Below are 135,239 nucleotides of genomic sequence, written 5' to 3' on the forward strand. Positions count from 1 at the left end.
TTAAACTACATATATTCATTTGACAAGCTGGATAGTTCTTGTCTGATACTTGCTTAACTATCCAGGAAAGTTGATGGCTTGGACTTTGTCCTTTGCTGCCTGCTTGTCTCTGAAGTTTGCTCTTGAGAAGATAGGTTAATAATATTTCAATCGTATTTTCCTACCTAATGATTGGATTTTTACTTCCTTATTATGTAATGAACACGATCTCTTATTAAAACCACTGCAAGAAATTGCAATCCTGGTACATCTGTCATATGAAGTGGGAAACGAGCACATTCAGTTTTAATACCAGCCACTTTGTAGTATTTGAGAATTTCAAAGTTGACTTATATGGCTGTCCAAATAACCAAAGGTGGTTGTTTTGTTTGACCCTTTACTGAGCATATGGATATGGAAAAATAGCCAATGCTTGTCTATGTGACTCAGGAGAAACTCGGTAAAATGGCATTACATCTATAACTAAGAATTGGAGCTCATTACTCTATGGAGGCCACTTCTTGACTTCAGTTAATTTATATTAATTCTTTGGTTTCTCATCCTCTACAGGTCTCTGAGTGGGGAAAAATGAGTATGGTTGATGCTGAGAGAAGACTCCTGGCTAATGCCTTACTCGACATATCCAACGAATGGTTTGTCCTGCTATCTGAATCGTGCATTCCCCTCTACAATTTTAGCATGGTCTACAACTACATAACGGGCTCCAAATATAGCTTCATCGGTGCGTTTGATGATCCTGGCCCGTATGGGAGAGGACGCTACAACGACAACATGTTACCAGAAGTAAACATCACAGATTGGCGAAAGGGATCTCAGTGGTTTGAAATCAATAAAAAGCTCGCTCTCTACATCGTTGAAGACACAAAATTCTACCCAAAATTTTCAGAGTTCTGCAAACCAGCTTGTTATGTGGATGAACACTATTTTCCTACCATGCTGACCATTCAAGCTGCAACTCTGTTGGCAAACAGAAGCATAACTTGGGTGGACTGGTCGAGGGGCGGAGCTCATCCGGCAACTTTTGGTGGATCAGACATTACAGAAGAATTCTTTAAGAAAATCTTCGACGGTCGTAGCTGCTTGTACAACAATAAGCCTTCCTCCATTTGTTACCTTTTTGCAAGGAAGTTCTCTCCAAGTGCCTTGGAAGCTTTGTTCTTGTTAGCCCCAAAATTCTTAGGTTTTTAGCCAACATTCTTACTATGATATATGGTGATAAAGGAAACGGTTATATGTATAGGAGCGAGAGCTTGAAATTTGGAATCAGAATGTTGAATGGAGAAACACTTAGGAATAGCTGCTTACTGTTGTAGTTGATTCTTTACTAGTGAAAATTACATGTAGATTTAGCAGTTTTGATCTGATCAGTAGTCCAATAATTCTGCATTTTTTCATTTGTGATCCCCGTTCCACCATTTTAATCAGTTCACGCAGAGTATCAATAATAAATTGACAACATAAACTAAGAAATATCAGTTGCATAAAGCGTTGTATATAATCAACATTTCTCTCTCTCTTTTTTTTTTTTTTTGAAATGCTCTCAGAATAGAATTGTGATTACTAGAATTGAACTTGTTGCAAAATTATTTTTTTTCAATAATAACGATAAATAAAATACAATAATTCATCTTCATATATTGAGCAATATCTTAATTTAACTAATATATTCAATATGACTGATAATAATAAATAAACTATAATAACTCATACAAAGTAAGAAAATACCAAAGCATTCAATGGGATTCGAAATTGTTCAAAATTTCTTATACCAATTTGAAAAGCCACCAAAAAAAAAAAAAAACTGCTTATGTTATTTTAATTTGAAATTCCATCTCGAATAAACAATAATAATATAGGAAAAGATATCTAAATGTTGATATATTTATTTTACAGGCATCCGGTTAACTCTATCAAAAGAGAAGAGTTAACTTTTGAAGTTACTATTGATTCAACTCTTTAAATATTCAGTGAGAGAGTGTGGACAAAATACATATGTTTTTTTATGGGCTCATATAATTACGTGTCGTGGGTGAAGAAGGTTCTCGAAAATCGGAATTTATTGTGAGGTGGTGGGGTCTTGGGCGTTAATATATTGACTCTTGTTTTCTAACCTATTTTGAGGTGTCAAGCTGTGAATGGTGAAGTTTATGAAATAGAGGCGAGCACGTGGTCCCAACTAACCGCACCAAACGAGACTTGCCCACTTCTCCCTTCCACATTACAATCATACCTTACCACACATTCTCTCCCTTCCCCTGCACCCCTCCATCAAATTGTAATTATTTCTTTTTTTTTTTTAAATATTAATCGTTGTTCGTATATGATTTGATTATTTGTAACTAGATAAAAAAAATTATGATGAAAGAAGAATTATGTTTTTTGAAAAAAATAATCATAGTCTGAGAGGTTGAGGAAGAAAAATATAGATTGAAGCAGAGAGATAAATTGTAGTGATGAGTTTATTAAAAATATTAAAATTTATGTAAAAAAAATGAAGACATAAGATGAGAGATAAATGTAGAACGGTGGGTTGCGAAAAAAAATATAATTATAAAATTATTAATTTAATTATTTTTTTATTTGAAGTGATGAAATGGATTAAATGATAAATTTAGTTATTCAAAAATTAGTATAATAATTTTTTTAATAGTATAAATTTGTAGAATTAATATAAAATATATGTATATAAGTAAAATTTAACAAGAAATATGAGTGTATATTTGTTTATATTATTTTTTTTTAATATGTTCTTTAATTCAAATTTATGAAACATAATAAATGATACGACAGTAGAGATATTAAACGTTACTCGAATAAGTTCCAAAGTTTGCGCAGTTTAAATTATTCGAATTTCAAAATGAATTCAATTTAACTTTTGAACAGCGGGGATGTAATGATTACTTACCACACAAACACGGTGTCGTATTGAACAGCTGTCTACCCACACTTGCCAGTCTGTTTATTCGGGCAGCTGCCCGTACAACCTAGCCGCTGCCCTAAACCCTCACCCACCATCCTCTCTCTCACTATATAAAAGAGTCGCATATGTTCGCTTCCTCAGCTCTGCCATTCACTTTCACGAGAAATTCTTTCTTCGCTTCATTCTCTCACACGCAGAAATACACACTTGAAAATAAGCAGAAGGTGCAATGGCGGTGTCTCAGGCTAGAGCTTTGCTGGTTGCAATGGCGATTGTGACAATTTTCGCTCTCATTGGGAGCTCAGTGGCGCAGGAGGCTCCGGCGCCTGCTCCGACATCCTCCGCTGGAATTGCGTCACCGTCGTTTTCCGCTGGTTGCGCCGTCGCGGTAGTTTCGTTCATCTTTGGTTCTGCACTCAGGATTTGAATTTCTGGAGAGTTTCTATATGCGCACAGTGGAGTTTATGTATAGGCCGAGGGTATTCTAGGGATTTGTGGAGTTGATTTGTGTTATTGTGCAGATCTGTTCGGTGTTTGCTTTGTATGGAGTATTATTCTTAGGAGATCGTGTTTGGATTTTTATTTCGTTTTGTAATTATTTTACATTTTATATGCATTTGATATTTTGGTTTCGTGGTATCATGTTTTGTTTCCAAATTGTTTTTCTCTCTTTTCTTTCTTCATTGTGTTTGAGTTAATTCTTTGGTTTTCTATCAGATCTAACTTGTCCAGATGAATTAACTTCCTAATCATATTGTTGCTTCTAGAAAAGAATTCTGTTTAGGCTTTGCGTTGAAGGATGTTGAAATGAACGGAAATCTCAATGAACCTAATATTCAATAAATCAAATCCATATGCTTTGGTTAATATCCCAAAATTGTCAATAAAAGAGTGATAATTTAGGCCAAAGTTATTTAAACTGTTGTGAGTAACTTATATGGATTTATGTCTTGAACATTCATATTGTTAAATATAGAAAACTGTAATACCGGAAATTATTCTGTGTAAGCATGTAAATCCAAATTAAGTATTAAATTTAGAAAATTGTAATGGAAGGATTTTTTTGGTGATATCTGGAGTTAGTTCAACTACCAAGGTCTATGGACAAGAAATGCTTCATATTTTATATGTTTTCATTTGCTTCCAACTCTGAGTGAGAAGCGTCTGGAAAAATTGTTTGAGGTGGTTGGGAATCTCATGTAGTTGTTTTAACTTTTCGTCGTAGGACTACTCATTTTCTTTAGACTGCTATCTGTTTGCCTCACTAAAAGTTTAATCCCAGTAAAAGATCAGGGAGTAGTCATATTTTCTCTGATGTTGTTAGGCTGTTTCATTTGTTTTGGTTGTCAATTCCCTATAATATTATGCTAAGGCTGTGTGATTAATTCGACATTTCTGTGACTAAGCTTTAAAATTTTTTGTTTCACCAAATGGAAATAATAATAGGATATCAACGGTATTAAAGAGCAAGTACAGTGTACGCTCATCACATCGAAATTTTTATTTAAGAAATCGTTAATACATGGGCTGAAATGCAGGGGACCCTACTGATTGGGCCTTGAAGTACTTTTCAACTTTAAGTGGGCTTGTCAGAGTAATTATCGTCTCAGGTTTGTTCGCTTTTGCTTTTCATCCTCTGACGTCTCAACGACTACTTCTCTTTCTTGTTTCTTTGTAACGACAATAACTTTTCTTTCTTTTGCTTTCATGAAATATCATCTTTACCTTTAGTAAAGTAGGAGATATAAAGTTGGTTTGGGAAAACAAAACCCAGGCTTTAAATTAGATTTATTTCTAACTAATATGTTTTACATTATTTAATGAGGTAAAAAGTAAAGGTTTAATGTAATTATTGAAGATGGATGACTAATATATGCTAAAAAACAAAGACAGACCGATTATATTAAACCGTATGAATTTCAGCCCCAGATGGTTAAAATCCGCAAAAAGGAGAAGCAGACGAGAAATATTCTCACGACCTCAATTTTCAACTGACATAAATTTCTTCACTATTTCTATATATGGACACTGGTTATCTCCTAACATTTCGCTACTCTGATTCTGAGTCCATGTTTCCCATAGCCTTCAACCCTCTAGGTCTCTGAAAACATAAAGAGTGTCCCGGATTAATAGAAATTGAAAAAAAGAGTAAAAACTTTGTTAAAGAGTGAGACGAGAGAATAATGTGAAATTTAAATCCGAAAGAAATACCTTCTTGGAAACTTTCTTCTCCCTGACCTCGTACCGTTCCAGGGTCAAATCGCATAACCAGGCACCAGGACTCACCAACTGTAAAATGCACAAGAGAAGAAAAGTCAGGGAGAAGAGATATAAACATTTGTAATATGAAATGTTGCGCCAGGGAGTTGAATGTCTAAGTTTGGAGAAGATGTCCAAAAAATGCCTGCTTCGATCCCCAACAACAACAATCTAGATTCTAGACCAATGTGCTGGCCTTAGTTGCCAATGGTGTCAGACAGATATGGGTTCTTTCCACTAAAGAAAAGAACAAACAGGACAAAGGAGTCCCCCACCAAAACCAAAACCCAATACGTGGATTGCCATATTCCCTCCACAGTAATTTAATAGAAAAATTGCAAAAATATTATTGTCCAACCATTAGATGGCGACTATTGTAAAGACAAGACAAACATATGAAAGATGTAAAAGGCCAAACAGATCCTCTTTGTGCGCCAACAAACATTTACTCCTTTGAGCCATTCTTTAATAAAAGGACAAGGCAAGTTGCATATGACTACAGTACAGGCTTTATAAAAAGACCTCCCTTTTTTTCTTTTTTCATGTGGGTGTGTATTTCTTTCTTTTGTTTAGAAAGTTGATCCAAACAGTAAATTGTTCGTGAGAAAAGAATTCCCAAATGGATCGGGTGCATTCCAAGACCATTAAAATTAAGAAACAATGCATAATTGTTATCAGGTGCAATGAATTTAGCAGATTCATATGTCCGATATGAATTTTAGAGTACAATAGTAGCCACTCATTTACGACAAATGGATAGGCAAAAGTGCACGTGTATGCCTAACCTCCAACTAGCGTTATATGAATTCTAGCAAGAAAGACCACGTCTACTAACATCACAGCCCCCACATGGCCCTCATACTACCCACCAAAATAATAGTTTTCCAGTATTAGCACACCATAAATCTAAAGTATAACAAGTAGCTTTTTCTAATGGTTGCAACTTTTGTTTTATTAAAATATTTATTTAATGCACTCTATTATTGAAATTTCTTGAGCAATTCTACACGGGTAGGAGGGTTTAATGAAGTTCATAAAAGTTGTCCCTATATGCTTTTTGTACAGAAAGATATTCTTTGCCCCAACTTCTATCACTGCATAAAAAGGTCTTTATGGCAAAGATGGGTTAATATTCCAGCTCCAGGGTCTCTTATACCAAGAAAATGTTATATGGCTGTACCCCAAATTATAGTAGCCAGATTTATTTTCATTCCGCCATATAATCTTCTTCATCTTAGATGATTAAAATACAGAATTGAGTCAATCAATTAGCAAGAGTTAATACATATGAATTTGAGTATTTGACACCAAACAGCAATGTCATGAACAGAAGCAAGCATCATTACTTTCTATACTAAAATTCAAGATGCTAGTCATTCAATGTAAGATCCCAGTCAGTTGATTTCAAGCTCAAGATTTAACCAAAAACAAGGAAAGGATTATCACAGAAGTGGAAGGAGAACTGAAGAACTTACGTTGAGCGTGCGCTGGATAAACTTGGCTCGCTTCTTTGGTCTCTGAGGGAGCTTGGACCCTTTAATTGCCAAGAAATCCTCTTCTTTCTCCTTATTTGTCAAGGCGATCACGAACTTTGGAGGCCACATGGCGGCGATTGTATCACCGCCGGAGGACCCACCTTTTTTCCCATCATGGGCTGTCTCCGATGACCCAGAACCACCACCTCCTCCGCCGCCGCCGTGGTGGTGGTAGTGGTTGTCATTATGATTGCTACCATTATTGTTGTTGTTCTTGTTACTAGTGTGGTGGCTACTATTATTGTTGCCAGCTGCACCACTTCTCTTATCACCTCTATCTGGGGATGCCAATCCCCTTACGCCGTTGCTATGTCCCCGCATACCAAGTGAACTCTCTGAATTCCTGAGATTGAAAAGAAACGGAAAAGGAACACAAAGCACACGCACAAGTAATCAGAACATATACATCACATCAAATGTATATAAATCTAAAAATTTTCATAAATAGTCAAATAAACAAATACTATGACTTTCTATCAAGAAAATTGACAACCCAAAAAAAGTTACACCAGTAACAAAATTTAATTGAATAAAACGACGGTAAAAAAGTTAATATATATTGATATATTGATGGACATGAAATGATATTACTGAAATAGCCTTGTGGGGTAGTGGTTTTGGATCGCAGGATGGGCGCCCAGAGCCCAATGTTTGTTCCTTAGGAAATGGGGGATAGTTGTTAAAAAGAGGATGCGTTTCTGAACTGGAGTCAGCTTTTTTATTTTAAAATGGTCAAGCTATTTGAGGACTGTGTGTGAGAGAGATATGCAAATAAGCATAGAGAAACAGTAGATATGGAGCAAAAAAGGTGTAAAGTTGTCTATGGCAGAATTTGGGCCATCGGATTGAAATTCGTACTGCCTCTTCAAATAGTTTACGTGTCCTAATCTTCTAGTATATGTGGTGTTGTGGATCTAGCAATCTGGCATTGGCAATAATAAGAATTCATGGAAAAGAAGAGACGTAGAGGACAAATGGTGGCCCACCTCCCAGACTCTCCAATCAGCATCGCCCATCAAATGGAAAGGCTGTTCCAATTAAGGCTTTCAGCTACACATGGCGATGAGATGGGAGCACCAACAATGAATACAAGACCAATTTATTTTATATATCCGGAAATAAGAAAAAATAATTATTATTCCAAAATTTGATAAAAACCAAGAACCCAAGTGCATAATATCTAAAAACATCAAACCCTTACTAATATGATAAACCTCAAAATAAAAAAAAATTATGTAAATTAATTTATATTTACATAGCTTTAATTAGTTCATTTGTTTTCTCTGAATGGACATATATTTTGATATTATAAACATGTTTAATCAATAGAAAATGATATAACAAATTATCTTTGTTAATTCAAATTGAAAATTTATAAGTCATATCTAAATTTTAAATGAATCCATCCAGAGAGGATATAGCACATGAAAAAAAAAGATTCAACTTCAACAAAAAATCACCTTCTTAGAAAGAAAAAAGAAAATAGAGAGAGAGAGAGAGAGAATAAGAAAGTGGCATAGAGGATAAGATGAAGAACCTAACCATTAAAAAGGACCAGATGAAGAACCCAAAATCAAACAAGTCAAATTACACCACCAACTGCCATTAGCATATTTAATTACGTATCATTTAAAAATAACATTATTTATCATCATTCAACGAACCACAAAAAAGATAATAATAACAATCTGAACATACAGATAATCATTTAAATCATTAAACTTGAAGAATCTCTCTTAAATCTCACTAATATCGCTATTTCTGATTTTTAAGTGCAGACAACCCATTCCAACATCCTCATATTCTCTACGAAAATATTTCAACAATTATTACCGCCTTATCCGCGCATGTTAATCACGTGAGACCACAAAATGTCATTAAAAGAGAGTAAAAAGAAAAGAGTGTTACCTCAAGATACGATGAGAGGGAGAAGCCGGACGCTGACGGAGATTCAAATATCCGTTATTAACGCCGTTACCCTTACCAGCATTATTGCTGGTCAGCTGATTTGAATTCGGATCCTTACTACTATTATTATTGAGATCCGACCTGACCACCCGCCTATCGATCCGGGCCGTTGCCCGCTGAGCCGGCCCGGACCCGTTATTGATGTTATTACTATGGTCCTTCACCTGGACCTTCATGCAGCGTAGCCTTTTCCGGTTCCCCCACTGTAACACGAAGTCAGACGAAGACGTAGCGGCTGACCTGGATTCGGATCTCAACAACAGCCCATCTCTATTGCTGGAGTGAGTGTTGTTCCTCTCCATCTCCCTCTCTGCACACCTGTGAACCGTCAAATTTTCTGTTAACTAATCTTGTTGAATTTTGAGCCATTTACAGTACATAAAGGGAAGAGGGGGGAAAAAATTCGCAAAGAACTTCAAATCTACAGATCTTTTTTAAGTCAATTGCAGGTCAAGGATAAAGAAAGAAGACGAATGGAGAAATGGGAGAATTCAATCATAGGTTCTACATTCCCAATGTCCAGGAAGAAAAGAGATGGAAATAGTCTTAAACTGAAATGCTGCTCAAACCTTTGCCCAATTACAGCTTGGCCGAAAAGAAGAAAGAAAGCGAAAGCAAGAATCACTGAATTTACATTTCTTGAACTAGGAAATGGAAGGATAGGATGTATGGTTTCTCCATTATTAAATGTGGAGAATTTGGTTTTTAAATGTAAGCAAATAAAGCATAGTACTCCTTTAGAACTCTTTTTTGGTTCCGAGTTAAATAGCTCTTTCATCGAGGAAAATCCATAGTGGTTGATATCTGAAATGCGAAGGGGCAAATCAGGATAGGTGGAAGAAGTGGTTGGAAATTTATGTGTGAGTTTTAGGCCTAGAGGAGCGCTGTGCTGATGATTCCGAAGAACTCAGCACTTGGAACAAGGGGCCTTCAACAAGTGAATTCCAAATCTCGGCGATTATATCTCTCAAAGAAACAGCAACAGCAGAGAGGAAGCGGAAAATTTTGAATTGTCAACAGAAAAAAGACGGGAGAATTTGCAGCAGAACTTTGAAAGGGACTCTCTAATCAAAGTTTGCATCAGGAAATTCTGGCGAGAGGTTGGTGAAAGATGAAGCTGAGGTTTCAAATTTGAAATTGAGGAAACCAGAATCAGAAAGGGAAAGAAATATGTCCATTACATCACCTGCAAAACCTCTAATTCTCTTCCACCGCGATCAACAACTCTTCCACAGAGAAAACTTTACCTCACTTTTCCCTTCCAAAATCTAATAAATCAGTGAAACAAAATCCGCTCAATCTGCAAAAACAAAAATCAAAACAGTTTGTTCTTTACAATCCAATTATATGGTAACTTTTTAATCTAATCGAAATAAATTACCTTATCTACTCTGATTACTATCCTTCAAAAGGAACTTCAGGACAGATGAATTGATACCATGTACGCTAGAACAACACGTTAAATTCACAGCAACTTTCAGCTGATCTTCGAACCCTCACATATAGCTATTTAGCAGAGAAAAAGGAACAAATCGAAGTTTCAAATTGAGGTCTCTATATACGTTCCCGATCCTTTTCACCAGGAAGCCGATCTCAAATCTCCAAGAATTGCACCTGCCAAACAAAATTAACCAGATTTCAGAAAAATATCAAATAAAAACTAAGAAAAATGGAGACGGAATGACAACTACAGACCTATTATATATCCTTCCAAAATCCAACAAGCTGCACCAAACCTTTCACAAATCAAGCCTCAATATCTTCTCAACAACTCGAAAATGTACCTGTAGTTCAGAAATGGGAAACTTAGCGCATATTACATGTTAAATTCATAGACTTAAACTCGTAAAACTGAAGAGTTTCTCATTATTAAAAGGAAAAAAAAGGTTTAGATCGTTTTATTATAATAATTTCACTACATTTCCACTGACCAAATTCCACTGGCAAAATTTCTCTATTTGCCATCAAATCCCAAAATTATGAGAGAGAAATTAGAGAGTTAGAGAGAGAAAGCGAGTGAGTGAGAGAGAGAGAGAGAGAGAGAGAGAGAGCTCTTTTTTCTACTTCTTCTTCTTCTTCTTCTTGTGAAGAAAGAAAAGAAAAAACGAAATACTCTCCTTTCCTTTCAAACCACCATTTTTATACTCTCCCCTTCTCCATTTCCAATCTGCAACCCGTAAAATACCATCGACGGTTTAGATCGATTTTCGTCAACTGTTAGGAACGGCGTCATAGTGCCCCACATAAACACTAGATGATGGTTCACGGCGTTAAATTATTTGACGGAATCTTTTACGCCGTTTAGTCCGATAATTATATCTTTTTTTTATTTGCAATAATTTAATCATGGGGACTTCTCGCTAACCTGTGCTCTGCCACACTATACTTATCTCTGATTAATCAATCTACTATGGCTATGTTAACTTAATTCCTTTTTTTTAATTTACTAACTGTTGTGGCATGTCTGTTTCTACGTGTATATAATAAATAATATTTTATATTTTAAAATATACTATAAATAAAAAATATATAAATTGATCCATCATATTTCTAAAAAAGAAAGCAACAAAGGAAAAGAAAAAAATCAGCTCAGGGTATTATTGACATAATAATAAAATTAGTGTTGCGGTGTCATAACATTCATTTATGAAAAAAAAATATTTTTTCTTTTTAAATAGTATAGATAGACATAGATAACCAACTGACTTTACGATTTGGAGCACCATAAAACAGTCCTTTTTAGCAGGGTCATTCTTTTAATGACACTAATTATCGTTGTACACCTTTTCTACTAGCATATATAAAAAGAATAATTATACTTCCTCTGAAGTTTGGTGTAGTTACATGTAGAACTCTTGTAGTTTGTCAAATTATATCTAGTATTCTTAATGTTTGTTTCCATCTAACAAATAAGTCCCTCTGTTAGTCAAAATTAACTGAATTTGATGATATTAAAAAAAATAAGAAAAATACAATTATCCTAGATTGACTTATTGTAGGTCAAATATATTTTTATATAATCAAATTACCCTCATACGTCTTCACACGTTAATACATGTGAAAAGGTATATTTTCTTCGTTATGAAGGTATTTTACGTATTTTATTTTTAAAAAAATTACTTAACCTGCAAGAAGTCAGTAATAAGTCAATCAATAGTAAATATTAATTTTTATTTAATTTTTTTATTCAAACCAACAAATTCAGTGAATTTTGACCAACGAGATGACTTATTTAAGTTGTTAGATGAAAATAAACCTTAGAGGTGCTAGATATAATTTTTCAAACCACAGGGTATCTATGTGTAATTACACCAAACATCAGTAAAGGAAAGTGTAATTATCCCTATAAAAAAATCTTGGCGGCGAGATGATAAAAGAAAAAAAAAGAGATTTATAAAAAGAACGAATTATAATTATAAATTCTAATAAATGTGGAGAAATGAAGTGAGAGATAAATATGGAGTAGTAGGTAGTTACGAAGGAAAAAAATAATTGTGATTATTTTTTTAAAGGAAATAAATGAAATAAACAATAAATTTAAGTATCCAAAAATTGGTACAATAGAATATATATATATATATATATTTATAATAGTTTAGATAGATAAATAGGTTGGAGTTTGTTTGAATTTTTTAATTCAAATTTTAGTGTATAAAAAAATTCAAATTTTAGTGTATTATTATATATTATGTAGATTTTTTTAATTAAATTAATTGCATAATTTTTATACACACAATATATACATATATATATATATATCGTCGTACCAATTTTAAATACCCAAATTTACCCTTTATTTCATTTGTTCTCTTTAAATTTTTTTGATCAAATTAGTAAGTTTAAATTTTTTTTTAATAATCTCACAATTATATTTTTTTTCGATTAACTACCCACTACTCCACATTTCTCTATCACCTTACTTCTCTATATTTTACAATTTATAATTATAATTTATTTTTTTTATAATTTTTTTTTTCTTATCATCTCACACCAAAATTCTTTTATATGCTTGCGGGAACCACGTCCAATGATAATTAGTTATTATAAAAGAAAACATTTTGTCATACCAATTTTTGAATATCCAAATTTATCCTTAAACTCATTTCTTTTCTTTAAAATAAATTTGGTCAACATAGTAATTTTAAATTTTTTTAATAATTTCACAATTTTACAAGAAAAAGAAAAGAAAAAATTTCTCACCCACTACCCCATGTTTTTTTCTTGGCAAACTTCTCCATATTTATTTTTCTTACAAGCTTCTATATTTTTAATAAACTTACAGTTACAATATTTTTTTTTTCTCATAAACTTCTTTTTTCCTTATAACAATTTTTGTTTTTCTCTCCATCTCATATCATAATTCTTTTTTATTTTTTAATGCTTTGATTCGTGTTAAAAAAATGAAAAATTACATTAACATTACTTGAGATTGGGCCAAAATGCATTAATATTTTCTATTTTTGTAAAATAACACATACACTCCCTAACTTTATAGTTGTAATACAACTGAATCCCTTATTCAAATGCAAAATTTGCATAAACACCCTCTATAAAAATATTATAATAATAACCCCTCAGGGGGTGTAACTGTTATTTTGTAAAAAATATGGATATTTATGTAATTTGGTCTATTTTTAGAAGATGTCAGTGTGATTTACCCTAAAAAATTACAATAGTTTAAATCAAGAATATTTGTTTGGCTATAGATAGTACAACAAAACATTTTGTCAGAAATAGATATTTCATAATCACGAACTTGAGAGTCTTTTTTTCTAATTATTACTAGCCGTTGTGGCACGTCATCTACGAGCATATAAATAACCTTTCACATTTTAAAATCTATTATAAATAAGAGTAAAATAAATATAATCAGTACATTACATTAATGAAAAGCAAAAAAGAAAAAAAAAATAATTTATCAAATGTAAATTTATGAATAGTTGGAAAAGTTAATTATTTTCTCATTAAGGTCATTTTTGACTTTACAAAAAAGTGATGCGGCGGTATCATTCATCGTCGCTTGTTAGTGTAGAGAGATTCGGGACAATTTTGCTTTGAACTAGGACCGTCACTTGTATTGAGAAGAATAATGCCAACTCAATTAATAAATTGATATTTAGACACGGGGAATGTGTCAAAGAAATTTTTCTAGGAATGAGATTGTAGGAAAAATGTGGACCTCTTGTCTGCAAATTCGCTATCCAGCAACAATACTTCCAAACTGTAGAGCATTGAGGTTTGTGTGCAGGCAAATTGCAATCCATTCAAAGTGCATTTCCAACTAAAGGGGCAGGAGCATTGACACTGCTCCTCCATTTATGGACTTCATTTTACATATGCCCATAAACATTTCACTCAATAATCAACAGAATTTCCTCTCAGAATCCGCGCAACAAAAAGTTTTATTCTGTTCCAAGGGATCGATGCCCACAATACATACAATACCGACACGCTGTTGGAACATTATTTTTGTAGTTTTATTCTATATATTGAGATGCCAAACATATAGAAGAGAATTCAACTCCCGGCTGTGGAGAGAGCTCCGAGAAATGGAAGGGAAGTAGCGCAGGCTTGGGCTGAAGCCTCGCCCATCTGCTCTTTCTTCACACCAGCATTACAGATGTTGGCAATAGACCGCATGTGTCTCATTCCATATTGGGATAGTGATCCGCAATGAGTCTCAAATGTTCTAACCTGTGCAACCGATTACGCTAATCTTGTCACGAGAGAGAAAAAGAGTAGATATGTAGGACTGAATTTTGATGTGTTACCATTGATTTAAGGCAATCCCAGTCGTCAACAAGAGCCTGCCCAGCAGGTCGAACTGAATTCAACACTTGAGGACCCTTGTCAGTTCCGAAAATAAGTTTCCCAATGAGTTGAATACTGCTATCAACATGTGTTCGTTGTGCCATAGCTACAGCAAGCTGCTTTTGGGCTTCAAATTTCTTGGCAGACCCTTGAGGAGCGCCACGGAACTGCCAATGGTGGATCAAGAAAGATTTGATCAGAAAGCTTAGTGAATTAGGCATTTAAGGTGTTTAACTGGCAGGTTCATCTATTACATAATCCCCAAAACAGAAAAGCGCAATACAGAGTGTATATCAAGGTCTCATCTGCTAGCGACTTAATTTGACATTCTTGAAATAATTCCTCCGACTATAATCATAGAAAAAACAAAGAGACATTAATTGTGATTGTTTTAGGAGCGATTGGAATACCTTATGCCAGAAATGTAAAACATCAGCATCGCGCTGGTTAATGACCCCTGAAGATGGTCTCGGAGAATTGTCATACACAATAGTATGATTATCCTTATTAGGATGAGTACCCATATACACGGAAAGAGTCTCCGCGCTTAGCTTCAAATCACCATATTGCATAACATGGGAGCTCAAATCAGGATCTTGACTTGCTGTTCGATTCTTGACCTGAAAATGCCAACAGCTATATATGTATTCACGCAGTAAATATCAGCAAAAGATTGGAAATGAAGCGAGAACTGATGGCAAAGTGTGTGATTGATGCTCTCAAAGCTTAACATTCGCAGACTGGCTCTAACAAACTGCTCAATATAAAGACACAGTTCCAGAATATCTTACCAATTGGTACTGCTGCTTCAAAGTTTCGGTCTGAAGATTGTGACTGTCACTGTTCATAACAACGCAATGTCAATACTGATTAGATAAACATAAAAACACAAGTATTTGTGTCAAAACTAGGTACACAACCACCCTGTAAATCACATTATCAACATTTTTAACATTGTTTTTTGGTTTTCCAACCGTTGCGCCCACTCTAGGCACTAGCTCTGATTACTAGCAACCAAAAATTCAACAAGCCGGTCACGGATACAGGACCGGTGCATATGCAAGGAACTTCCATTGTATATGCACGCACATTGACTGACTTACGAAGAAGCTAGAAAATTATGGATACAATATACCTATCCTCCATCCAGGAAACACTATATGTGTCACCCAAGCAGGTATCATATGCAGGGGGAGGACTAGGGTCGTATCCCGGGCAGTAGATTGCATAGCTACTCTCCTCCGAATTTGATGCAGTTGTTGCATATATATTCAAGCCTTCAGGAAGAAGACCTTCAAACATACTTCCAGACTCACAAGCTTCAACGTAAAACACCTAAAATATCCGCGGAAAATTAGGTTCCTGCTTCAAAAAGAAATCGTTGCATAGAAAACGAATGCCAAAATTGATTTACCAAGCTCTTATATGTTCCAGAAGCATGTTTCTTTTTCAAGACATTGATCAGTTCATCGGCATATATTTCACGACTAGTGGGCATCCCTGAGCATATGTAATAACATCATTGAATAAGTAAGTCAGTGGAGATACTCTATCAAGAACATTTTGTTACAAGGAAAGAAGTTACTGACCAAGTAATCCAGCTGCTCCATGATCTGCATAATATATGAAGATATGATCATTCGGACCACTATCGACAACCTTTCCGCTACCTCCTTTCAGTGCAGTTTTGTTCCCAAGGAGTACAGCAAAAAAGTTGTGTGCAGTAACATCCTCACCAACATAATCCTGTCTCAAGACTCACCATGGTAAGAAAAGGAACATATTTTCTACAACAAACAATACGCAGCTAAAGACTTGAGCATTATGACACAAACCTTTGGAACTCCCTTGTATACATCCTCACCATGAGGGCTGTTAATGATGACACCAGGTCTAGGGTTCTCCACATTGTTGGCAATGTCATCATACATAAAAACAATAATATTTTCATCCTTCAGACCACCTCTTTTCAAGATTTGATATGCATGGCATACATCAGCCTAGTACAAAACAAATGTCCTTGTATCAGTCTCAATTATGGGAGTCAAATTATAAAGATCTCATTAAATCATATCGAAAACTAAATTTTAGGCCCGTTTGGTTTTATCTTCAATTTTCATCATTTTCAATGGGATGGAAATGTTCTTTTAGTTTTTGCGCGTAAAATGAAAATATGTTTGGATAACTTTGGAGGAGACGACCACCTGGTGCCTGTAATTCTCGTAACCATTGGACCCTGCCACCAGGACAGCCCATTTGGTACCCGCAGAATCATCATATGCTCCAACGGGCGATGACCCGAATAATCGGCGACCTTCAGAAGGGAGTTTGAGGAAATCATGCCGGCCATCGGCGACTGACAGGATGGACAGTGCAAGGAGGAAAAGTGCAGCGGTGCAGCGTACCATCATCTACGTTCGTGGCGGGAAGCAAACACTTTTATAGTACTACAATATTATTCCGCGGGAAAATGGTTGAGTTTGGTTGGGGTGTGACCTGTGAGTTGATGAGTATCATAGTATATATATATATATAACGAGGAGACATACTGGTGGTGAGATTGTGCTAAGTACCCCATATGTCAATTTAGCTTAAAGCTTGCAAGCTTGTCTTGGTCGTTTTTTAGGTAAGTTTTACGTAACTTTAGATCAAATTAAGACAAATTTCTAACCCAAAACAAATTAGTTCGAATCAAATTAATCACAAAGTAAATATGATATGTTAAATGTTATTATATGGTTTGTTAAATGTTATTATCTATATACTAATCTAAAAGAAAATACACTTTTGAATTCATGAATGCCAGTTTATGATATAATTATATTTATTTTTGTTGTGTCGATAATACCTTAAAATTGATTTTATTTTTTTGCTTTATACATATATATATATATATTTAACTGTGATGTGTTGATTTATATATTTTTTAAAGTATAAAATATTATTTATTGTACGCACACATACAACTTCCCAAGATGGATAGTTATGATTGAAGATAGGTCGTTTGTATCGATCCTCCCACAATTTGATCTGTCAAGTAACTACCTTTCTTATGCGTCTCACAACTTCATTATTTGTATATTTTTCTTATTTTTAATTTCATACTATTTGATATTTGGTTATTGCTTTGCTTCTATTTTTAATAATATGACCTTTTAAAATAATAATTACTTTGTAATTTGTCATTAACTACAATAAAATTCATAAAGAAACAATCCCTCTTATACAAAACTACTTAATTTGATATCTTATTTTACAAATTTTAAAATATACACACTCATAGATTTAATTTTTAAGAACGAATACTATATTTTTAAAAAATATATATTTCTAAAAACTAATAATAAATTTTTAACAAAACATATACATTTTCACGATATTTCTAAGAACTAATTAATAATTATACTTTTATAACTCTTAAATTAATTATAAGGATTAATTACACCGTCTTCTTTTAAAGTTTAATCTGTGTAATGACACGTACACATCATGTAGTTTGAAAAATTTCGTCTAGTACTCCACACGTTTTGTTTCTATGTAACAAATAGACTTTTTATTATTCAAAATTTATCGAATTTGCTGATATTAACAAAAAAAAAAAAAAATAAATGAAAATCCAGAGTAATTATCCCTTAATTATACACACAAACTAGTGCTCTTTCCAAGAGAGACTTTGATTGAATTTCAATGCATCACACGCTTTGAAACAATCTTAACCACCACAATCATATTTGAATATATGGATATCTTTGATAACAACACGTTCAAAACTTTGCACCTAAAGGTTATAAAAGAATAATGGCAAATTGTCCCTAAGTCGTGTTTATACAAACCAAAATGACAATTTCTACTATGATAATCACTTTTGCAACAGCAACATCTGTTCTAATAATTAATACACCGTTGAAAAGTCGGGCCTTGGGAGAATCTTGACTTTTTAACATATATGCTTCGGGACAATTTTCTCACTTAATTGTTTACTACTTATGTTAAATTTTATAGTGGTACTTAGTTTTTTTAGGCACATTATATGTAAGTATAGACAGGGGTTCTATATTTATATTGGAGTATTAATAATTCCAAATGACGTGGAAGTTATAAACTTTTCCATTGAATTTCACTTGGATAACTTTTTCCTTTTTTGATTGCATTCTTTTTCATGATGACAATACATGAAATTGTGATATAATGGCAAAAGTGCCAAAAGGAATATGAATATTTGCAAGGTATTTTAATATATTGGAGGATGGATAGGGAGTAATTAAACAATTGTAAGCAGTAGTTATAGTAATGCGTATTTGAGTCCAATAACAATATAATGATTGAAGGATTTGTATAAAGATTTTTAAAATTGATCTTGCTCGAATTCAACGATTTGGATGAGCGATCTCCTCACAGTTTGCTAACTCCACCAAGATCAAGTGTTGGGTTCCTGATAATAAGATAAGTACGGTGAGCTCGTCGGGCATGTCCCCGACAACGACCCCTCCGACGCTCAAGTTAGGTTGATCGAGGTTAAAGTATGCGATTAAGGGTGCAGATCGAAAAGGCTCAGTATTAATTACCTCGAAATGTAGCGTCTTGGTGTATTTATAGGGCTTAGCTGGATACTGTTGAATGGGCCACGTGGCCTTATCCAGCTAGCTTACATCCATGATCGGACGGTTGTCGTTGCCTGGGTCTTCAAGTGGATAGGCGGGTCTGAGTCAAGCCTGCTCCGACCTGTCTGGTAGAAGGGACGCGGATCCAAGGGCGAAAAGATCGGAATACCCTTCATTAAGGGTATTATAGGTATTTCTCCTGTATTTCCATGTATACTTATCAAAGATTAAGGGAGGATTATCTTGCAAAATAGGTATTGGCGCTCTAATGCTTAAGTCAGTAAATTGATTTACCGAATAAATAATTAGAAAACTTAAAATAACACAAGAACAATGGTCCGTAATTGAAGTGGAATGATAGGAGTTTCAGATAAAATGATAATGATGGTGTGGAGTACGAAAATAAGCAAAGAACTTGCTGAAAGCCGAGAAAAAAGAGTATGTGGGAGTGAGTGATATGAGTTTACCATTATAGTTGTAGGATGACCTCTATTTATATGCTGATTGGGAGCAAAATTTGTAAGTAGTTGCAGCATAAGATATACCATTTGAAAGCTGATTGAGTTAGTTAACTAACAAAAAAAAAAAAAAAGGAATTAAAATTTTGATATATCTGAATGAAAATATGACCGTTTGAATGAGCCATGTCTAGTCAGTTTGAGTTCTGTGGATTTTGTTTAACTTCTTGTTGTCAGATTGCCGCCACGAATCTAGAGGGAGTTTGTTGGAGATTTTTCAGTATGATGTGGAAGAATATCTGCGATATGGAATCCCTGATGTTTGCTGTATCATCTCGTTGTATTGGACTTATTTTGACCCTGTTAGATTAGTATAAATGTAGAAAATACGAGCTTGATACCTTACTAATGAGTCAGTAAAATCAAGCATGTTGGGGTGCTCAATGGAGGCGCACATCTTTTATTACCTGAATTAATATCCTTTATAATTTCCAAAAACCATAAAAAGTGGCAATTTCTACAAACAAGTTGGTTGGTATTTTCATTTAATTAAAATAAATTTGATCACTCAGTATCTTAGTCTCACGAATAAAATATCAATACCCCAAGTTTTAGCCCAAAGTGGTATAAGAGCCCATATTCAAGTGATCGAGGTCCATCCTGAGCCCAAAGTAAGGCCCACAAACAGATTATTCACCAATCTCTTTCTTTAAGCTTTTGCCGCAGTTTGTTTGTTTAAGCTCTTCACTGTCGCACTCTGCATAATCGAAGGTTAGCAGTACTTTATTTTTTCCGCTTTTCTCAATTTCTATACGTAATTATTGTCTGTAATTAACGCATAACCAGTTAGGGAAACCAGCGAGTTATATGGTGCCGATGTCAGTTTTTTTACGTGTTAGGAGCGAAGGATCATGCATATAAATTTGTGCTTTTTATTGTGTTCAGGTCGATTTGATTTTTGTTCTCCGGTGGCGTCTCCGTGGGCGCTATATTTTCTAATTTTTGTTTGAGTTTTTGGTTTTCGGTAGGGTTCTGATGCCTTATTGAAACATGTAAATGAACATTCTTGAGGATACTTGTTGAAATTGTTGAGATATGTTTTTTTAATGATGTTATTTGTAGACACAGTATTCTATATCGGTTTATGATGATGGTCCAGTTTATGTAAATAGTTACTGAACACAGGTTTATGTGTAAATGTTCTTATCCTGAAGCACGGATCAAATACTGCAACCTTGCATTTTATGCGCGCAGATGTATTCAAAAGGGTAGAAAAACAAATTGTTGTGTTTTTGCTTTTATCTCCATGGATTTTATGGAAATCGTTTTTTCTTCTTTTACGTATACTGCAGAAGTATAAACAGTCTTGTAGTTTTCACTAGGAGAGGGGTGGAAGCGGAACCACTAAACTTACCTGTATTTTGACCTGAATTATGCTATTGAGCTTAATAGAGCTACATTAGCCACAAAAAAAATTAATTCCTCAGAGTAATTTTTCGTTTTTGTGTTTCTGTGTTTGGAATATCTGAGCCGGAAGTTTATTGCAGGTTGTGGATAACATGGAAGGAGGAGAGAGCTTGCTAGACACGCTTTTTGATGAGGAAATTGTTGATGATGGGCAAGATGTTGAAATGCTTGATATTGAAGAGGGTGAGCTAACTGAACAGATCTCAAACACTGAAGTAGGAGAAAGTTGTGATGTAGGTAATGATCAAGAAAATCAAGAATCTAACAGGAGGATTTCGAGACAAAAGAAGAGGAAAAAGAAAAACAAGCGAAAGAGAGGCAGCAGTGCTGGCCCAAATATAACTAATATAAACAGGTTTGAATTCTCTGCAATCAATTCTTTTGCATTACATTGTTGCGATTTTCTAGACACTGTTTCTTTACATGCTACTTCTTTACTCCCTGTTTATGTGGCATTATGGTCTTTAGAACGATGCTCATAATTTTAGATGTTTATATTTGAATACCTACACAGACACATGCTATTTTGTATTTTAAACTGCTATGGCTTAATCCATCACTCGATATCTTATGCGTCATAATATTTTTAATTTAATTAGTGGGTTTGCTGCACTTTTATTTTTTACAATGCTTCTTTATTAAGAACGTGAAGCTTATTATTGCCGTACTTTAGCATTTCTTTTCACATTTTTGGTGATGGTTTTACTTTTATGCCACTTTCCTTAGATTCGTCTTGGATGCATGCAAGCGTTTGAGAGAGAAAAAATCATATCTTATGTGGACTGCTGTTGGTTGTCTGGGTGTCTCAGCTTTGAGTGATCTTGTGAAAGAGGTAATGTTTCTTTCAAAGTTTCTTTATACAGGTTTGTGCAAAAGGTGGTTATTGAACCATTTCTTTTTTTGCAATGATGAAGTGTGATTGTCATTTTGAAATCACAAACTATACTTTGCTTGATTTTGACCTCTACTACAAGCTGTAGGTTCGGGAATTTTGTGTATGAGTATGAAACATGTAGTCTTACGGTCTTTTGGTCCTTTCGAGTAGTTTCATAGAAGTTTATTGATAAAATGTAGTCCTGGATAATGAGTAACTAACTTGACGCCTTTGTTGCACATGAATCCAGTATGACCCAAGGTTTTAACTATAATGACAGGAAGAGATAGGTAGGATCATAACCCACACAGCGCTTTTTAATTTGTTGATTTCTCATTATGTAATGCAATTTTCTTCATGGTTAACATTCAATATTATTTGAATCCAGTGAGGTACATCAAAACTTCCAGTGCCCAGATGATGGTCATAAGTCATTACTTCAGATATCATCACCATTTGGATGGACGTTGGTATGTGTTTGCATGCGGCTGTTGGGAAAAAAGTGCTCACTTAATTTTTTGTCACATCATTCTCTTAGTTGGATCACGTTCTGAATATCCTTTCACTTAGCTATGTTATACCCTCAGGATTATTTGCATAAATTGTTGGAATTTTCTAACTGGATTAAAGGTGAGACTCTGGTCAACCGCCTTACCCTACATGCTTGAAGACCTACTTCCTCCTTTGCTCCGATGTTTAATATTTGTCTCTCATCAACCGCTGATCCTTCAGGCTGAAGAAGTTATTGCTATCATGCAGACATAACTTTGATCTGAGATAGCTTTGCCAAACTATTCCATGATTTCCCCTAATGGAGGTTAACTTTTTGAAATGGTATTGCCTTGTGTGTTAGACTTCTGATCTGTGAAGTCGTGATGCAAGGTCAAGTAAGACCTATATAACTATTATCAAAAGAAGCAGGGCCAGGAGTGAACGTTGCTTGTGTTGGGTTTAAGAGGGAAAATAGCCCCGCAGGTGTTCATGCTACATTTGGATTGGCAATTATCGGGACCCATCTTGGAACAACTTGAATTTGTAAATGAGATTTAAGCTTCTTGTTTGATGAAGATTGTGATTAGTAACTAGTTTATATTCCACAGATAGCAGAAAGTTGAATTATAAAATAGAGAGTCAGTGGCTGGAAAATGCTCGAATACATATTGATGAACAAACTGAACATGTCACCTACCTTCCCATTCTAATTATTATATTCCAATAATTTTTTGTCAGTTTATAAGGTTACTTGAGAGTGAAATATCTGGCTTTCCGTTGTGATAAATCTATGTTGTAAGGATGAAACTAAGGTGTGTAAATCTCATATTTGGAAGTCTGAAAGCACTGATATCCTCCATTTGATGAAAGTTGTCATCACAATTATTTGGATGATATTGTTGTTGGTTTTCATTTTCCTTATGTTTTCCTCAGCCAGTTCCACTCGAAAGATTGTTAACTAAAAGCGAACCTGTAGGTTGATGCAATTCAGGCCTGTGGAGGTCAGAAGACAGCTGATGGCAGCCGTTTCCGGAGTGGTGGTGGCATATTATGGAATATCATCAAAGTACGTGATCCTAATGCTTACAAAGAGATAATGAGAAAAGGAAAAGAGTTTGAGGTATGTCTAGTTTCAAAACAGGTGTTTCCTCAGGTTTATTTTACATTATTCTGAGTCAAGTATGAATACCTTGGCGCTACAGGTGCTTTTTGATGAAGAGTGTCTTAGTTTCTGTAAATAGTGGAACTTGATTAGGTCTAACTCCTGATGGTCTCACATGCTTAACAGCCTTGGGATTTGTTGGTAGTGCACTCGTCATCATGCTTCATTACATGGTTGTCTTTTGTTATTTTGTCGTGGCTAGTTGTTCATGTGAACTAGAATTGCACTGTTGACATTATAGTTCAATGCACTTTGCAGAAGCAATTCAAGCAGCAACTTCACGGTAAGCAAGAACCTAAGCAACAGGCAGAAGCTTCCTCACCAAGCATCACTCTTGATGCCAATCAGGCTAAGTCTAATATATCAGATTGTTTGGAGCTTACATGTCATGATCGGAGTCAGCACGAACTTATGGCTGCTCCACAGAAACGTGCGTCTGTTCATGAGAGAATACGAATGCCGGTTACATATGATGATTTGCCTGGGGGAGAGGATCCCAAAGATGAATTAGGTTCACTCAAATGAATTGGTGGCCTGGTATTTTGGGAACGTAAAAGAGCTGTTTTTGCCTTTGACCTGAACATTCGCGAGTGTGGGTGTATTTTTCCTTCTTCTTCTTTGTTTTTCCTTTTTTTTTTGATTGGGGGGAGGAGGAGGTCGCAATACATCCTTCAACATTATCACGAGGATCTTGCGTTTGTTTTGATGCAAAGTTTGAGTCAATTGGTTCAAATGGCTGGGCTGTAGTCGAGTAATGCCTTTTTTCTTAGCAAGTGCTGTAGAGTAATGATCAGAATGATGTCCAAGTTTTGTTACTTGAAATTGGTGCTTCAGATTTGAAATGCACTACAAAAGCAGGTTTTATGTGTTTGCATTTTGTCAAATGATCCTCTTTGCTCTGCGTTTTCTTTCAGATAAAATATGGTGTTTGATGATATTAAATATGCTTAGATCTTTTCAATTAGATGATAATTCTTAATAAGATTTCATACTTTAAACCCCCAAAAAGAAGCAACAGAGAGGAGGAAACAGAGGACAGAAGGTTGAAATGAGAATGGGCAATCTTAATCTTATTCCTTATATAATTTTTACTCTTCCATTCCACCAATCCCAGCTGCAGCCATTTTACAGGTATATAGTCTCACACCAAGCGCCAAACAACTAATTCTGTCACAGCCAAGTGACTTCAAGATTTTTGTACCAAACCCCTGGGTTATACTCAAAATCAAGAAGTTAAATTCTCTCAATTCTATAAGGTTTGAATATCATGTCGGTTTCATTTGCAGGAAGAGACAAATAACTGTGCAATCATCTCTCTTTGAGTTGGGAAACTTGTGTTTCCATGAAGCAACTGCAGCATCCACCACTGCCTTTGCTGCTGCCTCTTCACTTCTTACTACGGAAACTATGGACACAACTTCATCGTTGCTTAGCACATCCCACACCTAAAATCAAACACATAAACCAGTCAGCAATCTCACTTTTTCGAAAAATGTCTTCTATCAAGAATTGGAGCTTGAGTTGGGATTCTTTACCCCATCACTAGCCAGTACAAGAAACTGATCATTAGGAGATACACAGTGATAAGAGACATCAGGGATAGCAATTATGCCATGATTCTTGAGCACGAAATCTCCAAAAGCCCGAGACATGGCCAGCCCGGGAGAATCATCATATGGCAGCCACACTCTTTGAATGTGGGGTTCTTCTTTCAGTGCAAATACCCTCCCTTTGAACTTTCTTATTCTCTCTGCTTCAGCTGCACATAGCATCGACTTTATTAATTGCAGGATTTTGGAGCGTGGAGTTTGACTTAATTTAAATTTACAATGTTTTACATGTATCCTAATATAAATAGTTGAAATATTTGGTCGCTAAGGTATCATTAAACACAGAACATTTCCATCAAGGTAAAGATTCTTACAGGTTACTCCAGGCTTGGAATCAGTGGTTAATTGCACAGCCCTGATCCCATTCTCAGTTCTTGTTCCTAGAACAGCCCTAGAATCTCCAAGATTCGCGATAACAAGATCTTCACCCTACGCATTAAATTTGTTAGATTCAGTATAAACTGATGATCCAAACATCTATGACTAAACAAAAGTTCATGTAGATGGTTTAGTTTCCAAGGTCCTACCTGCTTGACAACAACGGCAGCAGTTGTTCCACTGCAAGAGCAGTCCAAACTGTCAAGAAGCTTGATTTCCTTGTCCATCACTTTGAATGCACTAACACAAGCCTCTTTCCATTTAAGGAAATTCTTGCTTGGTCCTGATTGATCACTTTCCAGTCTCTCACTCTGTTTAGTGCTCACTCCTGAAGGGCTAATCTTTGCTATCCCATTTCTCTGGCTGAGAAGCAAAGAAGGTAACCGGTTTCGAACTATTTTGCTCACTATGTGCCCATTTTTGCCATGCCCATCAAACACTGCACCAAAAGCTCCATCTTCAATCCCATATCCCTGCCAGAATAAACAAACATGTTGTTAACTATACTGCAAAAGTCAAAACCTTCAACACTCATATTATGAATATTTCATATACCTCGAACAAAATAGCAGAGTCTTGATTTAAACCTTTGCTTCCTGTGTGAGAATATGTAGAGCCAATTCTTTGTGATTCATTTGCATTGAGACTTATAGTCCCTCTATAGTACACAGCATTTTCGTGGCCATAAGTATCATCATGTATAACTGAAGATGAAATGGATGCACAGATTCCCATGTTTGTTTCTCCTTCAACTGTTTGAATGTTTCTTGCTGTGCATATACTTTTAGAATCCAAGAGACGGTGGGAAAGAGCCCATATATAAGGAGTTGGGGACCATGGAATATGCAGGTTGGCTGAATATTTTTTATAATTCTTGGAAGAATACTTGTGGCTGTAATAGAGTTGAAAAGCATATAGGGTTAATTGCATTTAAACTCCTTCAAAAATGTGAAATTATACTTTTTATCAAAGAAATTTTGCAATTACACTCACACCCCCTTGAAATTTCTCCGTTTACATCTGATCTTGGATAAACAAATGTTGACTAGAAAAAAGAAAATATATAAATTTGCAATTTTGTTCCTCCTTTAACATTGCCATATATATTTTTGTACTTATAAAAGAATAAATATAATATATACATAGAACGAGGTCAACTTCATTATGTTTTTTTCCTTATAAGTAAAAATCATTACGTGGGAATTTAAAAGAAGGGTAAAATTAAAACTTTTACGTTATATTTTCCCTAATGAATAACAATTTTCATCTAAACTTCAACGATAAAGAATCTGGTGTAGACAATGAACTTTTGAAAAGGTACGTAATTATAATTTTAGAACTTTTTTGAGAAAAAATATACTTTCACATATCAAAGAGGGGGTCTAAACCCCAACCTAAATAATCAAGTTGAATACTTGAGGTGCTTTTGAATAGTTTGATTATTATAGTTGGCTACCCCAAGATTCATTTCAAAGGGCATCCTATGTGTAGTTATGTAGGATTAAAGAATTTGCACACAAGTAGTTTACCACTAGAATAAGCAAAGACACATATGGGAGTGCAGTGCTGACTTTGATTAGTTTAGCCAAAAAATTCTAAAAAAATGAGAATAGTTTTGAATCTTTGAGGGCTGAAAGTTTCCATAACAAAACGAATAATCTGAATTATGTAAGTTTAAAGTATGAAAAATATAGGACGCAACTGCAGAATCCATATCGTTGGCGTCCTTCTCATTTTTGTTAAGTATGTAATAATGTCTAAATTCCTTGATACTAGTTTATTATATGAAACATGCTGACCACTACTTGGTTTTCTACCTACACACCCTAACATAGTAAATAGATGACCAATAATTCATCCACTTTACACAAAATGTAGACTCAAAAGACTGCAACGCCAACTAAGAGCAGAAGAAAAGTATTAAAATTACAAGAATGAAAATTATATTAATCTGAATTGTAATAGAAACAGAACTGAACAAACTTTAATATGTAATGGTGATTCAAGAAACCAAACTTGTTATTTTAGGTAGTCCAATTGAAAATTATTAATCATTTGACATTTCAATAACTTAATTCATTCTTTATTTTTATTTTTTCCAATTGATGATAATACAATCTATTTGAGTTGACTTTAGAAGATAATCAACACTTCAATTTTTATATTTAAAGACAATAATAGAGGTATTAAATAATCACATAAATAATTATACAACCTTCCACATGATTGGAAGGACCCCAAGATTTGGAAGAAATTCAGATATTCTAAGCTCTATTTAAATTTGTAATTAGTTGTCAACTGTCCCACACCCACACCCACATCCACCTATATATATATACATATTTATCAAGATAGCTTTTCAAATATTTGGAACGTTGTGAGCTGATATATATATTAGTCTCGAGAAATAATAAATATTATTTTTTGAATTTATGTTCTAGTGTTTTGGGGTTTCGTCACGACCTATTGATAATTAAATAAATTACTAAGGTCGATAAGTTGTTGGGTCAGTGTACTTCATCTTAAAACAAATTATTACTAACGAGTAACGTTTAAAATTTTTTAATTCTTTCGCTGTGTCCTCAACATAATTAATTTTGTCTCACTATGAGATAAAGATATTTGTAGTGAAAAACAAAAAATGTATATAAATAACTCTGTACTAAAACCAATAAAATATAATTCCTTATCTGACTGGTGAGATTGAGATTTAAGTTCAAATTCTACAAATGTATGAATTCAATCGACTTTTAATAGCAGTATACTGAGTATTTTTTTTTTAAGTTCCGAATTTGTTAATTGATGTATTACGTGTTGATATTATAATAATAACATATTGGTTAATTTAAAATTATTGTTTTATTTCAAATTAAAAACAAAATGACTAAGTACTATAGAAGGTCATTAGAAAAATGGCAACCTTAACATCTAATTAACCGACCTATTAGTCGGTTTATCTTAAAAGGAAAAAAAAAAAAACAAAAAAACCGACTTTTAGATTCTCACGAAAGGGCAATAACATTGACATTTGTATTTCAGGGAATACTTTGGTCTATAGATTCTTACATCAGCACACTTATTTTAATTAAGTCTTTGTGATTATATTATATGATTTTATTTCATTTGGCAATTCATATATACTTTTTATTATAAATTAGGCAAATTACCAGTTCCTCCCTCGTTGTTATAATTATTACAAGAAACATCCCTGTAAAAGAGGGCGGGGAGAGAAGTGTCATTTGCTTTCTTGTCCTGATCAGATATTGTGTTGTTTCATAACATGATAAGTTGATCACTGTAGGAAATTGATAAGTAGATAAATGTGGAGCACCTGCACCTGCTGATAAGTAATTTGGAAATATAGTACAACAGTTGAGGATTGTAGACTTTAGCATTCTAGTAAAGCAAGTAATGATCTAATCACAAAACTAAGGTCCAGAGCTGCTGGCACAAACCAATCATTTGACTATACTGAATTGATCTGAAACAAGTTTTATATAGATAGTGCTTATCACAATCTCATACACTACAATTTTCAAACTTTATCGGCCGTATCATATTGAATATTTATTGTCATAATTCAATCTCATTTTGTGGATCAAATCATCCATTTATCGCACGTAAACGATGAACTCAATCATGGAGGTGTTCTTTAACCATGGAGACTTCGTCGCAGTTTAGCAACATAATCTAAGAACAAGAAAAATGGCTGTGCTAAATTCATGCAGCTTATCAACTAAAAGTTAAGATTTCTTCATCAAGAATCCCAAGTACAAAGTGTATCAATCTGAAACTCACTAAATGGACAAGCAAGAAAAAGTCACTAAACTGAAATCAACATGGAAACTTTTCTTTTCATTCAGAACTGCATCATAATGGTCGACGGTATGCATACATGAGGAGCAAGGTTGACATGGTTACAATGATAAATTCGCAGATACATATCTGGATTTTAGTGCAGAAACCTACAGGGTTCATCGACGACAAAGAGAACTATTTCACAGCATAAAGTCTTGATTTCTATATTAATGAGAATTCACCTCATTGGCTGGAGACAACACTATCATCTCCTTGTGCTGTCTCTGCTACAGGAGATTTCTTTGTCAAAGACTTGGGTAGATCCATCTCATCCTGCATGCAACGTTGCTGAGGATGGGATAGCAGCACACACATGTGACGGAAAAGCGCACGTGTCAACCCTTGACCACTCTCAAATATGAAGCCTTCGAACTCACTGACACGTTCAAGGGCCTCAACTAGGGTGTCATATACCATTTGCGGACAATTATCTGGTCCAGGTTTGTCATGGAGGTACATAACATCCAAGGTGAAGAGTTTCAGAGTTGAAGGCAATTGATATTGTGGTGGCATAGATGACCTACAATAGAGCAAGATCTGGGACAACAGAATACAGGTAAAAATTTTGCATGGTTGGGGAGCCACATAAATCAGGAGAAGACAAAGAATTTAACAAACCAGAAGGTTCACCACTGTGTTACAGATATGCTTGAAAGGAAAGAAATCGAACTAGAGAAGTGAAAATCAATAACAAATCTGAGAGCCCAAATGACACCCTTGGCAGCTGTCAGAAAAGTATAGATAGGAGACTCTACTTGATAGTAAGAGAAAAAGACTTGTTATTCAACCAGTTCGCATACGAACTTCACTAGAAATTGATCCCTCATGAAAATGGATTGAACAACTATCCTGCACTCTAAATGCTGAAGTTGAACAGAATGACTAACTTTCCACTCTTGCAGTCAAACAGGGAATTAGCACTAGTTTGCTCAACGAGACACATTAAATTCATGGTTACTTACCACTCGGAATATCCGGTTTTGTGCACGAGATTTCTTAGCTTCATGAGTTGCTACTCTAAATAGCTGAGTGAGATCTGCATGACTGGAAGATGAATCCACTGAGAGTCCTCGTAAAGCAGCAATTGCAGAGTCAACTTCACTGCTGAACTCTTTTCGGAGCTTCACAAAGAAACAGAGCAGGAAATCAAACCCATGTGGTTACTGGTTACAAAACAGTAGTTTATTTACCCCACTTGAAATATCCAACTAGGAAGATAAGCATCTTAAAATTCCATAACACTTGGTCTTTTTGGATTGAAATATCCTCCTGAGTATTGTCAATGGCTGCAGCCTGATATTAGCATGCTGATAAATGAGGTATTTGTAGTAATAATTGGGTCAAACACTCTTTAGTCGCAGCAGAAAACTAAGTCTAGCCTTGTTAGTTGATATGTGACTAGCGGAACCTCAAAGGTCAATTTTTCAGACTAGAAGCAGAGGTACAAAACAAAATTCACTTCATAGTTCATAATTTCTTACAAAGAAGTAGAAAGAGAAAACTGAAGCCCAAAACGGGCAATGTGCACAGCATCCGACCTTAGAACATTTCGTACACAAGTCACCACCAGGCAGTCCATTTTAATCTTCAAACCAGTTAAACAGGCAAGCAGGAGGTATAATGGTAGTATGCCAAACACAATTAGTGCAAGTTTCAGGCATAGTTAACAACTGCATAGAATTTTCAATCCACTCTGATATATGCGACTTCTTTGCAAACTTACATGCTGGGAAATGAACAGTTTCCAATGTGTCTGCATATACCAAATAATGTCTCCATCCATAAATCCTTTGCCACACAATAGAATGAGTATTGACAAGTGCCTCTATTCAAAATCTTATAGACCCATCGGTGCTTGGGAATAGGGAAATCCGTGCTAAACAATTTGGTACATAAATCGTTGCATATGCAAGTAATCATGTCATCAAGTGAACTGCTAACAACACTAAGAGTAATTGGTTGTACACAACTCAAGAACTTACCAAGATATCCTTGCCTACGGAATAGGGAAACAAAATATGAGCAATGCGGTAGCGATAGAGAATGACACTACTAGAACAAGCAAGACATTAATACCCAATAAGTAGATTTCGAGAGGGCGGTGAAGGCGAATCGGTGATCGGGGTTGATGGTGAGCTTAGCGTGGACGAATAGCAGTATAGCCTGCTTTATCGACTCTAATCTGGTGTAGGGCCGCCCGTTCGGCCCGTTCACTTTCATCTCGACCATAGTTTCCGGGCCCACGTCGATGCAAAATAGTATGTCCTCGCTGGAAAATCGGGTCGCTGGAAGTGAGAATCCGCCGCCGCCCTGTCCCGGAAGAGCTGAAGGGCCTCCCGGCGGTAGGTTGAAGCTCTGGACCTCCGTCACTTCCATCTCTGAGTTCTCTTCTGTTTTTCTCTGTGCCGAGAGATTTTTGGTTGTTGTTATGCGGGTTTGAAGTGTAATTTCGTCATTTCAAAAGTTTGTCAAGGGGAACTCGCATAGAATTTCCTTTCCGGCCAAAAGATTCCTTGCGTAACACCGATGCAAAATCTCATTTAAGCCCTCACATCATAAACCGTAGAAAGAAAAACCCCTCAAAATTTCTCAGCCAGCCACCTCTCAGAAATCACGCACGCCGAGCTGAAAAATGGCATGCTTGCACGATCACAACTGCGAAGAGCACGATTGCTCCTCGGACTGGTCTCTCTACAAGCACATAGATCTCTCCAAGGTTTTCTCCTTTATCTTCCTGGAGTTTTACATTAGGTTTTGCATAATTTCATTGTTGTAGATTCTGATTCTTAATTATGTAAAAACTTTACCATTCTGATATGTTCACATAGAAGTGTCATTTCGTTGTTTTTGAAGTGCCAATTTTTGCCGTGTAAGTTCTCGGTGTTGATTTTGTACAGAATTATTTGTTTCGGCGCAGGAACTTCGTCGTCTCAATCATTTGTAGTGTATTATCATGATTTGAAACTTTAGTTATTCTACTAATTGATTCATAAACGAAGGAAATGTTTAGACAGGAAGTTGTCCTGAAAGCTGAGGAATTATGACTTGTTTATACTCGATCATTTTTCTGGTTTTGAAGTAGGGTGTGGATGGAGATATAGACTTATTAAACATCTGTCATGGATAATGTGGAACTTATAGGATGCTAATGTTTGTTATATTTGTTTATTTAGCTTCATATTTAGGTGAGTGTATGTGATATGGCTATATGCCAGTCCCTACATTGAGGACAAGGAGGGATTAAATCTGTGTTATGAAGCCTTGTGTTTGCACTAGTCATGGTCTTTTTTGAACTTCTGTTATAAATGTTCATGCTCCTTGTATGCAATTAAGTATTCGATTTCTGTTTAAATCTTGAATTTAGTTTGTGGTATATATTATGAATATTTGTACATCTTGTATGTGATAAATTAAGGTGTATACAACTGTTTGTTAATGTGTTGCTCCAATATAATCGGGAAAAAACCTTTGTGGTTTCTCTATGAATTTTATGTTGGGTGATTAGTCTAGAATCTGTATGTGGGAACCTGCTAGATTGCTGTTCTACCTTCTGTCTTGCATCAAAGAATTAAATTATGCCTTTTAAGCATGCGAATGACCAAAAAGTTTGCATCTACCAAAGGTATCTGCACTGAATGAAGCTGTTTCTGGAAGTGTGAAGTCAGTATTCAGAGCTTGGGAGCAGCGTCTTAACTCCTCAGAGGTATTCCAATATTTGCTGGGATTTTTTTCCATCGTGTCTAATATTGATCCTCATGAAATGCAGCAGTTGCATTTGAATTTATGCATTCATAGTTGAATATAGCACATGTATTATTTAAATCAATCCAACAGTGGTGTTCTATCTACAGATATGTGTATACAGAGTCATTGTCACAAAGATGGAAGGATTATGCACGCAGAATTACTTTTTATGCTTTCTAAACCTTATATTGGTTGTCTTTAATAGCTAATCTCGTCGAACATTTAAAATTTTTATCTCAACTCTGGACAGGGTTACTTGGAAAGCAATGAAGGCGATCCTGAATTGATTGTCTTTATTCCGTAAGTAAATTACATTTCACAGTCCTATTTAGACCATCGCGTATTTCCTTTTTTCCATTGAGAAAGATTGGGCCTTTAGGGCTGCACATGTATGTGCATAATAAAAGCCTTTGCAGATAACAAAGTTGCTTTTGAGCTTGTATAACCAAAAAGCTGAACAAACTTTATATACTATGTGATACTCTGAAGTTGGGATTGATGGCTATATTGTTTTACGTTTTGGGCAGTCTATAAATCCTCGTTTTGTAGACTTGATGAAAATTTCTACTACTAAGAAGACACGCTTGCAAATTGTGGGGATTATGGAATTGGGGATCTTGTTATTATGTTATCGAATAAATTCTAATGTTAATCTGGTTGTTTCTGGCTTGTCTATTCATTTTTGCTGAAATTTGCTCAGTTTCAACTAATTGATGAGTGTCTGTATAGATTTACATCAGATGTTAAGCTCAAGAGCATTTCAATTGTTGGCGGTGTGGATGGAACAAGTCCTGCAAAGATGAGAGCGTGAGTTCTAGTGAACTTACACTTCATTCATTTTAGTTTACTGCAACAGTTTTCAGTATCATGTGTTGCAGTAGGAGATGGCCTTCACGTGTATTATATTTATCATGTGTCTTGTTATTTATGCTTAACCGTGATGTCTTCGGTTCCCCTATTTGTTAAAGCTCCTTATCACAGCTTCCTTTTTGGTGCCTAAACTATTATATTTCGGGTAAATATAGGTTTATCAATCGTGATGGTATTGATTTTTCGGATGCCCAGAACATGCAACCTGTTCAGGTATGCTGGAAGCTTATAACTTTTTCAACTGTTCTGTTTATAATTGTTTGCTTAGGTAACTTATTTTATCATCTTAGGAGTGGGACTTGGTGGAAAATTTACAAGGAGTTTTGGAATACCAGACAAGGTGAGGTTTCCTGTCCTAAGTTTTAGTTGGCGTCCTATAAAGCTTCTATAGATTTACTTGCCATTTCTAATATAAAGATCAGATTCTGGTGAGGATTCCACATTCTGCAGATAAGGTTTCAAACTCTGACAGCTTGGATGTTTTTATCAGTTTTGAGTTGCTGACCCTATAATGTTTATACTCAACAGATATTCAAGATTTCAAAGTGTGGGGAACATCACTTTGCATTTTCCAGATAATTTCGGTGGTGACACAACTCAAATACATTACATTGGGTTGAAAGGAGAAGCAACACAGGTACTTTTGGGTGCAAACTTTGAATTTCCCTTCCCCTTACTCTGATTCAATTTCAATTTCATGCAGCTGAAGAGGGATGTTGTTGCGACAATAGTCTATGAACTCATGCCAAATCCTTCAGATCACAAGTGAGTTATCAATCTTTACCAAGATAAGTTAACTACAGGTCATCTCACTGTGACATTGGACGTATGGAATGCATTGCATTTTATATTAGCTTTTCCATGTGTGGAACTTGCTCGAAACATAGACCTGGTAGTATGAGATCTTAAATTATTGGAAACTTGGTCATCGTTTTGCCTTGGAACTTTTGTTGTAAATTTTTGGGTGTCTTCTTGCATCTCTCTGGTTCTTCAGTAGTTGAGAATGCCAACTAGTAGCAAAAGCTTAATGACAGCCTGCATGATTGTGTTATATTTTGACCTTGGTTCTAATGAGTTAGCTGATCGATCTCAAAATGCTGAATCCATGTACAGAACACGTGCCGAGACTGGTGGCGGCCTCTCTCAGGTGGAATGAGGTTCTAAATCTATCTACAGCCAGAGCTCCTTTAATCAATGGCTTCTGATCTAAATCTCATCATGAGATACATATAGCTCAACAGAAATGTAAAATGGACATTCTGTTTTCACCAAAGATTCAGAAACTTTCATCCTCTCTACCATTTTAAGTGTTGTACCTTGTTTACACCATCAACTTCTTAAATGGTTGAGAGGATCTTAAGAACTTTCAGCCAATTTCAGTCCTCAAGTCAAGATCCCAACTTTGGTATGTAAAGTGGCTTAAATTGTGAACTCTGCTTGCTGTCTTTTGATGTGCCTTTTGTCTTTCACAGTATTTCTATTCAATCAAATATTCTTCTTATTACAACAAACGGTGAATGAACTGGTTATGAATTATTGGTAATAACTCCTTAAAAATGCAAACGAAACCACCCGTAGGTTGTTACATTTCTTGTTTCCTTACAATGGCGATTCCTAAATTCATCACAAACAGAAAGAACACAAATGATCATTGCTAATAAGCACCAAAGCTAACAAAATATAAATAGGAAGCCATTAAGCTTAGCCACTTCTCGGCCGGATGCGATTTCATGGTATGACTGCTAACGAAAGGCAAACCGAACATGGCCTAAATTTCAATTATTATTTATTATATTAATATAAAAATGAAATATATTTGTGACATCGTTATATTAACTATATTTTATGTTGGTTTTTTTTTTTTTTAAGAATATGATGTGTTAATTTTATATTTTATTTTTATTTTTAATATATTTTAAAATAAATAGTATATCTATATACTAATATTAATATATATATATATATATATATATACTTTTCACTTACAATGAGTAAATTTGTAACACCACAAATAGTACTTTGTCACATTATTATATCAATATTCTTAAGTTTATTTTTTTTAAAAAAAAATAATGATATATGATTAGTAATATATATTTAAATATAAAAAAAATTATTATATTTAGGCACCAACAAGCTTTATTATATATATATATATATATATATATATATATATAAGCTGGAAAAGAGACGACGATATAGCGGCGCGCGCTTTTGTTCGCAGCTAGGTTTTCTGTAACACTTCTCACTCTTATATTCGCTCAACCGTTTCATATTGATAAGAAGAAAAACCCAACGCTACAAAATTTTATCATCCTAATTGGGAAAGTAGATTTCTGGGGAAGGATTCTTCAGCTGCAACGGAGAAGCCGAATCACGTTAGGTTCTTTTCCACTTCGTTTTTGTTTTTGTTTTCGTTGTTTACATGTACCTTAAGCAAAGAAATCGGGAATCTAATCCGAAAGTTGAAATTAGCTTATCAGTTTTTTTTTTTCCATTTTGTTTATCTGTTTATTCTAGTTTTTCCCAATTTTCCACCTAAGGGCTTCCCGGCTTCAGGAGTTGAACCAAAACGTTCTTTCAGTAGTTTTTCGTGTATTTGCAGCTGGTTTATATGCAACTTCGGGGGCAAACGTTGAGGCGTTGTATTCAGCAAATGATTTGTTAGTTAGTCTGCTTTCTCAAGTTGTTTTAAGTTCTGAATTCCCAAATATTTGTTATGCTGAAACTAGAAGTTCAAAGGAATATGACGTTTGAGCTAGCCTTATTAGGTTCCATTTCAGACCCTTTATTAGGTCTAATCTAATTTTATTGCTGAACATCCTTATAGAATCAACTGTTGATTCATGCCACGCTGTGTCACCTAATAACTCGTAGTTTAGTATAGTTCCAGTTTTTTGTTGATTGAGGCCTTCTAATGTCTGTTGTGATTGAAGGAAATTATATCTGGCTAAGCTAATATAAACTTGTAGCATTTGTGAGAAATATATTCTGAAATTAATATTTTGTTTGAGGAAGATGAGATTTAGTTTGTTATGCCGAAACAATTTATCCAGATGATTTGAGATCAGTAAGATTAATAATTATGCATGTGAGTTCTGGATTAAGTTTGTTTGCAAGTTCAATTGCTTATTTTTTGTTCATCGGGTGAGCATTTCATTTGAATATAGGGTTTTTGGTTGAACTGTGCTGAGAGCACGCCAGCATGCAGGCTTGTGGGGGATCAGCAATGATGAATTCTATTCAACAGCCTTTTGGGCCCAAGGGATCATTATTCCCCTCGAAATGGCTTGGTATCACTGGATGCCCGAATCATGTAAAACTGAGTTCAATCAAACCGTGTAGGTCATCTCAACTAGAAGGGAGCTTAATCACTGGGAAGCCTCCTTCTTCTGTGTCTGTTCCTATCCCTGAAATTGGAGGTAGTAATATTTTTGGATTGCAGCTCATTTCTGTTTCTCTTCAGTCAAATTGTGTATCTGTAGATTGATTGAATTTGCCAATAATTTTCCATTTGTGGAATTCTTTGAAGTTTGAGTTTGAGAATTATGAAATGAAATAATTAGGTACTGGAAGCAGCTTTGTGGACTACGGCTTGAGTGAAGCTGATCCTGAAGTCCGCACCATTATTGATAAAGAGAAGAATCGTCAATTTAGAAGCTTGGAACTGATTGCTTCAGAGAATTTTACATCTCGAGCTGTGATGGAAGCAGTTGGTTCTTGTCTCACTAATAAATATTCTGAAGGATTGCCTGGCAAAAGGTAAGTTGTATGCATAGGCCTGAATGCAAAAATAAGCCCTTTAAATTCTTTCATTATTGACTTATAACATGTTTTTTGCTCTAGATATTATGGTGGCAATGAATACATTGATGAACTTGAGATTCTTTGTCAAGAAAGAGCTCTTGCAGCATTTAATTTGGATGGAGAGAAATGGGGCGTAAATGTTCAACCATTATCTGGTTCTCCAGCTAATTTTGAAGTTTACACAGCAATTCTTAATCCACATGACCGCATAATGGTAAATAATGTTGTCTTCCTGCTATTCCCATCAATATTTGGAGCATGGAGTTACATATACTTTAATAGGTTTTGGATTAACCTCAGGGTTTGGATTTACCTCATGGTGGACACTTGTCGCATGGGTTCATGACTCCCAAGAGACGGGTGTCAGGCACATCTATTTATTTTGAATCTATGCCCTACCGGCTGGATGAGTCTACAGGTCTTGTAACAATTTTATGGACATTGTGTTGGGTTGCTTTGTTCTCGTGGATTAACTATAACCTCTTTCTGGTTTAAAACTTGTTTATATAGGCCTAGTTGACTATGACATGCTTGAAAAGACAGCGATCCTCTTTCGTCCAAAACTTATTATAGCTGGTGCTAGCGCCTATCCCAGAGATTTTGACTATCCTCGCATGAGAAAGGTACAATTTCATGTTTATTGTCGATACAAATCACTTGATAGCAGTACATTCGTTTTGTCTACTTGGTTTTTAGTGCCTGACTATTACTTGTTGATATACATTGAAGATTGCAGACGCTGTTGGCGCTTTTCTTATGATGGACATGGCTCATATTAGTGGACTCGTTTCCGCTTCTGTTGTTGCTAATCCTTTTGAGTACTGTGACATTGTAACGACTACGACACATAAGGTGAACTTGATTCTTGGATGAATTTTTAATTCGGTAAACTTGCCCAAGCCTATACCCGCTTTGGGGAGTTCAATGTGCGTCCTGAGTTGCTTTTACACCTGTTTGATTTCTACAATTGTATACCGAGTATTCTGGGAGCATAACTTGGATATGTTTCTTCAGTCTCTTAGGGGTCCAAGAGGTGGCATGATATTTTTCAAGAAGGATCCTGTTCTGGGAATTGATTTAGAATCTGCAATTAACAATGCTGTTTTTCCAGGTCTACAGGTTTGTCAATTCTCTGCTTGCTTGTTATTACAGTGCCTGACTACAATACAGTTATCACCTGATATGCTAAATATAACTTGTTTTTTGGTTATTGACGCCTTTGTTTGTTGACAGGGAGGTCCACATAATCACACAATTGGGGGCCTTGCTGTTTGTCTGAAGCATGCAAAATCACCAGAGTTCAAGGCTTATCAAAAAAAGGTATCATCCGTTACTTTTTGCTGATCAATTGTCCCTGCATGTTCTCGCTTATTCTGAACCATTGTTTCTTCATGTAGGTGGTCTCTAATTGTAGAGCTCTTGCAAGTCGATTGGTGGATTTGGGATACAAACTGGTTTCTGGAGGGAGTGATAACCATTTGGTTCTTGTGGATCTTCGCCCCTTAGTAAGCATTAGTTTTCATTGTCTTTTTGAATCTTGTGCTCATTGCTGCAATAATCATTATAACTACCTAGGTAAATCCCCAAAACACTTAAAAGTTTATAGTTGGGAATGTTGGGAGATTCAAAAATATATTGCAACTGGTGTCTCCCTGTGAGATCAAATACTCAAGAATATTTAGTCGAGTAGTTGACTAAGTTTCTTGAATTTTGGCTTAATACTTTAGAAGATCGTTGCCATTTAATTATTTTCTATAAACATTCTGCTGTCTGAATAGGGCATTGATGGTGCTAGAGTGGAGAAAATTCTTGATATGGCATCAATAACCCTCAATAAGAACTCTGTACCTGGTGAGTGTATAAAATTTGACTTCTTGATGTTATGTACTATACAAAACTTGTCGTAGTTAAGGCTTTCTTGTTACTTTTGTCCTTATGCCAATTTTCACCTTACGCTACAGGTGACAAAAGTGCACTAGTACCTGGTGGTATACGCATAGGTTCACCTGCCATGACTACAAGAGGCTTTGGTGAAAATGAATTCATCTCAGTTGCAGATTTTATTCATGAAGGTGTGCAAATTACTCTCGAAGCAAAGAAGTCTGTTTCCGGGTCTAAGCTCCAAGATTTTATGAAATTTGTGACTTCTCCGAGCTTTCCATTGGTTGACCGGGTGGCTGATCTGCAAAGAAGAGTGGAGGCACTGACAACCCAATTCCCAATACCTGGCTTGTGAGTGAAGTTGAGGCAACCAGGTCTCCTGCGTCCGCCATTATATATGTTAGGGAGGCGGCAAAATGTGTGCCCCCAGCTTGCTAGATTAGAACTCTGATTGCTTTTTATAAGTCGAGGGATGAAATAATTTTTGACACTGGCTTTAAGTCTTGTTGTAGTATGTATGTATCTGGATCTGAATCCAAATGTTTTTGCGAGGAAAACTGGATCTCCTCTTTGTTAACTAGCATCGATCTGACTGTTTCGAAGCACAAAACCGGTATTGACATATTTTTGGAGCAGAGAATGATAAAGGAGCACGACTTCAAAAGGGTATCTTGATGAATGATCTAAATCCTGAAGAAATGTGTATTGCTACAGGCAGCTTAACTAAGAAGTGAAGTATGAGCCAAAACAACTCGTTGGGGTTTCAAGTTACAGTATCCCAAGTCTTTTGCTCACAATTCTGTACACAATTTCCTTTGCCTCTACTAAAAATCCTGTGTTTCTTCCCCACAATTTTTATCTTCCTTACGTTACATGATTGAAAATTCCTCTTGGAGGCCATCTATGTCACCCTTCAGACTGTGTTGTTGTATGATCAGAACAGAAGCAGTCACTGAATAGTCCGAAGCAGAAAGAATATCTCCAATGGGGCCTAGCTCCGGGCACTCCTCCCAGTCGCTCATGCCCACTGTCAAGATAGAATTCACCCTCCCGCCTCGTCCCACGATGAAGAGACCATATTGCCCTTCAATGGACCTCAAAGTGGAGAAAGTCTGCCCTGAATTTTCGAGGTACTTCTCCATGTAAGACACCTGCCCTCCAGCCACATGCCTGTCATAGAAGTCAGCAAAGCACTCATCATCAACCCTCATTTCCTCTTGATTTTCCGAGGTGTTGGATTTCGCTATGGTGATTAGCGATGACACACTATCCCCAGTGGCTTCTAGAAGGAACCTTATGACTGTCAGCTTCACCCCCGGGTGACATGCCACCCGGCCCGCATATGCCAGCGCCTCACGGTCATCTTTACCACCTATGAAGATCACTGCTGCATGGAGGGATACAGATGATCTTGATATTATTGTTGCACCGAGACCACGATCCACTAAAATTCCAATTGAGCATGGGGCGTGACGAAGAATCTGTGGAATGATAAAACTTAGACATGGAGAATTTATGCTTGCTTATTGATGTGGCGGGATTAAGGCAATTTTCACTTGTCGACTGGTTTCTTGTAGTATATATATTTATATATTACTTAGCATGGAACTGAACAAAGCTACATTATATACCTTTCGGTTGACATGTCGGAAGCCGGAATGGCCCATATTGAGCCTTCCGCCTTCTTCTTGTTGCTTGTGAAATGGCAATATTATGAGAGAAACCATTAAGTCCTCTGCTAATATGCACACGTCCTGGTGCATGCTACTCAGCGTAGAAAGTGCAAGCATTCGCTTAAGAACGATTCCATGTCCATCCTGGCTCAGGTAAGCGCTCACTCCATTAGTTACCTGCTCCCTCATTTGCATTACAGTAGGATCAGTCACACTCACAGTATCCACGCCATCATTGTGTCTCAATGTGGCTGCTACTACATCTGTTAGTTCTACCATGTCCGTGAGATAAACCAAGATCCCTGGCTCAACTGGTCCTCTAGAAATTGCCATGAAGTTAGTGGCAGACGAGATGTTTTGTGGGCCGTGGACGCAGAGCAGAACACGAAGCTCATTTGAGGGATTGAGCCATTGGAGCGCCATTCTTTGAGTTGGGGAGCGTTTTCTTGCACGTTGAATGATGTTTGCCACGACCAGTGGGGTGTAGATGATGGTCAGGAAGGTCGCAAATACCATGGAAACGCTTGTGGAGATACTTGTCAGACTCATCTGCATTGTGTTTCAAAGTTAATGTTGATCAGGTAAAGAATCCAATAGTCTGACAAATGTACAGCATGATTTCCCAAGGCTTAAAAAACAACTCTAAGGAGGAGGCTTACAGTGGAGGCCATTATAGCCAAGTAGACATGGAAATGACCCTTGATGCTCAACAGCAATCCAGTGGCAATAGAATCATACCAGTGAAATCCCAGCATCAGCCCTGAAAGCCATGAGCCAAGCACTTTCCCACCAGTTGCAATGAAGAAAGTGAAAAACAACTTTCCCCATGATACCCAATTGCCGGCCTCAAACTTGCTCAGCTGAGCCTCTGTTCCCACCCAAAAGAAGAAAAGTGGGCAAAGAATAGCACCAAAGAAATAGTTCACCTTGCTGATCATCATCTTCGCTATCCTCCCATCTCTCGGCATAAAAACCCCCGCCAAAAACGCACTCAAAACTTTATCATAACCTGCCCAAATTGGCGGAAAACAACATACGGTGACCACAAAAGCCACTGCCAGGATCAAATGTGAGCCCTTCATTGGCTTCCCCTCAGGATTCTCACGGTTCACCCAGTTAAAGATCAGGGGAGTCAACTTTGCTGCTAAAACAGTTTCAATGACGAGAAGAGAAACCATGAGAAGAATAGCTTTCACTGTTCGATACTTGAATGTCTGAATAGGATCGAAGATAACACAGCCGACGCAGATTAGGAGGGTGGAAACAAGGTCAGTGTGAATCCCGGCTGTCACAACAAATCTGCCTATATCAGACTTGCCAATCTTAAGATCAGTTATTAGCCTAGTCAGTAATGGACTGGCTGTGCTAGAAACAACAACAGAGAGGCATAGATTCAATGGAACGCTGTTTACGTTTCCCTCAGGAACATCAAGGAAAGGGGTGAGCAAAGCAGCCAACACAAAAGTGGTGAGAACTCCAGTATAAGCCACTTTTGCTTCTGGGAGATGAATCTCAAGAAATATATTGGGATCAACTTCTAGGCCTACCACAAACATGTGGACAACCATTGCACCGTCTACTATGTAATGTAAGGTACTTTGTACCCCGGTCGCATGCTTGCGTATGAACGGTAGATTGCTAAGTACCAGACCTACCTGCAACCATCATTCCCAATCATCACAACCATAACTATCAAATGATGAGTAACATTGCATTGCATCGTATAAAGTTTTGATTCTCATCAGATAATGTCATTCATCTATCATTCATAAAAGCAAGCAACAGCAATAGCTAGATACAAATCATGATCGAGAGAGAGAGAGATGCATACAATGGATTCAGAGACGATCCGGGGTTGAGAAAGACGGCGCAACAAATAGTGCGCGATGTTGCATAAGAAGACAACTAAGAAAAATCCGAGCATGTAGACGGCAATGGTGGCGAGTCTGTAGGTCATGAGGCCGCCCGTGCATAGGGCATTCGTCATTTCATTGATGTTCATTTCTCTTATGTCCATTTTTCTCTTACTAAAGATTTATAATTCTGTGCAGTATTGGTTTCTGATATGAATGAATCTTACGTTTCTTGACTAGAAGGAATTTTATTTGTTGGGAAAATGTTGTGAAAAAAAAAAGATGGAGATTGATTTCTTGATTGATGTATTCTGACGAGAGTCTCTTGTTTCAGTCTAACTAACTATATATGTACGCGGAATGAGGTGTTCATGTGGTCAGGAGGAGACTTCAAATATACCATGCATGCAGCATATATAGTTAAAACCAAAACAGGGCATCATGCTGTTCAGATTTTGAGCTATATCGTTTTTAAGGGTTATTTACACTTTAACCCCCTTTTAAAATATGAAATTATATTTTCCTTCAAAAAATATTATATTTTATTACACTTAAATCCTTTCTAAAAATATTAAATGATTAGTTTTTCCATTCATACGCTACTTTCTATCCCATGGTTATAACTTGAGAATCATATATTATTATAATTTTTTTTGTTGAGTTGGCATTTTCTATTCGAATCCTGACAAAAGAGTTTTCGTCATAAACGAATAATTTATAATATTTAAATCATCCTTTTATAACGACACTGTCGCAATACTTATAAGTAAAAATACATTACTTCTAACATCCAAACAAAATCTAAGACTGGTTGATTTTAGACAAAAGGAGTATAATATTACAACAGCAATTTGGGATATTTATCTATACTTCCTTGAAAAAAGTTACTGGTAAATAACAAAAATCTTTGTAATATTTATCTATATTAATATTAAAAAAAATTCTCTAAACACCATTGCACTAACTTTTAAATATAATAATTACACTCATGATTACATCATTTTAAAGATTAATTATGCTTTTAATAAAAATGGGTTTACGTCATTTTAAGACTACTACAACAATGATTTTGTTGTATTAATACCTTATATTTGTTTTCTTTTGTTTCTTTCTCTTTTTTTGAAATACGAGTTATTAATTTATTATTTTATTTATAATATATTTTTAAATATAAAATATTATTTATCATATTTGCGTGTTTCCCCAACTAGTTTTTAATAAAATCAATTCAATATCTTTTTAAAATTATACCATGAATAAAATTGATTACTAACGAGAGGGTCATATTCAAATACAAGATTTCATGATAACTTTCTTCTGAAAAATCACTTATTATTCTTAATTTCTATCGTTTTAACAATTTAAAATAACTTAGAAAATGGATAGATCCCAACCATTCTTCAAAATACTAATCTTAAATATAATTCAAAAATGACATCTTTCCATTCATAGAAATGATGAAGCAAATTTGATTTTACATTTCAATATGCTGCTGTTCCTAATAGAATTGGAGTCCAGCAATATACAATTTCCAGAATTTTATTTACAGATGTGCTCTTCTATGATCAAGGCTCTTATTTGACATTGATGCCTATACTGTTAAGTTTGTTCCCCATGGTTGAAAGCTCATTCATATATTTGATATGCAAGGAAAGGAAAATGATATCAAATATTTTCAAATCACTCATTTATATATTTGATAAATGGTAAATAAATTTACAAAATACACTCCGCACAAGTTTTTTTATCTAAGAATTATTATTTTGAAATATTAAATTAATTGAAAATTTATATAATATATACACACACATATATATATATATTTGGATGTTTCCATATATTAAGTATCTAAAGATACTTATTATTTACAAAAAAGTTCCATATGTATTGGAAATATAGAATAAATATTAAGAGGTATATATGTTGTTTGATGTAGTCATAAATGGAAAATCTAAAATAAAATTCATCTGTCGCCCCAATAGTAAAGCTATGATTTTACTAAATTAGGTGGGGGTGTTAGATAACCCGTCGACTATTGATTTAAATCGTTGTCCATTTTATGTTCATGTTCATGGGATGCCAATCTGAATGATAACAAGGGAGGTGGCAGTGGTAATTGGAAATAGGCTTGGAGAGTTTGTAGATCTTGATCATGTGCATGCTAGCTTTACTTGGGGATTGAAGGTTCGTATTCGGGTTCAGTTGGATGTAGAGGAGCCATTAAAATGTTGTTTTAAGATGCAATAGCCGGGGGTAAGGAGTTATTGGTGTCTTTTTACTTATGAACGAGTATTGAACTTTTGTTATGATTATGGGGTGTTAGGCCACATTATGAGGGTCTGTAGCCATAGGGTGGCGGTGTCTGAAGTTGATGGCTATATGGAGCGGACTAGTTATGGATTGTGGTTGCTGAAATATCGTGTAATGGGGTAAATGTTGGCGTAGGGATCTAAGGGAGGGGTGGTTGGGGGGATGGAAGGGGGCAGCAACAGCGGGGTAGAGGGGTTTATGGGATGAGGGAACTGCTATAGTCGATGCTAGTGGAGGGGGTGAGGAATCTCAAACTAGGGGGTCGAATTGAGGGGATGATGGGATGGCTGATGGGGCAATAAAGGGGGATGGAAGGAAGCAGGTGAGGAGTGAAACGGTTGATAAAGCACCACCGGGTGGGCAGGGTTGGGGGTTCGTGTGGAAAGGAGATAGGGGTGAAAGAATTAGTGAAGGGGGGATGGGCTTATCATATGATATGGAATTGAGTTGGGTGGAAGAAAGGGGTATAGATAGACAATTACCAGATCAAGTGGGCAAACCCAATTTATTTTCTAAGCGTAAAGTCCTCTAACCGGTATTCCAGATAAGTTTTAAGAGCTCTTACTCTTTTCTAATCTTTCTTCTTACATATTGGGCCAAAGTTGTAGTTTAATTCTCAACCAACACAAACCTAAGTTGACCCAATTCACTGTCTAGCCCGTATCCTGTAACCAATACATTTCATAACCCAATGATATTCTACTAAAAATAAACTTAACTAGAAAACCTAGATACTGTCCCAATCTTCAATTGAGTCGATTACTGAATCATCTACAAAGGAGGTGGGTTCAGGTTCATGTCATGGGAAATTGACAGAGATGCTAAATGAAGGTGAAGGTAAAAAAATTGAACTCTTCAATGCAAGTGGATGGTGAGTCAAGAGTGGGTATGGGTTTTGCGGCTCCGAAGTTGGGGGGAGAGAATTTGTTGGTGGTGGTCCTAGTAGTGTTTGTAACGCGTTAGGATGAGGTGTGTCGGGGTGTGAGAGGTGGTTATGGCGGAGTGGGTAGGGTGTCTAAGTTGCTAGGGGTAAATGAAAGTGAGGTAGGGTGGCAGACGAGCGACTATTAAAGAGGGGGTTGGTGAATGAGTCGAATATTGAAGGGGCCGAGTAATATTTTGGCGGTGGAAGCTGTGTCATAGCCCCGTCGATCGCCATGTGTTGGATAGTTTGGAACTACCAAGCTTGGGGGATGCTTCAACAGCTTGTAAGCTTGGAGATTAGGTTCGAGAATTTCGTCCCCTATTTGTGTGTGTTTCTGAAACGAAATGTGGAAATTATATGTCGAGAGGATATAAGAGATATTGAACTGTTCAAGTTGTATGCGATAGGCATATATCGGTTCTTGCGTTATTTTGGAGTAAAGAAGCAGTGATATAATTGAGATCTTTTTCTGCAAATCATATAGATGTTGATGTATTAGCCGTTCCTCATCAGCAAACTGGAGGTTTACGAAATTTTTGGAAGAGCCGGATGTGATGGAAAGGAGAGTTGCGTGGGAGAAAGTGCAACAAGTGAGTTCTCAATCTAATGTCCCGTGGCTTTGTACAAGGAATTTTAATAAAATTTTGTCTTATCATGAAAAAATGAGGGTAGCACATCCTCGATGGCAAATTGAGGATTTTCGCAGATTGCTGGAGAAAAGTAATTTCTGTTATCTAGGTTTTCATGGTCAGAGGTTTACGTGGTGTAATTGGAGGCAAAGATTAGAGACGGTCTGGGGAAGGTTGGACAGAGCTTGTGCCAACCCAAATTGGAATTGTCATTATCAGAACACTACATTACTCATTTCGCAACATCATCTTCTGATCATTCGATGTTAGTCATCCAGTGGGATTCGGGAGGATGCAATCAGAGCCAATCGAAGGAAGGTTTAGTTTCGATTTAGGGCTAAATGGATACAGTCTGAAGAATGTGTAAAGGTGTTGGAAGAAGCATGACTACTCAGGCGGGGGATGATCTAGGCAGTAGGTTGTCTTGGAAAATCAAAGAGTGTTGTCTAAAGCTTCATAAATGGAACACATAATATTTTGTGAAATCCACACATGATCTGAAATGATTAAAGAGGTACATAGTGTTAAAAGAGGGACAGGTTGGGATAGAGGAGCATAAGGGATGGAGGATATTCAGAAGCAAATTGAGGACTAGCAAGTAAGAGACATGCTGAAATGGCAACAAAGGAGCAAGAATCATGGAATACAAAACTTTTTTGTACTTATGTGTCCACTCGCCATCAGCACAATACAATTGTTTGTAGAAAATTAGTCAGGAATATGGAAGGAAAATAAAGAAGACATATAGGGTATCTTTCTGAGGTACTTCTGAAACATATTTACTTCTTCTTGACAGTCAAATTCTATCATAATTGAAGTGTTATCGACTATTCAGCCATGAGTAACCTCAAAAATGAATCAAGCCCTTGCTGTCACTGACCCAGAAATCAAGTGTGCTATTTTCAATATGTTCCCTCTTAAGTCTCCTGGGCCTGATGGTATGCCCCCTCTATTTTTCAGCAATATGGAATATTAGTGGTTGTGATGTTACATCCACTCCCTTTCGAATTTTAAATGAACATATCATGTTGCATAAATTCAATTATACTCATTTGGTTCTTGTCCCCAAATGTGATGTTACTAAACTGTTTCCTAACTCCATCCAATTAGCTTATGTAATGTCATCATCAGAATAACATCTAATTATTATGCACCTAATTAATCTTCTTAAGTTTATGCTTGATTATATTATGTCTCAATCTCAGTCTGCTTTCATTTCGGTCACTTGATCATTGATAACATGTTATTAGCATTTGAGCTCAATCGTCACTAAAAAATATCAACCCTATCAAAATGAGGTACGTGTGGCGTTAAAGATAGATATGAGCAAAGCGTATGATAGGATGGAGTAGCCAGTTCTCCGAGGTGTTTTTCTTAAATTAGGGTCCATCATAGGTTCATCAATCTTATTATGTTAGTCACTATAGTGTCTCATTCACTAACTTTGAATGGTGAGCCTTTTAGTTATTTTAGTCCGAAGAGAGGAATACGTCAGGGGTTCCTTTTTCTCCATATCCATTTATATTTTGTGCAGAGATTTCTTCAAGTTTAATACAGGTGTCTGAACAAGGGTGGCGTTAACAAGGGTGTTAGTAGCTTCACAAGCACCATCGGTGTTTCATCTTTTTTTTTCGATGGCACTATGGTGTTTTGTAAGGCTACGGGGGACCATATGAGATTAGGAGGATTTTGGAGGTCTATGTTTAGGTATAGGGATAGGTCATCAATTTACAAATATCGAATGTGGTTGTGAGTGGGGGGCAAATGAGGCATGGAAGAGGGAGTTAGATGCATTGTTAGGGGTTTGACTAGTTGCACATCATGAGCAATAATTGGAGTCGCCAACAATAGGGGGCACTATTTTAGTATATTCAAGATCGAGTGTGGGAAAGAGTAAATGAGCTAAATTCCAACTGTCTCAAACTGGGAAAACGGTGTCATTCAAAGTTATTTTGTAGTCGATGCTTACATACACTATATCATATTCTTACCTTCCGAATAATTTATATCATAAGTTAAAATCAACAAGGGCAATTTTTGGTAGCATAGTAGGAAGGAGAGAAGAGTTCATTGGGTGGCTTGTGCTCAGTTGTGTGGTGCTCGTCAGTGGGGCCTTTGGGGTTCAAGTCCTTGTATAAGTTTAATTTGACCCTTTCGACAAAATAAGGATGGATGCTTCTAACTACACCAGATTCTTTGCTTAGTAGCAAACTTATGAATAGCAAACTATTCTTGGGGCACAAAAGTTGTTGGTAGAGGGGTGTAGGAAGGTAGAGGTTAGGCACATAGACAAAAGGGAGAGGTGACGATGGCAATCTCATAAAGATGGTCATTTCACAGTACGTAGTGTATATAACCATGCTATGAAACTACAGGTGACAAACACACTACCATCATCTGGAAATTCATTGTAGCTAAGGGGAAACCGTGGATCTCTGTGGGCTATTTTGTGGAAGGTAAGTGTTCCCCCACAAGCAAGAGTTTTCATGTGGCATATGTGTATTAATACGGTTCTGATGTTGGGGAATTTGGGCATTGACACTATTTACATCTGAGGTCGAGGGAATTTGAGGGGTAGAAAAGAGGGAATTGATAACAGTTTACATCAGATGTCAAATCTTGGCATCATTTGTTATTAGAGTGTTCATTGGCAAGGCTGTAGTGGGGTCTTTCATAGGTTTCATGGAGTATTGTGCAGCAATTGCCAAGGAGTGATAAGTAGTGGGTGCTATCAATCATGCAACAAGATCAAGAAGAGAAGCTTCAGAGTTCCTTCATGATGTGCTGGTTATTTGAAAACAGAGATACAAGCAATTGGTGAAATGTAAAATACCCAGATTTGTTTCGAGTATTGTAAAGGGCTAATGTGCTGTTGAAGAATTACAAATGCATGCAATCTAGGGTTAGGAATTAATTGATTTGAGATTGATTTGTTCATGTTACTCATTTAATTGATTTGTGTTGTCTATTCTTAATTGGTTCGGTAAGCTAGAGTGTCTTTTTGGTGATAGTCCTGTCTTTTTCTTTTCTTTTCGTTCATGCCATCCAAATCACTGAAATGATTCGACATGGTATATCTCCTTGAACCTTGATTGTTTGGTTTTAATAAATTATCACTCGAAAAAAGAAAAATTAAAATTTCAAATTCAGCTTTCCAAATCGATTAGTTCAATCGTTAACCAATCAAGTCCAAAAACCTGATAAGTAACGACTTGAAATCTTAAACATCTACAACTACCTTTCTTCTTTTTCGTTTTTCTTCTTTTATTAATTATTATCTAAAAATTTGAAGTGATAATAATATTAATGAAATTAATGTTTAATTCACATTTAACATTTGAATGATTATTATATTAAATTACAAGCCAGTTACCTGAAGTCATTTTGACGACTCTCATGTCGCTATTATGATTGCATAAAAAGCGAATCAAAAATGCTAAAGCATGAAAAATCTTGTGAAATCGTGCACAGGAAAGAAAAGAAATGTAGCAGGAGACAGGTAGCACGATGACATAACACATCAAGTGAAACATCGCGCTGTTTAAAACTGACAAAATTGATATATGCTTCGGAAACATGAACATCTCTCACTCATTTAAAGAGGGAGTTCACCAGTAAGAAGCAACCCCATCACATTGCAATTCAAAAACACCTTGCAACCTATAGCTTAAAATTTTAATATAATTATGAATATTTCTCATTTAAAAAGTTATAAATATTTTCAATGCAAAAATTATCAGTGAAGTCAGATAGAATTATTTTCTAAAAATTGCAAAAATATTTTGATCAATTTTCCACACACATTGAATGATAATAACCTAATGAAAACTAACCAAATAGACTCAATGTTCAACAGATGTTAAAAATCAAAAATACATTTCCAATGTTTTAAAAGAAAAAGGCCATTCAAGAACAAATATATTCAAGATTAAATTTTTGTTGCACCCCAGACAATCTAGCAAGCTGAAACAAAATTACAGATGCTACATTATCAACCTGGTGGGCTACAATACCATTAATCTTTGCTTTCATTGACACGTCAATTGGATGGCCAATAAACGCAACGCCTCACGAAAGCAATAGGCTACTGAGATATATTGTTCTGCATCAAGAAATCGAAATGTTTATTCCAAGAATGTTTGTGGTGTTTCCGGGATCTAATGGTATGGAAGAAAAGCCATTGATCAGGATAGCCACAGGTTGGATATTGCGTCCGAGCCATTATGCCAAGAGGAACAGATTATCCCCCAGAATTGGTAATGGACGCAATCTTCCTCAACAGAAATCACCATCTTCACATCATACACAACTTTTCAACCGATAAAAACATAGAGCATCGACGAGTAACAATGAAAAAATTGCTGTATTATGAGAAACTAACTTACCCACGACAGAAATGGGAGAAATTCTTGGTAAAGACCACAAGTACAAGCCAGAATAATTAATAAACCTACAGATTTTTTCAAAGAACCAAGCAGAGTTACTAGTATAATAATATAAAAGTAATAACAGGAAACAAGGATTTGCTCAGTGGAAGGAGAAGTCGTTAATTCAGTGGGCTCACGGACCTTAATCCACTGCCCTGAAACACCAAATGGTGCTTAGACTCATCATTGCATAGGAAAAATTCAAATAAAAAGAAATATACAGAATAAATAAAAATGGAAAAACTATAGGATGAGAGGAACAGAAGGCTTCAGTGTGTGTAACAATCAGATCCTTGATTATTTGGAATAATCTCACTGAAATCCGCTAAGATAATTAATTTATCATCACAAGCCGAAAATGTTTACTTTCGAATGAAAGAAAGATTTTATCAAAAAGAGGAATCGGGAAATTGGGTAGAAATGGGGGTGTGCTCAGACAGCCAAGGGTTAGTCTTCAACTGCAAGATCAGAAACTCTAGTCCACATAAATTTGCATCATCACAGCACACAAAACGGCAAAAAGATCACAAGAAACAACAAATCATGATGAAGAAAGAGAAGCAACATCCAACTCTGAATCAAAAGCAGGCGCGAATCTTCATCTCTAGAAACAGAAGGAGGGCCGGAGAATCTGCACATAGGTTGTGAAGTAAGTTTAATCACACCCAACACCTTGCCAAGAATTGGGACTCGGCATTATTGCCAATATTCGTTCAAATTTAATTTGAATTGGATTCATGGGGTGATTGATATGCATAATATCAGCAAATGAAATGAAGCTCAGAAGCCAAGCGTAACAAATGGATTTCATTGAAGAACCAACACAAAGTTGGTTCTTCTTACATGTTAGCTTCTCATCACTGCATCAACTGTAGAAACGACAAAAGATATTAATCCCATTCCATTTCAGCTTTATAATTGAGACTTGAATACTCAAATCCAAACAGAAAAAACAAATCTTTGCAAGTCCCAATTGCAAACTTTTATTTCTCAGTAATAATCCAGAAATACTTCTCGACAAACGAAAGTGTAAATTCAAGGGAAAATGAAACAAAAAGAACAGCACTTAAATACACAAAAGAATGTAGCTATTACAAATTTGAAGAGAAGCTAATATGAATATACAACTTCCTCCAATCGTGATAAATAGCTTGTCTTTCGGCACTGTGCAAAAGATGATTTGTCATTGCAAATAAGAACCAAACATCCGTGTCTGACTTGAGTGCCTTTAGCGTAATAACGCTGTACCAAACTAGATCTTTGAAAATTTAAGCAATTGCCAAATGATTTATACTGTTGGTTAAAATATATTTAGGCAGAAAAAACGATCGAAATATACCCAGTTTATTGTATCACGAAACAAGAGAAAAAGGTTTTCGTGGATCTTCAAACCGGAATATCAATGTAGGCTCCAAGCGGCAGACGGGTTGCCATGGGAACGGGCACCTGCTGCTGACTCGTATGGAGCCATCACTAAATCTTCAAAGATAACCCAAAAACTGAATGAATACAAAAAACAAAAACCTAAAAACACGAACAAAAAGCCAAAATGACTAGGGAAAAACAAAGAATTGAAGCGGAATCCACTTACCAAAACAATGAACAGACGGTGGTAATTGTAGGAGCTGCTTTGTCTTTGGTTGTAAGGAATCATATTCTCATTAATATGAATATTGAGCAATGTTGAGTATGTGGGTAGAAAAAAATTGTCTTGGGCGGAGAAAAGAGGAGGTGGGCGCCATGGATAGACGGAGCTCTTTGGGAGGGGAGATATATAGAGCGGGAAACAGTGGAACCCTAGACCTAGAGCTGAACTGGACCTTTGGTGTGCATTTACAATGAAGGACACACATTGCTTCTGCTTTATTAAATTATTATGAATGAATACGCCTACAATATATTCTATTTTTATGCTTATTCCCTAATTAATCCCAACCCAAAAAATTTTATACAATTAACCATATTGGCCTCCTTCAAAAGCACAAAATTCGGACAATTTAGGCCCGTTTACTTTATGTTACTTTTAATGTATTAGAAAATTATTATAAATTAATAAAATGTTTATTTTATAGGATGGGTTCCTATATAAAATGAAAATTCGATATTAATTATTGTTCTACTTATATAACTTATTACACCTCAAGAGGTGTGATAAATTTAGTACAAATGAGAAATTTTTTTTTATCGAAGACAACCCTCATTATCCTCAAGTTGTTGAAAAGTGAGTTTGCAAGTACAATTGTCTTTCACTCACATAACCATCTTCTTCCTTCTTCAAGCTTCTTCCACTTACATTAAGTTTCTTCCCTCTTTCTTTTTTTTTTTTTTTCTTTTCTATCGTTACCTGTATTTATAAAAATAATTTTTTTCCCCTCAAATTAAATATTTTGAACAACAAAAATGACAAGGAATTAGAAAAGTAAACACAAGATAAAATTAATATACTCTTGTAAAAACAATTAAGTAAATTACTTATTTTGCAAGTTATAAGCTGCTAATTCAGCTTAATCCCACAAAGTAAACAGGGCCATAAATATCAATGGGCTCAAATTTTATCACTTCCATCTAATTTTTTAAGGCGTTTTGAACTGTAACTTTATTTTGTAAAATAGATTTCTTTTTCTTTCTTTTTTTAAGAAATACACTCTTTTTTTAGACATTTATTTGACTTTCTCTAATACATCTGAAGTTAGAGGAAGGATTTGGATGGTGGCAGAAGATTTTGGTGAGCACTGAGCAGGGGACAGGGGCATGCACGTACCCTGAAGGCGCCGTGAATCTCATTCTCATACTACAGAGGGGTAGGTAGTAGCTATTTGTTGGGCTCCACAAGCAATCCATTGCAATCACAGGCAAGTGTATTAAAATTGCCTATGCAACCACCTTTTGCTGTGACTGTCAAGGATATAGCTGATCAACTTTCTTTCCGTTTATTCTTCAATGAGATGTGTAATTTTGCTCTGGTTTGTATGATCCAAGTAGCTGATGATAGAGATAAAAACAGATGGAGCAGATGTTGTGATCAACTATTTTCAAGTATATGCAGAGCAGTCACTGTAGTTATGAACTGTTGAGTTTTATTTGAAATTTCTACTCATCTTCTTGCATCTCAAAGAGAGGGAAAAACATTTTCCTTGATTCAGGCTAAAGCAATATCCCTAAAGTTTCATGTTCACTTGGAATGCTAAACGATAAACAGAAGAGGTCAGACAGTGTGCTGAATACTCCTCCCCAGGAAAACTCCAAGAATTTACAAACACAGTTCCTTGTAGCAAAAACAGTAAGAAGTTCTTCTCTGTTACTCATACCCTAGACGTGATAACCAGTTAGAGTAAATCCTCTTCCAACAATCTCTCCAGCACAAAACCAGGCAAAGCATTCTATCCCAAATAGTGCGGCAACGCCAGCATTCTCAATGTTCAGCTCATTCCGATGCTTCAGCAGCTGCTTCACAGAATCAAGTTCCTTCCAGAAGGATTTGTAACGTCCAGGGATACTGTTTCAATTTAGAAAAAATAAAATGTAAACAGGAAGCAAAAAACCAATCAGTCAAAATTATAATCCGAGAGGCAGAAGCAGAATCTTGATTAGCAGCTGAAATTCATTGCTGGTACCTCAGCACTGCTGGTATATTAATTTGCTCCCTAAATTCATTTGGAAATTGAACAAGAATATAACATCAGTCCACCTTTCAACCACGGCATGCCCAGCCAGACAAGTATGATTTGAACATATAGCGAGTATGTGAATAAACAAGGCACGACCTAAACCAATCAATGAATTTCTCTTGAAAGTGAATTTAAATGAAGTGTGATAGCAGTTCAGAGCTCCACGAAATATTTAGATAAGAGACAAATATCAGAAACAAGACTGCCAGATCAATTTTTGAAGCATTAATGCCCTAAATATCAAGACTCGACTTAAAGATAACTTTCTCAATATCTTATTTTCCTCCCAAAAGAAATCATTTCCCAACCAAATTACAATTCAAAGATTTTCAAGACCTTGGTGGTGATAATTAACGAATAATCCCTTCAGCTAAGCTCACTCATTTGCAAGACATTGTATAAAGCTCCATAAAACTGATGATTCACAAATCGAAAGTAATGCTTAAGCATTAGACCACCACTACCAGATATAACTTTAATCTTGCAGACAACAAGGATAAATTGAAGGACAGGAAACTAGACCAACATAGTGCAAAATATAGAATACCGAGCAGGGAAAAATCGCAAACCTGGCGACGCGAGTATAAAATAGCTGGTTTGCCAAAAGTTGGCAAGTCTCCACAGAAGGTGGATCCTGAATGTATTGCTTGTTCTTCTCCATCAACTGCTTGTAGTAAGCGCCTCCATTCTTGGCCATGATGCTTGAAACTTCCACGGTCCTTCCACGCAGTTGATTCAGTTTCGACGCCATCATAAATCCTACAGAAACATAGCAAAATCAAAACCCAGAACCAGAAACAAAGCTACAAGCAAACATTCAAAATCTAGTATTCATGAATCACAATCCCTTTTCCGTGATGGTATTGTTCTCCTTATACATAGATGTTTTGCACGAGACCCTTCCCCCCCCCCCCCTCCCCTAACTACTTTGATTATTCATTTGCTCATCGCCAAAAATACTTTTAGTACGAGCTATCTACCCCTAAACCAAGCAATCATTTCATGACTATAATCCTTCAAGAATACAAGCAATCGCTCTTCCGATTATGGAGTAGCCCTTGGCTTGGTAATGTTTCCGCTGCACTGAGAATTAACTTTTGATCTTTTCTAATCGGACTCAGATCTTCGAGAAGAAGATTACTGATCCTGTAACCATAGTTAGAACGAAAGGAGGGTGAAAATAAACAAACAAATATATAAAAGATAGACAAGGAACAAAAGGAGGAATTTCCATACTGATGCAATACTTGCGTTACAGGGAAAAGTGAGGCTTTCTTTTCTTGTGCTCGGTACGGAACCAAATGGGTTCCCTTTCGATCACACTCCAGTAATTTTGGTGCGGTTCTATACAATTCTCAAAATCAGGTTCTGTCGCATTTCCATTTGTTCTTACATTGCGCTTTTTCCTTTTTTCAGCAGAACTGAAGATTTGAGGTCGCGGTTATATCTCAGCAGAATCGATTCAAGATCAAGGTTTCAGGAGGCGCAACGTGCGGGGCGCTGGAGGTCTCTACCCGTTATTTCTATGCAGCTCATCCGCAGGTAATATCGTCTATTTTTCATTAGAGATGTATAATTCGGATGCATAACCAATTCTTCTTTCTTTCAATTCTATTTTTTGTTTTGCTTCAAAAGATAGAGAATAACTACAATTTAGAGGATATGCCAGATATTGGCATCAGCCAAGCCAAACCAGTGAAGAAATTCCAATACCACAAATGCGTCGAAAAGGGAGTTTTGAATTCTGATTTTTAATCAAATTCGATGCAAAACCAACCAATTACACAAATTGGAAAAGTGATTTCTGCTTCACCATGCTGAAAGCATGGATCCAACCTCAGATATATCAAGACATGCAGCCAAAAAGAATACATGTAGGACAAAATCCAGCACGTCATTCTTACAAATTGAACTGTGCAAGTAAACATGCAAGCAACTGTGACCATATTAATCCACCTGAGAATATTCCAAGAAAACATACCAAAAAACATAGTGCAATCATAGGAAAATCAGCAAAATACAAGAGCAAAAGCATCAAAACCTACAAAAAAGATATACTAAAAGTTGTATACATGACTGTAGTACCAAACATCAATAAAGTAAACTCATTAACTAGGGGGTGAGGCTTTGACAGCCCCAGTTGACTGGGCTGATTGAGGTGGGATGGCATCATGAGTACCGCGTGCATTACCACCAGAGGAGGCATCAGAAGAGTAAACTGGAGGCTGGGAGTACCCACCACTATAAGCACTGTTATATGGTGGAGCCTGCTGTTGTCCATAGCCAGGCTGAGTTGCTTGTGGTGCTCCATAAGACAGGACTCCATACCCTGGATGAGATGTTGGATATCCTGATGACGGAGGTCGTTGGGCACTGGAATCTGTCTGAGGATATCCTGGCTGTGCAGATGGAGGCTGAGAATGAGAATATCCAGTCTGAGCATAGCTGCCACCCTGAGCACTAGGTGACTGCTGTGGCTGTGCATAAGTTGGCTGACTGCTAGGTTTTTGAGCCTGAGCTGTCCCATAACTTCCGTAACCAGATGATGGTGGGGTTCCATAACCACCCTGTGAAGATGGGGGCACACCATAACCTGGCTGGACAGAAGCTTGAGGTGGGTAATTGGAATTCGGGCTGGGTTGACCACCGGCATTATACGACTGTCCAGGTGTAGGTGCTTGATTGGTGTCGCCCTGCGCTCCATATGAAGCAGTGTGCCCGTCAGATGTTGGGTTAGAGGCATTGCCATAGGTAGAATTATACCCTTGTTGCTGTTGGTCGTATCCTGCACTAGGGTTTGGTTGGGGCTGGTTATAAGCAGATTGAGCTGTACCCACATTATAGCCATCATAGCCATCTTGACCATAACCTTGTTGTTGACTGTAGGGTGGAGCCTGGCCATACCCATAGCCAGAACTATCCGTGCCCCCATGAGATTGCTGTTGCTGCGGAGGTGGCTGCTGGTTGTAGTAATCATAGCTACCTCCCTGAGCAGCTTGTTGATTTTGAGCAGTTGATTGATCCCAGCCAGTTCCATACCCACCAGAAGCAGGTTGAGGAGGATAACCAGAGTAAGGAGGCTGATTCATGTTATATTGTGGCGGACCCGGGTATGCACCAGGCTGGACATACCCATATCCCGGCTGCTGCACGGCCGCACCAGGCTGCGACCAGTTACTTGGAGGCCGCGCTTGATAACCTTGCTGAGAATATCCTCCAGATGCCGATGGATTTCTTACACGATTCTGCATAAAATTGTTATAAAAAAATGAATAGAGAACCCATAGCATCCACATTCCACACTAACAAGATATAATGTAAACTGCAAATATTCAAAACAAAAGACAAGTACAGTTTGGAGTAATGGAAGAAGATCTGACAAGTACAATATGCTAAGCATGATATTCACAGCACATTGCATGAAGACAAAGATTAGACGCACCTACATACCGTACTTGTTGGGTCGTATTACCGTGTTACTCCTGCAGAAGCCAATCCTCTCCCTATTCGAAGTGAATGGGTACAGAAGAAAATCGCAAAATACTATACAACTATAGCAATAAGAACAAGACTAAAGGTGCTTTGCAGAAGCGACAATATACACAAGGCACTCAAGCCATTATATTGCCGGGTAAGACTTTCATATCACAAGCATAATGTCTGATCAAACTTGGTAACATTGGAAGCTAAAACATCTGCTCTTATTCTTGTCTATGACTATATCAACACCAACATTTAAAGGCCTCAATTCAAAAACTTCCCAGAAAAAGTTAGCAGAAAAGATAAAGAGGATTTCTGCTTTCCTCATTAAATCCAGAATGAAACAGGGTCAAGGATTTTGAGTGGGAGTAAAATAGTTGACAAAAGAAGTTGATCCCACAAATAGTAAGGAAAAAGTTAACAAAATTACAGGTCCACAACCTGACATCAAATAAGTTGAAAGGCCAAACTTAAATCCCGTTTAAACATAGAACAAATTTCATAACCAATAATGATCTGAGAAAGGGCTCTGAGGGACAACCATTGAGGTAAAACATTATTTAGCAGAGGGATTACAGAGTCAACACACTGGATATAAAGTCAGAAAAACTCGGCCTCAAGTCAAGTGTAACAAAAAATATTCACTATGTTTGGTTTTACTTTTAACTTGTTTTGATGTGTTTTGTGGAGATAGAGAGAGAAAAACAAAGATAAATAAGTATGTGTTAGAGATATTGTGTATGTTTAGATTTATTTTTGGAGATAATATAAAATAAATATGGTATGTTTGATGTTGTTTAGTAGGAGACAAAAACTATTGTTCATTGTCAAATCATGTCTCTTTTATATGTATGAGTATGTACATAATTTTTTTAGTTGTAGGGCCTATAATTAGTGTAGACTTATTTTGACAAAAAGCAAATGAGGCACTGTTTCAAAACACCATCAAAACTTCCAAAACAAATCAAGGCAAACATTGTCCATGTTTTGGCCCATCTCGGAGATGAAGCAAAATTGAAACCAAACATTATGATTGTGTCCCGGAGCAGCAGTAACTCCATTGTCCTAATAGCAGCTGGGAAATACAAGACCAAATATGGCCTACATATATGCCATCCTACATGTATTTCTCTGATTTTACCAACCAAGATGAACGATAGCAGACTCTCTCAAACATAATGCAGAATGAGGATCAAAATCATACCAGAACAATGCCGGGGAAACACCAACATGAAATGAGCCCATGTTGGTGTCACCAATTGTCCAACAAACTCTAAGCCCTACAACAGTCCCCATTACGAACATTAGTTATCAGATATAAATTGAACCAGCATATTAATGTAAGATCATAATCCTGAATATCAATCACTTATTAATTCAACTAAGGCTAACAACTTAATTCTAGATATATCCTCATTCCTCCAAATGGTAAGAAATTTCATATGCAGCTTGGTTACCTCAATGGAGACTGTTCATGCATAACCTGCCTCACAGAAAGCCAAATATCCAAGAATCCAATAACTCAACAGAAGGATATAGATAATATCTTAAAAGACCAATTCACAACCCTTGTGAGCACGGATCAGCCAAGCAGATATGTCAGGGATCTATTGACAAAATCATAGGGAAAAAACCAAAATCTCGGAGAAAGAATATCCAGAAAAGCTCACAAAACCCCATGCACACAGTTACTATATTATAGTGGAAAATAACCATGGGGGCCCCATACTGCAACTACCAAGTAAGAATATATCCAAAGCAGGTACCAAAGAGGTTTTCCCTCCCAGAGAAAGAGCAGCAGAGGATGAACTGCGATCCAGGGACCATTTCGACACGGCCAAACAGATATGCGATGCTCTATATTTATGAACAGCAAGACCAAAGAGATCTGCAGTTCTCTATATTCACAAATGGCAAATAGGAAGGCAAAGGAATTGCAACAATTTGCACAATATTCAGAGGGAGACATAGTAGCAATGTGATTGAGATGGAGAGAACTAGATCAATAATATGTTTAAAGTTTTGCTTGTGCATTTTAACAATCAAAGAAAATTATACCGGCGTGCCAAAACCAGCAAATAATTATAACAGATAAAAGACCGTCACAGCATAAAAGATTCTTCAGTTTACAAGGTGAGATATACCACAGTCAGGAATGTATAGCAACAAAGAAGATAATATTCAGAATTAAATAGTAGAGAACAAGGTCCAGAATAGTATCTTAAAAACAATCATTTAATCAACTTTTAAGAAAAGATAACAAAGTTGAAATACGAATTTGGAAGAATATCAATATATAGATCAACCAATATAAACGAATCACGCAATAAAACCAAATCACATAGTAAAAGGTCAGTTACATGCTCCAGGAGTTCAAAATGTTCAGGAGCAGTCATTTTGAAACCACACCGGAGCTTGAAGGTATGCAAAGTAGAGATTGAAATAGCAAATCCAGAATATTAAGTTACATCAGGTGATTTTCTTCAATAAATGTTAGCACCAACAATAAAAGAAGTAAACAACCACCATAGAACAAACCTCACTGGTGACTTCATTGACCAACTGTTTTGCAGCTTCAATCTGTTCACTAGTTCCATCAATTTGCACGGTCCTCTCTTTTGACATATCACCAGGTGGCAAGTGCAGAGGTATAACCTGCAATATTTGGGAAACATACTCGCTATAATGAAACTGCATAAATAACATGAATAGCACAATGCAGACGTGATGTACGGCAGACCAAGATATCAATACTACCAAGAATCTGTACCGTGTAATATACCATAAATATATAGGCTTCCCTACCCTACCTGAATACGAGCACCAGTCTTTACTTGCATATTTCTGATGGTTTCACCTCCTTTACCAATAACAAGTCCCACCTGAAATTTGCTATTAACTTTAATCAAGACTGTCTAGATGCATAACCACTAGAGATAATGATACAATCTAATATACCTTATTGTTGGGGACCTTCATCACAAACTGCTCAGTTCCAGATGGTTGCCCAGCCAACCGCCGAGAAACTACACCAGAACCACCTGCATCAGCCTGTCCCATTGTAACACAAACTGTTAGCACAGAAAAAATCAAACTGAATGCTGATGGTATGCATTTCACTGCATAGTTTTCACGACTTATACAACCAGAGGCTGACCAGCAAATCTAACACATCAACATGTGGATGCTAACATATGCATTCTTACAACAAATGTCATGTAATGTCATCGAATAGCGTATGATTATAGGTATTACCTCAGAAAGAACATCATTAATCAATTGTTCTGCCTTGGCTATTTGATCTGGTGTACCCATGAGCTCAACCCCTCTAGTAGCAGAATTAGGGTCCGCATCCATGTCTCTGGTGACCTGAATCTTAGCTCCTGACTGCAGTTGGAGGTACTTAATAGTCTCACCACCTTTGCCAATAATCACACCAACCCTTCCATTTGGTATCTCAATTTTCTTGTTTTGACCTGGATAACCAGGTGATGCGCTCTGTGGCGCACCAGTAAGGCCCAAACCCAAATGCTTCTGACCAATACCTGCATCCAAACAGATACAACAGTTGTGACATTCCTCATTCTCCTTGTTTCAATTAAAAAAAAAAATCATCAGTCACTGAAATATCTTGTAGATCTGTACACGTCAATGCAAAACTCTTCAAACAATAACATACCCTAAACTTCCGAGATTACAAAACTACCAAAAAAGACTATAAACCCAAATGTACACACAAACAAGCCAACCCACAGTTTGGAAATTCTAATAATCTGTGCATAAGCAAATTGAGACTCAACAATCACCATTTAACCATAGGGAAGCGGTTAAATGGCAACTGATCAGTTTGACCACCACAAACTTACAAATTACGGGCGTTCACTGAAAGTTCATACACTAGGGATGCATAACTATATACAAATACCGGACTACTTCGAATTACAGGTGAATTTGAAGTAAACGAGGACGCTGATAGATGCATGAATATATAGGCATAAGCACAACGGGAGAGGAACAGAGTGAAGTCACAAATCAACGAAAGCTCAAAAAGACCATAACCACTAACCAGCATCAAACCCCCCGCCAAAGCCAGCTCCATTCTCAGGCCGAGCTCTTTTCGACGGATCAGCGTTATTCAAAAGCCTTGCAGCGATCTCCTGCGCCTTCTGTTTAGCCAACTCAATCTCGTTCATAGGTGGCGGAACACTGTTATACGAAGACGGGGGCACGGCGGAGTCCGGAGTCGAGGAGAAACCTGTAGTCCTGCGCGCCACAGGCGACGGGGAATCCTCGTACTTGCGCTTGTTCGATTCGCCTCCAGCGGACGCGTACACCAAATCTTCTGCCATTGGTGCGAATCGGTTGGACAGATACAGAAAACTGCGCAAAGGTTTTGCAGAAACAGTGCGCTTAGGAAAAACCCTAGACCGGAGAGAAGAACGAGGATTAAAGGATGAGGTAGCGTGAACTGGCAGGGGATGACCCACTCGAGATATTTTGCGGGGGATCTTAACATAATTAGGCGGCGAATATTGGACCAAAAGTTCTATAAGATTTGCATTTTGGCCCCATATGTTTCATCATATTTGTATTAAGTCCACCTGGACGTGGAAGACTTTCTTCCAGTTGCTTTCTTATTGGATAAGAATTATTTTCATTTACAACTAACCAATACTTAAACTGCAGTATCAATTTTTTAAATTATTAAATATATTTTTATAAAATTTTCAAGCGCACCTATTCAAATTCTCATTTCAATCTATAGATCTATATTAATATAAAATTTTCACACACAAATGACAGTTTATAAAATAACGGTACCAATTATTTGTGTCGACAATATCATTAAATTAGGTTTCTTTTAATTTTTTATGTGATATATTAGTTTATATATTTTATTCTTATTTATAATATATTTAAAGTATAAATAATTATTTATTATATGTACGTAAGGATGGCATGTCATAACGACTAATTTTAAAAAAAATACTAAGATAGTGAATTGTGAAATTTTCTACTTTCAAACAGTGGGTTTTTATAGGACAAATTAAAAATTATAGAAGAATAAAAAATGGATGATGTTTGGAAAAAAAAGTAAAAGTAAAATAAAAAATAAATTAGTTAATATTTAAAAAAAAAGCTTCTAAAAGATAAGTTAATCGATCAAAATTATTTTGTCTTTATATGTTAAAAATATACTATATTTGCTTAATATTTGTACTTATTTGTATATAATAATTATCTTTTCTAAAAAGAATGATTTAGTATATTTCATATTTATCTTTTTTCACAAATATTTTGTCATTTGTATTATTAAAACATTTGATACTAATAAATATCTGAATTCTTGTTTGAATAATGCTCTCACTTAATAATATAAACATCCATGAATGCACAATAAATAAATTTATGTAAATGCTAACAAAATATTTATTTTATTAATCAACCATAATAATTTAATTTATATTTTTATATGATACAAGAATAATATAGGATTATTTAGAAAAAAAAATAAAAATTTTAAAATATTAAATATGTAAAAAAGTGCAAATTTTATTAGTGTTAGTAGTTCAAACCATTGAAAACTCTAATATGAACTTCAAATGTACAAATTGAAAATAAATTAAAAGGGGTAAATAGAAAATGAATTTATTATAATAAGAGTAAGGTAATAAAAATAAATAAATTTATTTACAGAAAAATCAAAACAACTAAAATGAAGTGTTTATAGGAATTATTAAAAGAGACTTTTCGATTTATAGCTTCATAAAAAATAATTTTGAGTTATTTGAAATGTCAGCTTTTATTTTTAAAACTGCTAAAAAAACACTTTTAAGCTAAAATCTACTGCTTTAATCCTCTTAGAAATAAATCCAGCATAATTTTAGACTACTTAATCATTATTGGAATAATTTTAATTCAAATTTTATATTTGTAATTTATTTTTAAATTTGCACATCTAAAGTTGATATTAGAGTTTTTATATAATTTGAATAATTTAATATTAGTGAAATATACACTTTAATATATTTAATATTACAAATTTTGTATATATTATTTGCTCTATTATGTATAATACTCCTATATCATGAAAGGTACAAATTAAACTTCTATGGTTAATTAATGTTTCTTTTATGGCCATCATGCAAGTTTACAATTTATTGTGTATGATTGAACAAATATGTTATCTAGTGAAAACATTATTGAATTAGATATCCAGTTCTAGTTTGATAATATATATATGACAAATATTCGTAAAAGGTTAAATATGAAATATATTATCTGAAATAAGATTTATTATTTATTGAGAAAAAATATTTTTTATTAATAAAAAATAAGTACAAATATTAAGCAAAAATAATATATTTTTAAGACACGAGGACCAAAATATTTAATCAATTAATATTATTTTATAATGAAATTTCCCCAAATTTTTAGTTTAAAAATGAATTTTTTTTTGTCTTTTCAAAAGTAGGAATTAGTATCCCAAACACCTCAAAAAACAACCTATGTTACATTCTTCTATTTAAATATTTTTACTAGGAATAATGTAATGTATTTTGTCTAATTAAACAAAATCAATAAATATAATAAGTAACATTAATGTGATGATAATAGAAGAATAGTTTTGAAATACTATAAAATTGATGAGCTATCATCCATTTATATAGGCAAATAAAATGTTACATCAGACCAGTGGCAGGACTGATAAATATTCTGAAAGCGTGAAAGCGGATTTGGGTGTGGAACAGAGTCGCAATCAATCGGAACCGACTTAAGGAGCGTATTTAACAAGGGCCTCGAAGGAAATGGACGAAATTAACCCACCTCGCCCCATTTCTCCCCATCTCGCCCATTTCAGCATAAACACCGCCTTCTTGCGATCCAGAAAAATAGAACAGAGGGAAAATGGCTCAGCTAGCCAGAAACGCCGGACGCGTACTCTCCCAGACGACGCCGTATCACCACCGCTCCGCCCTCGCCTCTATTCACACCACCCTCCCTTCTCTCGCCGCTTCCTCTTCCTCCGCCCCGACGCCCTACTCTTCTGCCCCTCCTCCTTCGACCTCGTCGCCCGCCGGGATATCTAAGGCGGCGGAGTATGTGATCTCGAAGGTCGATGACCTAATGAACTGGGCTCGCCGAGGCTCCATCTGGCCCATGACCTTTGGGCTGGCCTGCTGCGCTGTCGAGATGATGCACACCGGGGCCGCGCGCTACGATTTGGATCGGTTTGGAATCATTTTCAGACCCAGCCCCAGGCAGTCGGATTGCATGATTGTTGCTGGAACTCTCACCAATAAGATGGCTCCTGCTCTCCGCAAGTAAGGCCTCTTATTTTTGCGTGAATTTCCCCCTTTAAGCTTGTACTTTTGTTTATTTATATGTGCATATGCTTAGATGTGTAATTTGTTCACATAGGATGTGAGATTACTAAATTCCGCTATTACTTTTACCCGCATTATGCTCGTTTGGCTTTCATTTTTCCTGGTCGCATCTCTTCTCGACCCGCATGATGTATTGAAGTAGTTAAAGTCCATAGACTTCTCAAACAAAACTAGCCATTCTGGACTCCGGAGCACAAAAGATGGACAAAAACCTAAGTCATGTGATCTGCTGCCTCCAACGGTCCACCGTGTTGTCTTTGGCCGCATTGTGATTAACTTTTCTCCATGGTTGAAGTACTTGGTTGAGGCTTGTGCTCATTGGCAGAAGACAGATGTGGCAGAAACAGGGAGACTGGATGAGCTGGTGAGAGATGATTAAGATTGCAGGGTGATTGGTCAAAGTGGAAGAAAGGAAGGATATGAATTGGACAATAGGCTCCTTGCAGTTACCTGATGTGAACAGCGGTGAAAAGCTGAATATAGAAGAGGATAGTTTCTGGTTGGTTTTGGGGTTTGTTCTTATTGGTTTAAGTGATTATTAATGATGCACAATGCTGGGCTTGGTTTTCTTGGGCCATTTGCTTTATATTAACTAGTGGCCTGACTGGCTGTAAAAGTCTGTTAACATATTTGATTGTTAGATGTTCTAGGCCATTATACAGACCATGTTTCACATGGCAATGCCATCTCACATGGCTATTACATCTTGAAAGACATATTTTTATCCTATAGCGGGTATGATGATTTCAAGCTTCAGACCTTCAAAATTTGGTTAAATTTGATTTGCATGTGGGATTCGGAACAAGTTGGTACTTGCTGTCTACTTTTCTTTCTGAGCTTATGTGATATTTATCTCGCCTTCTGATCAGCTTCTATCTAGTATTGGAGGTGGCCAAATGAGATCACTTCTCCTTATGCCAGAAGTTCTTCTTTTGTGTAATTCATGACAATTTCTTGAGCTGTTTCGGTCTCAACCTCTGTCTGATGCAGCCATTCATCATAAACTAAATGCAAATCTCTAGGCTGTAAGCGTGTTGTCTATTTTATAAGCTTCTTCTGTATCCAGAAGGGCTGCAAGCTTATTTCCGACCTGCCGAAATCAAATCTAGCGTGATTCAACTTCAAAGAAATGCTATTGTTGCGAGCAACAGCTCTATTCCAGTAGTAGGCTTATTCTAATCACCATTTTTTGGGGATCTATAATTGGTTGGGAGGAGATCAAGATTCTTCTAGGAGAAGGATCAAAATAGGATGCTTCATGCCTTCTATAAACTCATATTAAGTTCGTCTCTATATGAGAAATGTGTCATTTTGCATGTCATAACACTTTATTGTCTTCAGTGCTAAGGAAATGTGCAATTTGGCTCGCCTTGATATGTGGCTTGCACCCTGTTCCTATAATTTGAGAAATATTATGAGAACGTGGTATGCATTTGAAGTGTAAAAGTTAATGGATTGCTTGTGCCAAATGCTTTTTTGCAGAGTGTACGATCAAATGCCTGAGCCTAGGTGGGTTATATCTATGGGAAGCTGTGCAAATGGTGGTGGTTACTACCACTACTCATACTCTGTTGTCAGAGGCTGCGACAGGATTGTCCCAGTCGACATCTATGTTCCTGGTTGCCCGCCCACTGCCGAGGCCCTTCTCTATGGACTTCTCCAACTGCAGAAGAAAATCAACAGGCGCAAGGATTTCCTTCATTGGTGGACCAAGTGAAGGCAATTGCTGCTTTGCTTGGACTCTGCTTTGGCTGCATGTTTGTGGAAAATAAATCAAACTGGTTGTAGCTTGTCCATTACTAAATGTTGAAGAAGGGAGAGATATATTCAGATCATAACTTGTTGAAGTTTTTGGTTTCCTGTTCGTAACCAGCGTGAACTCTTCGAGGCCTGTTTATTGCCTGTATGTCAATAAGAATTCCTGGTGGCGCTGTTGCCATATCAGTGGTTTATTGAAGAATATTCATTACTGTGATGGTGGTGAAACTTCCACTTATGGATTTTAATTATCTTTTAATGGGAAGATGATACTGTATTATTGTTCTACTAGTACAATAAGTGCAATTCCGTGTGAACAAAGTAGAGTTATTATTAAAATTTTGTTAAATCAGTCCATTCAAAGTGGGTGTTACCTTCTCAAATTATCACACATATTGCAGTTCTTTAGGTGACACTTTAATTTTCGTAGCATATTTCAATTTGAGAAGGCAATGCACTTTCGGCAAACATCAGTTCATTGATTATGTATGTAGAACTTGGAAGTACTTCCAGAATGATCTTTTTCAATTCAAAATCTGGAAATTCGTAACGTTGTCAAGGGATTTCTATCTTGGTTTGTTTTTCTTACTATTTCTTCTTTTTGACGAATATATAATGTATTTGTTTCCTTCTCCCGTTTTTCCCTCCGACGAAACAGGAAGAAGTCCCATAGTATTTTTTTCTTAAATTAAATCAAAATGGACCAACATTTTACTCCGAATGACCAAATTCAAAATATTGATCCGTTACAAAAGCACCATCACTTTCCCTCCCTCTGCATTAGGGTTGTTAAACTGCACCTTTAAACCCTAGTCCCCCAATTCCGTAGTTCCCACTCCAAAATTCCCTGAAGTTCAACGTAGTTTACCTAGCCCCCTTGCATTTCACCATCATGAACCCTCAAATTCAAAATCAGGAATGCATGTTGAAAGAATCAATTAAGCACTTTTTAACATCATATCACTGCGGCAGCTCCGACTTCTCGTCTTTTGAGTCCATTTTTTTCCGTTTAATCCAGACAATGCTCGATCCACCTCTCGAGATAACTTGGTTTTACTCTGCTGTCACGTTCCATGCTGCGAAATTGAGCCCACAAAACAGCCCTCCCACCGGACCACTCATAGCCAAGGATTTGATGAATTTACTGGTATCCTGTTCTAATCTGAGTAGTGCATCGAAGAAGATCGCGCTGCTCGCTCCTGTTGTATACGAGCTGTACAATATTATCAGTGAAAATAGGAAGAAAGGTTTATGTGTGAGAAAGGAGGTTGACAAGTTGGTGGAGGATATGGTTAGTTATGTTATTATGTCAGCTGGGGTTTATGATTATGGAGATAGAGATGTCGAATCTGATAGCGTGGTGGTTTGCTTTGAGGATTTGGTTCGGGTTTGGACAGCTGATCGGGGTGGGGGGCAGTGTAATTTTGGGCAAAATTTGAGGGTCTTTTTCCCACTTATGACTGATGGAACTTGGAAAGGGATGAATGCTAGGTTCCGGTTGCAGGAATTGGTTGGGATTGTTCTGTGTGAAGTGTTCTTCCTGAGGCTGTATGTGAGTTTTGGTTCAGGGATGTGTACAGAGGACCTTCTGAAAGACATGCAAGATCAGATGGTTCAGATTATCAAGGGATTCAGGAATTGTCACTTCTTAGGTGAGGAATCTTGTTACCTATCATCCATCATTTCTTGTAATCAATTGGTTCTACAGCAATAATCCTTGTTTGTTTCAAGCATTTCAAGGTGCACCGTTTTAATATGATATTGGGTAGCTCCTGTTTCTTTTCTGCTCTTATTTTAACCTTTCAGGCTAAGTCATTTTTCCTTTCTCTTGGCAACACCATTTTCCAAATTGTTCCAGTTCTCTTGGAATTAATCGTCTTAAGAGGAATTCTATACCTTGATTTATTCAATAGCTTTCCCATTAAATGGAGCTCTACTTTGCAGAGCCTAATATTTATGTGCATGCAGTACTAGTAGCAAGCAGTCCTGTGGTTCCTAACACGTATGGTTAAATTAAGAAGCACTGGGTTCCTAATTTTTATGCCCTATGGTTTCAAACACAAAATAAGAAGAGCCTTGTTACTTGGCTAATCAGTTCCAAACATTTCCTTGCGATCTATACTTAGAGAATATTAGAAGACTGTGGTGCGAAACACTTTACACACTATTATTTTTGTAATATGTAATTTGCTTAAATTGTTCCACTTTCACATTTGGAAATGTCCATATATCAGTGTTTTATAACTGTCGATATTTGAGTTCATGCTTTTTTGTTTTCTAGACTGCTGCATTTAATGGTGAAATCCTAAAGTAATCTATAATAGATTTCAGATGTCTTAAAATTTTGTTGCTTTCAGTGATTAGGTCAATTTATGCGTCCGTCCTTAAAACTCCATGGTTTTTGCTTGCTTGATGATGAAGGTTAGTTTTCCACCATATTTGGAGACATAACCTACATGCTGATCTTCCCAACATTACTACAAAACCAAATTGAGCTATACTCAGTCGATTAGCCCAAGTCTAGTTGGCATCCAATTAACATGGATGCCCCAGCAATGGATTTGTTCAATGGCCGGAATTCACCTGTGAGTTATGACGACTTGCTCAAAGATTCAATCAGTTACTTCTTAAAGGAGTACCCCAAAAATGTTTCGAGTTTTTCCAATTTGCTTTCCATATTTTATAGATTGATTCGGGACTTGAAAGATCCGCCTGTTGAAATTATTTGGTTCTATGCCGCGGTTACATATCATGGCTCAAAATCAAGCATTTTACTGCCTCCAATGAAACTTTTGGTCGCTAAGGACTTATTGCAATTGCTAAATTCATGCTCATGTTTCTGCAGTATAGTAAAGAAGATAGCTGTCATTGCTCCGGTCCTCTATCTTCTGTATCATCTAGACATTAATTTTTCAGCCAGAGATCCAGGCTTGAGGGAAGAGATAAGGATTGTAGTGGAAGGAATTGTAAGTTACATTAGCATTTGTTGTTCTCAATATTTGGAGGGAGGAGAACAGGGGTTGGATAATTTAGGGGTGTATATCTTGGGTTTAGTGAGGGTCTGGACGGTAGATCAGATCAGGGTGAGCCATGGCGCTGATGTTTTGACATCTTTCTTTCCCGTTCTGACAAATGAGTTTCAACAGGAAGTCACTGTTCATTTGGGGTACCTTGCTGGTATTGTTATGAACGAGACTTTTTTCTTGAGGTTGTATCTGAAAATCTGCCTGGGAATTAACGAAGAAGACTTGCAGGGAGATGTGCTAAAGTTGGCTATTCAAACTATAAAAGGTTTTCAAAATTTCTACTTTCTAGGTGAGATTGTTTCTGCTTAATCAATCTTGTTGACGGAAAGCTTAAGTTCCTCTTATTTTAGGTGGTTTGGATGATACACCCTTGCTCTTCCTATTTTGTGGTGTTTTTCCAATCAATCTGTTGTGTTATCCCGAAATACCTTTTTCCGTGTTTGCTTCAAATATGCTATGGTCATTTCATGTAGTGTCCATGATGAATTGATTGGAAACACGTCGTTGTCCATGTGATTATATGGAAGCACTTGCTCAAAAACTTGACACTTTCTAGACACAACTTCTGAAAATAAAAAGTTTCTATTGGAAGTCATACATTGGGCTAAGTTTCCATTAGGTAGGATCTGGAAACTGGGTATGCTTTTGTGTACAATTTCTCAATCTTCACAAGACAAGTTCATGGATGCAATAGTCTGCTCCATAAAACTGATTACTCTCTCTGCTTCTGCCTGAAACAAAATGTTTGCACAGAATCCACAGATACCCAAATCCGTTAATGGATGGCCAGTAATAGTGTAAAGAAACAAGCAAATTTTATGTGCTCTGGAGTTGATATTTAGGCATGATACAACTCTTTACTTGGAGATCATTTATCCAGTAGCATGTGCTCTGTAACTCATATTATGGACTTGTAAACCAGAAAAGTTAAGTGTTTGGCCTTTTATTCCTCCAGTTCTTGTTCTTCTTGTCAAACCCTGGTGTAAGATCCTTTAAATGATTTATTTGCTAAATTTTTTGATGATTATTTGAAGATCACAACATAAATGTATTGATAAGGATGTTGAATTGTGTATTTGTGCTCCCCCCCCCCCCCCCTTCTTTCCTTATTTCTGAATCTTGTTCTTTCCATTTAAATGCAACCAATAGAGCTGCCATCTCAAATTGAAGTCCGTTTCTTTGAACGAATTATTTACATTGCAATCTGATTGAATGGTGCTTCTCACTAGATATGCTCCTCAAATTGCTATTGGAGCCCAGCTTGCCTGTTGCAGCCTCACTGGTATGTCCATCTCGTATTTTATTGAAATGATCATTTTACTGGGGGTTAGAAATTTGTACTCAACTCTACATTCAAAATCATTCAAGAGGTTGTAGCTAGTTCCTTTTGAGGAACTCCAGAGATTTATGCATGACTTTAATTTGGGCAATAAAAGAATACATGAAATTGCATATGCTTGGTGAAGCTGATTCCATAATTGCTGCAGAGTTCTGAGGATGCCTTTCTTCTACGTAAAGTGTTGAATGATGCTGTTATGTTGGTTGACTATTCATTTTATTCTGGGAGATGGAACCAGTCATCTGACAGTCACTCAAAACAGCTAGCTCTTGTATGGGTGTTAGTTGCTGACCGTGCCATTCAGTTTGCTAGGTACGAGAAAATAATAAAGCCCGATACTTAGAAATAATATACAGAATCTCTCCAGTTGAATATATGAGGTTTGTTGACTACAGGGCTACAAATGATCAAGCCAGGGCCAGTTCGTATCTTGATGCTTTCTGTGAATCTCAATTGGTTTCTGAGTTGATTCATTGGGCAAGTACTCAAGCTGGAGCTGTGGAACAAAACACTAGGCCGGACATTTGTACTCCTAAAGCTCTTATCAGTGAGTTGTTATTTCATTTGTACTCCTTTCTTACTTGAGGTTAACATTTATTGGATGGGTACATGGAGGAGAAGTTTGATATTTGAGCCTGAGTCCCATTTTAGGGAATAGTCAAAATATTCTCTGATGCAAACTATTTCTTTAAAAACTATCACAAATAAAGTTGGAGTAGTATTGTGTGGTTATATGAGCTCCCAGCTTGATCTACCAAGTCATGGCAGCTCCTGCAATATTTTGATCCTGTTATTGGCAGGACGTTTGTTACCTCAGATGTCTAACTGCAAGTTCTGATATTCAGAGTGGCTTTTGGTCCTTGAAGAACAAGGGATTAGAGTATTTGACCATAGCATGTCACAGCTACGTGCAAAAGCAGAGAAATGCTTGTCAAGAGCGGATAGTGAGCCACCGGAACTTAAGCTCTTGGGAGAGAATCTAAATCAGGATATCTTTTTGTACAACAAAAATGATGCAAACACAGACCAAGAAATGGGTGATCCGTCAATCAATGGATTTCCGGATGCTTTCTGCTTGATGAATAAAAAAATTGATGCAAGTAGGAAACGCAAAGAGGCTCTGAGTGGTCTACACGAATCACGTATCAAGCAGGTGAAGCGTGATATTTTTGGAGGTTCTCTTGGGGAAAAGTTTCAATCCATCTCTAGTGACAATGGATTGCACTGTGTGAGCGAGGTGAAAAACATCACCGGCGATGATGACATGGAACTCATAGGTTGAGTACTATCTATATATATGTATACCTGAATATGTTGCCTTGTTGCTGGAACTTTGAATTCATGATGTGCAAACTTCGTCACTGAAATGACAAGGAAAAATGTAGAATCAAATATGTAACAAACTTTTCTGTAGTAAAAAGTATATAATGTTATGGCATTTGGCTATTGCTTTCTTCATACACAACTGATTCATGTTATGGTAATTACTAATTATGTTTAAGTGCTACCTTGAAGTGGTTATTAGGTGAATGGTATGATTGGAATGATTACACAGAATCTGTATTACATACGTATATAGAAAAGAGAGGAGGGATCGGGCGCCACGAGTGCACAGGGTATGGTTGTGTGTGTGCGTGATGGCAATAAATTTGGCGTGAGGAAGAGAGCAAGCTATCTCAATCTGGCCTTGGATCGTGAAATCACACCAACCGCTGTATCTACGTCTACTCCTTCCACCTAGTCCGGCTCTGTGATTTTAAGGTATGGGTTCAAATTACAATTATGCGTGAGATGTTATTATATTTAATAGTAGGTGTCGTTTTACTTTAATAATAATTATTAATTAAATATAATTATTTGGATAATTAATTAAATTAAGAATATCTTTGTAGATTGTTTAGTTGAATTAGATGGTAAGTGAACAATTTCTACTCACTGTGTTGTTGCATAAGTGTACGTTTATTTAAATACCATATGTTTATTTCTTTAATTTAAGATTAAATCAGCATTATGTATTTAAATATATCGAGTGATGTAATTACTCAAGTCTTCATTTTTATTATTATTTATATAAAGTTGAAAGGTTGAGGATAAAAAAGAATATGGAGTAGATGATAATTTTAATTATAAAAAAAAAATTTAAAAGAAAATACAAAAATAACATCCCCACCGACACTCACACCCAAAACTACCTTTATATTCATTATCATCACATTTTTAATGCACATGATGTGACATATCATCATCATAAGAAAAAGGAAATAGGTGACAAGAAAACAACCACCAAAATCAAAACAAATAACAATTCCCCTTCACATAAATTGAAGATCATCCAACAACAATAATATTTTCTTGAAATATTAAAATTAAGTACATTTATTAATTAAAAATTTATTCGCATTTAATTGCTCGCTTAGCGATATGATTTTGGGATCATTATATCCTTAACACGACATCTAATAAGTTTCTTGCATTCTTAATGATAATTAATAATAATAAAAGAAAAAACACATAACATGTAATATTGGTATTAGCTAAAAACCCAATTTGTAGCTCACCAAATTTGTCGGCACTCCGAGAGAAGTTTTTATATATTATTATAAAATAATAAAAAGGAAACTTTTATCTAAAAATTATTGCGACCAACCAGAAAGTGTGGTGGCGGGTAGGATGGCGTTTTCAGCATAGCAGAGCTCTTCAAAACCATTTTATGTTTATATTACTTTTTGGTAGTGCATTGGAATTTGGAGGCCATATTAAAAAATCTATTGGTAATTTAAAAGGTAGGTATTTTAAGAGGGTTAAATAATTGAAATTTGATGATCCATGTGAAATTTGTTCTGGTATGAGAAAGTTTTTGCTTTCATTTTAAGATAAAACAGCTAAAAATGTGGGAGCCTATGCCACTAACATTGGAATACATCTAACTATAATTTAAAATATTGGAATTAGATCTAAGTCTCAATCTTCCATGGAAAATGGAAAACCAATTATTAATTACCTGTAAACTCAAATCAATAAATGTGCTTACAGATCACAATATAATTTCTATATTTTTTTAGTGAATTAATAAAATAGTTATAAGTCAACCCAATTCGTGCAACTACAAATAATATAATCCACTCTCCAGATTACTATCATTAAATATGAAATATTCTTTTAGTAAATATATGATATAAATAAAATATAAAATGCAGAGTCCTTTGAATATCTAAATAGGATATAATTTTGGGTATAATAAAAAAAATACAAGAGAATGTATTAAATATAAGGAATAAAATAGAATTATATTTTCAACGATCAAAGGAATAATATTTGATCCATATAAATATATATATTTATCTATTTTATGTAATTTTCTTTTTAATGTAAAGGTCGGCACAAATGAGGTGAATTTATTACAGTCTTCTTGCATTTAAGAGATTTGCTGGTATAAATAAATTACTATATATATGTCGGAGTACTCACACACACACATATATATGTGTAATATTAATACGCTTTAAATATTTAGAAGGTAGTAATAGTAAAAATGAAGATATTAGGTTGGGCAGGTGATTGAGAGGACATTGGAACATATGATGTACCTTAGCAACTAAATTCTAGTCAAAGATTCTAAAATACACATCAACATTTACCAAACTTTAATTTCTATTTTCATTTTCTTCAAATAAATGATGTTCAAATAGTGAGATTCGAGTCCTATTAGATGTGTGGGTGTCTGTTTTATTTTATGTGAATTTATTATATAGTAATTAATTATATTGATTGAATAGATATACTGTTCAAGTATCCAGTTTATATATTAAAATATTACTTTAATCATGTAATTACTATTTCTATTAACGAAAAAAGAAAGGGACACTCGATTTGAGAGGAGGAATGAAAAAAAAGTGTATAATTGTGCGTATTCTATTTTTTTATTTAAAAAAAAAAGAATTGGCTAATCAAATAATATTATGTGAGTATCATAAAAAGAATTAATAAAAAGTAATAAATGGGATGTGATATTAAAAATAGGGACCGCTACCTACCAATAAATACTCATAAAAATGTGCAATTGCATGCATGTCCTTAATTAATATTAGTGGATCCCCACCTACACATAAAATATAATAAAACGTCTCAGTACTTAGTAGGAGAGATTTTTTTTAAGATAAATTATAATTCTAATTTAAGGAAAATATTAAATAGTATCATATGGAAACAGAAAGATGGTTTTTTTTTGTGGAATCAAATTTGTTTGGGTAATGGAAAAAAAGAAAAAAAAAAAAAAAGGAAAAAGGGAAATGAATTGGAGTGAGGAGTGAGGAGTGACAAGGACATTTGGGTCATTTCAGCAACTGAATTGTGTCGGCCTCTACCTCTGGTTAAAATCGAATTATGTCGTCGGGTTCGGACCCACTCCCATTTTTATCTACAAAACCCAAACCCAAACCCGCACCCACAACCGTCGGTGACTCAGTGAACGTTGGACTCAACTCAACTCGCCATTATACATACATTCATTCAACATATATATATATATACACATTCAGAGAGAGAGAGAGAGAGAGAGAGAGAGAGAGATTGGTATATAAGCTGTGTATGCCAAATCAAACGCGTCTTGAATTTGAGAGAGTAAAAAAATAATTAGAGAGAGAGAATTATAGTAAGAGAAAAGCGTAATGGCGGACTCCAGTGATTCCGTCTCTGTCGATATGGAGTCCGTTCCTCTCGCCGGAAAGGTTAAAGTCAAACTACACTAACTTTCTGCATACATACGCATTTACATAGCTCAACTTGTATGCATATATTTTGTTCTGGGTCTGTGTTTGTGAAAAAGATATGCGTACTTGTGTGAATTGTATGTTTATATCTAGTGGAAGTAGATTTCCGCAGCTACATTTTGAGCAATGTTGCGTGGTCTCAGACTTTTGGAGGATTTCTCTTGATACGGAAATATATAACTTTTAATTTTTCTGAACAAATTTATTTAGTAATGCTTCTATTTTCATTTTTCTGTCCTTGAGGTGGGAAAGGAGCTTGTTTTGGGAATTTTTCCATTGCATTTGCACTTATATGTGGATTCAGTTACGATCACATTTTGGGAAATAAACTTCATTCAGCACTGTTGCTAGTTTGGGAAATCAAGTTCATTCTTTTGTATATTATTCACCGGTAGTATCATTTTATTTTATTTTTGTAACTTTTTCTCTGCTTTCGAGAAAGAAGGAGCTTCTCTAATTTCTTTATTTTCTTTCCCCCAACATTTATCATTTATATATGACTGAGTTGTGATCATATTTGGCTCAAGTGTTAAACGTGACTATTGATAGTTATATGCTATGCAACCCATTTTTGATGCTCTTCCTTAATTTTTCTTCTCTATGTAAATTTTACATGGCTGTGGTCAAATGTTTTGTCACTAGTTTCTAAAGGTGGGTTGTGATTGATCTGTATAGACTGGAAAACATGAACTGGCATGTGAAAATTGGTAGAAATTTCTTTTATTGAATCAAGTTCTACTTGCAGTTCAAGTATGGATGTTAGTTTATATCTTGTACTTCAGATTTTACTCCGTAATTAACAAGTTGAACATGGAAATCCTTCTGTCAATTTCATATCCACCATGGTATCGAGAAATTAGGCTTGATTAGGAAATCAACTTGAAGGGTTATTGATTTGTTTATGGTAGATAAAAATTCTTTAAGCTAGCATGACGAGAGGTACTTTGGTTAGTATCTTTTTTTGCTTATTGATACATGAATAGATTCTTTGTGGATGTAACAAAGACAAAAAACATTGACCTAAAATCCAATAAGGAAAGTTGCCAATATGCTAGCTGGAATTCTTCAGAAAGGACCAATCCTCTCTGGAATTGGCGAATTATACTCTTTGTAAATATTCATGAAAGTTGTTCCTTGTCATGTCGCATCAGAATTTGTTAGGTTCAGTTAGCTGGTGGAATATCTGGCTCTTATTGGCATATTTTTGTTACTTATTTGACAATTATACAAACTGACTTTTTGTACTGGTTTACAGGAACATATAGTAAAAACTGGCCGCGGTTCTGTCTCTGTTGCTGTTTTCGGTGATCAGGACAAACCAGCTCTGATTACTTATCCTGATTTGGCTTTAAACTGTAAGGGAACTACACCAAGTATATCGTCAATTTTAACCAAACCCCTTCTGATTTATACCTGTGAGGATTTCATGGACACTTGTTAGTCTGCTGATGCCTTTTTGCAACTTATCCCAACTTCACCAAAATTTTATTATATCATCTTTTCACTAACCCCATTTAAAAGCTCCCTTTTTGTTTTAAATTTTGAATTGAACATATCTTCATCAGAAATAATTATCTAGTCTACCTTAGATGGTGCAGGATGCTCGAGGCTCATACTAGTCTTGGAATTATTCTGTTAAAATGTATTTGTCTTCCTTGAAGCAGTATGTAGGCAACTGGTTGAAGTATTACCTCATTTTAGTGGATACTGAATACTTACGTGCATGTTACTTCTACAAAGTGTTGTTGGAATCTAACTCCTTGTCTGCATGCCACCAAACAGATATGTCCTGTTTCCAAGGATTGTTCTTTTGTCCAGAAGCATTTTCTCTTCTTCTCCACAACTTTTGTATCTATCACATCAGTCCGCCGGGCCATGAGGTTGGTTCCTTGATTGCTTAATTACCAACATTAGTTATTCATGAAGTTTGGTATAGACTTGTTAACCACATACTATCAACTGCGGCTCTTCTTATCTGGTACTTCTGTCAAGAGCTATTGCAGTTAGGAGCTGCCGTAGCTGGCCCTGATGAACCCTCATTATCTGTTGATGACTTAGCTGATCAGATTGCTGAAATCCTCGACTATTTTGGGTAATTCTAGTGTTAGTAATATTCGACTGCCTCTCTTTTGTGCTGATGTTATTCCTGCATGCTGTGTGCATTTGTTTCCTTACCCAAATCTATGCATGTATATTCTCAGCCACATTGTGAGTCTATTAATGTTCTTATATCTATAGAAGTCAAGCTAAGTCTCTTTCTGTCTCCAGGCTTGGTGCAGTGATGTGCCTGGGCGTTACAGCTGGAGCTTATATTCTTACCCTCTTTGCTGTTAGTCATTCTCCTGCTTTGTTTATATCTTCTATCAACATTCTTGTTTATCAGTTTTCACAAACATAGTTACTATTGCTTTATTGCAGATAAAGTACTCACATCGAGTTATTGGTCTGATTCTTGTTTCCCCTCTATGCAAAGCTCCTTCTTGGACAGAGTGGTTATGTAACAAGGTTTGTTACTTAAAAACCTCTTCACCTCATTGTTTCCACACATTCTAACCACCCAACACATTTGATATTGACTTATGAAAATGTGAAAGAGATTGCCTTTTTTGCCCCCCTCTTAAATATTTGCAGGTGATGTCAAATTTACTTTACATTTGTGGTATGTGTGGCATAGTGAAGGAGTTATTGCTCATGCGCTACTTCAGCAAGGTATCTTTGAAATCCATCTCATTTTACAACTATTTGTAGACTTGATGGGCAATTAGATTCTTAATGGTTCAACAGGATGTTCGTGGCAGTGTTGATGTACCAGAATCAGATATTGTCCAGTCGTGCCGAAGAGTTAGTGCCTAGCTTCTTGCAATCCTCTTTTACAAACCAGCAGGATTCCATTTCTACCTTTTCTCTAAGTTTGCCATGATTTTTAAATGATTGCAGTTGCTGGGTGAGAGGCAGAGCCCTAACGTGCTGCGGTTTCTTGAAGCCATTAATGGGTATTTTCTTTCACTCTATGCCATTACTAAAGATAAACCATAGGGGTCGAACTTTGTTGTCTGAGGAACTTAACTTTATTATCTCGTGGCCGGCAGGAGGCCAGACATCACCAATGGCTTGAGGAAATTGCAGTGTCGATCCTTGATATTTGTTGGCGAAAACTCGCCTTTCCACTATGAAGCTCTCCATATGACTTCAAAGCTAGATAGGAGGTTCAGCGCCTTGGTTGAGGTAAGTCAGACCGTTTGCATGCTGCTGTACAGGAAAACAATGCATATTGGGCCCACTTCTTAACTGTGTATCTGGACATATGCAGGTTCAAGCATGCGGGTCAATGGTTACCGAAGAACAACCAGATGCGATGCTGATACCATTAGAATATTTCCTCATGGGCTACGGCTTCTTCAGGCCATCTCAACTCAGTGTCAGCCCAAGAAGCCCCTTGAGTCCGACTAGCATTTCACCGGAGCTTTTCTCACCGGAAAGCATGGGCTTGAAATTGAAACCAATAAAGACAAGAATCCAGGCAGAAGTGTGAGGGTTGAAAGAAAGTCTAGGGGGGCTGGGCATGTTATAGCAGGCTTGTAGATAAAGATAAAAAAAAAGACACCAATAGTTTAGCACAGGGCAGAGAAATAGAAAGGAGAAAGATACACAGGAAAGAAGGGGTCAACATTTTTCGTTTTTTTTTTTTCCCACTTGTAATCTGGAAGTGTTAGTTGAGAATTAGAGAGTGAGATCTGTGTACATCATTGGATAATTAAATTATTTACGAATAAAGCAGGAATAAAAATAAAAGGCGGGCGAAGTATTTCATTATAAAGCAAATTAGTTCCTCCATGTCCGATTGCTGTCATTTTCTAGGTTTATATTTTGTTTCGATTTCATATTTTTGCTAATAATTAGATTGCCTTTCACCTCTTTTTCTTATTACTTGTGCCTCTGGAGATGCAACAATTTCCACTCAAGAGAGTTGACCTAAGAAAGTAGAACAAGTTGTTGAGTGCCTATTGATTGTATTTGGGATCAGATCCCAGAAAGATTCGAGTTATCTGTCAAGTGGGAATGCCGTTGGGGTATAGGAAAGCAAAGCAATTATGCAAAGAAGTTCCTCTCTTACACTCACTTTCATACAGTGTTAGCCACAAACTCTGATAATCAACCATATCCAGCTGCCAAAAGCAAGTGGTTTCTTCATATCCACAACGGTCGAATTGAATTTTTCGTGGCTCAATCTTTGGATCCCAAGTTTGAACAAAGGATAATTCGGCATGGCCACATATTCAAGATCATATCAGTAGAAAAAATTTCAACTACTATGAACCAATATACAGTTGCATGGATTTCCTCCAAAATAGACTACTTTCTTCTACTGAATACATATCGATATCACGAAAACAGTTCAATGCATTTGCGGTATTATGTATACCTTCTTTACCCATTTGAATTCATAGTAACTCTTCTGTTCTCAAAGCACATTTGATTTCTATGGATGCCAACCATTTCTTCATCGTTTCTACGAGCTTTTCTTCTGTTCATCTCTGTGTACATTTCCTCTATCATTGGTTTCCATAGACGAACACGGGCATTTATAAACCAATTTGACACCTGGTTACAAAGACAGTTTTGAGGTAGTAAAAGAAATACAAGCCAGATTCTATGAAAAAGTGCTGGTGAAATGTCTGCTTAAGGTGAAGTCTGAAAAACATAACATCCTAATATAGGTGTTTTATTTACCTGGCTCCTTGTCAAACCACTTTTCAAGGCAAGCAAGTGCTTCTCTGCATCTTTGGGATACCTGAAATTCGTAATATTCATCATCAATATGGTGATATTACACATGAAAACTGCACAAAGATGAAAATATACCTGTAAATATAGGGATGAGCTAGAGATCTCTAAGGAAAATGTATTATCAGAAAGTAAGGAAGTAAAAGAGTTTACGGGTGAAGGAAATTCTGAAACATCCATGTCCTCAAAACGGAGACGGATCTTTCAGGCAGTCCTCTTTGAGGCCTCCATAATTGGTGATCTCTCTTTCTTAGCTGCTGGAGAGCCCACTGCTTCTGGATGAAAGATGTCGCGCATGAGTTCTCTTCTCTTGCTTCTCCCTCGCTAAGATGTGCTCCCATTGCAAGAATGTGACTGCTAATTCTCTCCTTGAGGTTTTTGTACATGACAGAAATTGTTGGGAGAGCAAACCGAGCATGTAGATAAGGATCCAACTCGGTTACAGCATGAAATGCTGATATTACTGTATGGATTTCGTCCAAGCACTGGTTGTACTGGTCATCAACCTAATACAAGAAAACAACAAGATTTAGCATAAGCTTAAATTAAAGAAAAAGAATTAAAAAGTCTAAGAAACAAAGAGTGGATACCGCTTGCAATAAAGATAGCAGGTGTTTCTTCTTTGTTTCAACCTCCTGTTCTGGGAAGAGGTTGTTCTGAAAGACGAGCCTATAGCCCGCATCAAGTCCATCGGAGAAAGTTGAGCAGCCTCTTCCAGCAGTGCAACTTGAAGAAAACGATGCGTTTACCCCATTATCAATGCAAGGGGTGGGGTAACTCATCTGGTCAAAGTTTTCAAGTGCATAGCAAGCAACTTCAGCAAGTATTTCTTGCACTGCATGGAAAAATCTTGATCCCGATAATGCCGGTGAAAGTTGGAGTGGCTTCTGAGAATTAGAGCTCAATGAGAGGGTATTACTACTGCAAAATGTATGTTCAGGCCTTATGGGTCTTTTGTGCAAAGAATAGCTAGTTACACCTGAAGAGCTCATCTCTGAGCATTGCTCCTGAATGGAAGTTCCATTTACCACAGAAGGTTGATATGTGGAAAGACTCAGAGATAACTCATTGCTAAAACGAGTAGGGCCCAGATTGTCACAGTTCAAGTCCCCTTCTTCTGTCAGTATCCATTCATTCAGAACGGAGTTTCCAGTTGGTTGGACTCCTGTTCTTCCAACAACTCTCCCGACGAGTTCTGGAGGAGTTACAAACTTGCTGAAGTCATATCTAGTGCTTGTACCAAACGGTAAATCCTCATAGCTGTAATTCATGCTCTGGATCGTAGAGGTCACAACAGTTCTTGGGCATTCAAAGGGATGCAGGAAAGGGCTGGAAGTTGTTAACTTCTCATGATCCTCAGTTGTGGAGTATCTTGAAGCTGGGAAGGTGGTGCTGGCTGCAGCAGGAAGGGAATTCCCCTCAATATCCTGACTGCTCATAACTTGGGGATATGGTGTCCCAGTTGATAAACCTCTGATAGTATCCCTTCCTGGCTGTATGCTCCAAAACTCATCAGAAACACGATCTGGAATCTGCCCACAAGTGAAATTGATCAGAGCTTCTCCAAGACTCGAAGGAGCAAGAAATCCAGGGTTGACATGATCTTGACTATGCCCGTCAACTGAATCATAATGATTTAGGGAAAATGAGTTGCCGTCTGTAACAACAGAATGTGATCCTGCCTCTGTTTGCATATCGGTACAATCACTTTCCACCAAAACTGAGTAGGAACCGGAACCTGAAAATGTGAAGCTTCTAAATCATTCTGAGGGATCTAGCTCAGCCATGTTTACTTAAGGATGTATTTTTCCTGTTTAGCTTTCCCATCAATCATCTGGACGCAAGCTTTTCATCAGAGTTCAAGAATTCCCAATTTACAGAATAAGAAATCGAGCTTCACAATGCGTCCCTGGAGCCATTAGATTGTAAATAGTAATAGAGTTCGGTTGAACTATCCATACACGTAGTAGCATATAAAAAGAATCACATAATTCTCAGATTTTCTTCATTTCCTTTTAGCTCAAAGGTGACGAACAAACTCGAAATAAGATGGAGAAAAGGTCCAAAGTTTCACCTATATGAATAGTTGAATAGTTCTCCAAAAGGTAAAGGTAAAACCGAGTGATCACTCACTAGAACTTGAAAGCAAGTTACCTCAAACGCACATTTATATCTTCATATTCATATTGCATGAACAACTAAAGCTGGGCGGCGTCTCAGTAAATATACTATTATATTCAGGACTTATGTAAAGCAAGCAGGAAGAACAAAAGGAAAATGAAGAAATACAATTGTCTACTTCATAATCTTTGTCTTGGGAAGAGAGGAAGACAACTTGGACAAAACATACTCTGAGAACGTTTTTGTACGCTTGACCCAAGTGTACCGCATGAATGTTTGTGGGCATGAAAGAAAGTAGTTTTTAGGCAGCATGGAAAATGAGAAAGGCAAGTTTTTTTACACTATTAAAATGAGAAAATCACATTCATCAGAGATCCAAAGAAGCTTGAGAAGCAACATTCGTATTTACAGCTTCAAATCTCATCATCTTCTAGGTCCGTATAATAATCTCATCCACTTTAAATGCTTTGCAAAAATAAGTATGCCCACAACTGTTAGCCAAGAAAGTTTATGAAGACAAACCTTATTATCCTTGGGGAAGAAATATTTGCAATGAACAGATAAACTCTGGTGATGTGCAGTTTCCCATTCAAGCCACGGAGTGAAGAATGCAAGAGCTGAAACAGTTTGTAGAAATGAATGTTTAAAAGAATTACTTTTGGGAAGGAATGATGGTTGCCCAAAAACAACCAAAAGGAAGAGAGCTGTGATTCTATATTGATCAGAACTATATGTAGGAAATCATTGGTTACCCTTTCTTCCTAAACAGTGTACTAATCAAAAGCCAAAAGACTGTTGAAGTAAGCTGTTTTCTTTACCTTTTTACTATAAAGAATAAGGTAGTGGTAGTGGAAAAGCTAGCAAGGAAGAAGGGTCTCATGCAAAACCAGCAGCAAGTACTTAACCCCACCAGCATTCTGAAAAACGACATGAAAAAGAATAAAGGGCCAAATGCATAAAAATGGGCTTTTTATTTTGAATTTACAGAGAAGTGGGATTTCCTCCAAGAATGCAGACCCCAAGAAACTGGAGAATTCAGAGATTCAGACCACATCAAGAATCATGATCTCTACAACACAATCTCCTCTCTTTCTTAAAAGACTCTTCTTTTTAACACTGAGACTTAATAACCAAAGGGTTTTTCATTTTCAACACTGAAAACACAAAGGGCCATAGAATTTAAAGGACACGCATTATGCACAGAAGCCCATCAAAAGCAAGAAAGGGACTGTTAAAAAGCAGGAAAAATGGGTCTTTCTGCAGAGAGGTAGGGAGGTAGGGGGATGAAATGAATAAATGGACCCATTTAATAAAAAGACAGAAACGCTATTAGCCACACTCAAGAGTTTTTAAACAAGGGATTACACATACATGTATGTATATATATATATATATATATATGCATGTATAGAGATAGAGAGAAAGGAAACACTCAAACAGGAGTGAAAGAAAGAGCATTGAGCATTACTCTTTGATGCTGCAGTTTCACTTATTTCTCTGGCAGCCTTTTGAGGGCCCATTTCTCTCTCTATCTCAGTCTCTCTCTCTTCTCTCTCTCACAGACACACACAAAAATAAGTAAATAAAAAATAAACTCTTGTCCACCTTGTATCACACCTCTCATTATCTACATCTTCCCATCCTGCAAATGATAATCACAAACGAAATATCTGGATTTTCTCTGTTCAAACTCCTGTGCATGGCAGGATTTTCTTGGCACCATTTCATAGGGAAAAAAGGCCTCAACTTTTTTAACTATATTGAGACAGTAAATGTAATGTGATGAGAAAGAAGAGTAAAGGGGGCAAGGAAACAACATGCTTTTGTTACCTGAATCAAACAACTAAAGGGTTAAGGCAAGTAGATAGAGAAAAAAGGGGTCACCGCACTGTTGCACCAGCAGTGTACTTTCAGACTTTCAGTCATTGGAGAGAGAGAGAGAGAGAGAATGCCCAAAAAGAATAGTAGTAGTAGTATGCAATGATGATGCAAGCAATATTGGAGGATCTGATGAGGAGATCTCTGAGGAATTTATATGCGTGCATGAAATTACAATGCGCCTATGATCTACTTTCTTTGTACGGTTTTGAGGGCTATGCATTTCAGAGTGCAGAGTTGAAAATGAAGTAGAGAGAGTAATAGAGGAAAAGATCTCAGTTGCTCTCAATATGCATAATGCATCTGCCTCTCTCTCTCTCTCTCTCTCTCTCTTCATACTTCATACTCAACTCACTTCATCTCTGCACCAACCAATAATATGAAATTTCGCCAATTCCTACATAATATTTTATATTTTAAAAATATACTATAAATATAAAATATTATATTCTAGAAAATATATATAGTAAGTAAGAAAAAAAACCCTTATAAGGTATTATTGGTCTAACAAAAAAATAAATGTTTCGTGTGACCATAAATTACTTTTTGTGAATGAAAAACTTTTTTCAATATATTACTTAAAAAAATATAAACATCACATTTGGGAATTCCTTAAGGTTTTACCATCATAACAAAAAAAATGGTGTCATAAATTGCTGTGGCATGTTATTTATGCGTGTGTATCATAAATAATTTTTCATATTTTAAAATATATTACATAAGAGTAAAATATATAATTAATACATTACATTGAAAAAAAAATAATTTATCAATTATGCAAAATTTTAAATTTGATTAAGTTAATTTAGTTTAAGGGTATTTTTAACTTCACAAAAAATTAGTGTAGTAGTATCATTAACCACCATTTGCGAGTATGAAAGGTCTTTCTTTTTAAGGATAATTACATTTGCCTCCCTTGAAGTTTGGTGTAATTATACGTAGACCCCTTGTAGTTTGAAAAATTACATCTAACATCCTTAAAGTTTGTTTCCATCTAACAAATGAGTTCCCCATTAGTCAAAATTCATTGAATTTACTGATATTAACAAAAAAAAAAGAATAAAAATTGATATCTAGTCTTGATTGACTTATTGAAAATTAAATAATTTTTTTTGACCAAACTACTCTTATAACAGTAAAGATAAACCTCCTCATATGCCTTAACACGTGAAAATAATGAGGATAATTTGATCACAAAAAAATTTATTTTTGACCTACTATAAATTAGTAATAAGTCAACTGGGGTAAATATAGATTTTTTTTTATTAATATTAACAAATTTGGTGAATTTTGATTAATGGAGAGATTTATTTGTCAGGCGAAAGCAAACTTTAGGAATGCTAAATGTAATTTTTCAAAGTACATAGGATCTACGTGTAAGTACACAAAACCTCAGGAGAGAGGAGTGTAATAATCCCTTCATTTTAATATAGTATTAACTAGTCGTGAGTGTCATGGTACGGTATCCTTTCTTGCATATAAGAAATAAAATTTTATTATTTAAAATATTATAAATAAGAATAAAATATAAAAACCAACATATAATTTAGAATTATCTAATTAAGAACCATAATTGTCATGTTTAAAAATTGGTACGACGATGTCACTAACTATAATTTGTTTGTAGGTATAGTGGATCTTTCTTTCGTTTTTACATTAATATAGATATAGATTACCCAATAATAAAAGAAGAAAAATGAAAAGTGATATATCTTAGGGGAAATTAAATCCACATATTTTTGAAATTTGATATAATGACAAATATCTTATTATTTAAAAACAATTACAAATACCTCTTCGCCTTTTAACCTCTATGTGACAATAAGCCCATTATGTTATGTTTTCATTCAATTTTTTTTTTGATAAATTGACAAAAATATTCTTTTGAAATTTGATATCACTGTTTAAGAACCACATAATTATTTTAAGGTAATAAAAAAGTGTGTTAAATATGCCAAATTCCAGAGTAAATAAAAATGGAGTTGGTTCTTGAAGAGAAAATTTGATTTGGGCTTTGGGCCTGCAAAATGAGCTTTAGTTTCTGTCGTGAGGCTTCAAGAAACAAACCCTCATAAACACCTTTCATTATAAGAAGAATGAAAAATTGATGATGCAATTTTCAATTCTTCAATCTCCACTTCCGTTTAATTAATTATGTACAAAAAAATATCAATAGAGAACCAATTCAGGACTTTCATTTATCCAAAATCAGATTACATAATCAATGCCAATAGGAAACCAAACCGCATTAAAAAAAGACAGTCCCAAAATTCCAACAACTCTTCCAATTAACAACTATACTTTGTTTGTCCACATCCAATTTCGTAAAATCATCAATTACACATTAAATATGTATCACGGTTGTTAGGTGATTGATTATTTTTTTAAATAATGTACCAATCATATAATTAATTACTTTTTTTAAACAGTACACTGCTCCCACAATAAGTGTAATACATTTGCCGTTCCCATTTAATTAATTCATGTTCCACCAAGTCAATCTAGACTAAAATTTCCCATACTATACTATACGATACAAAAATATCACTAATTATTACCCAACTTAATTGCATCATCACAATTAATTAAACAAACCCTTTTAATTCCCCACCCACTAATTAACAAATATTCAAATAATCAAAACATACTATTTTTTTTTAATTTGATTTTAGAGGAAAGAGAAAAAAAAAAAGAAAAAGAAAAAACCACCGCCATCGCCACGGCGCCGCCGCCGCCACCATTATTATTCTTACCTGGTCTGCATCATCATCGTTGAAAAACCGGCCCAGATATCACCAAAGAAATTCAATTGTGGCCATGCATAGATGCGATTGCCACCACCCCAAGCTTCTGAAGATTCAGCTTCACCACCGTATCCGTAAACATCTTCGTATCCTCCCCCGTGTTCCCCTCCGGTATATCTACGATATACGATTCCAAAACAATCGTATAAACTTTCCCGTCTTTCTTGAATTCATTAACTGAAGTCACCGACCGGTAATTGTTCAACCTATGCTCGCCCCCAACCACTCGGAAGCTGAGTATATGCTTTTCGTCGTCCAGAATCTCTAGCCGCTCCGTAGAGGTGGACGCGGGGAGGCCGGAGACCACAGTGACCTCGCGTATGCTGCCGACGCCGCCGTCGCCGATGAGCCTACAGCTCTTGATGAAGTGCTTGTAGCGCTGGGGGTCGTCAAACCGCCGCACGAGGGGCCACACGGCCTCCGCCGGGGCGTCGATTCGCTGGGTGATGAGGGACGTGCATGTGTTGGGCAATGCGTCGAAGGTGTGGTAGGTGCGGATGACGTGCTCCAGCCGCGCGTATTCCTCCGGAGTTAGGCCCTGAGGGATTTGAGTTTTGTCATCCATTGATTCAAGAAAGCAAGAAAAATGGTCAAGAACAAATGATTAGTGTGGATTTCTTGAAAAGAAGTAGAGAAATGATTTGAAATGGAGAGAAAGGCTTGAAATAAAGGTTCAAGAAGAAAGAGATCAAGTAGCAGAGGGTATGGAGGTGCTATACATATACATATACATGTATATATATATGGAGTTGTTGAGGAGGGGAAGAAAAGGGAAAATAAATTGGAGGAAATTAGGTTTTGTTAGTGTTGATTCGAGAAGAGAGAGAGGATTGATGGTGAAAATAAGGAGGAAAAAATGGTGGATTTGGAGGATTATATATATATATATATATGTGTGTGTGTGTAGATGGAGTTCTTGGAATTTGGTACAATGAGGGTGGAGGTGGTGAAAGGAATACTATACTTTTGATACTTTTATGAGAGAAAACAACACTTGAGTAATGAATAAAAAGGAGTGGACAACTGTAAGAATGAATATTATATTGAAAAATCTCCTTCTCAAATTATTTCATCCAATCAAATCAATATATATTTTAATCTTTTCTTTAAATTATATAATAAATTTATTATACTTATTATATAATTAAATTTAGGAGTGGGAATTGGGGTTGGAGGTTTGCATATATAATTGAATTCAGTATTTGTCAATGTATTTCCAAGAAAGGGATTAGTTAAAAGAAATAAAAAGAGACTGAAAATGGGAGCATCTAAGTAGATTAGGAAAGGGGGTGTCTATGCATAAATATATATATATATATATGAATAAATAATAATGGCATATATAGAGGATATGCATGCATGGAATTGAATTTTGATTGGTTGGGTAATTCTAATTTGCGGAAAAAGACAAGTGATTTATGAAGCTTAATTAATTGGATTAAGGGCAATCATCGCCTTTTTCATTTAATGTAAATTAATTAAACAATATTATTAATTAATTGAGCGTTGAAATATATATATATATATATATATAGTATTATTATTGTTAATTAGTGTATATATAGGAGGGGGTGGGGGGCGCAATGGAAGAAGCTAGAATAGAATGAATGATGGATGTATGAGCTTTGGGTTTAATAAATATAAAGAGGCGCAGTATGTAATATTAGTTTATGATTATAATTTGCAAGTTGGAGATTGAGACTAGTCATTTTTCCTTTTTTAATTAGAAGTTGGTTGCTTCGATTCTTGTTATTAAGGAATAATCGGACTTGCATTTAATCATATGGTTGAAAAGGGGAGGGGGTAGATTCATGATTCATGATTCATGAGGACACTCTCAACAAACTGCCTCATCTAAACTCACAACTTTGCAGTGATGGAGAGGGAGGCAGTGAGAAGTCACAAGTGTGTGTTTATTGGTTATTATTAGTATTAATTAGTAATTCCAACTGTAAATGAGTGGGGGGGGGGGGGGTTTGAATCTTGAATGATGCCCTTGTTTTCAGTATACTCTGTTTTTTAACTACTCAATAATACATATGCATGTCAGATGACGACCGCTTCTTCATCTTCATCATATATAATATATGCACAACAATTAATCAATTCAAACACTGCCTTTTCTGATTTCTCTCTCTCTCTTTCTTTCATGCTTTGACCACCATACACACACAACACCCCAAGTAACCCCCAAACTAATAAAACATAAATTACTGAAAATAGAGAAAAAGGGGCAGTAGTAAGTGTCAATAAAGTCCTGTTTCGTGATTTCGGAATCAAATTAATTTGATTGTCTTTGTTGGTTGGACATAAATATTTAATATTATCATTGTGAGTAATGAAAGATTTGATATTTTTATAATCAATTGAGTTAACATAGAGAAAGAATTAGGTTGCAAAATGGGAAGAGAAGAAATAAAAAGAGGAGAGCAGACGTGTTTGGAGTGTTGAAGCAGTAATGAATTAAATGAAGATGATGATGATGATGATAGAAAAAGTGAGTAAATGGGGGGAAGGATTCACGCACTCACTGACACACACAAGTTGAGGGTGGATTAAAGAGGGGGTTGTTATGTGATGGCAGTGGCAGTGGCAGTGGCAGTCGCATAGAGCAGAGGCAAAGCCAAAGGCACAGGCAGCGGCAGCGGCAGCGGCAGCTATCATCACTGAAATATCTCACCCCCACCCCCTCCATCACTAAAATTAACTAACCATTTTTGACGTTTAGTGTTGAGTTGAGTTGGGTGCTCAACAATCCTCCTCCTACTCCTTCATCAACCCTTGCATGCATGCGTCATCCCTATATTCCCATGCACTGCATATTCTCATTGCAACTCACCCCCAACCCCCTATCTCGTCATCATCATTAATTCAACTTATAATAAAACAAAATTGGTTAGTTGGTTGTTGCATATGGTGGCTGTTTGTTAGTTAGCGAACCCCCATTCCCATCCCCACCTATTTGCATTTTACAATAACATAGTGGTGCAAGTTGAGCAAAGCAAATATTGTGGGAAGTGGACGAAAATTCCCTTGGGTGGCTGGCGGTGCCCCTGCCTGGGCTATTAAATCTTATGCCTCTGCGGGTGTAAATTTATTATTGCATGCCAAAGGTCAAAGGGGGCCACCCCCTGTTGCCTTCAATTAATTTATCCAAACAAATGATTATTATGACTGCCTGTACCATACCTGTTCTTGTAATCTTCATCTCTACTCTACGTACAAGTAACATAAAAGGGCGACTTCCCAAGTTGCAAATGCTTGTCTGTGTTGTAACCGGAAGAGAGAGAAAGAAAGAGAAAGATAAGGAATAAGAAAATGAGTGTGTTAGGGACGTGCGGTGTTGTTTATGCACCTCAAAACCATAAACAGAAAACAGGCCTCTTGTTTTTTGGTGGACCCATAGCACCAATGTGTCCATGGAGGGGCTATTGTACTTCATGGGCCCAAACCATAAACAATATAGGGCCCCGCCTATATTCAGAGCCCCTATTTATTTATTTCTTTATTTTTATTCTTTTTACACACACACACACCCACCTAAATTTGAACTCAAGATACCGTAGGAAATTTTGAGCCTAGAGCCGGGCTGTCCTCTTAAGTATGAAAGTACACTCACATTAATCCGATCAAAAGGGTTGTTGACCATCATCAACAATGAGGACCGAGCGGAGTATCCAACTGATCACTCATATTGAATAGAATATGATATGTGAGATTCCCAGGTTGAGTTTTAATGTCAAACTATGATTTAAATTTGTAAAGCTGAGTTATTATGTGCCCCTTCAGTCGTCAGATCCAACATGCTGTGTCGTATCCAACAATTTAAAACACTAAGCAAGAATTATCTCTTCTGTGGAGGAGAATGTATAAAAAGATACCTCCTAATCAATCCTCAATATACCATAATATAAAATCTGCCATTCTAGATAACCAAAGCAAAAGTACCTGCTTCAGCCAAAAAAGAAAATGTATAAAACAGGTTTTTCCTAACGCTCTATGTACCATCTATGCGCTCAATGTAATCATACTTGCGGTTGTTGTATTATTTATCCTCACCAAGTCGCAGTAGTACAAATGCAAGACCTAACAACTTTCAAAAACAAGATGGAAAAGAATATCCACAGCAGAAAGTTCCTCCTTCAACTTCATTGTAAGCCCAAGCATTTTGTACAGCATATGTCCGTTTGAGTTAAATGCAGATGATACATATCAAAGCTCTACAAGTTGAAATAAAAAAGCAAGAAGAATAAGAAGACGAAGAAGAACCAAAGGCCACAGAAAAGAAAGAATACACGTCCGAATTACATGGAATAAGCTGAAAATTACTTCACACTGAAACAAGGGAACAGAATGGAAACCAGAGTGCGTAGCATTACCTTGTCCAATGTGATGCCTTTGAATTGTTAGCGGCTCTAGCTGTCAGACTACGTCCTTGAGAGACTTTGGTGTTTTTGAGGCTTATGACGCTTAGTCTTTCACTATTTTGGTTAGAGATGTATAGGAGATCTTGCATACAGAGACTTGCTGTTAGGGAACAAAGAAGAACTCATTGACCAATCCCACTGTCCTCCAGTTGTTTAGGACATCGGATGGTGGAGTAGGGAGCTTTTGTCCAAGGTAATATGTGGAACCATTACAATTCAATAAGTTTGTCATCCGTCATGTAAAGAGATCCTTAGATATTAGAGCAATTCTCTGTTTAGCACTGTCCGAGCGGATATTATCTCCTTTATATCCAAGCTGGAGGCGAAAATCATTTTGAACAAACAATTCAGGAAATGAAGAGGTTTGAATGCGACCAAAAGTGCTTGAGATTGTTTCATTTCAATATTCTATAAAAAGATCTTGAAAAAAGCAATTATTACCTCATTCTGACTGTCAGGTGCAAACCAGCGTAACAACACACCAAGGTGCATAACTGCTGGTATTAACTTGAAAAGCAATGGAGTAGTCACCTGCAGAAGTACAGTTGTCAATGGTCCACTTTAGAATATGAAAGGAGCAATCGCCCTCGACCTACAGTTCTAATGTCTTGCATGGATTTTCATGATAAGCAAACCGTTCAAACAATCCTTATTAATATCCCACTAGTTATCAATTAAATTAACAGAAAGTTACCCAGTACCGTCCAACTCAACTGCAGATATTGGGGGAGTTGGGGGGTGGGTGGGTAATGGGGGGCACACGAAGTTACATAATAAAAACTGGCAAGTAGACAGACTTTTATCTCCTCTTGGAAAAATAAAAGCAAGGATCTCATTCACTATGAATGATCACCAAAATACAACTAGCAGCCGAACATTTTCACATCTAATCATTTCTATTTTCATCCATCTCTAAGATTGGATACCAAGAAGAAACCTGAGATTTGAGGTTGTGTATTTAACAATTAAGTGAAGATTGTAAGTGGAACCTCCAAACTTATGCTATCATCAACATAAAAGCATGGATGAAAAATTATTACATAATGAACCAAATAAAGCAAGATAGAAGATTTCGTACCAGACTGAGTGCTGTTGTTCCAAGAAGCAGCAAGTACACTTTACCCTGAAAAGCAAATTATTTTCTCAAAAAATTAGGATATCTCATTATGCTCATTACAGAGTTTACAACATAGGTTTAACTACTCCGTCCCCAATATAAAAACAGCCCCAAGTGAGAGTTGTAAGATTATTTCCCTAAGCTATAACAAAAGCATTTACCTCAACAAGATGAAGATTTGAGGCACGACTAAGCAGCACAAAAGCAAATTCCCCTATTTGTGCCAGAGACATCCCTACCTACATAGTTCAAGGACCAGGGTCATGTTGTTGACAAATAAGACAAATCCATTGACCATATAACCAAGGTAGCATCTTACAAGAAGTGAAGTCTTGTTGTTGTAGCCAAATCCCTTGACAACTGCAGAAATTACTAATGTTTTAACGATGACCACCAATATAACTGAAGCAAGCAAGATATCTACATGATTCCACAGAAAATGAACATGGATCAGCATCCCAATGCTTGCCAGGAAAAGAGCTGCAAACATGTTGCGAATGGGTTCAACCTGTGCCAATAACAAGCCTCCAATCAGATGTAGCCAAGAATTGCGAAAATGGTAATTCCGACGACATGCATGCAAATATGTTGTAAATCTGTTCCAACTATCGAATAACTGTTACAAATGATCTTACTTGTTCCAGTGTATGCTGGGCAAGATCAGTCGTCGCTATCATCACTCCAGCAGCAAATGAACCCAATTCCAAACTAAGACCAAGCTTGTCACTACACTGAACCACAAGACAGTAGATATTGGTCCAGTCAATTTATTGGCCCATTTAAGTGATCAGAAGTTATGTAACAAATTAACAACCAGAGACAAGATGTGCAAGCTATTTTCCTGTAAATGTTTCTTTTTTGGCACGGTTGTGCGGGGATATCAACGGCAAAACACAAGAAGTCCAAGTGAAAATAATCATCTCCACAATGTAGTGAGTATAAATATAATTATAGATGCATATTGGGACCTTGAAGAAGTTCAAAGAGATCTAAAGAATGGAAAGGAAACAAACCCAAGCTACGAGTAGGCAAAATGCAACTGACGCCAACTGATAAAGTTCATTGGTCTGCAAAAGGAGATCAATATCACAGTAAGTTTAAACAATTGAAACAGCTTGCTCAAGCTTGTCGTACGCGGAATCTCTTTGTAAATGACACACACCTTGATTAAGAAAAACACACACACATGACAACAAAAGCTTCCAGCTTTACCTGTGATGACAAACTTATCATAAGTTTCAGGAACCAAGGCACACAGGTCCGTGACAGTATCGATAAAACTGCCAAGAAAGCAATCAACACCACCAACCTGGCTGATGGATTAATCAGTATAATGTTTAACAGGTCAAGGATTTAATGATCTTGAAGGTAAAAATAATTGCAGTTTCAACTTGTCCAATGCAAGGAAAAGCTAAAGAGAAGAAGAAAGAAAAGAAGAATGTCTATCTTCAAAGTGCTACAAAGTGTTCTAATTCAATTCACACGTCTAGCCAGCACATTACTAAATGTATGCAATAGGTAACAGGAATTAATCACAAGTTAGAATCTTGAAGCACTAAGTTTTTACAAAATTTCCTTAAAAATCTTTTTTTTTGTATTACTCACAAACATGCTAAATATTCTTAAGAAAAGAGCAATATTTCAGCCATTCAAGAAACACATGTCTGTGAGGACAGGAAAAGATCGTTCTTACGATTTAGTCATGGATATCACACCCTGCATAACACCCGAAGTTCCACCAAGGACTGGAAGCAGAGCAAACAGTAACCCCACAGCACAGTCCTAAAAATAAGATTTATAACATTTTAGAAAAGCGTCAACATTCAAGCCAAGGTATGCTCATATTCAAACAAATCCAGGGCATATAAAACTGAACAAAACAGTACATGTTTCAGTCAAAGCCTTCAACTGCTGTGCCGTATATAGAAAAATGAAATTCTTTAGTTAAGATAAAAATAAAATGAAAAATGCCACAGAAAGGTGATTTATTAGAACTTGAGAAAGATTTGTCCTCTGCGGGAGTATGGTAATTAAACAATCCCACGTTAAAAGAAAATCAACAGTCGAGATACCTGTAAAATCAGAGTGCCGATAGTCACTTGGCCATGAAGAGCACTAGTACTATTTTTCTCCATCAAAAACTTATACACCTGCATTCAAAAAGTCATTAACAAGGGAAAACTTTTTAGGAATATACTGGCAACAATTGCTGAAGCAAAGTGATTAATGTGCCGAGCTTACCACTGCTGTAGATGACATTGACAGGAATGCACCAACAAATACCCCCTCAGAAGCTCTACCACCACATAACTGCAAACAATGAAGTGTAAATCACAGGCTTCAAATTCCAGCACATAAAAAAAAAAAAAGGGAAAAATTGGCTCCCAATATAACAAATAAAGTAGGTCACCAAAAATAACTAAGCCACAGGAAGATAGCTTTCTGTCAGAGTGACTGTAAATGAAGCAGGCTTTCTAAATCTTTTGCATTTAAGAAAAAACTATTGTTCCCATTACACACACACACACACACACATATATATATATAGTAACTAAAACACAAGTGATGGTCGCACCGAGGCTATAATTCCACACAGGCACATGAAGAGGAGTATTTGGACTAGCCCTCCAAGAACAGCAACTGCACGAACAACTCGCAGCTGTAATACATGATCACATAATTAGCCTACAGCAATAGTTGTACCTTAAAAAAAGAGGACAGTAATCCATCATCCAAAAGCAACACATAGCAACAGCTAACCTTGGTCGTGGAGAACTCCAGGCCCAGAGCAAAAAGCAGGAAAATAACACCAAATTGGGCTACTGTTTCGACCTATATGCACCAGTTACATTAGGATGAAGAAACTTTTACTCTTCTAAAAATCACTGCATCACATAGTAAAATTCACATTTGAGTGTCTATATTCAAGCATAACCAAAAACTAGAACAAAAAAACATTCTATATAATTAGAGAATGGAGCAGTCATGAAATATATATAGACCAGTTAAATGATTTCTTGCTTAATTATCCAGGGCAGAGTCACTCATATATAATATAAAAAATAACTTATCTTGGCTTCTCATAGCGTTAATAGAGATTGCAATATTCCCAAAAAAAAATCACAACTGTGCTCAAGCATACTCTTCTCGGTTCAACTCGCTAAACAATACTTGTAAAAATCAATTTAAAGTTAGATGGCAATGACCAATAGCATTGTTCCATTCTATACTGAGTCGAACAAAACAGAAAACTTCCTAATAACCACATCTTCCCTCCATGGAAATCAAGCCACAGCATTCATCTTTCCATAGAGAGGTATATAATGTCCGCTATCATAAAAAAAGCCTCCTGCATACTTGTAGCAAATTCGATTTGTGAGTGAAATCAACACCATCATCATCCTAAAGCGCAAGAAAAAAGATGTCTAAAATACAAACTAGCACATTTAGCTTCAATGATAACTTTCTATAGTTACATACCTGCACCATTTCACTGATAACATTAAAACCTCCAGGTCCAACGATTGATCCCGCTAATAAGTATCCAGTAAGAACCTGCAGGGCATTTCTGAGAATCAGAAGATAAAGTAGTTGAAAGAAATATGCTTAAACACTCAGAAAACAGAGGTCGAAGATCAGACCGGTTGTCCAGCACAAGCAAAAGCAATTCCACCGCCAGTTGCAGACACAATGACAACAACCAGATCTGATATGAGCCTGAAAAATCACCATGGCAGGTAATATAGAACCAGCAAGCATGGTATAGAATAGAGGCCATTATTTCAAAATGGTCGTACCTCAAGTCTAACTGCAGCACTGGGTACTTAGATTTGAAATTTGATATGATAAACACATTGTCCTGGACATGTAATAAAACTTTCAATTGTTTATGCACACAGATTCTCTAAATATAATTTCCAATTGCATAACTCAACTTATTTATTTCTCTGTTCCCTTTTACCTTTTTGTTTCAAAGATAAGAATGTTGCTAGAAAAGCATTAAAGAAAACATTTTGACAACGGAAGCAAATAAAGGAGCGAATTATACTACCTTTCTGTCAATCAATGTTGGGGTCTCTTCAGCTCCATTGTCATTATCTAGATTGAAAACTTGATGAAGTTTAAAGGATCTGCAATTATGAGGAAAGCAAAATAAAGCAGATAAATAGAGAGGAAACTAAATAAATTAGCAAGTGAAGATGTTAGTGACAAAAATCTGTAAGTGAATGGTCGAATGCTTACTTTTCCTCTTTGGTTTCATTTTTCTTTGTCTTGACTCTAGCTACTGTTTCCAATACAGCCTGATTGTTGTAAACAAAATAAGCCAGAAATACAGCAAAAAGTTCCCCATACATTTGCATAGGAGAACCTAGCATCATGCAACTCAAGCTTTCTGATAAATAACAGTAGACTGGCTAAGTCAATTCAGATAGAGATGTCAGTTTCCATACCATATCTGGACATGAGAATACACCATTATCTAATTTTCCTGGAACAGATAGAGTAGAACTGTTTTGTACTCATTATTATATTTACTATCTTAAAAGAAAAGATTGATTTCCAATTGTTTTCAAATTCACAACACATTTTGCAAAAGGCATAGAGTCCTGAGAACAATGGACAATGGTAATAGACCGCAATTGCAGTCAGTATCCCCTCTTAAACATGGTAAGAAGGGTATACAAAGAATTGCAGAAACAACAATATCAAAAAAGTTAAGAAGGTTAAATGCCACAAACCTGCTGCTCAGCCACACTATTGTTGAAGCTACCAGCATCATTTGCTGCCAAATTAAATAAAGTCTTATTTAGAGGTGATCTACTGGCAATCCAACTTCTCTTAGTCATACAGAAACTCCAATAAATAATTAGATTCTTCCATGTAAAACAATAAATTCAAGATGCGCCCCCAGATTTCTCATAAGGCGTAATAAGCCGCTCAATTCGGAACCCTAATCTATAAAGTCTAAGCACACAGTAAGAAAATCACATAAGAAAAAGAATGGAGAACTAAACCAAACAAACCTCAATGCAAACCCTAATTAAACATCAACAAAGGTAACATAAAACCATATCCAAGAAATGAAAGTTAAGCAAGACAAGTAAAAACGGCCAAAAAATAGAGATCTAAGCAAACCTTGATTCTGATCTTCATTCTCCGTGAACTCCTTCTCAAGCGCGCGATCGATCATATCAGCAAATGTGTCCTCCTTGGGCGTAGTCTTATTACCAGTGGACTCGATGCCGGTTGCATTGGCGGCGTAAACTGCACCTTCTTCAATCAACTTCGAATCTTCGGACGCGACCAACGACGCTGTAGTGGCGACCAGAGCCACGAAGACCAGAATGGCGGTGGCTAATGATCTACTCATTTGGCAATAGCGCGCCGGCGGCGCACGTCGGGCAGGCCCCCGCGCGCTCAAGGGACAGATAATTCGGCGCGGCGTGTGTCGGTTTGTCCGGTTGTCTTGTCCCTGTGCACAGGATGTACCGCAGGTATAAATGATAGTACCTGCACAAGCTTTGTGTAGAGACAGAGTTCAGTGAGAGTTGGGAGAGCGTACAAAATCGTAATTAATCTGTCTCTTGTATATATAATGTTTGATTTGAAGTGCAATGGATTAATGCAGTGGTTAATGAAGTACAATAGATTAGAGGTGAGGTGTATAAAGGGGATGTTTTTATGGGTAACACTAACACGTGAGCTTTTCTTTCTTTTTTCTTCCAAAGAGTTATGATATTATGAATATGACTGAACCCTCCAAAAAATCACTAATAATCGGATACCAAGTATGTGTGACACGTCTATATCGATTTTAAAATAAAATATTTAAATAAACTGTATTCTTTGTTTTTGTAGAATAAAAATATACCTAAAAATGTTATAAGATAATGTGATAATATAAATATTTTGATTTATGAAAAAATATTAACAAACAATGATACTATATGTTGTTGGAGAAATTAAAAAAAAAATGCATGTGAAAAAAGAAAAAGATAACTTCCAAAAGCAGTTATGAAAAATCATAATAAAAAGTTAAAGATAATTCATTAATTAAAAATTAACCAAAAAATAATATCTCTTAATAATAAGTTACAGATGATACCAGTTATGACATGATTCTTCAGTTAGTCTATCAATTGAATCCAAAAGTCTGCCAACAATATCACACTTGCGATGGACTCGAATAGAGAAAATAGACAAAACATGAAGATATGGTACAGATGATAAAACTCCAATAAATGTTCCACTTAATAATGTTGGAGATTGCATAAAACGACCCCTAAAATATGATTTAGTGGGTATCAGCTACCATTTTCGTCATTCATATGTACATACTAAATACGAATTTTTCAGCTTGATTTTATGAAACCAAGTAGAAAGTCATGGATCAGAACCTCAAGTCAGTCACTCTCATCAATACACGAGTATAGGATACTTCATATTCTTACGTACAAGTCACCATCCTCCAAGGGCCGCAAGCTTTGCTGCTTTAGTATGTAATATCCAGTGCCATACCATCCGAGCACGAAGTTACTCGCAGATTTTCTCTCTCTCTAATTGTTGTTAAGAGTGTACTATGACTAGACCTGACCGGCATTGCTTTTCAAGTTCTCCATGGAGTCTGAATAGATCTTCATGTGATTGTTATATCTTGTACACTCTCCATGCTTATCAAAGATTTCTTTGCCAAATTTGTGATCGAATCTGCTATTACTTTAGCACTGGACTTCATGTAACCACCTGAAACACAGAAGCAGGTCAGAGATGCCACTGACTGTATTCGACAGGAAAAAGTAAATAAAATCCATCATCAATTTCGGAAGAAGAAATCAAAACCTGATGTAAGCATGACAAGAGGAATATCCCTCTCGCGAGCAAACATGAAAACCTTTTCATCTCTCGCGGCAATTCCATTGGGACTGATCTGCAAGCATTTTTGCACATGTTACAGTTACAGCACTATGGACAAATGACATGTTCGTGACACGGCAGATAAAATTCCTCCAAAATGTCTCTACACTCCTTCTGCTCATGCTTTTTTTTTTTTAAATAAGAGAGTCCCGCTTCACACCATTACACAAGCAGAATACAGTCAAAGTTACTATACAAGACATCTGTTCTTTAACTAGATGCATATCGACAAGCAAAAGCATAAATGGATGAACACAAGAGAACTGAATGATAGCACAATGAGTGAACCAGTTACAACCCCCAAAACCAATAATCCAAAAGAAACTAGCAAAAGGTCAGTAATTTCTAGTTACATAATATTCTAAACACAATTAGAACTGATGATGGCTTAATAAAAGGCTTGCAGCTATTCATCTTCCATATTGTCCTCCCTTTATGGGAATGTTATCCTTTCGGTTCCTAAACCACCCTGTATATGATAATGACTTCAAACCCCAAGGTTATTGATGTGAAAAGTTAACCATAACTTGACCAAAGAAAGAGCAAGAGAAAAAACACAAGTCGAAAAATTTATAAGAATAGTACAGATCAACGGCTTACCTTCAACCTACCCAAAGGATCTCCATCCAGAACATCAGTTCCAGCATTGTAGATGATCAATTCAGGGTCAAATGCACCAGCAGCAACCTACAAGTTCAGTAGAAAATATGCAGTCTAATATCCCGATGGAAGATAGAAATTTCACGATTTAGAGCAATACAATAGGATCCAATTTCTTCAGGAAAAATAAATAAATAAATAACACAGACACATACAACATTTATCATCCAAGATCAATGTACTTAATGACTTATCCGAAATAACCAATCTGATAAGTAGAAAAGGTGGAAAGCAACCACATACCTTGAGTGCTCCATCAAGTCTTGATAAATATTCACTTGTTGTTGTTCCACTCTGTTACCATACAGTAATGAAAACACATAATAGTTCCAGTAAAGTAGGAAAAGAGGTACTTTATTTCACTCCAAATATACAATTTCATTCTTACTGCCACTTCAACTTTCTGATTGATGTATCTCCTGGCCTCATAATCCTTCACATTTAAAACCCAAAAAAAAAACAAAAGAGGTTAAGTTGATGGTGACATTTCAACCTCTGGTATATTTATCTATTTTACAAATCTGAATGGCATACTTTATACTAAACAAACAAATTGGTAAACTTGCTAAGATCTCTTTTCCATGGTCTCTTTTTCATGTTTGGACTTTCAAGGCAAAGACACAAGGATTGTGATGGGTAAAGCCTGAGATAACTTACAAATGGATATATATCTGGATTGTACATATCAAGAATGTAGACTCTTCCTGCACATGCACAAAAAAAGAAAAAAAAAAGTTTGCAAAGACACAAGTCCATATATAAAAGGCCACAGTGAAAACCAAAGCATTGGAGAGGTAAGTGAAGAAAGTCAGAATGCCGTACTGTCATCAGAAAAATCCTTTTCATGGCCATTTCCTTGGTGCGCATCTAGGTCTATTATCATCACCCTGTTTGTTGATTACAAGTAATGAGTGTAACAAATAAGTCAAGGGCTCATCTTGAAGAAGGATCAAAAAATTAGAACCTCCTATTATGTATTCTATGGTGAATTGCATTTTAATACCGTGAAATATTTAAACGGACAAAAGCAAAGTAAATGCAGAGAGTGATGTCAGCATAAGCACAAAATCCGCCGCCTTTTTCTGCTGAACAATGATGAAATCCACCACCGACATTGATAGCCCACCCCTGTTCTTTTGCAAGCTTAGCAGCCAAAATGGTTCCCCCAACCTGTGGTTAAGTGTAGCTTTAGCAAACTGGTTGCAAAGATTAATTAAAGGAGGGAAGGTGAGCATGACCTGTTTGCGGAATGGGTAAAGAACATGCTTATCCACCAGACAGTTTGGCAATACTGCTACAGGAGGAACCTAAATTTTGCAATCACCAACTTGTGAAGAAGTAAAAACTTAAATGGTAAAGAAGAAGTGTCTACTTTGAGGAAACAAAACTAATTTTCATCTCAAATCAACTAATTTATCAAACCATCTGCTCATAGACAATTATCAGTCAAATTAGAGAAAGAATGAGTTTCTGAATATCATTATGAAAATGTCTGAAGGTTCCTATCTAGAGAAAACCTCTGGTAACAGCATAAAACTCTACCTCAACTATTGTGGAGACAATGGAGCTGCTTTTAAGACTGTCCAAGTACGATTCTGAATGCACCTGTTATCAATATCACAAGATAAAAATCATGAGATCTGGCATATATAAGAACTACTGCTGCATGTATGAGAGGAATATGTTAAAATGTTGGAGAAATGGAGTAGTATGTTGACCAGTTCCTTGTTTTCCACTTATGCACACCCAAAAAAAGCTCTTCAACCTTAAAACAATAAAGTGTATTGTCACACGCATATCAACCAGGCCCATATGCCAAAAAAACACCAAGAATGCTTGAATAACGAACGGATACCACTAGGAGGTCTTCCTTTTTAGCCTCAAGAGGTTCAACTATGTGCTTTTTGTCCAGAAGACCCTCAGCAATTAGAAAGCGGCAGATGCGACCCCATTTAGAAGAATCAAAAGGATGCCTGAAATTTTCAACAATAACATGATTGAGAACAGTTACTTCTGCAACCACATGGTGGAAAACTTAGAACTGAATATCTTTTAACAAGAATGTGTCATTTCTTATTTTCATTTAAACAAGTTGTTTTAAGCACTTCAAACATCCTCAGGCATCAGCATTACTATTTTAAAAGATACATGGAATCAGACTATGCCAACAAGTGATAGAAACCATGTCGAAAAACAACATGAGGAACATCAATTTGTATATAACTGAGAGAAACCATAAGGTCCTTTGTAAAAGACGTATGTGCCTTAAGAATTATCAGAGGAAAATCCACTTTTGAGACATGGCAAATTGTCTTTCTTTTGCCCTGAAGCCATAGAAGTCTCGCCTTTGTCACATGATGAGTCTGACACTATTAAACGTATAAGATTTCGTCAAAATTAGAGAAAAAATAAATTCATCTGCGAGGTTTTTCAACTGACAGTTATTTAGAGTGTCAGACGTCAATTGCATCGCCATACTTTCACATAATCTCTACAGTAGCTACACAATGCATTTACACAAACACGAGAACTGAATTTCCTTATTTTGTCAGTCAGGAGTTAAATTAATCAAAAGTAAAAGTGCGGAACAAAGTAGATTACTCACATCTTTTCAATGCCGAGAAAGGCGATATCATACGACGATGAATAAATTAGTGGAACCTAAAAACAAAAATAATAAGATGAACTGAAGAAGAAACGAGATAAGTCAACTCAAAATTGGCCATTCCTCCACTCCAAGAAGCACCAAAAGACATACAATTAAAATTTCGCCCCATCCAATTGCAAAATAGCCAAAACTTTCGTCCTCAACAGATATTAGGTTTTACCTTAGAAGCATGCACATCGAAGTAGAGTTTGCTCGAGAGAATTCGATTGCGGCGTTCGGACTCAACCCCGCCGCTCTCGGATGTAGTGGCGTTGGAAGAGTCGCGGTTCGTTGAAGACGGAGTACCCATTGTGGTGCCGGAAAAGGCGTTATTGATTGACTGAAGGAGGTGCAGGAGGTGGAGGTTGGCGAAGGATTTGATCGGTGGGGAAGCAGCAGAATTGTTCTGGATGGGTGCCAGGAATTGCCACGTGGTGTATGTGCCATGGCGAGGCTGAGGCATAGTTGCCTTGTCTTTGAGTGTTGACTGGCTGACCGAATTGTGTGTGTTATTTTATAAATAAAAAATCAAAAACTGATATTTGTAATACATCTCATGAATAAAAATATACCTTGTTTCCGGTCGAGGTTTTTAGTCAGAGTTATTTAATTTTTTATTATATAAAAAAGAAAAATTATATTAATATAATTTTTTTAAATATATTAATAATATTATTAATATATTTAAAAAAATTATATTAATATAAATTTTCTTTTTTCATATAATAAAAAATTAAATAACTCTCTTTAGCCACTTAGAGTTGATTTAGCAATAATTTAATTATGATTTGACCATGATGTGGAATATGAATCTGAATGAATATTTCGAGTTGGATTAGTAATGATTAGCCCATACAGAAAACTTTTAGTTTAAACTTTTTGATACTTAAAATAGTATTAAGATCAAAGTTATAAGAGTTTTAGAGTGCAATTTGATAGGAATAGATGACATATCTTATAAAGTGTATCAACTTGTATTTACATAAGTCAATTCTACTGAATTATACAAAACCACGTGTTGTTTAAATAATTATCAAGCGAAATTAGAAATCTATAATTAATAATTCAGATAATCGGGTCAGATAAGTCGGGTGTGATCCAACATATTGAAAAAAACACGAACCCGATAACGTATTTATAATTTTTATTAAATCGTATGATTTTACGTAAATTGTTGATGTAACTTTAATTAATCGAATATAAAAATTACGTGAATCGTCGGGTTTGAATTATTAGTACGAATCAAACATAAAACACGCAAGTTGGAGATTATGATTTAAGGCGGTGGCTTCTACATCAACATTAATTTTAATTTGATTAGAAATGAGAATTATGAAGTTTATAATCATTTTGTGGGTTGAAACCAAATTACTATTTATTAGTATTGATGTGGTCAAGAATTTTCTGCTAAATGATGAAATTGGGATTTTTACCACGACGGGATTACGCATCAGGGGGAATACAATTTCCGTAAAGGGGTGCTCTTCTCAAGAGAGTGATGTCTAATCAATGAATAGTAATTTGAATTAAAAAATTAGTATTTTGGTATTTATAGTGGTATTGGCAATTATACGGTGTGATGGGTTGTATTTACTTATGGTGTGTCTCCTACATATCCAATTACTTTTTTGCCCTTACAATTTTATATGTATTTTTTACTAATGTATAGCATACAGCTCCCCCCCCCCACTCTCGGAAGGAATATGCACTTGCTGGTGTAATATTTTGTGCGAGAGTAAACACTAAAGAAAACTAAGTACAAATAATAAATAAGAGTGGGTGGGTGGTTGGGGGCTATTAATTGCCTCCTAGCCACATACTTACACTCTTTTTCCCTTGCATTTGCCCTCTTTCCATTTGCATCTCTACTTCCAAACTTCTCCACATGGCTAGCAAAGGTAACTTCCTTGGTTAAATTTTTGCTTCCCTTTTCATTTGGTGTACTTGCTTATTTCTTGCTTCTTTGATTGAGATGTGGAGTGGAGAAGGTGAATGTGAGAGTAGTCGACGGGTGACGATATGCCCGACGGAAGGGAGGGTAAGGCGAAGGTGGGGGACGCACCGTTGTCGGACCGAGGCGCGGCCTCGAGCTGGAAGGGGGGCCTCGGGCGCCCTTCAGCTCGAGGCGGCGCCTCGGGCTGGGAGGGCGATGCTCCGCCTCCGGGTGTTTCGATCATGGGTTTCGGTAGAGGAGAATTTTCGGACTTTATTTCTCCTGCTGGAAAAGTTTGGGATGATCTTCCTCCGTATTTAGAAGGCTACTCCCCCGACCATATTGCCGCGATTATGAGTTTGCCTAAGTGTCCTTCTTTTAACTCAGGTGAGAATTTAGAGGATTTGTCTGATTTTGAGTTGAATTTGAGGGAGTTTAGGCGTAGCGAACAATGTGATGACATAGCATCAGATGGGGCGCCTAGCTCCGAGCGATGTGAGACTGACGATGAGGTCGTCAGTGAGGATGAGGAGACTGAAAGTGAAGGGGAGGAAGTTGAAAGCGATAGTGAGGCAGAGATTACCCAGGTGTCCGCCCGACCGAGCGTAGTTGTGGCATTGGGGGTTGATGGGAGACGTCCGGGCGCTCCTGGTTACCGCATTCCTCGTTGTCGCACGGTGGATATTGGTACTTGCGACAGCTCTCTGACTAGAGAGCAGTTAGCCGGCCTTCGCGTGACTTATAGGGTACCCTCTGCGCATAAGTTTATTCTTCCCTCTCGGGGTCGAAGGATCACGGATCCTCCTGCTGGGTGTTTCACTGTTTACACTGCCTATTTTGATAACGGATTTTCCATTCCTCCTCATCCCTTACTTGTCAAGGTGATTCGGAGCTACGACATTTGTGTTAGCCAATTTACGCTGAATTCGTTTATGTGTTTCGAGGGTTGGCGACGTCGTCTATTAGAGTTGGGGCTTCCGATAACACTAGAAAGCTTTCACGCTTTATGGACCGTCAGCCACGTGGCGGAAGTGTCTGTCTCTTCTGATGACGGGCGGTATTTTTACTTCACTCCACAAAAAGCTTGTAGGTTTTTGGACGGGTTTGTTTCTTCTAAGGGTCCTTGGAAGGAAAAATTTTTCTACATTAGAGATGATGGTTGGGGCTTTGCCTCGGAGTGGAGTAGCTCGCCTATCAAGATTACTCATCGTAAGGAGTTTGAAAAATTGCGTCAGTGGTTTATGGCGGCGGGGTTGTTTAGCCGCGTGGTGGACATCGCCCACTATTCTCCTTCTGGTATTTTCTTGTAATTGTCATACGACGTTTAAGTTGATCCGCAACATTTCTTTATGTATTTTTGTCTTTTCATGAACTTGATTTGGATTTTTTTGTGCTAAATTTATTGTGTTTCAGGTAAGAAAGCTTGAGATCGACGCCATGCGTGCCCGAAAGGCGGCGGTTAGGGAGCAGAAGAAACGTGACCAAGAGTCGGCACCGCCACAGGTGGGGAGCTCCGTGTCCGTCGCACCTCATGGGGTCTCAACTGGCAGTGGCCATTCTGGTTCACTCCCCACTCCCATGGTTGGTCCTTCCCCCCCTCCAAAGAGGTAGAGAGGTGCCGTTTCAGTGGCAGACGCCGATACTCGTGATGCAGGGGTGAGCCAAGCGGGAGGCCCTTCGTCATATTAGAGCCGCACCCGAGGCGTCGTGAGTGAAGAAGACTTAGGTCAGGTGGCGGACTTCTCGGATATGCAGATGGACGAGCTGCTAGCTAAGACTATGGCTCGGGTTTGTATCGTGCTTTTTACCCAACTACTTTGTGTGATTCCATTGGTTTTGATTAGTCTATTTTATTTTTGCAGGCTCTGGTTGTGACAACGGCCGCTAAAAATCGACGAGCTGCCCGATTGGCCGAAATGAAGCGTTTGGAGGCTGCTTTGGAGCAGCGGGAAGGCGACTTTTCCCGGCTCAAGGAAGAGAGGGATGAGGCTTTAGGGAATATTGCTTCTTGGGAGCGTCGATTTGAGCGCGAGGTCTCCAGTGGGAAGAAATTTTTATCTTCGCCCTCCGGTGTTGCTTTTATTGCTAAGACTCAAAGGGAGGCAGTTTCGAAATTCCAGGAACTGGAGGAGTTTGAGACAATCTTAACTGACCGGGCAGCTCCAATTTATGACGATGCTATTTGAAGGTGTCGTCGAGTCCTTCGTCGGACCCTTCGCGAGAAAGGCCGAATTGTTGAGGAGGACATTGGACTCCTTGATCCCAAGGTGTCGGAGGGTGAAGAGGAGGTGGTGGAAGTTGCCGAAGGTTGAGCCCCCTAAGTCTAGAAGTTTCGTAGTTTTCCATGTGTTTCCTAGGATTTATTATCGGCATGTAAGTGGATTTATTATTTAGTCTTCGACATCCGGCTTGTAATCGACTTTGATTCGTGATTGTAGTAATTTAGGTATTCGGCTTTTATTTTGTTTGCCTTGTACGTTTCTTGAACGAGTTTGCCTTCTCTTACACAAAGTATTTTGATTGGATGTCGCCTCGAGGGATGGTTTTGCTCGAGTCCCAGAGTTGGGTTTTTGCCAACTTTATTTAGGGGGGGCAAAATTTTTCGGGGACAACATCGCTGGAGGGAGATCTTTGATGGACTTTCATTTAGGGGTCCCGGGGCAAGTAATGGCTCAAGGGGGCCTCACAAAGATCCATAGTCCCCTTGTCGAAAAGATTAACTACTGCAGGAAAATTAACTTCATTACTTGAGTACGAATTACAAGGGTTTTGCAAGGGTCATCGGGGGGGGGGAAGGGGGAAACGTTAAACTTCTACTTCGCCCTCTATTACAAATTGTTCAAAAAGTAACTCTATCTACTCAGACAACTTAACAGTAATACTTCTTCAGATTTTTGATGTTCCATGTGCGAGGGATGTTCTTCCCATCGATCTATTGCAACTTGTAAGCTCCCGCACTCGCCACCTCTACAACTTTGTAGGGACCTTCCCATTTGGGGTCCAGCTTCCCAATGGGACTCGAGGCCTCGGCTTTTCGCATCACTAGGTCTCCTACTTGAAAGTTTCTTGGCCCGACTCTTGCATTGTATGCCTTAGCCATTCTAGTTCTATACACGGCAGCCCGGATTGCGGCTTTTTCTTTGGCTTCTTCAACAAAATCTAGGTTCATCCTCAATCCTTACTCGTTGGAGTCTGGGCTGTAATATCTCACTCACCAACTAAGTTCTCCTATTTCCGGGGGTACCACAGCGTCCGTCTCGTAAGTTAGGTTGAACGGGGATTCTCCCGTGGGAGTCCTCGGTGTCGTTCGATACGCCCATAAGACACTGGGGAGCTCGTCCACCCATGCCCCCTTTGCGTTTTCCAGCCGCGTCTTTAAATGTTGAAGGATCGTCCGATTGGTGACTTCCGTCTGCCCATTTGCTTGGGGATTACTAACCGATTTGAAGAATTGTTTGATCGCGAATCCCTTGCACCAGTCCTTAAGTTTATTCCCTGAAAACTGAGTCCCATTGTCGGAAATTAGAGCGCGGGGGATGCCAAAGCGACATATGATGTTCTTCCATAGAAACTTGATCACTTCTTTTTCTGATATTTTCGCTAACGGTTCGGCCTCTACCCACTTTGTAAAATAGTCCACTGCTACGATCAAGAATTTTCTTTGTCCTGTAGCTTGCGGAAATGGCCCAACAAGATCCATATTCCACTGATCAAAGGGGCATGGGTTTCCAGGGGATGCATCAGCGCTGCCAGCTGGTGACTAATGTTTGCATGTTCTTGGCACGCCCGACATCGCCTTACCAACCCATGCGCATCGGAGAGCATCGTTGGCCAAAAGAAACCCTGCCTGAGGGCTTTTCCCGCTAAGGCTTTTCCTCCGATGTGGTTTCCGCAAATTCCCTCGTGTATCTCTCGTAAGACATAATTTCCCTCTTCGGGAGTTAGGCATTTTAAGAGAGGCAGTGAGAAACCGCGTTTGTACAATTCTCCATCCATCATGACAAAGCGGGATGCTTTTTCTCTCAAGGCCTTCGCCTCCTTTTGGTTCTCTGGTACGGCTCCATTAGTTAGGAAATTGACGATCTCTTCCTTCCAGCTCGGAGGTGATGGGTCAGCGCACATGATCTCCTCTTTCTCCTCTATCGCGGCTCTTTCAGAAGAGAGAAAAGTGATTTTTCTGCTTCGGATGGCTGCCATCGAACTTGCTAGTTTAGCTAGTTGGTCAGCTACGGCGTTTTCCGTCCTCGACACCTGGATAACAGAGGCTTCTTCAAACTTTTCAAGTAGATTTTTTGCTTTCAACGAATACTTAGCCATTTTTTCATCTCGGGTCTCAAATGAACCTTGGATCTGGTTGACCACCAACTGTGAGTCGCTATAAATGATAACCTTCCTTGCCCCCGCGCCTAAAGCTAACTCACCTCCTGCTAAGAATGCCTCGTATTCCGCTTCATTGTTCGACGAGGGGTATTCCAGCTTTATAGCATACTCGAATTTATCACCATCAGGGCTCTCTAAAATTATTCCGGCCCCACTCCCCGTCGTCGTTGACGATCCATCAACGTCTAGAGTCCATGAAGGCATAGAAATACTTGCTTCATCATGTGCCAGCTCTACGATAAAGTCAGCTAGCACCCGCGCTTTAATGGCTGACCTGGGGTGAAATTTGACGCCGAATTCACTCAACCTTACAGCCACTTGACCATTCTTCCGGAGAGCTCTAGACTCGACAATACTTGTTTCAAGGGGTGATTCGTCAACACCACCACTTGGTGCGACTGAAAATACGGCCTCAACTTTCTGGCTGCAGTGATTAAAGAGAGGGCCAATTTTTCAATCTGGGAGTACGTGGATTCGGCCCCCTGCAGCATCCTACTAACATAGTGCACCGGGCGGTGTTCTCTATTTTCCTGTCTTACCAAAACTGAGCTGACAACATCAACAGAAATTGCCAAGTAAAGGTAGAGGGTTTCTCCCGTTTTTGGTTTTGTCAATAGAGGGGGTGAAGACAAGTAACTCTTCAGCTCGTCGAATGCTTCCTGGCTAGACTTGTTCCATTCAAACTTTGCCGCGCCACGAAGTATCTTGAAGAAATGAAGACCCTTATCCGTGAACCGCGAAATGAATCTATTCAGGGAAGCCAATTTTCCCGCAAGTTTTTGTACCTCTTTGATTGATTTGGGTGGGGGCATGTGCATGATAGTGCTGATTTTTTCGGGGTTTGCTTCTATCCCTCTTTCGGAGATCATGTATCCGAGAAATTTTCCCCCCCGCACCCCAAAGGTACACTTAGTAGGATTCAACTTCATGCCAAAAGCTTTCAGAATTTGGAAGCATTCGTCTAGATCTTTGACATGATCCTCTTCTTTAACACTTTTAACCAGCATGTCGTCTATGTACACTTTCATGTTTCGACCAATTTAGTTTTTGAACATGTCGTTGACCAGCCGTTGATATGTTGCCCCTGCATTTTTCAGACCGAACGGCATGACATTGTAACAGAAGATCCCCCAATCTGTGACAAAACTTGTTTTCTCTTGATTTTCAGGGGCCAGCGGAATTTGATTGTATCCTTGATACGCGTCAAGAAAACTCAACATTTCACATCCGGATGTGGAGTCAACCAACAGGTCGATGCGTGGGAGGGGGAAGGGATCCTTTGGACACGCCTTGTTCAAATTTGTGAAGTCGATGCAAAGGCGCCATTTTCCGTTTGGCTTCGGAACCAAGACGACGTTAGCCAACCACTCTGGATATTGCACCGGGCGTATGTGCTTGGCTTCTAGCAGCTTATCCACCTCCATTTTTATTACCTGATTTCTCTCAGACCCAAATACCCTTCTCTTTTGTTTCACTAGTTTTGCCTCGGGATTTACGTTGAGCTGGTGAGTGATGATCCCGGGAGGGATCCCATAGAAATCCGTCATGCTCCAAGCAAACACTTCCTCATTTTCAGTTAAAAATCGGGTCAAACTCTCTTCGGTGGACTGACATATTGCCGTGTCTATCTTTAATGTCTTTTCGCCATCTACAGAGAGATGGATCACCTTCAGCTCTTCCACGGCTTCAACTCTTTTTTCCCCACGGGTGCTCCTACGTACTCTTCCGGGGGATCTGTTGCCTCTTGTCTCCCATCAGTTATTTTTCTCTTTATTTTTTCATCGGTCGCTTCATCCGTCTTCTCGCGAGATCTTTTAAGTGTATTCATGTAGCATTCCCTCGCCATTCTCTCGTCCCCTATCGCTTCCCCCACACCGTCAGGAGTGGAAAATTTCAGCTTCAAGTGGAAAGTAGATGCTATCGCTCGGAAGAGGTTCAGGCTTGGTCTCCCCAAGATGACGTTGTAAGCGGATGGGGCTTTCACCACGAGGAACTTCACTAATTTCGTGGATCTCTTTGGATGAGAACAGAGGGATAACGGCATCGTCACCTCCCCCACTGGTTGGATCATGTCTCTGCTAAAACCCGTGAGAGGGGTGTTCACCTTCCGAAGTTATGCGTTATCAATCCCTAACTGGACATATGCATCATAGAATATAATATCAGCAGAACTTCCACTATCCACCAAAATTTTCTTAACCCAGAAGTTAGATATCGTGGCGAAGATGACCAAGGCGTCATTGTTTTGATTCCTCGTTGGGTCTAAGTCTTGTTGGCCGAATGAAATTTCATCCTCTTGCTGCGACCTTATGGTGTGAACTTGGATAGGGGTTTGTTGCATGACTCCCCCTAGCTGCTCGAGTGAGGGCCCTTCTAGCATTGGCCGAGTCACCCCCAGTGGGGCCACCCGAAATCACGGCGATGACCCATGCCGTGGGGAGGTTGTCGTCGTTCCCAGCTTGTTTGGAGGTTGAGTCCCGGGGTTGGGGTTTCGATCCTTGATTGACATATTCTTTTAAATATTCTCTCTAAATCAACTTTTCGATCTCATTTTTCAAATGGTGGCACTCCTCCGTTGTGTGCCCTCTGTCTCGGTGGAAACGACAGTATTTGTCGGATTGAGTCTCTTAGGATTGTCTTTCATTTTTCTCGGCCATTGATTGATCAGTCCCTACTGCTCAGCTACAACTAGTATCTCCCCTTTGGGAGCATTCAAAGGGGTATAGTGGGCTAAACCAGTTGGAGCTACGTGTTTGCGTTCCTCCTTCTTCTTTGGCTCTTTCTCTTCTTTCCGACCTTTCCTTTTATTGTTGAAGGAAGGATCCATCGCGTTCGACTCCTCAATGCGGATGTATTTTTGTAAGCGCACAAGTAAATCCTCCATAGTGCTAGGGGGTTTGCCGGTTATAGACTCCTTGAATCTTCCCGGTTGTAGATTCTGCTGGACAATACTGGCTAACAACTCCTGATTGACGTGGGGAACCTCATGCACTGCATCTACGAATCTTTGCATGAAGTCTCTCAGGGTCTCGTCTTCTCTCTAGCGAATAGTGAACAGGTATGCTGCTGTTTTCGGGATCTTTTTGTTCATTGAGAAGTGGTGCAAAAAGCGCTGAACCAACTGCTCAAAGCTAAAAATAGTTCCAGCAGGCAATTGGTTGAACCAGGCCAACGCGCGTTTCGAAAGTGTAGTGCGGAAAACTTTACAGTACGCGGCGTCACTCAGATCATATCAGTCAATCTTGGCATAGAATTTGTCTAGGTGTTCTTGTGGATCTCCTATCCCGTCATATTCTGATAGATTCGACACCTTGAGACCGGCTGGGAGCGCCTCGGCCAGAATATTGGAGTCAAATGGGCTTCGTCTTGGAGGTGCCACAGCCAACGGCAAGTAGGAATCCTCGGCTCCCCAAGTTGGTGGGGGGGCGGAAGATTCTTGGTTATGGAGATTTCGATCTTGAGTTTGAGCAACTTCGGGTCTAGAAATTCGACTGTTTACTTCCTCTCGCCTCTGCTCCTCCTCCTCGGGAACCGAGGATAGTTCTCGACTTCTGCGAGGGGAAGGAGGGGGCGTGTTCACCGGTTGTTGCGCCACAAATTGGGCCACGGCTTGAGCCGCAGCTCGAGTAGACGCGTCTCGTATGAAAGCTAGCAAGGCCTCCTGTGTCAGCTGAATCATCGGTTCGTGGGGTAGAGCATCCGGGGGGAGTACTCCGGTTAGGGGTACGGCCGGAGATTGTTGATGTGACGAGGGGACTCCCCCATTAAGGGGTGCCTGCTCGTGCGTCAGGGGGGTTACCTCCTGAGGAACTGACTGTTTGCCAGGGGGGTTCTGTTCCATTCCGTTTGCTTGGGCTTCTCGGATTACGTCTAGATCGTGTACATCATGGGCTCGAGACCTGGTCTGCATGCTCAGCGTCGAGGTAAATCTTCCCACAGACGGCGCCAATGATATGGTCGAGGATTTTCTACTAAAGGATGAAATTGAGATTTTTACCACGGCGCGATTGTGCACCAGGTGAAATACAATTTTCGTAAAGGAGTGCTCTTCTCAAGAGAGGAATGTCTAATCAATGAATAGTAACTTGAATTAAAAAATTAGTATTTTGGTATTTATAGTGGTATTGACAATTATACGGTGTGATGGGTTGTATTTGCTTATGGTGTGTCTCCTACATATCCAATTACTTTTTTACCCTTATAATTTTATATGTATTTTTTACTAATATATATCAAATATCAAGTAAAATGACCCTGGGATGGTACAATAAACATTTGAGCCATCATTTGGGTTTAGAATGTTGTACCTTCTGATATGATGTTTCATGTGTGATTGTTTGCTTTTGGTCTCATCTCATTCCATCTTAATCACAAATATATGAGATGGATTGAGTTTGGTTGAGTCGAGATTTCTTTCGAGTAAATTATAGTTATCTCATATGAAGTTTTGTGTAATTAAAAATATTTTTTATTATTTAAAAATTATAAATATTATTTTTAAAATAAAAATAGTTATGTAGCTCATTAATAATGAAGTAGACATTATTATTTTATTCTGGCTAGAATTTTAAATATATGTGTACGGAAGCAAAATCGAAATCTTAAATTTAATAAATTCATTTTACTTTGAATAATTTTTCCCTATAAGATACCACCAAATTATTATTTTGAGCTTCATTTACGTACTCACTTTTTTTCTTTTTCTTTTTTTTTTTTTTTGTAATCTTAGCTGTAATGTGAAATTATTTATGATAATGTTATGTTATTCACAAACATCATATATTTATATACATTTAAGGGAGTTATAGTTATTTTAATCTCTTATATATATGTGTGTGTGTTTTTATATATATTGAGAGAAGGAAAAAGAATTAGAAGGGTAAATGACAACTATCTCTTATGGGATTTGGTATAATTACGAATATTCATTTGTTATTTGAAAAATTATAAATACCGCTAATGTTTGATGAAATTATGTAATCTTTTGATGGAAGTATGAAATTTTTAACTTTGTTGTTACTATATTTCTTTATTTTTTTTAAATTTTAAAAAAAATTGATGGGGTGCATAGAAAAATTTTAAAGATTGCAAAAAAGATTATCCGTTTAGTACATAAAAAAAATTCAAATATTTTAAAAATAAATAAATTTATAATTCTTAACCCACAAGGACATTTTGGTGAATTTACCACAAAAAATGGATTGAAACCTAACAGATTGGGTTAATTGTTAGACGACCGTTAATATTAGGGGGGCATTATTATTTTTTTAAATAACAAAATGGTATTCGTAATTATGTCAACCTCAAAAGAGATAGTCGTAATTTATTCAGACTTAAAATTACACATACTCACCTTTTTGAAAAATACAATAGAAAATGAAAAATTGGGTCGAATTTGTGTCCCTTCAAACGTGTTGTTATTTTTTCACTTAAATTTGAATTGATTATAATGTGTATTTGTCTCATTTAATGTGAATTTATTATAATATGAGTTTATTGATCGAATTAATATACTTATCAATTTATTAAAATTAATATAATTACATACCATTTTTATTAAAAAAAAAGGGGGGGGGAAGGTAAGTGTATTAAAAGTACAAAGTCTTACGTCAAACCATACATGGGGGTCATATTCGTCCATCATTGTCCATTTGCTGCTTATGAAATATGTATTATGGACGAAAGCAAAATAAAAAAATAAATAATTGAAGAAAATATAAAATAATTAAAAATGAAGATGGGCTTATTGATTAATGAATTTTTAATTACTTTAAAGAGTAATGATTGAACGCATGAATATATATATATATATATATATGTGTGTGTGTGTGTATTGTGTGGGTTAGTTGGATAATTAAATATACAAAGTTGTTATGATTTATTTAAAATGTAATTGGGCTGCTACTCATGGAAATATGCTATTAATTTCGATGACGTAATTTCCAAAATAAGATAAACACACAGCTTTCATGTATCCTAGATTAGAATGGGTCCACAAGTTGTTGCATTCCGGTGGATATCTATGGGGTTTTATCATTTTTTTTCCCTTTAAATAAATTACATTTATAATGTTTGGATTCGTTTTTTAAGTGTTTTGTTGTATTTTATGGAGATAGAAATAGAAAAACAAAGATAAATAAGTATGTGTTAGAGATAGTATGTATGTTTGGATTTGTTTTTAGAGATAATTTAAAATAAGTATTGTATGTTTAATGTTGTGTTTTGCAAGACAGAAATTACCATTCATTGTCAAATCATAGTCAAATCATGTCTTTTTTAATATATTTATGTATATGTATGTATTTAGGCTAAAACAGTTTAAAACACCTAGATAAGGTGTTTCTGAATGATGGCAAACATTGAATATGTTTTGATTCGTCCCGAAAATAACTTGAAAATAAAAAACAAACATACTGATTGAGTTCTCGTTAGATTTGATATAATTATTAATATTATTTTATTATTTAAAAACTTATGAGTACCTTTGATTTTAACGGTCACATAATATTGTTCTAGTTTGTTTGTCTTTATTAGATTTTCATTCATTTTTTATGGTTGACTGACCAAAATGACATTGTTAATTATAATTATAATTTTTTTTACCTATTTTTTATGAAAATTTATTACGGACTAAGTGAATAATTTTTTTCAAAATTTTTCATCCATATTGTCCGATTATTATATAATTCTTTTATTTTTTCTTATAAAAAATACGACAATGACAAAATTGACAGTTATAAGCTTCTATCAAAATATTACATAATTTTATCAAATATTAATGTTACTGGTAAATTCCTAAACAACAATAAATATTTGTAGTTTATGCAGAATCTTCAGAGAGTTCGTGTAATTTATCATTTTTTTTTCAAACTTTTCCTTTTGATTTAAATGTGTTGACTTAGCGTATTTTTTACTTATTATTCGTTCCAATGCGAAAATAAATATTTCAGAGAATTTTTTTAAAAGAATATTAAATTAACACAATATATTATTATAAACTCTCTATTAATTTTATTTGTTTGAAATTGAATAGAAACTTCAGGTTATATCTAGATTGAATGATTTAGATTTGAGAGCATTATTCAGAAAAAAAAATATCTAAAATGACTATTTATTAAAAGAATTTAAAATATATCAATATTAAAAAATTATAATTTAAAATAAAAGTTGAAAAATCTGAAATCTTTTTAATATTAAGTATTAAAAAAAAACACATTCTTAAAAACTAAAACTAAAAATTTTATATTTTAAAATCTAAATTTGCCAATCCAAATATAATATAAAGAGATTTGCTCGAAATTCTAATACTGATCTTTCAGATCTGTACTAGTTACTATTGTACGTGGCCTTAACGACATAAGAAAGGATTTTGACGTGAGATGAACATAAAAAAGATTATAATCATAAGATTATCAAAAAAAATATTACATAATTTAATTCTGAAAAAAGAAATTATGAAATAGTAAATTTAGGTATTGGAAAAGTAGAATTTTCATTTTGTAACAGTAGTGATAGATAAACCAACTGTTAAACGCATTTGTGATTTACCTGCGCCGTGGAGCAACGACTCTTCTAATCTTTGTCTCATCTCCAAACCACACACGTAGTAGGCGGTAGGCCCACCAACAATTATGATTTAAAAATATAGTTCGCCAGGCCAACAGTTCTTGCCCGTGTGAGCTGAAGCGCCAGAGAATGTGAGTTGGTTTTGCTTCTACCAGATTTCAAATGGATTCGACCAACAATTCGCTGGTAAAATTTTAACTTCCTAATTATTGATGTGCTTTGTGCAGTTATATCAATGTGTGTTGTTGAATCGATCGATTCCGTTGTGGTGGTTGTTAATTATTTCCGTGAGAAGCAGGGCTCCAGCTCCTTAAGATTTGCAGAGAAAATCTGCGCCGCTGTGATTCCGGTTATAGCGTTATTTGAGGCGTTGATTTTCGCTGTTTCTGGTTGTTTCGATTGCCGAAAGCTGAGCAATAGCAAAAGATTACGCCATGGGTACCAGGAGATAGTTCGACTCTCTGAGGAATCTCGATGTACAGTAATTTTGAATGCTGTAACTTTTTCTGTTGTATTTTTTCGTTTGTTAACTTTCTTATTGGAACTACTTTTTATGGTTACTTTTGCAGTTACCGTAAATGAAGTGGAGGCATTGTATGAGTTGTTTAAGAAGTTAAGCAGTTCAATTATTGATGATGGATTGATTCATAAGGTATCACTTCTGGTAAATATTATCTTATTTTCAGCTAAATTACTGTACCTTCTGTTTGATTGCTGTTATAATGACCCATTTCTTGGAAATCCTGTGCTGATAAGTAATTCTCAGTAACGTTCTGCTGGTGCATGACTTAAGTTTTTTCTCAAACTTATCCATATGTTCTTTGGAAACTCTGACTTTGGTCTTAACTATGCATTACCATTCTATGGATACATTTTGTAACTCTTTGTTCAAATGCAGGAAGAGCTTCAGCTGGCATTGTTTAGAACTTCGTCTGGTGAGAATCTTTTTGTGGACCGGGTAATCATAAGTAATCCTTGTTCTCTCTTGATCTTGATATTCTACTATTGAGTGATTTGTAGATGAAGCTGGATAAGGAAACATCACATTTTAAAGATTTAGAATCAAATTTCATTATGTTTAGCTGCAATATAGAAGTCCTGGAGTACCTAGGTTTTGCTTCATTGAGTAGACTCAAGAAATATATTTTTGTTTGTATGCATATGACTGATGCATGGACTTCAACAAAATATTCGAATCATGATAAGGTCCACGTGTTAAAAGCTAATTTCCTCTTATTCAAGGTTTGTTAAAATACACAAGATAAATCAATTGGAGATCAGTCAATGTGAGTAACTTGGTCAGCAGCTTTTTGCTGCTTGTTTCTTCAGATTTCATCTGAAAGAGAAACACGAAGCTTCTTTCGCACTTAATCTTGCTTTTTCTTGAATGTTTCAAGGAATTATATCTGAGGATATGCAGACCTTTCTTGTTGGCACATTGCCTTTTGTTGATGAATTCATGTCAGTGTAGTTGGCAACAGATTAGTAGGGAAGTTATTGACAAAATCAATGTTATCTTGTATGTAACCAGATAACTTAAATACCTCTTGTTACAAAAGAGGCAAAATTCAATATGTCCATGTTGTTTCTCAATGAAATTGCTGCAATTCAGAAATTTTTTTATGTTCTGCGAGGCAAAAATAGATTATTTTGTTCCCGTACTTTGTTATACATGTTTTGATGCATATTAATATTACAACTGATCCAATTCTGTCATACAAATAATTATTTTTAGTTTCCTATTTGCATGTACTAAAGTTGTCACTCTAATCCTGCTTTTGCAGGTTTTTGATCTTTTTGATGAGAAAAGGAATGGCGTTATTGAATTTGAAGAATTTATTCACGCACTTAATGTGTTCCATCCCTATGCCCCTATGGAAGAGAAAATAGATTGTAAGAAGTCACAAGGATTCTTTTGGTTTATGATGTTGCATTTTTAACTTATGAGATATGCAGTCAAACTAGATTGTTGGTTATCATAATTCTTCTTTTCTACTTTAAAAAATTTGAAGCATTTTGTGCACTAAACTCACTGTGATGGCGATCCTTGTTTTACAGTTGCATTCAAGCTTTATGATCTGAGACAAACTGGGTTCATAGAGCGAGAAGAAGTAAGTGCACATCAGGGCAACTACCTATCTCATACTAATTAACTCTAGAAAATTGAATTTTGGTTTACAAGAACTACAAAGATTAGTTTTTTTACAATTAGATACAGAAAGATTGATTTTTATGGATTCTGTAGTTTCTTTAGGCATACTTTTTCTGAAGCTTCTCTTCTCCAACTGATATACATATAAGCTACCTTGCTCTATCTAGGTATTTAGTTCTTCTGCCATTTTGATTGGACATCTGAAGTTTGATTTTCTGGTAATTTTGCTTAGTACCCCAAGTTAGAATTTAAGAAAAACAGGAGGAATACATTAATACGGAAATATTTGTGCTGTTTGTGGCCCAACAAGTAGTAATTTGACTTGTAAGTGAAGTTCAAATGTTAAATATAATTGAGCAGGACAACTGGAAGAAGGTTTACTTGATTAATAAATCACATCAGGCAATATGAGTACTTCCATTGTTGCACTATCATCTTTGAGGCATATTTTGATCAATTATTCGAATACATCTTATCCAGATTTCATGAGTTTATGGAAAATTTCCTTCTGCAGGTGAAGCAGATGGTAATTGCAATACTTATGGAATCTGATATGCAACTTTCTGATGACCTCCTGGAGCAAATAATTGATAAGGTAAGATTTGATCTGATTGACAATCTCTTCTTATAATACATCTCCTTAATACACGGCGTATATGTTCATTGTGCACGTTCATCTTTTTAACAGACATTTGCGGATGCTGATGCTGATAAGGATGGTAAAATTAATAAAGAAGAGTGGAAAGATTTTGTCGTACGACATCCGTCACTTTTGAGGAACATGACTTTACCTTACTTAAAGTATGCCACTTGTTCTTCCTCTTATCATCTACTTGTTTTTTCTGTTGTCCGCATGTTTCATGTGCTGAAGTGAAGCAGACTTGACTGAAATGCTTCATCATTGGCAGTGCCCGTCATTTCTTTGCTCTCTACTTAATTGCCTATTATCTGTAAAGATAAGCGCTCCATTAATTGCTTGTTAACGAGTCTGCTAATTTGATTTTCACCTGCGAGAGACCAATTTCTCATAGCAGATGTTCTCAGTAAATGTTCCTAAGACATTGACATTGCTCATGTTCCTGCTCTTCCAGGGACATCACTACTGCTTTTCCCAGTTTTGTTTTTAACACTGAGGTTGAAGATTGAAATATGCGAACCATTTCTTGCATCAGACTTTTACTAGAGCTCTTGGTGAAGAGAGGATCGCTTCCCTGTTTCCCTGATATAGCCTGGATGCTTCTTGTGATTCTCTCCATTGTTGCTGGAGATGGGCAGGGTAGCTGGGCCATGGCTTTTCCTCCAGAGAAACCTAAAAAGCAGGTTTTCTTAATCCTTAAACAAGGGCTCAAACAACATCAGATGATGTCCAATTCACAAGCTCGAGCTGACATTCTTCTGGATTATATGAGCATTTGAAATTCGTACATCTTAAAGAGTCCAAGCTTTGCTGCCTCTACATGTATTCTCATAATTGGTAGGATATCAATCTCTTGTTACCTCTGTATAGTAATAAAGTTGATTTTAGTTTCTTGCTTATGATAAACAACGCAATGGAAAACAAGAGGCTGTGATTCATTTAATCCTCATTATCTGACATGTTCAATAATATATAAGTACAAAAACATATATTATATTAGGTGATCCTGATAGAATCATTGTACTGCACAAGATCTTGATGTGCTTACAGATCTTATTAAAAGTCCAGCCTACAAGGAAATAGTTGCATCGTTCCTCAGTATGCAGAAACATTAAAAATCTAGCAATCTAACACATTTCTAAAGCAGTAAGCACCCAATAAAAACCATCCAATGAGGAGGAATGAAAACGAGAATAATCCAACTAAAAACGGCCATCCAACCATGAAAATACCAAAGCAGACAACCACCACAAAAGGCATGAATGATCTCAACACAGAAAAACCATCAACCCACTTCCCCTTGCATAAAATAAGTGCTGCGATGTTGATCACATTCCAATTCATCGATCCCCCATAGCACATTCGGTTAAGGCAATTAGCGACAAACGAGTGGCAGTTGCATGTGAAGAGGTTGTAAGATTTGTGCTCATAGTGGCGCAAACTTGACTGTATTGCATCATCCCAAGTAATTGCAGTCCCATACTCGGCATGCATAGAGTGGTGCTTGCATGTATGTCCGGCAAGGGTTGGAGGAAAACAGCCCTGACATATCAAAATAAACTAAATTATACCCATACTCATTATATATACGTCTTTTATCCCACAAAAGATGTTGAATGGATTATTCAACAAAATAAGAAACGTAAACTAATATTCTTTTTGTACGATAACAATGCTTCTCTTTGAAAAGTGTCCATTTCTGTACAAATCTTTAACTCTACAAACGACAAATCTAAGCTAGTGAAATTATGCCACGTTTAGCTGAGAGAAGTGATTGATGCATGCCTGCTTTCTGTCCAACTGAAGGTATCTCCCAACTGGACCAAAAGCAAAGTCATCCACCTGAATGAGGTTGGAGCCCGAGAAATCTATAATGGTACCATCCTCCCTGCATACACCAACATGTCCGATGAAAGGTGCCAACCATGAGACTACAGGCAAAGGGGTCCATACCACACAGCATGGAAATTTAGCTTTCTGCGGGTCTACTTCATCTAGTGGCCACAGTTCATGCTGAATAATTCCATCATAACTTCTGTTTTCAGCTTCATTGACAAGAGTAAGCTCTGTTAGAGAAAGTATTCCTGAAGGCATATGGCTAAATACAATCTTCATCCATATTATTTTCTCAGTTGACAATATTCTCCATTGCAGTTATTTGTGGAAATAATACAAGCACTTCGGTTCTATAGCCGCCAAAATGAAAGATCTACCATGCAATATGAAGCAGATGTACTGAAAGAAACATAGGACATAGGAGGCATGAAATTTTAAGGTAATGGAAAGGCAAATCTGAATTAGATATATGCATATGACTGAGGTGTTAAATGGAGTACAAGAATCAGCTAACCATTAACGGAATGTTTATAAGGACGTTCATCAACTTATGTCTTATGATTGCCATCAAACTTTCATGTCCAATATATAAGTACACAAGTCAAAAGCTTCAGCAATCATCCAAGTGAAACAGCAACTGTAGTCTTGTTTCACTAACATGATAGTCATGAGAAACTATGATGATGTTCCACGTACGTTCAAAAAACATGCACATGTACTTGAGACTTTGTACGTGCATGGATATCTTTATTCTCGGAAATTATTGTTATACTACCACGCTCACCTTATATTTGATCCTTCGTTATAACCCAAAAGAAAATCCCAAATATTGAAACAAAAAGATTTCTCTATAGTAACCTCATTTGCTTTAAAAGCCGTCATTCATTGATCAATACATGCAATCAATTAGCTAGGATCAGATGACATGTGCACTTTTTAGACAGAAAACATTTTAATTTACAATGAATAAGATGCTCCACTAGTTCACTATAGGCTGATCAAACATCCAGTTCCGCATAGCATAAACAACTTTCATCGCAATGCAATTGATATTTAACAATTCTAAATCTGGAACATACATGAAACCTACGTGGTTTCTAAATATAAACCACATGTTTTAAATTGTTTTGCACCAGCAAAATATTATCCAATTGAGTAACTATTCCAACAATTACTCCAATATAGTAGTGTGCATGTGTGTGTGTAAAATTAATTGTTTAAGTGGTCATATTATTTCCCAGGCTAAAGTCCCAGTACTGGAGGAGAAATTAACATATCAAAATCACTGTCCATTCCTTTTTTTATAAGGGGGGAAAAAACAGAACTAAAGGGCCATCTGGATGAGGACCACAGAGGATCGCATTAAAAAACAAATGAAAATGAGAACTGAGAAGCATAACCACTGTTTGACAAACAAACCCCACTCCAAATTTTACCTATTAAAACAGATCAAAAATGCATTCTTGACAACTCTACAGTCAGTAACGCAAACAAGACTCCAAACCATAAGAACCCACAAACACAAAACTCCAAATCTGAACTAAAAACTGCGTTTAAACTTCAAGATCAAGTAAACTAAACTAATTCAGGAAACACACCAAAAAATTAAAAAAAAAAATAAAAATGCAACAGCAGTTGATATACCTGCACAATCTTTCAGAATCTTCAGAAGCCATATTGCAGAAATGAGAAATGCACTATACCAAAATGCTGTTTGATTTCAGTCAAACCCTCCACTGGAAGAGCAAGAAAAAATGGCTCAGTTTTTGCTGTATTTTTACTGTGAAAAAAGAATTGATTACTTCATCTTAAGGGAAAAGACTCAGGAAAGGTGCATGAACCTGAAACTCCCCAAAACTTCTCTCTTACCAAAGTGGGCCCTCTTGTAATTGGCTATTTTGCCCCCAGGATCAAAACCACATACTTCTAATAAAATTTCAATCGTGGCATAATAAAGTTGGGATTTGCCCAAAATGCTCCACCAACTTGTTCTTGGAACTATTCATCTACATTTATTCTTTATTTATTTATTCTGGTGAGTATGAATTTGTCCCCCTCAACTACATAACTTGTGCTACTTTGACCCCTCAAAGTTATTAAAAATACACATTTCGCGCCCTCAACAAGAGAGCACCATTTTATTATTCTACTTATACCATCTTTCCAATATATTTGCAGAAAGGAAAATCTTTTAAATATATGATAAATTACAACCATCTCCCTAAAATTTCATATAATTATGAATACCACCTAGTTATTTAGATTACTATCAATATTTTCCTGATATTAACAATTGTCCAACAATTAACTTAATCCGTTAAGTTTTCATCTATTTTTTATAAAGAACCAATCAAAATACCTTTGTGAATTATAAATTATATTTTTTTTTAATTTTCTAAAATTTCTTTGTAGACTAAGTATGTATTTTTTTTTTTAAATTTTTCCATCCAATTGATCCACTTTTTTTAACAATTTAAAAAAAATAAAACAAGAACCAAGTTGACAATCTCATACCTCCGTCCAAAGATTGGTACAAGGGATATTGCAATTATGGGAATTTGTTGTAATTTAGCATGTAAAATCAGAATAACCATATTGAACTAATCTAGGAGTTTGTAAATGCAAACGGTGGATGATGAAGAGGCTTTTGTTGGATGCTGGCTGTGAAAATACAACTGCCTAGAGATGTATGTATATATAGTACCGCCATGCCGGACTTGAACATCTCCACCGTCATGGTTGGTGGAGGCGCAACCGGTAACTTTGCACGTCGTAAGACGTTTTTCAACCGCTTCACAGTGGAATCATCCATCCATCCACACATTTCAGCACCCATAACCTGAAATGTTGCCCTTCTTTCTGATTAGAATGACCTATGTAACATTAATTAATTATAAATAGAAAACAAAGGATAATAAATAATAATTGCTATGAAGATTTTAGTTTAAAAGTTTTTTAAATTTTAAATTTGTTAATTAATAATTATTATGAAAATCTTAATTTAAAAAATTTTAAAGATTAAAAAATGCAATGTTATGAAATTTAATTTTAAATTCAAACTTTGTATAAAAATAAAAAATATTATATAAAGTTGTGGTGCTCCTCCTCAAAGTATTACACTAACACCCCCTATGAAATTTGGTAATTATAAAACACCCCTTGGGAGCATTATAATCCCTCAAAAATTAGATAAATTTTTTATTAGGTCAATTGCGATATTTTGGGGTTTTCAAGAATTTTTTTAACTGACATCAACATTTTATGGACCGAAAAATGGGAAAGAGGGTGTCGATATTAATATTTTGGTGAGTTTATATGAAATATTAAAAAAAAAAAAGTAATGATTTGTGTAATTAAAATAAAAGTTAGGGATTTGTAAATATAATTATCCATATATGATTAATTAATTAATTAGCAGATGAATTTGGAACAAATAGATTATCATCATGTACATGATCTGGAACTGGAACAATCCTCTCTCTCTCTCTCTCTCTCTTTATATGATGAGGGTAATTTATCTAAAGACAAATTTGTCCCTCATTATAGATAAATCAAGGTTATCAATCGGGAGAATCTTCTAGAAAGGTTAGAAATCCCACTAAATACTCTTATAGGGAGATTTACAACAACAATAATTATGAAACATCAATTAACTGTAATCTGGGGTGCTTGACTTAAACATAATAACAACATACTCGCGCTTGCCAAATATATTATGAAAAAGCTTATAAAAATTACGAATGGAGTTCATTAATAGGTAATGTTGATATACCCTCAGTAATACACTCTATCTATACGCTTATCCATCTGTTTGAAAACTGACTTGAGCGTCGGAGTGCCTTCATCAGGGATTTATCCGACTGACCTAATCGCTTTTGTGTTCTCAGAAAAACCAGTCTGTTCGAGGAGTTGGATCGATTGCAACGAGAGATCGCGGATCGCTATTCGGATTCAAGAGGATTTTTCTCGGACAGATCACTATATATATATAAAATAGTAAAAACAATATACTTTTTATGTTAGTTGGAAGGGATGAAGATGATCAGAGCTCTATTTTAATCTTAACAGCACAAATATACTTTCTTTTATTGAACTGTTGACAAAAGAATCAAGATCTGACGGTGAGTAAATTAATACCAATCTTGGTAATTAAATTGGAAATTAGTTAATTAATTATGTCCCTTAATCTTTTGTAAACCACTTCATTATAAGTGATGACAAGAACCCCCGCAGGTTGTCTGGAGACGCAATCTTGTGTCGGAAACACCACCTGCTAGGCCTAGCCCACAGGGGATTTTATTTAAAAAATACCAAAAAAAAGAAAATTTAGTAAAGTAAAGTCATTTGAAAAGCTTTAATAAAGTAAGCGGCACCGCGGTCTGTGACCGCGGTGCCTCAATTTTTTTTTAAAAAAAAAATAAAATTTCTGTGGCACCGCGGTCACACACCGCGGTGCCACAGAAAAATGATATTTTAATTGCCACCGCGGTCAGTGACCGCGGTGGCATGATATTTTATAAAAAAAAAACTAAAACAGTGAAGAACCGCTATCCCAGATAGCGGTTCTTCACTAAAATATAAAAAAAAAAAAAGTAGTCAAACCTGCAGCCTGCAATTGCAGGCTGCAGGCTGAGGCACCGCGCTTGGTAAGCGCGGTGCCGCAGTTACATATTCACGGGCACACTTCTACAGTGTGCCCGTGAATATGAACATTTGATTGCAGCTCACACTATTTAAGTGTGAGCTGCAATCCTCCTTCACCATGCATTCTCACATTTGCTCCTTCAACATTTTCTTCAAATTTGCTCGGCAATTCCTCCTTCTTCAACAATTCCTCCTCCTTCAACAATTCCTCCTCCTTCATCTTGTTCTTGTTTTTGCACAATTATTACATCTTTGTTTTTAAAAAAATTTAGAGCGAAAATGTCGAATTTTGGCCCTATTGATACCAGTGTTTTATACGGGCAATTAAATCATAGAACAGAAGATGTGTCCGAAAATCCGGATACAACTTTATCAGTACGACGTGGTGATATTGCTTTTTTTCGCGTCCTACAACTAGCACCACGTCATATTCGTGTTTTACAAGTACTCCAAAATATGGGGTTTCTTGGTGTTTTGCAATGTGGGCATGTTGAAATTGACACCCACTTGATCACTGCTTTGGTAGAGAGATGGCGCCCGGAGACACATACTTTCCATTTTTCGGTGGGTGAAGCTACTATAACACTGCAAGATATCGCCATCCTGTGGGCACTCCCGGTGGAAGGTAATCTTATTACCGGGATAAATACAAGGTGTAGTACCCAACAGTGGCAAAATTATTGTCATCAATGGTTGGGTTTCATGCCCAATGAAGATGCATTTAGATGGTCCAGAATAAAATTGTCAGTGTTATATGAACGTTTATTAGAAAATACAAGTGATGATGATAGCCCGTTTGAGGCTGTCTTACAGGAGGCACGTATATGTGCCATGTGCATTCTTGGTGGAGTGTTGTGTCCTGATGCTACGGGGAACACCGTGTCATTATTATATCTGCGGCATATGGAAAACATACACGAGCAGTATGTATCAAATTGGGGTTCTGCAGTGTTGGCATATCTCTACCGGGAGCTATGTACATCATCACAACGAGGGAAAAATAATATTGGCGGTGCCATGCAATTATTGCAGATATGGGCATGGTCTCGCATCATAACACTTGCCCCCATTCCCTCGAGTGAATCTTCGACACTGATGCCGACCATTATAGACCCTGACAATGTTTTGCCTAATCCTCCATATGCTGCACGGTATGAATATTTTTATTTATTTATACAGTTATAAATAATTTTGATTTCACTTATTTTTCTTAATTTTGATTTTAGGTGGTCTTATCATATATCCCGTACTCATACGGCACACAACGCTCTTCGTATAATAAGGAATGTTTTGGATCGTATGCAATTTAATGAGGTATATTGTTATGATTTTTTTTTTTACGTTTAGTGTATTTCTGATGCATTTGTTCAAATATATTGACTGGCGCTATATTTTGTATTGTAGTTTATTTGGACTCCGTATGATGATATAACACTCGATCTTGATTCATTGCCCTTTTATGCAACGCGCACACCGTGGCACATACGTTGTCCATTGATCAATTATTCGATCGTGGAGATGCAGCACCCGGAGAGGGTTCTCCGTCAATTTGGCTTTGTGCAAAACATCCCCCCAAACCCATTAATCAGTGAGCGTCGTTTACACACAATAGACAGGCGGGGACGTCAAGACATGAATTGGGCTACGTTTCACGCAGACTATATTGCGAAATGGAACGATGTGCAATCACTGAGGGTGGAAGGACCCGTTATTCAAGGTGGTCTTGATACATATTTCAACATGTACCTGCCCGGGCTGTCTGTTTCCAAATGCATCCACTCCACAACGGCTCCAGGATTCCATTTTTGCAATGCCGCCATATATTTGGGTAGTTTCTGAACAGAACTCTCCCAAGTGCCGTACACTTGTTCTCTAGCGGCTTTCAAAGCAAACCAGGCCTTATGATATGGGACTTCAAAACCAAATTTATCTTTCACAATCTGCTGGACATGTTTTATATCACAAGATGGGTCTTGACGAACCATACCCAACAGATGTGTTGCGATCATGCTCTTTCCTAAGTTACCGTGATCAATAGAAATCTCATTCATCAGACATGTATGTGGTCCGACATACCTGGTAACTTTAAATAATCTCATGTTGGATTTGAATATGGCCGTCAGCATCCAACAGCACCCAGTCTGTGCTTCGTATCTGCAGGCGACTTTCCATAATTTTTTGTTGCTCTCCACCACTCGGTATTCTCGTCGTGCAAATCGAACCGAGTAATCTTGTACACTTCCTTTCAAATGGTCCTTACTTTTAAACAGCATTCCGAGGGCGAGCTCTCCGGTGTTTGAGTCGTAAAAATTGCCCCACCTGCTAGTAGGGATATCAATCGAGTCTGCAGGGACTTCTGGGTGTGTTGTGCTGAAAAATGGAACTTCTGGATATAGGTTCATTCTGTCGGGCACGGCAGGCACGTTCAAATCAAAATGCTCTTGTGCATTCTCACCAAGAACTTCCATCATAACAGGTATACTTACATCACCATCATCGTCATTATTCTGTTCAATCTGGTCTTCTAATTCGACCTCATCTGGTTCTGAGTCAGCTTGCTCAGTGTTCAACAAGCTATCAGCTTCAAGCTCGTCATCTTCATCATTGTATTCAGATGAACCAGCATAATCCGATGAGCCAGAATATGCATTTGTCCCTGCATATGATGATGGGCCTGCATACGACGATGGACCTGACCATGATGAGGGGCCTGCATATGATGAGGGACCTGCATATGATGATGGACCTGCATAATCTTCATTAAGACCAAACCGCCCCATTTCTTGAGTTACTACTGGTAAACTCGGCAAATCTTGGGTTATCATAGACATATACGTTCCCCAATCACCAACAGCTGAATCATCTGGTACAGCATTTTGCAGAACTTTCTCCGCTTCGACAAAAATATCAATCGATACATATCCATTCATCGGATTTAAAAAGAATTGCATATCACGATCCTTCTTAATTGCCAACAACATCTCATTCCTTTGGCCAAAATTAAAAGTTATGTATTTAAAGAATATATGCAATTTAAAATTATTTCTATCCATACCAATCTCTTCATACAAAATTAACTCTAACTCAGCAAATGTAGTACTACGAGAAATTTGCATGAATCCGAGTGGAGGTCGATCATAACTTACAGAACCATTCGAATTGATTTGTTGACCTCCAAAATATATAACAATATCAACAGTGTTTTGATCCGCCATATCTTCAGAACAAAATAAAATACACATCAATATATATTTTTTTCATACTATAATAAGATATTTAAAATAAGAACAAATAACACGAAAATTTAATAAATAACTTACGTTTTTTCAATTGTAAATCTTCAAATAACAAGTGCAGAAATTTTACAAGAATTGCGAGATGGTGGTGTATGAATTTCCGAAGGCTGATTTGAGAGTGTAAGGAATAAGAAACTGAAGGATAATTTTTGCAAGCGGCTGATTTGAGAGTGCAGGCTGATTTTTCAGTGTGTATGAATGTGAGAATAGCATCCGACTTATATAGGCAATAAAACCGCGGTAAGTAACCGCGGTGCCACAGACGATAATGCAGAAGAATTGATTGACACCGCGGTAACACGGCACGGTGCCAGATACTGAAAAAAAGAAAAAATTGACTGACACCGCGCTTTGTTAGCGCGGTGTCAGCCCGGGCAATGTACAATCCGGGCAACGCAGTGCCACCGCGGTGGCTATAAAAAATTTTTTTTTTTAATAAAAACGTCAGTGCCACCGCGGTTACTAACCGCGGTGGCTATAAATTTTTTTTTTTTTTTATAAAAACATTGCCACCGCGGTCAGTGACCGCGGTGGCTAAAAAACTTCTGACCGTATCATTGCCACCGCGGTCACTGACCGCGGTGGCAATTAAAATATAGTTTTTCTGTGTCACCGCGGTTAGGCACCGCGGTGACACAGAAAGTTTATTTTTTTTTTTAAAAAAAAAATCAGGCACCGCGGTCAGAGACCGCGGTGTCGCTTACTTTACTAACACATTTACAATGGCGTTACTTTATTAATTTTTCTTTTTTTTTGGCATTTTTTAAATAAAATCCCCCTAGCCCACACATCATATAATGTTCTAACTCTTCCGGGACTTCCAAATTAGAACTCTAATTTTAGGCAAAAATACATTAAATTTTTCATCTATATTGGGTCAGCTTGTTTAGATTTTAAATTAATTATATGATAAATGTAAAATACATTTTACCTGTCCAATTATGTAATTCATTATGCTATAAGGTTGCGTCCAAATATTATTCTACAATTAAAACTCTTCAGTTTAAATGGAACATGAATCTAGATATATTTATTATTTCAATTCATCAGTTGTATTTTTTTACTAAAATTATAATTATATTTAATAGTTTTCAATATAATGCACATTGCGTATCCTTTTTTAACTTTTGGGGACATTGAATTGATTAACTGAAATACAGTTGATCAGGATATATTAATTAAATTTGTGCATTACTGAATATCAATCGATAAATAAATCAAATAATGAGGCGGATTGATGATTATAATTAATTTATTTAATAAATAATAATTTATTATTTTCACTTCAAGAGAGATGCTTATTGGTTTTAGGCACACATGGTGGGTGGGACTAGGACATATAATACAATGTAATTAAGCTCTCAATATTTATGTTATAACCCAAAAACTAAAATATTATGTCCTTGCCAATAACAATAATTTATTGTAGGGAAAATTAAGTGGTCTTTTTTTTAAATTTGATATAATTATATGCAGATTTTATTTAATTTAAAAAATTATATTTATTATCGCCGATGTTTATATCCGTCCATTTAATAGTAAATTTTATGGAATATGCTAACATTAATAAAAAAAATTTGAATAAAAGTTCATATTTACTCCTTACAAATTTATTGTAGGTCAAACAAATTTCTTTTAGATCAAATGACACTTATAAGGGTGAATATGTAGGTTCTAACACGCATCAACATGTATAGAAGTATAACGGTAGTTTGTTCGGAAAAAAATTATTTAACCTACAATAATTCAGTTTTAAGTCAATTGGGAGTAAATATAAATTTTAATTCATTCAATTTCTTTTTGCTGATATTAATAAATTCTGTGAATTTTAACTAATAAATATATTTATTTATTATTTGAAAATAAAAATTAAGTACATTAAATATAATTTTTTAAATTATAAAAAATTTATGTATAATTACATCAATATCATAAAAGTACTGTGTAATTATCCCTCAACTCTATTAAAGTGTACAATCCCGAATTCCCACAAGAAAGCACACTTGAAGCCGACAGCAGGCCCCGTATGATGGGCCCAAACTTATGGCCCAGAAAAGGGGTGGGAGTTCGACTGTGTTCAAGTGGGCCTGTGAAGTTTGTTTCTGGAGGGGTATTATTGATATTTTAGAATGATCTTCAAGCAACAAGATTATAATAAATTTTAGGAAAATATCAGCAACCTCCCTTAAAGTTTGGCTAATTATGAATACATGAAAACTTAACAGATTGAGCTAATTATTAGACCGTCGTTAAAATTAAAAAATATTGATAATTTTTCAAATAATAAGAGATATTTGTGATTATGCTAAATCACAGGAAAAGTGTTTGTAATTTACCTCATATTTTATTAGTTTTTGTCTAACATTTTGAGTGTATATGTATGTACTTTTTCACCCAACTGATCAAATAGCTCAAATTGGAGAATGTACATAAACTGCATTAAAGTTTGTTTTCACAAAGAATGATAGGTAATTAAAATTTAATATATATTTATATATACATATATATATATATATTCTATTATAAAGAAAAACCTTTTATCGTACCAACCATTGAATTTCCAAACTTATCATTAAATTCATTTCTTCCCTAAAGAAAAAACAATTGAACAAAATAGTAATTTTCAACATTTTTATAATACTTTCATAATTATAATTTTATTTTTTCTATCAACCCACTGCTCTACGTTTCTCTCATCTCACTCAACGTTTCTTTCATATCATGAACTTCAGTCTCATATCCTCACACCACGATTGCCTCTTTTTACAAATTTTGTTTTCTCTTCATCGCACACTATAATCTTATATATGCTCATAAAGACCGCGTCCAACGACAACTGATACTTTAAAGAAAAAAAAACTACATCGTCACAACATCTAAAATAACATAAAAAGAAGTTAGAACTAAAACCATGAAGAGGAGAATGCCTACTTTCTCTTCCATTTTTTCAGGACTCTATGAATTTTCACTTTTTCCGAAAAATGAAGGAAGAAGACGTGAAAAGAAGTGGTAATTACAAGGAATGTTGCAATCAGCAACAATTGTTATTACTGATCTTTTTCGATGGGATCAAAGGAAGAATGTCTAAATCAGTACATCAACATTAATTCGTTATGTACAAACAAAAGATGATGAAAAGAAGTGGCAGCCCATCTGTTTAGGAACCCTTTGCATGCTCTTAAGCAGTTGCTGCAGCTGCTTCTTCGGCCATCTGCGACACTGGGAGGAGGGTGCAGATGAGGTTGCGATCGCCATACACATTGTCGACACGCCCTGAGAATATGTAGCAACATGGTTTTAGTTCTTACTTATGACCAACCAGAATCAACTCATTTTTAAAGAAAACCGAGCAGAAACTTCTCTGTTAATTAGCCTCGACTATCCCAGCAACAGTAATATCCATTACAACGTCCAGTGTACGCACCTGTGGTTGGCCAGAACTTGGCAGTCTTGAGCCATGCAGCAGGGTAGGCTGCGTATTCACGCGAGTATGGTTTTGTCCACACGTCGGCCATGAGCAGAGATGGTGGATGAGGTGCCCCCTGGAATAACATTACCGTAATTAAATTTTCTAGATGTACGCAGAAAATAAAAGCATGAATAAGTGCATCAATCCGATGAGAATATATAAGCAGAACTTAGTACATTACCTTCAGAACGTTGTTGTGGATGTCGGCTTTTCCTTTCTCAATTAATGCGATTTCTTCTCTAATAGAGATAAGAGTGTCACAGAACCGATCTAGCTCTGCCTGCAAATTAGGAATGAAGCAAAATGATAAGATATACGTGTGACTATATGTGTTTATAAGGCCCCATAAAGTTTTTTTTTTTATGTACCTTGCTTTCACTTTCAGTTGGTTCAATCATGAGTGTACCAGGAACAGGCCACGACATTGTCGGTCCATGAAACCCATAGTCCATGAGACGTTTAGCAACATCTTCAGGCTCGATTCCAGCAGTGTTCTATAGCAGCCGTGACTTGCAGTAAGAAAATGACGCATTGATTTGAAATTAAAAGCTGTGAATAACCAATGTTAAGCAAGAATCACCTTGAAGCCTCTCAAATCTATGATGAACTCATGGGCGACTGTCCCGTTGACACCACGGAATAGAACCGGGTAGTGTTTCTGTTTATCAAAAGCATAAAGTATTAACAGATTGAGAATTTTTGTGGAGTTATTACTATTATTAATACAGAAAAAAGATGCATACAGGTAAGATCCTACCTAGAGCTAAAATGCAATTGCATGCTCATGTAAAATTTATAATAAACAGTAAGTAGAGAAAAGAAACCTCCAGACGCTTTGCCATGTAGTTTGCATTCAAGATGGCTATCTTTGATGCCTCAGTTAAACCCTTCGACCCCATCATGGCAATGTAGGTGTATGATATAGGCAAAATGAGGGCCGAGCCCCAAGGTGCAGCAGAAATAGTACCAAGCGGTTGAGACTGATCGGGTGCTGGTATGCCTCCAGTGGGTACCTATAATATCAACAAAAAC

At 36.5% G+C, this 135,239-nt stretch overlaps 21 protein-coding genes, 1 long non-coding RNA gene and 6 other non-coding genes across 51 annotated transcripts in view; 8 read left to right on the top strand and 20 right to left on the bottom strand.

Moving 5' to 3' along the window:
- LOC105164695 (glycosyltransferase BC10) overlaps positions 1–1,364 on the top strand; it is a 3,186-nt gene extending 1,822 nt beyond the window's left edge. For all 4 annotated transcript variants that reach the window (XM_011083411.3, XM_011083412.3, XM_088882272.1 and 1 more), the window contains one exon: positions 550–1,364. In XM_011083411.3, the coding sequence (XP_011081713.1) occupies positions 550–1,188 (639 nt within the window). In that variant the 3' untranslated portion in view covers positions 1,189–1,364. The remainder of the gene's footprint in view (positions 1–549) is intronic.
- A 3,430-nt stretch (positions 1,365–4,794) lies between these two features.
- On the bottom strand, positions 4,795–10,844 carry LOC105164693 (uncharacterized). The gene is made up of 8 exons (XM_011083409.3): positions 10,614–10,844; positions 10,378–10,466; positions 10,064–10,296; positions 9,869–9,982; positions 8,623–9,000; positions 6,655–7,057; positions 5,132–5,209; positions 4,795–5,021 (listed from the first exon to the last, which is right to left on the bottom strand). Exons 5-8 carry the CDS (start codon positions 8,982–8,984, stop codon positions 4,971–4,973), a joined length of 894 nt encoding a protein of 297 aa, XP_011081711.1. The 5' UTR covers positions 8,985–9,000; positions 9,869–9,982; positions 10,064–10,296; positions 10,378–10,466; positions 10,614–10,844; the 3' UTR covers positions 4,795–4,970.
- Positions 10,845–14,066: 3,222 nt separating this feature from the next.
- LOC105164692 (vacuolar-processing enzyme) lies at positions 14,067–17,008 on the bottom strand. Its single transcript, XM_011083408.3, has 9 exons — positions 16,698–17,008; positions 16,329–16,493; positions 16,083–16,239; positions 15,908–15,993; positions 15,629–15,828; positions 15,285–15,333; positions 14,904–15,113; positions 14,454–14,660; positions 14,067–14,376 (listed from the first exon to the last, which is right to left on the bottom strand). The coding sequence occupies exons 1-9, from the start codon at positions 16,902–16,904 to the stop codon at positions 14,200–14,202; spliced, it is 1,458 nt and encodes a 485-aa protein (XP_011081710.1). The 5' UTR covers positions 16,905–17,008; the 3' UTR covers positions 14,067–14,199.
- A 3,197-nt stretch (positions 17,009–20,205) lies between these two features.
- LOC105164691 (phosphorylated adapter RNA export-like protein) lies at positions 20,206–24,417 on the top strand. 5 transcript variants are annotated; one of them, XR_016066168.1, is made up of 6 exons: positions 20,330–20,820; positions 21,100–21,374; positions 21,746–21,851; positions 23,362–23,505; positions 23,588–23,720; positions 23,806–23,945. XR_016066168.1 is itself a non-coding variant. In XM_011083405.3 (5 exons), the coding sequence occupies exons 2-5, from the start codon at positions 21,112–21,114 to the stop codon at positions 24,070–24,072; spliced, it is 780 nt and encodes a 259-aa protein (XP_011081707.1). In that variant the 5' UTR covers positions 20,206–20,323; positions 21,100–21,111; the 3' UTR covers positions 24,073–24,417. The 5 variants fall into 5 exon arrangements, 4 of the variants coding, with proteins under 4 accessions (XP_011081707.1, XP_011081706.1, XP_011081708.1 ...); XM_011083405.3 differs by lacking the exons at positions 20,330–20,820; positions 23,588–23,720 and adding an exon at positions 20,206–20,323 and having other exon boundaries at positions 23,806–24,417; XM_011083404.3 differs by lacking the exon at positions 23,588–23,720 and having other exon boundaries at positions 20,332–20,820; positions 23,806–24,417.
- A 173-nt stretch (positions 24,418–24,590) lies between these two features.
- LOC105164690 (putative protein phosphatase 2C 72) lies at positions 24,591–26,352 on the bottom strand. The gene is made up of 5 exons (XM_011083403.3): positions 26,091–26,352; positions 25,685–26,008; positions 25,472–25,586; positions 25,083–25,306; positions 24,591–24,992 (listed from the first exon to the last, which is right to left on the bottom strand). Exons 1-5 carry the CDS (start codon positions 26,268–26,270, stop codon positions 24,813–24,815), a joined length of 1,023 nt encoding a protein of 340 aa, XP_011081705.1. The 5' UTR covers positions 26,271–26,352; the 3' UTR covers positions 24,591–24,812.
- A 3,012-nt stretch (positions 26,353–29,364) lies between these two features.
- On the bottom strand, positions 29,365–31,769 carry LOC105164689 (BRISC/BRCA1-A complex protein). The gene is made up of 3 exons (XM_011083402.3): positions 31,470–31,769; positions 30,356–30,514; positions 29,365–29,930 (listed from the first exon to the last, which is right to left on the bottom strand). Exons 1-3 carry the CDS (start codon positions 31,767–31,769, stop codon positions 29,577–29,579), a joined length of 813 nt encoding a protein of 270 aa, XP_011081704.1. The 3' UTR covers positions 29,365–29,576.
- Positions 31,770–31,969: 200 nt separating this feature from the next.
- Positions 31,970–35,452, top strand: LOC105164688 (PITH domain protein (DUF1000)). Its single transcript, XM_011083400.3, has 9 exons — positions 31,970–32,109; positions 33,016–33,096; positions 33,388–33,437; positions 33,867–33,944; positions 34,163–34,220; positions 34,298–34,347; positions 34,536–34,644; positions 34,711–34,772; positions 35,121–35,452. The coding sequence occupies exons 1-9, from the start codon at positions 32,026–32,028 to the stop codon at positions 35,161–35,163; spliced, it is 615 nt and encodes a 204-aa protein (XP_011081702.1). The 5' UTR covers positions 31,970–32,025; the 3' UTR covers positions 35,164–35,452.
- A 737-nt stretch (positions 35,453–36,189) lies between these two features.
- Positions 36,190–40,272, top strand: SHM3 (serine hydroxymethyltransferase 3). Of its 3 annotated transcripts, none has more exons than XM_011083399.3 (12): positions 36,190–36,390; positions 37,178–37,429; positions 37,574–37,769; positions 37,854–38,028; positions 38,115–38,232; positions 38,325–38,437; positions 38,544–38,666; positions 38,829–38,933; positions 39,048–39,134; positions 39,212–39,319; positions 39,593–39,665; positions 39,776–40,272. In XM_011083399.3, the coding sequence occupies exons 2-12, from the start codon at positions 37,213–37,215 to the stop codon at positions 40,048–40,050; spliced, it is 1,590 nt and encodes a 529-aa protein (XP_011081701.1). In that variant the 5' UTR covers positions 36,190–36,390; positions 37,178–37,212; the 3' UTR covers positions 40,051–40,272. The 3 variants fall into 3 exon arrangements, with proteins under 3 accessions (XP_011081701.1, XP_020550423.1, XP_020550424.1); XM_020694764.2 differs by having other exon boundaries at positions 36,190–36,385; XM_020694765.2 differs by lacking the exon at positions 36,190–36,390 and adding an exon at positions 36,653–36,674.
- Positions 40,273–40,564: 292 nt separating this feature from the next.
- CHX28 (cation/hydrogen exchanger 28) lies at positions 40,565–43,505 on the bottom strand. The gene is made up of 4 exons (XM_088881678.1): positions 43,200–43,505; positions 42,028–43,023; positions 41,327–41,917; positions 40,565–41,176 (listed from the first exon to the last, which is right to left on the bottom strand). Exons 1-4 carry the CDS (start codon positions 43,383–43,385, stop codon positions 40,565–40,567), a joined length of 2,385 nt encoding a protein of 794 aa, XP_088737804.1. The 5' UTR covers positions 43,386–43,505.
- A 7,061-nt stretch (positions 43,506–50,566) lies between these two features.
- Positions 50,567–50,711, bottom strand: LOC148787676 (small nucleolar RNA snoR137). Its single transcript, XR_016066274.1, has one exon. It is a non-coding gene; the product is annotated as a small nucleolar RNA snoR137 (small nucleolar RNA).
- Positions 50,712–50,922: 211 nt separating this feature from the next.
- On the bottom strand, positions 50,923–53,358 carry LOC105164684 (uncharacterized). Its single transcript, XR_002287366.2, has 3 exons — positions 53,104–53,358; positions 52,852–52,991; positions 50,923–52,143 (listed from the first exon to the last, which is right to left on the bottom strand). It is a non-coding gene; the product is annotated as an uncharacterized LOC105164684 (long non-coding RNA).
- Positions 51,219–51,343, bottom strand: LOC148787677 (small nucleolar RNA snoR80). Its single transcript, XR_016066269.1, has one exon. It is a non-coding gene; the product is annotated as a small nucleolar RNA snoR80 (small nucleolar RNA).
- On the bottom strand, positions 51,608–51,705 carry LOC148787678 (small nucleolar RNA Z152/R70/R12). Its single transcript, XR_016066271.1, has one exon. It is a non-coding gene; the product is annotated as a small nucleolar RNA Z152/R70/R12 (small nucleolar RNA).
- On the bottom strand, positions 51,777–51,867 carry LOC148787679 (small nucleolar RNA R11/Z151). The gene has a single exon (XR_016066273.1). It is a non-coding gene; the product is annotated as a small nucleolar RNA R11/Z151 (small nucleolar RNA).
- On the bottom strand, positions 51,937–52,023 carry LOC148787680 (small nucleolar RNA Z157/R69/R10). The gene has a single exon (XR_016066270.1). It is a non-coding gene; the product is annotated as a small nucleolar RNA Z157/R69/R10 (small nucleolar RNA).
- LOC148787681 (small nucleolar RNA R24) lies at positions 52,288–52,379 on the bottom strand. The gene has a single exon (XR_016066264.1). It is a non-coding gene; the product is annotated as a small nucleolar RNA R24 (small nucleolar RNA).
- Positions 53,359–54,627: 1,269 nt separating the features above from the next.
- On the bottom strand, positions 54,628–56,682 carry LOC105164683 (uncharacterized). 2 transcript variants are annotated; one of them, XM_011083397.3, is made up of 3 exons: positions 56,417–56,682; positions 55,750–55,939; positions 54,628–55,008 (listed from the first exon to the last, which is right to left on the bottom strand). In XM_011083397.3, the coding sequence occupies exons 2-3, from the start codon at positions 55,932–55,934 to the stop codon at positions 54,822–54,824; spliced, it is 372 nt and encodes a 123-aa protein (XP_011081699.1). In that variant the 5' UTR covers positions 55,935–55,939; positions 56,417–56,682; the 3' UTR covers positions 54,628–54,821. The 2 variants fall into 2 exon arrangements, with proteins under 2 accessions (XP_011081699.1, XP_088737937.1); XM_088881811.1 differs by lacking the exon at positions 56,417–56,682 and adding an exon at positions 56,161–56,410.
- A 425-nt stretch (positions 56,683–57,107) lies between these two features.
- On the bottom strand, positions 57,108–63,158 carry LOC105164682 (uncharacterized). The gene is made up of 6 exons (XM_011083396.3): positions 62,727–63,158; positions 61,916–62,205; positions 61,619–61,711; positions 61,471–61,542; positions 61,199–61,315; positions 57,108–58,425 (listed from the first exon to the last, which is right to left on the bottom strand). The coding sequence occupies exons 1-6, from the start codon at positions 63,007–63,009 to the stop codon at positions 57,289–57,291; spliced, it is 1,992 nt and encodes a 663-aa protein (XP_011081698.1). The 5' UTR covers positions 63,010–63,158; the 3' UTR covers positions 57,108–57,288.
- A 2,309-nt stretch (positions 63,159–65,467) lies between these two features.
- Positions 65,468–68,097, top strand: LOC105164681 (NADH dehydrogenase [ubiquinone] iron-sulfur protein 7, mitochondrial). The gene is made up of 2 exons (XM_011083395.3): positions 65,468–65,985; positions 67,531–68,097. Exons 1-2 carry the CDS (start codon positions 65,570–65,572, stop codon positions 67,763–67,765), a joined length of 651 nt encoding a protein of 216 aa, XP_011081697.1. The 5' UTR covers positions 65,468–65,569; the 3' UTR covers positions 67,766–68,097.
- A 310-nt stretch (positions 68,098–68,407) lies between these two features.
- LOC105164680 (SNF2 domain protein) lies at positions 68,408–73,609 on the top strand. 3 transcript variants are annotated; one of them, XM_088881812.1, is made up of 6 exons: positions 68,408–69,458; positions 70,657–71,121; positions 72,062–72,114; positions 72,320–72,483; positions 72,567–72,718; positions 73,017–73,609. In XM_088881812.1, exons 1-6 carry the CDS (start codon positions 68,699–68,701, stop codon positions 73,451–73,453), a joined length of 2,031 nt encoding a protein of 676 aa, XP_088737938.1. In that variant the 5' UTR covers positions 68,408–68,698; the 3' UTR covers positions 73,454–73,609. The 3 variants fall into 3 exon arrangements, with proteins under 3 accessions (XP_088737938.1, XP_011081696.1, XP_088737939.1); XM_088881813.1 differs by lacking the exon at positions 68,408–69,458 and adding an exon at positions 70,247–70,391 and having other exon boundaries at positions 70,652–71,121; XM_011083394.3 differs by lacking the exon at positions 70,657–71,121 and having other exon boundaries at positions 68,434–69,458.
- A 3,094-nt stretch (positions 73,610–76,703) lies between these two features.
- On the top strand, positions 76,704–80,762 carry LOC105164679 (protein NDL2). Of its 3 annotated transcripts, none has more exons than XM_020694418.2 (11): positions 76,704–76,898; positions 78,196–78,295; positions 78,723–78,820; positions 78,935–79,032; positions 79,209–79,269; positions 79,359–79,445; positions 79,572–79,649; positions 79,725–79,781; positions 79,878–79,933; positions 80,030–80,165; positions 80,251–80,762. In XM_020694418.2, the coding sequence occupies exons 1-11, from the start codon at positions 76,839–76,841 to the stop codon at positions 80,470–80,472; spliced, it is 1,053 nt and encodes a 350-aa protein (XP_020550077.1). In that variant the 5' UTR covers positions 76,704–76,838; the 3' UTR covers positions 80,473–80,762. The 3 variants fall into 3 exon arrangements, with proteins under 3 accessions (XP_020550077.1, XP_011081694.1, XP_020550078.1); XM_011083392.3 differs by having other exon boundaries at positions 76,706–76,898; positions 78,944–79,032; XM_020694419.2 differs by lacking the exon at positions 76,704–76,898 and adding an exon at positions 76,991–77,591.
- A 310-nt stretch (positions 80,763–81,072) lies between these two features.
- Positions 81,073–85,276, bottom strand: LOC105164678 (homeobox protein ATH1). Its single transcript, XM_020694493.2, has 6 exons — positions 84,665–85,276; positions 84,369–84,463; positions 82,316–83,634; positions 81,879–82,231; positions 81,672–81,732; positions 81,073–81,542 (listed from the first exon to the last, which is right to left on the bottom strand). Exons 3-6 carry the CDS (start codon positions 83,417–83,419, stop codon positions 81,369–81,371), a joined length of 1,692 nt encoding a protein of 563 aa, XP_020550152.1. The 5' UTR covers positions 83,420–83,634; positions 84,369–84,463; positions 84,665–85,276; the 3' UTR covers positions 81,073–81,368.
- A 2,885-nt stretch (positions 85,277–88,161) lies between these two features.
- On the bottom strand, positions 88,162–89,501 carry LOC105164677 (abscisic acid receptor PYL2). The gene has a single exon (XM_011083390.3). It carries the CDS (start codon positions 89,091–89,093, stop codon positions 88,530–88,532), a length of 564 nt encoding a protein of 187 aa, XP_011081692.1. The 5' UTR covers positions 89,094–89,501; the 3' UTR covers positions 88,162–88,529.
- A 2,928-nt stretch (positions 89,502–92,429) lies between these two features.
- LOC105164676 (K(+) efflux antiporter 6) lies at positions 92,430–99,769 on the bottom strand. 2 transcript variants are annotated; one of them, XR_848047.3, is made up of 21 exons: positions 99,209–99,769; positions 98,812–98,855; positions 98,315–98,373; positions 98,124–98,202; positions 97,870–97,931; positions 97,714–97,789; positions 97,553–97,627; positions 96,833–96,904; positions 96,648–96,731; positions 96,314–96,382; positions 96,145–96,222; positions 95,766–95,854; positions 95,285–95,381; positions 95,086–95,139; positions 94,708–94,803; positions 94,392–94,580; positions 94,234–94,311; positions 94,034–94,078; positions 93,397–93,486; positions 92,908–93,271; positions 92,430–92,748 (listed from the first exon to the last, which is right to left on the bottom strand). XR_848047.3 is itself a non-coding variant. In XM_011083389.3 (20 exons), the coding sequence occupies exons 1-20, from the start codon at positions 99,441–99,443 to the stop codon at positions 93,191–93,193; spliced, it is 1,752 nt and encodes a 583-aa protein (XP_011081691.1). In that variant the 5' UTR covers positions 99,444–99,769; the 3' UTR covers positions 92,430–93,190. The 2 variants fall into 2 exon arrangements, 1 of the variants encoding a protein (XP_011081691.1); XM_011083389.3 differs by having other exon boundaries at positions 92,430–93,271.
- Positions 99,770–100,288: 519 nt separating this feature from the next.
- On the bottom strand, positions 100,289–104,791 carry HDA2 (histone deacetylase 2). Its single transcript, XM_011083387.3, has 13 exons — positions 104,476–104,791; positions 104,253–104,308; positions 103,503–103,620; positions 103,190–103,252; positions 102,886–102,954; positions 102,651–102,817; positions 102,470–102,534; positions 102,305–102,351; positions 102,036–102,080; positions 101,891–101,941; positions 101,588–101,674; positions 100,913–101,000; positions 100,289–100,816 (listed from the first exon to the last, which is right to left on the bottom strand). Exons 1-13 carry the CDS (start codon positions 104,755–104,757, stop codon positions 100,710–100,712), a joined length of 1,245 nt encoding a protein of 414 aa, XP_011081689.1. The 5' UTR covers positions 104,758–104,791; the 3' UTR covers positions 100,289–100,709.
- Positions 104,792–118,163: 13,372 nt separating this feature from the next.
- On the top strand, positions 118,164–121,861 carry LOC105164672 (calcineurin B-like protein 10). Of its 8 annotated transcripts, none has more exons than XM_020694906.2 (9): positions 118,166–118,304; positions 118,401–118,649; positions 118,743–118,837; positions 119,072–119,131; positions 119,958–120,066; positions 120,232–120,284; positions 120,840–120,920; positions 121,014–121,126; positions 121,498–121,861. In XM_020694906.2, the coding sequence occupies exons 2-9, from the start codon at positions 118,409–118,411 to the stop codon at positions 121,739–121,741; spliced, it is 996 nt and encodes a 331-aa protein (XP_020550565.1). In that variant the 5' UTR covers positions 118,166–118,304; positions 118,401–118,408; the 3' UTR covers positions 121,742–121,861. The 8 variants fall into 8 exon arrangements, with proteins under 8 accessions (XP_088737770.1, XP_088737771.1, XP_020550565.1 ...); XM_020694909.2 differs by having other exon boundaries at positions 118,167–118,304; positions 121,417–121,640; XM_020694907.2 differs by having other exon boundaries at positions 118,168–118,304; positions 118,743–118,825.
- A 74-nt stretch (positions 121,862–121,935) lies between these two features.
- On the bottom strand, positions 121,936–124,754 carry LOC105164673 (protein REVERSION-TO-ETHYLENE SENSITIVITY1). Of its 2 annotated transcripts, XM_011083386.3 has the most exons (3): positions 124,443–124,610; positions 122,748–122,997; positions 121,936–122,504 (listed from the first exon to the last, which is right to left on the bottom strand). In XM_011083386.3, exons 1-3 carry the CDS (start codon positions 124,472–124,474, stop codon positions 122,082–122,084), a joined length of 705 nt encoding a protein of 234 aa, XP_011081688.1. In that variant the 5' UTR covers positions 124,475–124,610; the 3' UTR covers positions 121,936–122,081. The 2 variants fall into 2 exon arrangements, 1 of the variants encoding a protein (XP_011081688.1); XR_016065934.1 differs by lacking the exon at positions 121,936–122,504 and having other exon boundaries at positions 122,511–123,007; positions 124,443–124,754.
- An 8,997-nt stretch (positions 124,755–133,751) lies between these two features.
- The window catches only part of LOC105164671 (glycine dehydrogenase (decarboxylating), mitochondrial), a 5,101-nt gene continuing 3,613 nt past the window's right edge, over positions 133,752–135,239 (bottom strand). Inside the window, exons 10-15 of the mRNA XM_011083382.3 lie at positions 135,032–135,220; positions 134,788–134,865; positions 134,576–134,701; positions 134,389–134,487; positions 134,163–134,280; positions 133,752–134,011 (exon numbers count right to left, since the gene is read on the bottom strand). Of these exons, the coding sequence (XP_011081684.1) occupies positions 133,917–134,011; positions 134,163–134,280; positions 134,389–134,487; positions 134,576–134,701; positions 134,788–134,865; positions 135,032–135,220 (705 nt within the window). The 3' untranslated portion in view covers positions 133,752–133,916. The remainder of the gene's footprint in view (positions 134,012–134,162; positions 134,281–134,388; positions 134,488–134,575; positions 134,702–134,787; positions 134,866–135,031; positions 135,221–135,239) is intronic.

The sequence above is a fragment of the Sesamum indicum genome, linkage group LG6 (genome assembly GCF_026168435.1).
Source record: "Sesamum indicum cultivar Baizhima isolate 11 linkage group LG6, ASM2616843v1, whole genome shotgun sequence".
In the NCBI taxonomy this organism is placed as follows: Eukaryota; Viridiplantae; Streptophyta; class Magnoliopsida; order Lamiales; family Pedaliaceae; genus Sesamum; species Sesamum indicum.

Coding starts and splice junctions, on each gene's coding strand:
- LOC105164693 (XM_011083409.3), bottom strand. CDS start 8,984: ATGGAGAGGAACAACACTCACTCCAGCAATAGAGATGGGCTGTTGTTG. Junction 7,058..8,622: donor CCCTCTCATCGTATCTTGAG/GTAACACTCTTT, acceptor TTTCAATCTCAG/GAATTCAGAGAGTTCACTTG. Junction 5,022..5,131: donor AGAAGAAAGTTTCCAAGAAG/GTATTTCTTTCG, acceptor TTATGTTTTCAG/AGACCTAGAGGGTTGAAGGC.
- LOC105164692 (XM_011083408.3), bottom strand. CDS start 16,904: ATGATGGTACGCTGCACCGCTGCACTTTTCCTCCTTGCACTGTCCATC. Junction 15,994..16,082: donor TGGAGCAGCTGGATTACTTG/GTCAGTAACTTC, acceptor ACATATGCTCAG/GGATGCCCACTAGTCGTGAA. Junction 15,334..15,628: donor GTTTCCTGGATGGAGGATAG/GTATATTGTATC, acceptor TGTTATGAACAG/TGACAGTCACAATCTTCAGA.
- LOC105164691 (XM_011083404.3), top strand. CDS start 20,797: ATGCGCGCAGATGTATTCAAAAGG. Junction 21,852..23,361: donor TGAGTGATCTTGTGAAAGAG/GTAATGTTTCTT, acceptor GCGAACCTGTAG/GTTGATGCAATTCAGGCCTG. Junction 23,506..23,805: donor GAAAAGGAAAAGAGTTTGAG/GTATGTCTAGTT, acceptor TGCACTTTGCAG/AAGCAATTCAAGCAGCAACT.
- LOC105164690 (XM_011083403.3), bottom strand. CDS start 26,270: ATGGGAATCTGTGCATCCATTTCATCTTCAGTTATACATGATGATACT. Junction 25,587..25,684: donor CTGCCGTTGTTGTCAAGCAG/GTAGGACCTTGG, acceptor TTTAATGCGTAG/GGTGAAGATCTTGTTATCGC. Junction 25,307..25,471: donor TTCCAAGCCTGGAGTAACCT/GTAAGAATCTTT, acceptor TGCTATGTGCAG/CTGAAGCAGAGAGAATAAGA.
- LOC105164689 (XM_011083402.3), bottom strand. CDS start 31,769: ATGGAAGTGACGGAGGTCCAGAGCTTCAACCTACCGCCGGGAGGCCCT. Junction 30,515..31,469: donor TCTCGAAATCTACTTATTGG/GTATTAATGTCT, acceptor TTCTTTGTGAAG/CTCCGAAAAGAGTTCAGCAG. Junction 29,931..30,355: donor AAAACCGGATATTCCGAGTG/GTAAGTAACCAT, acceptor CTGTTGTCCCAG/ATCTTGCTCTATTGTAGGTC.
- LOC105164688 (XM_011083400.3), top strand. CDS start 32,026: ATGGCATGCTTGCACGATCACAACTGCGAAGAGCACGATTGCTCCTCG. Junction 33,438..33,866: donor GAATTGATTGTCTTTATTCC/GTAAGTAAATTA, acceptor GTGTCTGTATAG/ATTTACATCAGATGTTAAGC. Junction 34,773..35,120: donor CCAAATCCTTCAGATCACAA/GTGAGTTATCAA, acceptor ATCCATGTACAG/AACACGTGCCGAGACTGGTG.
- SHM3 (XM_011083399.3), top strand. CDS start 37,213: ATGCAGGCTTGTGGGGGATCAGCAATGATGAATTCTATTCAACAGCCT. Junction 37,430..37,573: donor TCCTATCCCTGAAATTGGAG/GTAGTAATATTT, acceptor TGAAATAATTAG/GTACTGGAAGCAGCTTTGTG. Junction 39,135..39,211: donor TCAAGGCTTATCAAAAAAAG/GTATCATCCGTT, acceptor TTCTTCATGTAG/GTGGTCTCTAATTGTAGAGC.
- CHX28 (XM_088881678.1), bottom strand. CDS start 43,385: ATGGACATAAGAGAAATGAACATCAATGAAATGACGAATGCCCTATGC. Junction 43,024..43,199: donor GGATCGTCTCTGAATCCATT/GTATGCATCTCT, acceptor TGATGGTTGCAG/GTAGGTCTGGTACTTAGCAA. Junction 41,918..42,027: donor TGGCTATAATGGCCTCCACT/GTAAGCCTCCTC, acceptor AACACAATGCAG/ATGAGTCTGACAAGTATCTC.
- LOC105164683 (XM_088881811.1), bottom strand. Junction 55,009..55,749: donor TTTTATACTCGCGTCGCCAG/GTTTGCGATTTT, acceptor AAATTGAAACAG/TATCCCTGGACGTTACAAAT.
- LOC105164682 (XM_011083396.3), bottom strand. CDS start 63,009: ATGGCAGAAGATTTGGTGTACGCGTCCGCTGGAGGCGAATCGAACAAG. Junction 61,316..61,470: donor AGACTGGTGCTCGTATTCAG/GTAGGGTAGGGA, acceptor CAAATATTGCAG/GTTATACCTCTGCACTTGCC. Junction 58,426..61,198: donor TCAATGAAGTCACCAGTGAG/GTTTGTTCTATG, acceptor AATTTTATGCAG/AATCGTGTAAGAAATCCATC.
- LOC105164681 (XM_011083395.3), top strand. CDS start 65,570: ATGGCTCAGCTAGCCAGAAACGCCGGACGCGTACTCTCCCAGACGACG. Junction 65,986..67,530: donor ATGGCTCCTGCTCTCCGCAA/GTAAGGCCTCTT, acceptor GCTTTTTTGCAG/AGTGTACGATCAAATGCCTG.
- LOC105164680 (XM_088881812.1), top strand. CDS start 68,699: ATGAACCCTCAAATTCAAAATCAGGAATGCATGTTGAAAGAATCAATT. Junction 69,459..70,656: donor CAGGAATTGTCACTTCTTAG/GTGAGGAATCTT, acceptor TCTGCAGTATAG/TAAAGAAGATAGCTGTCATT. Junction 72,484..72,566: donor CGTGCCATTCAGTTTGCTAG/GTACGAGAAAAT, acceptor TGTTGACTACAG/GGCTACAAATGATCAAGCCA.
- LOC105164679 (XM_020694418.2), top strand. CDS start 76,839: ATGGCGGACTCCAGTGATTCCGTCTCTGTCGATATGGAGTCCGTTCCT. Junction 78,296..78,722: donor TCCTGATTTGGCTTTAAACT/GTAAGGGAACTA, acceptor GCCACCAAACAG/ATATGTCCTGTTTCCAAGGA. Junction 79,033..79,208: donor GAAATCCTCGACTATTTTGG/GTAATTCTAGTG, acceptor TTCTGTCTCCAG/GCTTGGTGCAGTGATGTGCC.
- LOC105164678 (XM_020694493.2), bottom strand. CDS start 83,419: ATGCAAACAGAGGCAGGATCACATTCTGTTGTTACAGACGGCAACTCA. Junction 82,232..82,315: donor TGCTATCTTTATTGCAAGCG/GTATCCACTCTT, acceptor TTCTTGTATTAG/GTTGATGACCAGTACAACCA. Junction 81,733..81,878: donor TTTCAGAATTTCCTTCACCC/GTAAACTCTTTT, acceptor TACGAATTTCAG/GTATCCCAAAGATGCAGAGA.
- LOC105164677 (XM_011083390.3), bottom strand. CDS start 89,093: ATGGATGACAAAACTCAAATCCCTCAGGGCCTAACTCCGGAGGAATAC.
- LOC105164676 (XM_011083389.3), bottom strand. CDS start 99,443: ATGAGTAGATCATTAGCCACCGCCATTCTGGTCTTCGTGGCTCTGGTC. Junction 98,203..98,314: donor AATGAAACCAAAGAGGAAAA/GTAAGCATTCGA, acceptor TCATAATTGCAG/ATCCTTTAAACTTCATCAAG. Junction 97,628..97,713: donor TTGCTTGTGCTGGACAACCG/GTCTGATCTTCG, acceptor AATGCCCTGCAG/GTTCTTACTGGATACTTATT.
- HDA2 (XM_011083387.3), bottom strand. CDS start 104,757: ATGCCTCAGCCTCGCCATGGCACATACACCACGTGGCAATTCCTGGCA. Junction 104,309..104,475: donor TCGATGTGCATGCTTCTAAG/GTAAAACCTAAT, acceptor TTTTGTTTTTAG/GTTCCACTAATTTATTCATC. Junction 102,955..103,189: donor TTGTCTCCACAATAGTTGAG/GTAGAGTTTTAT, acceptor TGCAAAATTTAG/GTTCCTCCTGTAGCAGTATT.
- LOC105164672 (XM_020694906.2), top strand. CDS start 118,409: ATGTGTGTTGTTGAATCGATCGATTCCGTTGTGGTGGTTGTTAATTAT. Junction 119,132..119,957: donor AGAATCTTTTTGTGGACCGG/GTAATCATAAGT, acceptor CTGCTTTTGCAG/GTTTTTGATCTTTTTGATGA. Junction 120,067..120,231: donor TATGGAAGAGAAAATAGATT/GTAAGAAGTCAC, acceptor CTTGTTTTACAG/TTGCATTCAAGCTTTATGAT.
- LOC105164673 (XM_011083386.3), bottom strand. CDS start 124,474: ATGGCTTCTGAAGATTCTGAAAGATTGTGCAG. Junction 122,998..124,442: donor GATTCTGAAAGATTGTGCAG/GTATATCAACTG, acceptor AGCTGAAAACAG/AAGTTATGATGGAATTATTC. Junction 122,505..122,747: donor TTCAGTTGGACAGAAAGCAG/GCATGCATCAAT, acceptor TTGATATGTCAG/GGCTGTTTTCCTCCAACCCT.